Below are 144,179 nucleotides of genomic sequence, written 5' to 3'. Positions count from 1 at the left end.
CAAGTTAAGTTGAATTAGTTTTTTGGCCACATAAAAAGTGAACGTCAGAATAATCAAAGAAAAGTAACTTGATGTCATTCCTCACATGCAACAGTTTGAAGCTGATGCACACATCCGTCTGCGGATACACAAAAGCTACATTTTCTTGTTAGTCGTCTCTTGGAGTGCTTCAGTCCTGTAGAGTTCACCCACAGTTTGCCTCTTAAGGAGATGAGGGACTCCTTTGACACAAGGAGTCAATCCTCCTTACAACCGCCCTCACCACTTTAAAAACATCAGCCACTGACTGTGAATTTGACTGTGGATGCGATAAGCCTGCAGAGCATGTATCCAAGTCGGAGAAGTGGTGAGAGAATAAAGTAACTGATAAAACCACAGCAAACAGAGAAGAAAATGAATTGTTAAAAAATGTGCTTAATTCAAAAAACATGAATGGTTTGATTTTAAGAGTGCATTTGATATTCATTCACAAATATTCATGCTGATATACACATCTCAAAAGACTGCCTGAAACACAATAAATAAGAAGAAACCTTTTTATTTAGGGATGGTTACAAATGGTAATAAACAGGCCCCGGGGCATAAGACCGTCATATTTATTATCACGCTTTGTTTCCAGAGAGAAATTATTGAGTGTGTATAGTGGCTTTGCAGTTCCAAACATTACTGTTACTCCTCTAGAAACATCATTTAGACTCATTTTATTTAAAATATTTGATTATAATTCGGTTCTGAATTTAAAGACAAGCAGCCTGACATAGGAAACCTATAGATAATATGCACACTTCAATATTTGTTCATATGTGGTCATAGCAATATTGAACAATGCTATCGCACATGGCCTAACTCTAGGATATCTTCTGTTTCAGGAGGGCTGAGATAGCTGCATTCATCTTGTTGCGTTGATGACTGAAATGCTTTTTACCACATTGGATTTTTGCGATATGAAGCAAAACAAAGCACTTTAGTCAACAATAGTATGGGCAAAAGCACAATTATCACTATAGTACTAAAAGCAGCCTGGAATGAACTGCTCTGACGCGTCTTAAAAACATGTTTCAGCAAAAGCATGTCCCCAAAAGAGTTATCGTTTGTGTGACAACTGTATACTGTATTATTTAGTTACCCATAGAGCAATAGCATAACACCACGGTGAAACACACACACACACACACACACACACACACACACACACACACACACACACACACACATATACACACACACTCATAGCCATGCCAGGAGACATAAATCAATCAGAAACTATGCCTGTATTTCTGTGATGATGCCCAACCTGATACAATGTTTTTTCCTGGTGTCATTCCTGCTACCAAACCCTTGTTTCCTGAGCTTGTTTTTCCTTACAGCGTGCTAGAGGAGGGTGTGTAGAGACAGTATATATTAACAGTCTCGAATGGAGAGATTGGTTATGCACCACTGACAGTATAAGACATGCAGTCAGCAAAACTTGCAAATCTTTTAGTGAGTGTCATAAAACCTCCCAGACATACCTTCAGGGTCACACAGCCACAGAAACACTGTGTATGTATTTTTGGGACAACTCAAGCAAGGGGGGAGGGGTTAGTTCCATTATGGATTTGATGGATGCAAGACTTGTATTTGTCGCACAATCCAAAATGTTTCTCCAAACGTGTGTTACTGCCATAAAGCGCGCTTGTCCTGAGAGTAATCCTACCCTTTCAAATGGCACTGAGTGATGCATCTGTGAACGCTCCACTGAGAGGAAACAAGATGGCTTTTTTTCACTGACGACACTGTTGTCTGGCAGAACGCTGTGGATGCATGAAGACCTCTATGCGTTATGTTGTCAAAAAATCAATACATGGTTTGTAATTTTGATAATTTTGACTCCATCTGTAACTAATTCATAACATTTTGAACCAAAAAAAACATCCACTCTGGATGGAAATGTCGCTGCATCAAATGGTTGTTTATTGGAGTTTGTGTGCAGGATTGAGTCTATCGCTGTGTGTGTTAATTCCTCCCCATTCCCTTTTAACGTTCAATAATAAGAAAAGCAAATATGACACGCGTCGTCACTCCCACCGCTGCCTGTGTTAAAGACCTTTTGAGGCTCACTGAGGGAAACCACACTCGAGTTCACTGGGAGTGGAGAGCGAAGATGGGTATAAGCAGTTTGACGGAACCATTTCACAGTTTACCTGTCAGTTTTCAGACCTTTAGTAGACACCAGGGGCTGCCTGTGTACATGCATGCGCCACTTTTCGCCCAGAAACTGAATGACAGTCTATTAGGAAGCTTAATATTTTTAGCCAGTTAGGTTCAAACTAGTGGTGGAAGGTAAAAAAAGGTATAGAAAATATAATACATATATTTTTAAACGGCTGTGAAACTTCCGTTATACGAAGATGGTTCGGTTTTAAAAAGTCAGACAATTATAGGTGGTATTTAGGGGCGGTAATACAAGTAATCTTTTCTATCACCTCAAATCCAAACATGTTCTGGAGTATGAGAAAAGCAACAGAATGGCTCATGCACAGGCAAGTGAGTTGTTGAGCAAGGAGTAAAGGTTTGTATTCTTTAAATTAATTATTGCAGTTTCAATACATGTTCTTAAAATACATATAGGCCTACTAAAATATGTCCTATTAATACAGTAAAGAGTACACTTATAGCTACAATGAAGTTTCAATACCGGTGCTTTACCCTTTCAGAGCATTTATATTGACATTTTAGAAACAAGGAATATATCGTGATATTTCGTTACCGTCCATGCTTCTAAATTATACCATGATATAAATTTAAGGCCATACAGCCCAGCACTAGTGCCGACGGAGTTTTCCTATACAAATATTAGTTTACTTGTGTTATTCTAACACATGGATATGTTAACATATTCCCACTTTAACTGCGCAGTTAATGTGGAAACAATGCATTTGAAATTGTAGATTGTGTGCCATCGATGGCCATGGCTGTTGTGGCTCAAATCACAGTGTGTGATGGCTTTGAATAACAACACAAAAGCTGCTCTATAGCAGTGTTACAGGACATATCCAGTGTCACAGCAGGTCCAGCTGCGGGCCTTTATCATGACACTTTGTGCAGGCAACTGCTTATGTTAAATCGTGTTAATATGAACCACACTTAATAAGCATGCAACATTTTACAGTGACTAATGTGTGAAAACCTGCTGAAATCTAATGCTGCATCTAAATATACTGCGTTTGTGCACACACACATAGTTGTTTAGTCTTGAAACAACAGTAGTATGCAGTGGAAGTAGTGGAAATAAAGTAAAGGAGAGAAACACACTGTTACTCATTTTAACTACGTGTGTTTACCGGACATTGAAACTGTAGTCATGGCGACTTCACAAACATGTACTGATCAGCATTATCAAGGTTGAAATAATTTGTCTTTTGTGCAATATGTATTTCAGATAGTATTGTCTATGTTCCAACATGGAAACAATGATTCAGCTGAGATTTATTTGATATGAAATAATATATTAAAATCGTAGCTGAATTTAACTGGAAGTGACTTAAAAAGACATTAGTACTTGCTTACTTATAATTTAATTTACAAAGTGCTCTACTGCCCGTCAATTATAGAAAACAATAGAGGGCAACTTGTTCTTCAGTCCCCTGAGAACATGCATCATCTTGCTATGTCATCCATCTGCATTCTGGATTTTCAACAACACTATATGAGTCTACATTTTTGTAAATAAAATATCTTATTGCTTCAGCTATACTGCAGTCAACTGGGAGGAATTACCAACCATGCGCTACATTTGTTGCCAGCTTGCCTCAGGTTGATGGCTAATACAAGTAACATTAAAGTCAGCCCTCACTTGCACTGTAACATATATTCAGACATATCCAGTAACAATACAAGTTCTACGTGATCACAGTAAGAGTTTGTAGTTATAATTTGAAATAATACTTGTTAATTATTAAGCCCCTTAGAATAGCTTCAAGCTTCACTCAGGAATGCTGTTGATTGGAATTGTTCACATAAAAAAAAAAAAAAAAAAAAAGAATGAGCAAAAATAGAGGCACAAAAATAGTGCCGAAAGTCACTCAAAGAGACGTATTGAAGCACAAAGTTTCAAGAATTTGTTTTAGAACATCCACAAATTGAACACTTTGAAACACCTGCCAGCGATTCAGAACTTCTGCCTCAGGGAATCAAGCTCTCAGTCTCGAGCTGAATTTCTGACATTAAGAGGCTGTGTTCAACATTGTACACCGGCAGCACAGGCAGACTAGTGAAGGCAAGGAATAGCGTGAGCAACAAACAGCGTGATCTACAAAAAGCAACTTGTTGACACATGTACAGCCTCAACCTTAGGCATGTTTATCAGTAGGTAAAAAAAAAACGAGTCGTCACAACGGGATTAATTAGCATTTCTTTGCCGCATGTCATGTTTTTAACTTTAGCATAAAAGCCGACACCCAAAACCCACCGTACCCTGTAAACCGATGTTCTTGAGTGAAGCATATACCGTTAGGACGCTTATTTCCAGCCGTTATGAATGAGTTATTAACCATGTTCGGAGTGATGCCTCTCTATATGATTGACTTCCTCCAGCCCTGTGCATTCTGTGGGAAGCGGGGCATCATGGGGCCGCCTCGACAAGCTCATCCATCAGCACAGCATGTTCAGGTCCCCATCAAATGCCTGCACCGCTCCATAAAGTGGAGGAGGAGAGGTGTCACTCCCTAAACAGGATATATGGTCTCTCACTGAGACACAAATTAGACAGTAAATACATTACAGTGGAAGTAGCCTCGTCCGCGGCAACATGTTTGCACTGCCGCTGTGCCAGAATCAACACTGCAGGGCTGTTAGAGGAGGCTGCTCGCCTGCCAACGAGACGTACACATTTGCATTGGATTACCTCTGCATCTCAAAGTCATACATACTCAGATTTTTATTTTATTTTATTATTATCACCTTGACATTCAAATAGCGGTTTTTTTTGTTAGTTTGGCAGCATAATTATCATCACTTTCAACCTTGACTGACCATTATTCAAAGCATGTTATACTGGAGGCACAGGTGGAATATGGCCCAGTCACACATTTGGATTTGGCACACGCAGCGCATGAATCTGTGTCCGTTCGTTCTGGCCTATCTCGTTGGAATACTGGCCTCGCACGTATAGCGCGGCGCACAAAGAGCTGTGACTCCGTCCAACAGACTTAATTAATTTTCCCTCCCCCGGTCTTTGTGCTTCCCAGTTTGGTATGGCCAACTCCCAGCAGCTCGCCCCCCACTGTTGGCCCGGAGAGGAGGGTGAAGACGGCCACATATCTTCTGATACATACACGTGGTGTCGCCAACCCCCGACCAGTGAACCGCCATGACATGCGAAAAATAGTTACAATGCTAACCCCAGATTGTACTCGCCCATGACCAACAGGAAGGTCACTTTTCAACAACAAAGACACGATACCTTCTTGCTGAAGACCATTTAGTAAGAAATACAAAATATAAGAAAAAATATATCTCACCTAAACAATGTAAAAAAGAGATCTGGTGCTGGAGATTGCTAATTGGAATGGTGGATTTGCGATCACAAGCAAAGCCCAGATTCTAGCTTCATGGGCGGCAAGAGAAATGTTGTTGTTGAAGCTTTAGGATGAAAACCGAGGTGACTCGTCTTTGCCGTGTGATGTAACCGAGTGGTTCAGTGCGCCAAATGCTTGAATGTGAAACTGGAAGGACACAAACCAGGCATTCATGAATATGCATGCTGCAGTAAAAGGCAATTCAAGGAAATCTGCATTCACTGCGAGCACCAAACTGCAACAGAAAAGTACAAATTTAAGACAAGGTTTACAAACCTTGATTCGCACAAACGAAGTTTTGAAAGTTATACAAATACATTTGCGGGGTTTGATACGGAGAGTTTTCCAAAATACTGACACATAGAGCTGAATTAATTACAGCGGAACAGCCGACGGAGGGCCAAGTTTGAATCTCTAGATGCAAAAGAGTTTGCCCCTTTCATCTCAGACACAATTGCACAACTCCGCCTTGAGGCTGCCTGTGCGCCAAGTATGTTTGGAAGCATTTATTTTGTGTAAACAAATGCTCTCCGTGATGAGGCACAATGATCATCTCACAGGCCCACCTGACAGACAAGAAGAGGTGTCTATTTTTCTTTTTTCAAAGCCGTCTGCCGTCTGACTAACATGTATATTATTTCAGTTACAGCTTTCCCAATTTCACGACTTTCGTTTTCAAATGAGTGATCACAGTCGATTCTCCGCAATCAAACTAAAAGGGCAGCTGCACAATGAGCGTCAAAATAATCCGAACGAGTGTTTTGTACCAAAACGCAGAGATGGAAGAAGGCCGTCACAGAAAAAAAAAAAAAAGGCAGACAGTTTTATTGAATTGATACGGACTGGATAATGCAGTGCAGCGAGAGAGGCTTTGTGGGGCTTAATTTGCAAAGAAAGATACGAAGCGCTCCAAATTAAACTAAATATTGACAGTATGAGGCTCCGACTGTCAGAATGTGTGGAATGATGGAAAGGTCAAAAACATGATTTGGGTGTACATGTTCGACAAAAGGTTAGTGACTGTGTCAGAATGGTTACTGGCTGTCAGTTTATAACAAAGGAAATGTCACAAGCAGGCTTTATTACCCACTGAGATTGAAAGATGTGCATTCCGTAAATCTGAAATATTGGCTACAGTACAGTAGCCTAGATTGTATATACGTTGATTTTTTATTATACATGATTTTGCGGTTTGATAGTCTTTTGTGGAGTCTGACATAAATATTTCGGAATTATCAGAATGACAGTGTCTCGCATCATTCAAAGCAGCTAGAAAGAAACAAGCATAGTCATATGAAGACAAATTAAAACGTCCAAGCAGACGTAAAACAAAAAGGACACAACCTCTGTCGTTCGTTCATTAAACAAATTGAATGTGTTCACAATATGCATTTAAAGAGTGTACCACCTCATTGTGGAAAAAAAACAGAGACCTCCATCTTTTCCATGCATCTTTCCTCCAGGAAAAAAATCTGGCGCCTACATTACCAACAATGCAACTCGATCTCCACCAGCTCAGCCGGAGATTGGGATGAGGAGCGGGATAAAGGGGTCTAGTAAGCTCCCTCCTTTCTAAGTCCACAATCCCTGATTTTTTTATATCTTCAAATTTGAGGCTCTTCCGACTTCACAAAGCTCCCTCTGGAGTCATTGAAGGCTTTACACAATTTTTAGTTTTCACATATGCAGTAGTACTTTCTATGGGTCACCGTGATCCCGGATAGTCGACTGGCAGCCAGTCTCACAGTCGAAGCATTGTTTGTGGTTATGTAACAAAGGACCATCTCATTTAGGATGTATGGGAGTGATGACTATCTGATTTTTACATAGAATTGCATAGTTTCTGTAAATATATCATGCTATATATAGCCTATTTTGGTATAAACAGTCTATTAAAAAGACTGAAAAACTTGAAAATAATTCATATACTATAAATCAATCTCCTTAGTATGCGTGAATCAAACAGTATCCAAACTTGCTTCGACCAATCAGAGCAGCATCTTGGCAATAGCATCCGAAAGGCTAAATAACAACAACATAAGGCTACCATTTCAAAATCAAAGAATACTTTTATTAATCAGAGCACTCACGTAAGAACATATAGCATTATCAGAATGCTGAATATATATTTCAAATTTATACGATTACGATTCCCTGTCAAAATCATCAGGGGGCAAAAGCAGAAACTCCGTCTTTCTCTCGTTGTCGGTTGTTTCCCTTCTTTCTGTAGATTGCTACAACTGGATGGAAATGGAATAGAATAGTATGGAATTACGAAAGTTCTACTAAAACACACACACACACACACACACACACACACACTAAAACGAAACAAACAGCGTTGTCCAGAAACAACTGCTAAGTTCCCCTTTAAGATCGGTGGAGAGCAGTACTGGGCCTCTCCCTTTCCCTGAGCCACGCAACCTCCTGTCCACCGTGTAACCTGCAGAGAGGACAGCCTACACCACAACACAAGAAGCACAACTGAAGCAGACACACAAAGGGAGAGACAGAGACAAGAGGAGAGGCCGAATCTCCTGGAGGACGGAGATCCAGATCCAAAACATGTGGAATGAGGTACCGACAGATAGAGATAGAGAGAGAGTCCCAGGACGGCCGATGGTCCAGCACAGAGAACAGAAGTGTATAAAAACAAAATCCACAGTCCTGATGTTAAGAGACCTTACCTTCTGACCTATGCTACTGTGATCATTTACTATTCGGTGTTTATCTAGAACAGTGTTCAGTTTTGAATCGAATGTTGCCATGTTGAAATCGACTGATGAAAGTGAAGATTTTAGTGATCACCTTTTTTTTTTATTATGGCTTAGGAGGGCTTTGCTACTTGATCATAACTTTGACAGGCCAGTGGGGAGATTCGGAAATTAAAGTGACAAGCTGCGTGACAGTCTGATTGAAAAGAGAATAGACTGTAACTTCATTAGTGCCACCCATCAATCAATTTGAGCAAACTTTTACAGGCATCTTTATGAGAGAACAGACAGCATGATCCCAGTTTGATGACTCACCGAAGTTATTGGACTTTGTGCAGCTGGACTTTTTCCACATGGGACACTTTCATCGGTCTTATTGCAATATTTTGCCTGCTAACAAATGACGACAGGTAATCAGACCTTAACACGTGTCCTACATGACATTAATTGATGAACAGGTCTTTCTTTTTAAGCCCTTAAGAACTAATTTCAACATACATTAGAAGTAGCATGGCTCATCGGGCTAATAGACTTGTAATTATAGCACAAATATGGTATGGAATAACGCCTTTTTGCAGCAGTGACATTTTTTCGGTTAGCTCAAAATGCATTCATATTCAAATATGTCATAAAATGCTTGTCCTAAGTGAGAAGTTTCAGTTGGTTACAATCTGCAACCTCACCGCTAGATGGTGCCAAATCCTTCGCACTGCACCATTAAGCTGGTTAGGTGGCGACTGTCTCACTCTAATTGCTTCTAAGCAACGACTTATTGACCCAAAATGTTTTGCAAACTTTAGTTAATCATATTAGTAATCAAACAATACCATAATACCTGACAATTAAAATTAAAAAAGTAAGAATTGTGGTAATTGTAGCACAAATGTGTTTTGAAGCGTTTTTGCCCTTTAATGGTGAAAATTAGTGAGATGTAAAAACGCAGAGTATGACATGAGTCTGTATGTATATGGGATTTAAATACGTCACACGCATCCCATGGAACTCTACACCTGTGTCCTATTGTTTTGTGTATGGTCTGAAGACTTGACTAAAATCACGTCAGAACGGTGGTTTTGTCAATAACATCGCATCGAGCCTAAGATAATGTAAATGTTGGAAAGCTGATTCTCATTTGTGTAGGTGTCCTTCAGGACCTAAACATGAATAAAGATGATGTTCTGTTGGCTGGAATGTGAGCTCACTTGTTTTAAAGACAAAGAGTCCACCTGTTGCTCCTAACTATAGTTTCTGATGTGAAGAAACACTTAAAGTACAGAAAATAAGAGATAAAGAGATTATTAGAAGGACACAACTGTTGCAAATATTGTAACACACCTGACATGTGGTTTAGGTTGTGATTTTGTTCCATTTATTTTCCCTTGTATGTGCTATTGATTTTTTTTTTTCCCTGTTTGAGTATCTGTGTTGTTTTTTTCTTTCTTTTTTGCAGTGAGGTCAGTTCCATGGAGGACTATTACCACATCCTTTTGTATATACATATTTATATGTTAAAAGTTAAAGGCAAAAGCATTAGGTTATCCACTGAAACCATGTTCAGCAGTACTATAGCACTCATATCTATAACAACAGGATCAAAGCTTCAATCATTCCATTGCAATTTTCAAATTCGGGCAAGTAAAATGTATACGCTATAAAGTCAGCTGTCATACCCAAAGATGTATTATCAAAAAATATACATACATTACTAAACACATTATCTGCAAAGAATAATTTGCTTATTTATTTGCCACTCAGCCATTAAAAAAAAAATATGTTCTGTTTTTCTGATCATCATGTACTTTGCCCTAATCCAAGCCATTTTCCACCTTTAGAATACAATTTTATCTTGGGAGCACTTTGACAGAAGTACAGCTATAATTTTCTTAACTACTCTAACAGAACCATGAGAGGCTGTTTGTTACAATGCTAGAAGACACAGATGGATGATATGCAACCTGCTCCGCCTCCTCCGTTCTTTCACTGCATCCCCTCTGGCTACTTCCACAACACGCCAACACACCAGAATGGGAAAGGGCCATTTTAACTTTAACCCTCTGACAAAGTCACAAACCTCGAGGATAGAACCTTTTGTTACGAAGCAACAAAGATGTTTCTTTGTCGAACTGCATGTAACAATGTAAAACTCACACACTCTGCACACAAAACCAGTGCTGTGCAGTGTACTTAAATCAGCTTTAGTATCATTTAAATGTATCATTAATTAAAATATATAATTGATTTGTGTAAGTAAACACCAACAAATTTAACGATATGAACAACATTTTAATTTCTTTTTACTCTGTGTAAACTTAGTGGGTGCTGCAGGAATAGGGAACTTTTCCAAGATAAATGGAACATCTTTTTCTTAGTTATTCTCTTCACTTTGTGATCGCAGTCATTTGGCATAAATATATGTTATTTAACATTTTAGTGGATATTTTTGTACTTTTCATTGCCGCCTTTTCAGAAAAGCAGCTATTCACTGCCGATATGAATCTCATTTTGGCAGAGACGCAGCACAGCTTTGCATGATTGGCTGTATTGCTGTCCTCTCACACTCCCACAGACATGCATTTGATTTGTCACCAGCATCCAAAGTCTTATCTAAACACTGCGAAGAATCTCTGAGTAAATGTCCCCCGTTGGCACACTTCAGCAGCACAGAAACAAGCTATTCTGCAGAAGGATCGTCTAAGTACCTTTTTTTTTATACAAAGGGAGATTAGAATGCACTGCTAAATAAAGGGAATAAATTATGTGAAGATGACTTGGCACATAAAAACATGCAGGCCATGGTACGTTATTACCATATGATAAGAGGACTGCAGGAAGTTTTCATTCAATCCTTTCTCATGAGAGGAGAATGAAAGAAAACAGGCCAAACTCAAGTAATTGGCTTCAGAAGTTGCAGCTCTCTCTCGTCCTCCATTTCTGGAGCTGAGAGGGAGAAACCTGCCATGCTTGTCAAATCTTCTTGACTGTTACTGTGATGGCCAAAGAGAGTAAAAATGGCATCCATCTTGTACAAGTAAGGGGGAAATACAGGTTTAGTCATGTGTGAAAGAACATCTCGTTATGAAAGTGAAATATGTCATATTGGCAGATACCAAATTGACATTTTTAAAATTCTGTTTTTTCAATTCACTACACTGTTAAACAATTGAGAACTTTTTAAATCACTAATTATGGCAATCGTGGAGAGTTGGACATCAGGACGCGCATCAGTGCCAAAGGCTTGCAGTAGGATTTGTTTCGACATTGGTGTATTAAGACCATTGTAGGTAAAAAAGGAAATAATTGAGGAGCCTGGAAAGATGGTAACAACAAAATCAGAATTTTACATATTAAAGTCATAAATTCATGAGAAACAAAGACTTGCATATTCTCTGACATCAAAGTGGCAAATTTCCAAGAAAAAAAATCACTTTTTTGGGAGATTATCAAACAATTTAGAAAAATGAAGTGGAGTGCAAAACCGCAGTAATGACTAGTGGGGGGTTTTGTTAAGGAACGACATTACTTCACTTTGCAAGGTTGGATCAACCTCCTCACACCACAGCTAACAAGTGAAAATATATCATATTGAAGGACGCTCTCCATCCATCCTTCCTTCCTCATCCACTTAACTGGGGCCAGGTCACAGGAGCAGCAGAGAATCCCAGACGTCCCTCTCCCCAGCAAACTTTAACATAATTCACCATAATCAACACAAGCAGTTATGTGACATGCCTTTTCTGTGTTGCTTTCCCTTCACACTGACAGTGACAGTTGGGCTTGGTCCCTTAAATGTCTGTTGCTATGGTAACGCAGTGTGTTCAGAATAGCGTCTTCTCAACGGCTGTTTTTTAAGTGTTAGCTGTGCTGAAATAAAAGACACGTCTATGTGTCTTGTCTGTCTCTACTTTCCTGTGACTCCTACAATATCATGATTTATTTATGTTCATAAAAGAACACAAAACATATGAAATAACATGATTGTGGATGCATCATTCAGGACCTTTGCCTCGCTCAGAGGCCATCCTTAGCATAATTACACTACTCTAGGGGCAACGACATTCAGCTGGCTGGCGTTTCTTTCATACCTAAAATGCCCCTTTTATGACATTTTAGGACGACACATCAAGTGGCAATCTGGGGGTTCCTGCATTCTGGTGAATTCATATTCACCAATTTATGGTGGAAATGTTAATATTTATGTAAAGGAAAATGGCGCCAGGTGACAATTCAACATATAAAAATGTAATATAATGCAGTGAGGATTGGGCATTCTGTATTACTTTCAAATATTTATTCTCCTTTAGATCAACTTTCTGATTGAACGTCAGTCCTCTTTCGTTTAGAGAAGTAACCCCTTTAAATGTGCATGTGGCACATATTCACATCCATGATTCATTAATTAATCCTAATTGATTTATAAACTCCTTGTTCTTCAATAGCTCATGTTCGTTTCAGCAAGATTTCTGCTTAAAACCTTCTGCAAATTCAATCCCACATAAAAGTGTTCACTGAGATTTTGAGAATAAAGTCGTACTATTTCAAGAAGAGACCTACCTGCCTGGATTCTGCTGTGCACTGCTGTTATTGTAGTATCCCCTTCAGACCATCCGACAGACACAAAACCCTGTTTGGGACTTGGCTCTCTGGATGAGACAGAATTTAGTGCGCTGCTCTTCATCTGAAGTGGAAAAACAAAAACTGAAAAAGAAAAAAAACTTGAGGTATGAATCAGCTTAAAAAGCACATTGCCCACACACACGTTAACTTCACCACATCGGACAAAGTGCTTCCTGACGCTTTTCAGTGGGAATCAACCTGGAATGGGGAGACACTCCCAGACAGACAGAGCAAGGGTGTAAAACTCTCACTAAAACACATATGACTCAAACCAACATATTCTATTATGAATTTACTCTCAAAATATCACGTTTTTTTTCTCGTCATATTATGACTTCTCGATATGTCAGATTATTTCAGTGGCCTATTTCGGCGTCAGACTTAAATTCCTCCGTTCGGTTGATTTTGTTTCGCTCTCACTAATGTGCGGCTTATTTAGAGCAGCTTTTGCTGTGGTTTGCTGTTTACTGTTAACTAAATGCAAGTGTTCTAAATATTGAAGGGGACAGGTCCTCTGAGTCCCCCCAGTAACCTATGCCTATTATCTGTGCACACGTTTTTGAACCCTCCATCGCAGATAATGTAATACAACAACCTGTCAGGCAATAATGTTTGTAATATCGCCTGTCTGACACACCTGATGTTGCTCCAGATAATAATCTCATGTCATACGGGGCATCCATGTAACAGGATGTAATTCATGATCAGACAATTCAGCGTTTGCACTGGTTTGCGATATGATCACAATGACCTCTATAGAAAGAGCAGTGGGCTACATTATTTATTTTTATATTTACTTCTAAAGGATTTAAATAAGAAAAGAATATGGTGCAATAGACATCCCCTAAGGTGGAGAGCAAAAGGAATTAAACGTTTTATTTCTAAGTGATCCTTGCGAGGGGCAGTGCAGACACACAAACAAGCCTACTTTAATACAAAATACACACGGTAGCATATTGTGCAAACATGTGTTTGCATGTGAAACAGCAGGACTCTCTCTAAATTATTGGCACCTTTCACTTCTCCTGGAATCCCAGGGGACACACTGGCTTGTGTTGGTGTGCATTCTTGTGTCCTGGCTTGTTCAATACAATATGTAACAGAAACGCTGAGGCTTGGAGGCTCAAGAATGCATCCGAGGACACTTCACGAAGAAATGTATTTCTCACCATTATTTATTTTGAGGGAATCAAACTACTTGAGCAAAGTAGACACTGTAACTATAATAAATAAATTTAATTAAATTCCCAATGTCTACAGATTAAGGCAGATTATCTGTTTTTTTCTAACAGTACAAATACTATATCGTCTTTAAAACAAATTTCTAGTTGTGTCTCCCCAGTTCTCAGCATAGGAAACTGTTTTCTCTCTCTTGCTGTGCACAGAGCATGTGTTTTGCATTTAAAGACACTTTGCTCGCTTCACCAAGTTTCATGCCGGATAAGAAGACAAGTGAATCCAAACAGCAAGCTGTAAGCCCAGTAAACAATAGCAGGTATTGTGGGGAAATCTCTTTAACTAAAATCACACTTCATCACTGTTTTAAGATGGCCTTAAATGCTGTGTAATGAGTTATGATCATTGGATTGCACTGTTGCCAAGCACACACAACTTCAGAATTCTGATCTGCATTCCCAGAGATACTTGTAATCAACCGAGTCCTGATTTCCCAAAACTGACTAGCTGCTGCCATTCAGTATTTGGCAAGCGCCGTCCCCAACTGTTCAACTTTCAGTGCTGTGGCTCATGTTGCCCATTTTTGTGAGTTTGTCTTCAGACATGCCATACTCCAAATGTCTTTTTTTACAGAAAGTTATATCACACCAAGTTCTCCTTGGTGAGGTAGGCAACACACGAGCAGGAACTAAGTCCGGCTCATTAGAGTTCAATACATCCTGTGGGCCCGAATGTGAAGCTAAATTCTGCACTTGGCAGTCAGATAGACTGCATCATTTTCCTGAGATAGGCTCCTTGCTGCTCATAGGAGATAAATAGCCAAGCTGGAGGACAGGAGCAGGTGCAGCAGCCGAGCATTACATCCTGACTCCTCTGGCCACAGCCACCCCCCACCATGCCCCCTACACCGCCTCAGCATGAAGTACCAACTTCGAATGATTGATGTCATCTCCCAAATAAACAACCAAAACTTAACAAAAAAAAAAAAAAAAAAAAAACTCAGTGAAGGATTTATATTGGTTTAAAGGCTTGGTCAGAGGTGTGCAACTATTTCAGTATCACTAAAGATATGACTTATTTAATGCCAACAAACACAATATTAAAGCTCTTGTGTCCCAGTAGTGCATGTTTTTGTATTTTTTTCATAGCAGCAGGCAAGTTCTCCACATAATATTAGATACATATATTCCATATATTATGTGGAACATATTCATGTCATTGATTAGACTTTAAAAGCTCATATGTGTTTCTGCTCATGTTCAAAGCTCTCTGCACATTCAAAACATAATACCACAGCCCATCTGTGTTCTGTGAGTAGTAATATTTTGAGGGGAAAAAAAAGGAACCGGGTTTGGACAGGATCGGAGGCGCCATGGTATGCAGCTGTTCACACCGGAAGCCCTTTTTCTCTGCACTGGAGGACAAGCGGTTCTTCTGCTCTGCTTCTCTCTCTCTCTCTCACTGTGCGTGTGTGAGTGTGAGTGTGTGTGTGTGTGTGTGTGTGTGTGCCTCTGTCTGTCTGTTCACTTAAAGATAATGCAAACAAGCTTGTTCAAATATTGGTAGGGACAATTCTGTCCTCACAAATGATTAGTAGGGACATGTCCCTATGGTCCATATGCTATGTCCTTGTTTCACTGCATTGATATAGCAGCACACCACTATTTGCTAAGTAAAGATATAGTGGAGTAATGTCTACCTGAGCAGAGAATGAAGTAACTCTCCATCTGTGTGTGTTGTTATCTGAGCATTCCTGTGCTTTGCTTACAGAGTAGTGCAGGCCGTGCATGCTTTTAGTGCATGTTAGTGCATGTGAACGTTCACCTGTGGCCAGAATATGCTGTCCTGACCCATAACATCGTCTCTGGTTACCCCTCAGGTAAACACTGTTAGCTCTGTCAGCACTGTTGAGGCTGTTTCCACTGTTAGCACTGCTAGCTGCCGGCTCAGCTGTAGCCATGTTGAGAGCTGTCTGAAGGCACTAGATATGCCCTGAATTTTATATTGAGCAGCTTTAAGTGTTTTTGCAGTCGCAAGTTTTTCCATAATATTTTCATATACATACATGCGACATGAAACATTAAGCATACAAAAATACGTTCATTTTCATAACCCCAATGCCACATAGAATTTCACACCATATAGTATTGGAAGAATAAAATGCATTCTGCATCCACTGTTGATATGCAGGCTGTACAACAGGGGAAAAAACTATGGAGGAGATAAAATGTGATGCCTCAGCTTCCCTCATTGAACAGATTTGCGTCCCATATGTCTCGGGCAACAAAAGAGAAGCTCCTGAGAGGCAACCACAACCTTCAGGAGTAATACAGGAAACAGATGAGATGTTTAGATGTTAAACATCTAAAAGAATGGGCTCAAATCCAAAAACTTTAGAGCTTTAGAGTAGCAGGGAAGAAGTAAACAAGCGAGAAAGCCCTATTGGCCGAGAACAGAGGTGAGTGGTGTTCTGAAAGAGCAGACAGAATGCTTGAAGCCTAAGGAAGGAGACAGCGTTATTCAATTACGGATTTTCTAATATACTAAAGACGTGAATGCAGGGGGAAAGAAGAGGAAGAGAGTTTATTTAGTTGGGAGCGGAGAGGAAAGGGAAAGAGTGAGACCTTTGTCTGACGAGTACCAGACACACGAGGTGAGGGGGAGAATGAGAGACTTTTAATTAGACAAGATCGACAGTGAGAGGTTGTGAAGTCTAATTAGGTGTGTTTGAAAAAACGGTTTTGGAAGTGAGGTCGCTCGACTGAATGAGAGACTTCATTATAGCTGAACGGAAGCGGGAGATGGACGATGTATTTTTCTTAAACACTATGGGCGACATTTCAGATAACAAGTGCTTAGTTCTTTTGTCCGTTTCATTAGCGAATGAATTTCCTGTCAATTAAATTTTCATGATACAGCGGGCCCTCATTTTGCACCGGAGCGGATCAAGCTCGGTGACCTTGTAAGTGACAGTCTCATTGGGCACGAGCAGGTATTTGCCTGCCTGCCCCCATTTGGTAATTTCATGGCTCTCCATGATATCAGCTGTAAGAAAATGTGAGGGGGAGCAGACTAAAGGGAAATAGATATAAAAGGCAGGCAATTTGGCATTGAATGTTTTGCTTCCCACTGCTTTCAAATGTCTTGGCACAATGGCGGCCGTTTGGTGCCGTTCCTTTAGATTTCACTGGGGAAGGCACAACATAGACGTCTAAAAATCGGCCATATGCATTCAATCATCAAACATGTTTTTACGTTGTAATGCTAATCCTGTTATCTCTTTAAAGTTAAAGTTTTATAAACTCTTAAAGGGTTGAATAAACATCAAACTACCTCAGATCTCCTTTAATGATGTTGTCTCCGTGATTAAAATGGTGATGGTGATGATTTCAATTAATATCATTTAGGAAATTAATTTATAGTGAAAAAAAGCACAATGCTGCTCTGGTGAAAGTCTTAATTGAAAAAAAGGCGAATGAACTCATTTGTACACTACTGGAGGAATCGCAGTGGTTCATCATATCCTTTTTGTTTATAAACAATCAACGGCTAATTATCCTGTTCGGAATTGCCAACAGCGTATGAACATATTACACTTATTTTTCGATTTTATTCACAGTGTGTAATTCATAACTTCACATAATAATCAATACCATCATTTGAGAGGTTGGTTTGATTAGCCTGCAATAATGGATTATTTTTGGCCAGTTTCGGACAGAAACAAGCTGTGAACACAGGTTGGACATATTAATACATTTTAAGTTGATTACAGAAGCAGATACGGAGCAACTTAAGCATTCATTTGAGTTCATTTATATTTCTAACCACCTGAGGATTTCAACAGCAATATTCACCCACCTTTTTAGCTTTGTTTTTGCTCTCCAACATCTCCCGAGGGAAATACCTGGCTCTTTAGCTTCTATATGCTTCACTATGTTCACAAGTAGGGCTGGGCGACGTGGAAAATAATCAAATATCACAATACTTTTCACCAAATACCTTGATATTGATATTGCCACGATATTGTAGGGTTGACAATTGGTGCTTTGACAAAATATTTCCACAATGAAATTTGTGATAGATAATCATCAGTCATGTGGATATATTGATATAAGTGGGTGAAGACAAATAACAGGTAATTTTCAGAAAATTACATCACTTTACTGTGATGCAGCCATTAAAACCAGGAAAAGATAACACGTATGCCACATTACGATATCACACATTTAGTTATATATCTAATATCATTTCACAATATCAATATAATATCCATATATAGCCCTGCCCCATTCACCGGCTGGTCGCTATCACACAGCTAGGATACACTGGGTTTTTAGAGCTTTTCGCAGACCAAAATAATGCTATGAGAGTGGTGAGCATTAACCTTAACAGTAAAGTTGCAGACAAGAAAAAACAAAACAATGAGCTGAAAGATGTTTCTCAGCAAAGGGAAGTGCAGTCTGGTGATAATTCCCTTACACATTATAATACCAATTATTCTTGTTCATCATATTAGATATTGATATTAGCCACTTTAATGTCCTGCTGGCCATGAGTGCTGTCCGAAATCTGATGTGTCTGAAGTACTGAGGGGTCGGGTTACTTAACACAAAGAAACTGGATGAGTATGGATATTTTACACCAACAGTTCAAACCATCTCGAAATGGTAACTAAAACCCTTACCAGCAAACTATCACAGAGAGAACGAGCCAAAGTGCCTTCCTCACTTAGGATTCTCTCTCAAATTAAATCTAAATAGTTTTGAGGGATTCCAATAGACCTGCCTAATGATTGTAAAGTTAATGAACGTAGTCCTTATCTCCATAAGAAACCATTTGGGAATTCTTATAAGCTGAACCAATCATTACCTGTGAATAAAACATTGAGAATTTAATAAACTTGTCTACTAAAAGAGAGCAATACAGTATCAAGGTACCTGCTGATCAATATTTATTTTCTCATGCAGGAGCACCCCAAATGTATTTTCTTGGAGACTGCCAATTAGGAGCCACCTCCATCCCTGATTAACCGGCAGTTTGTATTCTATGGCAGAGACTCTCAAAAGACCTCAAGGTGTAGCCGTCATATAGATCTCATATCTTCTTCACCAGAGACATCAACCCCATCTCCAGTCAATATGTAAGCTACTACTTACTTCTCTTTCTGCCGCTACAGAGCTGACTCATCCTGGCACGCTCGTACTCTGCTCCCATGGCTCCATTCAACATTGTGCAGAGTATCTCCCACTCAAAATCATTTCACACACACACACACACACACACACACACACACACACACACACACGGCTTACTCACTGCAACAATACTTCTATATACATTTTACTTTTATGTTTAGATTTCACAGTTTCATCTGCAGGAACTTGAAAAGGCTCGCTAAGGAGGACATAGACATGCACATTTGAACTGTGAATTTGCACACACTAGAATATCCCCCAAATATGTAGCACCATCCTTGTTCATAGGATTGCTCAGTCACTCAAATGAGCACAGTGCTGTTAAACTCTTAAAATTGTGTCTTAGATTGACCCTTTGCAAAAGCCCCGCCCCTCCGCTGCTACTCCGTAGAGTTGTCAGAACTATCATGGAGCTCACACTGTCACTAACTGCACACTCTGAATACATTTTAGACAGAGGGGTCTACAATGTCCGTTTGAAGGATATATCCAGGGTGTCAAACTGATTCAGCAGTGAACACAGGTTCAAAAGATAAAAGATGGAAGCTAAAGCCTACAGATCACAGTGTAAAAGTAAACCTCCACATAATCTGGCAATCTAGACTGAAAATGATGAAATTAAGGGGCAAAACTGTTCCTGTAGAGCCGGGTAGGTCTATGGCGCACAGCCGGTTCGTTGTCGGAGCTGGCCGATGCTAGTCAGGACAGTCTGGGGCGAAATAAAACATGTATTTGGGATGTCAAAAATGTTTAGCAGTGTCCACTCTTTCTCACAATATAAAAAAACAGGGGATAGGAATTGTGGTCTTTGGATCATAAGAGTTTGAGTGGTGCCTCTCATCTTTAGCTCCATAAAAAGGGTGCTAAATTAGAAATTCAGAGCACATTTACGATTGAGGGATTGCCTCCAGACAGCTCTCAACATGAAGGCAGCGGAGCCGGCTGCTCGCAGCTAATGGCGAGCAGCTATGTTAACACCGTTAACATAGCTGACAGAGCCAACAGTGTTAACCTGGGGAGGAACCGGAGGGTGGGCATTATGACGCTGTGGGTCGGGACAGCAGCAACTGCCATACTAGAGCAGTGCAGAGCGGCGGCAATTAGCTAGCCAGTAGGACACACACACACACACACACACACACACACACCAGCTATAAGACCACTTGACAAACACAGATGTTACATTTGAACAATTTTAACTGTAACTACTTTTAAACTTCTCTCATTGCTAAAACCAAATGATGTTTGGTGACAACTGCTTTAACTTTTTGTGACGAACAGTATAAGGGAAGCTTCTTTCTCTGTGTCATGTATACATGGGTCCAAGCAAGCGCACACAGATTTTCAAACAAAAACCCCCAAGATGATAACAGGAGCTTACCGGGGGGCTTTGCTGTAGGCCAGATTTTCAAAATAAAAACCCCCAGACGAAAACAAGACCATATTGGGGCCATGGAATAAGATGGATTTTCAAAATGTAAGCCCCAAAAGGTAACATAAGCTTATGAGAGGCTTCATGAGCACTTTCAAGATAAAAACTCTGGTGAATTTCTTCTTTTCACTCACACACACATAGCAAATCCTTCAAGTGCATGACAGTCTTTCTGGGGTTTAGACCTCGGCTGATGGTTTACCCTTACTCCATCTAGACACTTATGACACCTCAACTCCTTCTCCGTATACTGAAGCTCCTATAAGTCCTAACACAATAAGACTAATTTCAACACATTCCTTGCTTTTCACACTATACACTATATTTTGCCCCTTTTTTCCCTTTGCTTTTATTCAGACTCTCCCTACTCCTTCAGCTGCTCCTTTATACAAAGTTAAGCCAACAATGCAGTTTAGCTCCCAGCTATTCATAAAGCAATGTGCTCCAGGTTCCAGCTTTCCAAACAATGCAGTCCCACTGCAATGCCCTCAGAAATTGCATTTTTCAGTCACTCTCTCACACTAGGATATATGACCAAAACACAATGTTTCCACTGCATTAAATACGTCTAAAGCCAATTAATAAAATCAGGCAGAAAATATCTGCAGCGCCGCACATCTACTGCAATGTCCTTGTCATAAACCACTGACTGCAGCACCAGAAATACATTTCTGATCACAGGACCAGAAGTAAACAGCTGACTACACAACTGGAAACAAACAAGCAGCAATGAGACCAGAAATAAACGACTGACCCACGGAGCTGGAACTAAAGTGGTGATCACAGGAGAGTAGATAGATGACCAATTATCATGCGGTGAACAGGCAAAGCTCCAAGGGGTTTGACATCCGCGGGCTGTGTGCGTACACCCCCCCCCCCCCCAACAAGTCGGTGCCCTTTCGGCAGCCTCTTTAAAAGACTTGGTCGCTGTGAATTTGGTGTCTACACTGGCTGTCCCTGAGGAGACGGGCCACCAGTTCCTCCTAAAGGTTACATTCTGTCACTTCAGTGGAGAGGGTCAGCTGTTTGAGGATTACAATCCACTAGTGATTACTGTATAGTAGGTGTGTGTGTGTGGAGAGTGACAGACCAATAAAAGGATTAGATAGAGAGAAAAGTGAGAATAAATACAATCCATGTGGGGTTGTAGTATGCATAATCCTTTGGAAATAGCGTCAATATGTTTCTGTGCCGACTGCTCTTTAGGGTTAAAGTGTACTGTAAAAAGTAAGCAAATAGAGAACGTCTAAATAAATTCATGTCAAAGGCCTACACTTTGCTACTATCTAATATTGATCCCCACTGAAAGCACGTCATAGGGCTAGTCGATACATTTTGGACTGCGGTTGGTAAAATGTTAAAAAAACTGTTAAATGCAGAGGCTCTTTTTAGGCTGGACATTGTATCCAGCCTAAAATAACTGCTATTTAAATATAGTGTCAAGATTTGGCACTTTCAAACTCATCATTGGATAATGAGCAAAATCAGCAGTCTTTAAAACAGTGCAGTGTGTTATTTATGAGATTGGTAAGCACTCACAAATTAATTTGGCAATGACGCACAATAAAATGCTGCTGCAACAACACAACGCAGAGTTTCACGCAGAGATAATGTTGGCGTTAGGACGATGAGCCAATCCATTATTTGGACAGTCGGCTCTCACAATTCAGCAAAGTCAACACGCTGCCGGGCAAAACATCTCCGGCTCTTTCTATTTCGCAGAAGATTCCACCGTCGACTAAAACTAAATACCCTCAGAGAGAAGAAAGAAAAAGAGAAAACTAAAAGGAAGTACAACATCTCCCTCCTGGAAGACAGTGAACCACAACCAATTATTCTATCACCTGGAGGCCTCTATAAAAGGTTGACGGATTGTGTGAGACAGGTGATTAGTTTGGAGTGTCAGATGATTGGGCTGTGAACTCTGCACTTAACTATTACAAGGACTAATGGAAGGAAAGCTAATGTGACTCCGAAAAACTCCCTAACAAGCTTCCTTACTTTTTTGGTTAAACATGATGAAACCACCTCAAATGTTGAAACAGCTCTCTTTCTCTCAAATACCTAGAAACCCTTTTTACACTACAGTCAATGTGCCAGGCCAGATGAGCAGTGAAGAAGTGAGAACTACCATAGTACTTTTAAATACATTAGAGATTTTTACATTAGATTGACACTAAAACTAGCATTTGAAGTTACGGAAGATTACCCTGATGCTATGAATTACTAAAGATTCTGCTAATTAGACTTAATATTTAATTACAAATTGTGGCCTGTAAATTATAATAAGCCAAGACTATCTTCCAACAACAGGCTGTAAAGCCCTCAGGCATTCTACACATAGCTCTTGTTTAACATTTCATTTGCTGTGAGATTCTCTCTGTTCTTACAGATGACTTGATGCGTCATGCCATTTCACTTGTCGGTAAATCTTGAATCTTAATGAATGAACACGCTCTGATACTGTGACCTATTTATGTTCTTCTTTTCCCTCCTTCCATTTTTTTTTTTTGAGCAAAAGGCAATCATGCTTTCAAATATTTAGCATATTTTGAGGATAATATTTTTTATATATTTACCTGTTTAGTCTTTATTGGCGTCTTGTTTATATCTATTTTTTCATATCTCTTCTACTTCAGGACCCACATGCATATTTCATGGCCCCTGTCTGCCCCTGTCTGCATTCACCCCGGGAGTTTGTGAGCAGCCTATTCTGGCCCTTTTTTGTGGTTCTTTACAGCAGCTCGTATTCCTGGGAGCATTAAGTGCCACACATACCTCTTCCAATCCATCCTCCGATCATTTAAGTTTGCTTTCCATTCCAATCTCTACCTGGTTTGAACTGGGTAACATCTGTCTCAAAAAAGTCCCCCCCCCCTTGTAATTGCACTTGACAAACAGCCTGCTGGCCCAAGTAACTGTTTATTGACTCGTCTCTCTACAGAGTGCTGCTGCTCCTCGTGGTGTAGTGCCACCGTAGTCGTTTGAGAGGCATAAGGTGCTGGCTTGCACCCATTGCCACCCAGGTGCCACAGTGTGTAAATGTAATGATCGATTTCAAATTTGTTGAGAGCTACAGGGAACGCCGGTGGTTACATAAACTGTCCCATAACTACAGAATCCAAACTTCTCTACCTGCAGCTTTTCAACGGGCAAGATGCTGTTTGCTCTCTCATTGCTCACATATACTACGTCCCCCCGGCAGCGCCAGCAGCTAAAAAAAAAAAAGACCAGAAAAAAGATGAAGAGAATGGGTATTTGTGTGCGCAGTGTGTGCCTGCCTACTCCAGATTAGTCCAGTTGCACGATGATGAAGGCATATGATTGATATGCTTATTCATGTTTTTTGACAGTTTTCACATATTCACATTTGACTAAAAATTCAGTTCGAAACGAAACTTTTGAATTTTATAACATCGTATGCGCGTTTGTAATTGATTCTGCTGGGGTTCTAACACCATATCTAAAATTCAAGTGGGCACTTGAGAGAAAAAAGGAAAATCCCATCATGACCTCCGACGTCGAAAGCCTTTATTGGTTATTGCAGAGAGCAGTAGATATTGTAAATGCCCGGCTTAAGCTGTTAATGGAAATGAGCATGAGAGAAGGGAGAAACTACTAATGTACTTTAGACATCTGAAGACATCTATGTATATGCTGAATACATCTTAGACGAATGCAAACTGTGTTAATTCCATTTGGACCTGTACTGGTGGCTTATTAGATTAGTGCTTAAATGTCATGTTTGTCAGGTTTAGAGACGTAAATGGAAAGTATTAAATGTATCCTTTAAGGCTACAAAGGGGTGCTGAACAAGCTCTCCCTGGCTAGCAGAGTTTGGTACAGAATTTGAGGCTGATATTATTTTAACACTGGCCCACATGCCATTGAGTGAGTGGGTGGTTTACATTAAACTAAGTGAATATTTGGTGCTACAGTCGGCCTAGAGACTATTTGGACAACGAAAATGCAGTTTGATACTGCGGCTCCATTGTCTCTCTACTTCATATGTTCAACGAGATGATGCTAATGAGGTTAGTTGGTTTTAATTTTTAGAGTATCTTCAGATTCATATTAATATTCAATGAAGCGCTTGCTCTTTTCTTTTTTTTGTTTCACTGTTAAGAGTCATTATGGGCGCGCGGTGCCTGGAGATACAAGTGCCTCTCGACGAACAAGGGGCTTATTGTGAACAGAGGCCAGCGGCACTGAAGCGCCGCTCACCTGTTCAGCCCGACAGCCAACTCGGCTCTGCTCCGGCCTGCCAAGCTACACCGCAACCAGCTGGTGGCAATCTTCAATTACAACACCTGAGCCGCATTAACTCGTCAGCCTCGACTCTGAAAGCCAGCAGGTGCATGAGGGAGAGGTGCAGAGGGCTCGCCAGTACCTGTGGACAAGCCTTGGCTCATGTCAAAGGAAATAAAAGATGTTTTATTAATTTGCTGCAGTGTAGATTTCTCTTCCCTTTATGTGGAAATCGCAGATTTCTGGTGAATAATGGAGCTACAGGTGCCTGTACCTGTAGTATACCAATGGAGACTTGGTTAGAATTAGAGCTTTAAAAAAAAAATCACGAGATAAAACTGTCCCCATTAAACTATTCATGGAATTGGAATCTGAAGCTTATGGTGTACTAATAATTCTTACATGATGCAGTTTCCATTTAAAGAACAGTGTGTAATATTTAGGGGGATCTATTGGCAAAAATGTATGATAATACTAATAAGTACGTTTTCTTTACCTGAAATTAAGAATCACTGTGTTTTCATTGCCTTAGAATGAGCCGTTTATACCTACAAACACTTCACAGAGGCCGCCATGTTTCTACAGTAGCCCGGAATGGACAAACCAAACACTGGTTCTAAACAGGGCTGTTCGCAAGAAGAGAGAGCGATGATTGTTGTGTTGTGCGATGGGAGTTGGTGTTGACAGGATTATTGTGCATGGAGAAAATCTTCCAGATGAGCAGCCACATATTACATACCACCTTCAAGTAACGCAAAAGTCAAAGATTAATTCCCATTAGAATTGCTTTAAAAGCAACACGCTTGGGGTTTCACAGCCGAGTAATTGCACAAGAAGATTTTTGACTTGTTATCTGACCAATTACTTTTCACATAATTAAATGCAGCCAGCCACTGTGTACTGCAGAGATGTTTCTTTCTTTTTTATATTGATATCCTCGATTAAACTAAACCTTCTGTCCTCTCACCTCAAAGTCGTTCTGTCTTTTACTTGTAAAACAAATGATTGCAACAAACCAAAAGTCAATCTCACTCAGTGCATAACAAGCCCTCGATCTCGGTGGCAGTGTGCCTCATTGTTTGAATTCATTCTGAAACACTCCCAGCCACTGGCCCTATTTACAAAATGATTTACTCAGGTGAACGTATTAGCACTGAAATTTATTTTCTGATATTTTCACAGAGGACCTGAGATCGACCGCTAAATGTGAGGATTGAGCGGACTGTTAGCTGGTTCACATTTATTTGGCAGGAGGTAAATCTGTATTCTGCTTATGATAAATTAATTTAGCTAATCTATAGCTACAGTCGGTCAACCTCTTCAAATGATAAGATCGGCTCAATTAATCATCTTTTAAAAAGGTAGATGTCCCGATACTGTTGATTGAGTAATAAACTCTGCATGCACCTTAAATTGTTCTGAAATCAGCAATCACGCTCGACCCAACTCCTGTTTGAGGGCTTGTCGCTCGATTACAAAAGGTCCGTCGATGCAGAAGGACGGCTTGTAGGTAATTCAGTAATGACGGAGAGCGTGCTCGGGTGGTAGGTAATAGAGTGTTAAACGAGTGATGCAAAGCCTCACAGACTCAGCTGAGGAGGGAGAGGTTGCTCTCCAGTGCAGGTTGATACACATACAGTATGTTCTTTTTTTTTTACCCCCCCACACTTTTTAGTATGTGCGAGAGCAACCGACGGGCAAGATTAAATTAATGATGATGTTGCATATGAAACATACCAAGTGCACTCCTCAAGAGTACTTATTCACTTAGAGCAAACGTCCGGTAATGATGATTCACTTACATTTACTTCATCAATTTTAATGCTGCAATAACATCGTCAGTTAATCAAAGTAAAAATGTCGGGCACTAATATAAATTGCCGAGTGTGATCAGACTTAAAGACTTGTAGCCGTCGTTCCTTACACTTATATTTCTGATATTAATCATTTATATAGAAATGGCCTTGAATGGATAAGCAAAAAAAAATAAATAAACTGCTCGGCGTTACGCTCTCCGGCACTTGAAATTGTAGTGCACACCCAAGGATGCAGATTTGGATTGATCCCTCAGGCGTTTTTTTCTCCGCCTGTGAAATAACCGTGACAATGTCTGGAACATTGTTTTGCTTTTGCGAGAGCGCAGAGCAAGCTTGAAAAAGCACCGCAGTAACAAGACATTGTCTGATCTGTGTTGCATATGTTTTCACGTAACTAAAAGACATGGATTCTGAAGTCATTTATCGGTATGGCAACCATAGTGCAGGCTTTTAGAAGCATAGCTCCCAGGTGCATGTTGTATTATATAGAGAGCAGATGCAGTTTGAGGAAACATTGCAGTTTCAAAGTATTTAATTGGAGACTGCATTTCCAGACAGCCATCCCTGCCGCTGGTTTTATTCTAATTGCCAGCAGCTACGCACTTAATGAAGCGAGTGGTGAAGAGTGTGGGTAAAAGAGTGAGAGTGACCAGGTTTCCACGGCAACAGCAGCAGTAGCCGAGGAGTGTTTTTCATCTTAAGGAAAAAAGCTACAGGAGAGCAGTGTTTCCCTGCAGTGCTTCCTGGAGCTCCATTATGAACTATATCTATACGATAATAGATATATTGGTGCAAAATGCTGCAAAATGTAGCTGAGGAATGTATGCAAACCTGTAGAGCAAGGCCTCTGCAACCCAGCAGAGGAACTATTTCCCCACCAAACCTCAGGATTAGACTAGAGTAGGCCCCATAGTGAAGCACAATAGTGCACCACCTTAAAAGTAACTCTACAGGGGGACAGCTTTAAAAGCTTTCTATCTTAAGTTCTGAACAAAAACACAGGCTAGTATTTGTTGCCCTGCTTCTCTTCCAGGTATATATCAATGCAAGTTCTTTAGAATCCAGAGGGTGTCCATTTGCACTACATTAACCACAGGTGCCCACAATGGATCATCATCATTATTACCCATGCAGTACAGTTCTGCAATCTGAAGCGATTGCGGCAACAAAGTATCAGGTTTGTGTTTATTTAAAAAAAAATTGGTGCGCTCCAGCCTCAAGTCGCATTCAGGTTTGGTTATTTTCAAATATCATTTATAAGGAAATCGCTCTCTCTTTCTTTTCGCCAATGGTCTGCATCTATGTGTGTCATGTGTTCCAAGTAGGACACACTATGCCCAGCAGGGAAAAAAAGAGAAGGAGAGACAGAGCGTAGCCGATGTGTTGCATTAGCCCAACGGTCAGTAATGGATGAAATAAAGCAAAAACTTAGCTAAAGGGAGTGTCTCAAAATCCCCAATGATTCAGGGAAGGCTTCTTCACTGTAGGAATATTATGACCTGGCATGATCCACGATTTATGACTATGCGCAGGGCTGTCAAGTCCAGCTGGAGAAGACGATCAAAGTTTAAACCAGCCAGGATCCAGCCAGTATTGGGGAAAAAGGCAATATTGAGCTTGATGCGTTTGTTCTCAAACCTTCCTCGTAATTGGCAGGCAGTCTGTGCGTTCCAAAATAAACCTATGTGAGAAATCTGCCACAGCTACAGCTTATTTAAGGTACAGTTAAGCCGTGTTCCTTTTACCACCTGATTTTAATATAGTCTTAGTCTTGATGAGGATATATATTAGTTACACGTTGATTTTTTGTTTGCCGTAGTCCGCTTTTAGTCCACAACAAAAACTAAAGACACTTTATTCTATTTGCTTGCCACATTCTGTCTAATTCTCAGTGGATTGTATGAATTTAGTCCATAAATCATTTGACACAACATCACTGAGTTGAAGATGCTTCTCATTAATGGTAGTGCAACAGGTCAGGTAGCTCCACAGATGCATGCCCAAATGTTACCAGAGTTGATGCCAACCCACTGTACTACACTGTAAAAGAAATATGATCCCTAAAACTTAATTATAAGTCAGGCTGCTCATGAGATATGTATAGAGTTATTGATTCAATTTAACATCTTCAATTTATCATCTCCCTGGCCTCATCTTTATTGCGTTGTCAATTACCACGTGGACTCGGGTCTCTCTCGCCCAATTCTAGGTGACTCCCCTGAATAGCAAAACACTTCCATGAGTCAAAAAGCAGATAATAACCATAATACTGAGACAGCACATCCCTCAAGTAAGAGGGTCTCCAGCACAACATAGACACATTAATAATTGATAGACAGAAAGCCAGACCTACACGGCAATTCTGTGAAGCCCAGAGCCTGCCACAGGAGAAATTTCCAGCAGCAAATAGGTCTTGAAGGTGCCAGTTATGTCATCTTTCACTACAACAGTGAAGTGAAATGCCGAGCAGGTCTAATAGAGTCATAAATTAGAAAATGGAGCCCCTTACCCCGAGTTAAAATTCAATGGAGAGCAGAAATGCTGTAATACCTCAGTTCTAATTTAACCGGTGTTACTGAGTTAACAAAATAACTGTCAATTGTAATAATTGAAAAAGAGAAAAAGAAAAGTTTTGTCAAAAGCCTTTAAAACTTGGGTATTTTAACAGTTAGGCCAATGAGCAAGTAGTCCAACACATACCAGCATACTCTCCTACTTTTGACTGAACCTCTTGTTCTTTTAACCGTGGCGACTTTGAAGAGGATGTAGAACAGCGTCCCCAGTCTACCCGGCACTCCCCTGTGGCTCAGCATGCAGCAGCTATGACTAGCTGCCCCATGTCCAGGTCACGTCTAGGGTTACACACTATTGATAATATTGGCTTCCCCTCGCTCCCCGGGAAGCAGGGGAGGCTAAAATTATCAGCAAGTTAAGCACTGGTATCAGAGCTGATAAACTCAGTAAAGTTACTCATCCAGGTTCCTATTATGAGACGCGCACTGGAAGAGAGCCTTGGAGCGGACAATAGCGTCTCTCCGAGCTCTTGAAATTCTTGAACCTCCACTCCGCTGTTTGGAGAGAGAGAGAGAAACTAATTATGGGAGCTGAGCTTTCTTTAATGACTATTATTAGTGAGTAGTTCACACAGGTGAACAAGGCCGAAAGTAACAGAGTGGATGATGGATAGAGTTGTCCCAATAGCACATACAAACAGAGACTACAGCGAACGCCTTTAGACCTACAGCATGTTTTGTATAGGTGGAAGTGGAAAGAACCTAGGATTCTGTACTCAAGTAAAAGATCTGTCACTTTAAATACATTGTACTCAAGTAAAAGTAGGCTACTTGTGTAAAAAAAATATCATTAATAAAAGTAAAAAATATGTCAGTTAAAATGTACTCTGAGTAAACGTTATGAACATATAACGTTACTGAGTTACAATTTCAAAGGAGTAATTCTTAATTAAAGTAATTCATTATATCTTATTTAAATATCCTTAAGCTATATATATATATATATATATATATATATATATCAGTCACGTGCGGTGAGGTTAGTGGCTGGTGAGGCACTGACACTACATAAGTCAGATTTATAAATATATGGACCCAATAGAGTATCTTAAATCACCATTCAATTGGCAGCTTGCACATTGACCACTGGTTGTTTTTCATATTGCATAGCAGCATTATTTACACACACATAGGTAAGGTACATATTTGATTCCACCGGGGGCGTGTGTGCCGCGATCTGCCCCACCAACCTGCTCCACCGGGAACGTTTCAGAAGCGGAGCGCTCGCGGGCGCCACCCGCGAAAATCTGTGTAACAACTACGGATGTATAAAGAGAACAACAAACACATAAAAGGTTACTTTACCTGTCCGACGTTGAATTGCTGTTGATTTGGTCATATTTCCCTGTTTTTTTGAGACATTTTTAAGTTTGGATATAGAATCTCTTACATTTCTGTGGTCAAAGCAAAATATAAGAAGAAGAAGAGCAACGACAGAACAAGCATAAACCCGACCCGTGGGCTCTCGCACGCCCTCTTTAGTGAGGCAGAGGTAGTGTTTGCCCCTCTGTGCTTTTTTACTGCGGTTTAATGTCAGATCAGCAACACTAAATATGTTCTACACATACGTGAAATACAGTACCTATTCTATGGAAAGAAAGGACATATAATAAAAGTGTCTACAAATATTACAGTGGTGACAAACAATATATATATATATATATATATATATATATATATATATATATATATATATATATATATATATATATATATCAGTATATCAGGGATTAACAGTTTCAATCGATAACAAATGCAAAAAATATTATTTAACAGTGCCGAGGTACACAGCAATGCTAATTGTAACCATGCCCCCTCTGTCATCCTTAATTTGATTGTGCTTGAAGTTGCCCTAAAGTCGCTGGCCCTTGAACGCAAACTATTGTGACGTATCATTTCAGCACCTACCTCTGTTGCCCACAATCTATGGTATCAAGACCCCGGATGTGGATCTCTGCCCTCCTGCGGCCGCACACACACACCTGCAGCTTCTTCTCCATGGATTTTATCCACTTTTTATCAGGACTGTTCATGAGACTTCTGATTGTCCATAAGGGGAGTGGTTGGCGGAACAAAACATACACATAAAGCTTTGTATGGTTTTTTTTTTTTTATCTTGATGGAATTCTGGGTTGAACAGTACTGTAATATTGTTTTTAAAGCATTGGTAGAGTTGTATGGAGACGCTGATGAATGCCAATTGTGAGATATCAAGTTCTTTACATTGTTGTTGTTCATTATCTAACAACAACAAGCTGTTTTGCCGGATACGTCCCTGATGTAATTTTCTATTAAAAGTGATTGTGTCTCTTTATATTTGATATATCGTTCCATTCTTATTTATATCTCCTCAGTTTATGAAGATTTCTCTCTTTGGGAGTTTTAGCACAAGTTATTTTTTGAATGTATGAATTGATTTCCAGTTCCAGGTTTCAATATATTCAATTCTTCATATTATTTTTTTCTTGTGAGAAGAGAAATAAAATTATTTTCTCCCTGTATTACCAGTACTGTTGGCTGTTTGAGAAAGTAATTTATGTCCATGAAGGATGCCCACTTACCTGAAGAACCTGTCAATGTGTGGATCTCTGAGGAGGGAAACATTAAAGCGCCATCTGGAAGTCTGTACTGTGGAGAGCTGAGGAGATAGGGGCATGGTCACTTATTACAATTGAAGGGATCGGTGTATCAGTTATGTCCTGAATAACTGACTTGCTAGTGAGAAGAAAGTCAAAGCTGGAGAATGAGTGGAGTGGCAGTGAAAAAATATGAATATTCATATACTGTTGGATTATTTATACACCAACTGTCGCCAAGTCCTAACTCCTTCATGTACTGGTTTATTTTCTCAGTGGATTGCCATTTCCTGCTAGTTGTTGTTGATCCGTCTATTGTTGGGTTAAGAACTGTGTTCAAATCTCCTCCGATGATCATTTTAAAATATGTGAAGTTACATTAGGATGTGAATAAAATAGGGTCATCTATGTTAGGTCCAAAGATATTTGCAGTGTTGTTAATGACAATGAATATGCCATCTGGGTCCGCAGCGGGCGTCACTCCAGTGATCGTTATCTGCGGTCGTTTGTGCTTGAAGTGTGAGTTACTTAAAGTAGGCATCTATCAGGGTTACATTTCTTTAAATGGATATATATTATATTTATTTTAGCATTGGAGCCAATCCCACGTATGTTCCAGCTTAGGAATTTAAGTGGGGCAATGATTGAGGGTGTTTGGGATGACGTGTCCTGGTGAGTATTTGCAATGAGTAATATGTGTCTGTGTCTGATTATGCAGGCTTGTTATGTTGAATGTAAGTCTGTAACACTGTGTGTGTGTGTGTGTGTGTGTGTGTGTGTGTGTGTGTGTGTGTGTGTGTGTGTGTGAGGTTTAAAATATCTTACTTTAACATGCTGTCACACATTATCATAATGGCAGTTAAGAGACAGAAGACAGAATACCAGCAACTAAAAACAAACAAACAAATACAGCAAACAATGCATGAACATAGATGTGAATTTGAAGGGTTGCTGTTCACATGGGAGACTGATGTGTCACTGTCACTGATGGGTAGGCGGGACATAATGTGTAAGAGAAGCCAGGCTGTGGTATTGGGGTCACAGTGAAGCTGTCCTCCAATGTATCATTTGTGCACAATCACATTTTGAGTGTTGGTCATTCAATCAGCGTATTTTCTAGATGAGTACAGAACTTTGCTTGTACCTTCCTCTTCCTTTGTTTTGTTGAGTTTGGCAACAAGCAAATCCAGTCCGTTGCTGACAAGATTTAAGGACACTGACGTCAGTTCTGGTCGTCAGTAGATCGCTTGTGTCTGTGGATGACTTGTTCTTCTCTTTGTTTTGGATGGTGAAAATTGCAGAGGAGTTCCAGTCGTAGTTTGTTGTAGTAGAGTGACAGAAGTACAGTATGCACACTATTTCCTCCAGTATGCCTTAAAAGTGTTGGTGGTATATCGGAACACTGAAATGCTTCTCAAATGTTTCAATTAGGAATTGGTCAAAAGATGTTCTCAATGCTCAACCGTTTTATTTCAGTGACAGGGTGCCACCATGATGGATCTCACCTGTGTGTTAGTTCGCAACAGATCTGCAGGTATGAGGCAGAATTTTTCAGGTGCACCTGTGCAATATAATTCATTAAAAAATAAAAAAAATTCTTAAGAGAGATATTGCTTTAACAATTTTTTTAGGTTGTAATCAGTGCAGCCTAGTGACTAAATGGCTCCATAATTGCCCACCACTGCAAATCCAGTCCGTCCAAATGTTCTGTAAAACATAACGCATGTGTCTGCTTACATTGACGTATGTGCTTGCTGTTTAGAGATGCCTCCCGTTTGCTGTGGCTACTGCTTGTCTTAACATCATTTAATGAGGGTGAGAGACCTTTGCTCTCTTGGTCCACCCATGTCACAAACTCATCAGACTGGATGGAGCCGTGCCATGCTGAGGCAGAACCATGAAAGCAAAGGGAAGGGGGGGCTCTCTCAGGTCCAGGATGGTCCACTCGGATATTTTTCACCCTCCATCTGTGAAACAAACGGGTGCGCTTCGAGTGGCCAATAAGCTGTTGTCCTATACTCACATTTCTATGTGACTGGTTCTAATGTTGAGCTGAATGTGATATTGCATTTGGCACGTATTGAAAATCTTAACAAGATCCAATTAACTGTGATGAGCCATTTTTCTGAAACCATTTTATACCCTACGTCACTTGATGCCACTGTTCACTGAGATAATGCAAAACAATTATTGACTTCACAGAAATCTTTATGTAACAAAGACATACATTGACTGGAGTCTTATCCATAATGCTCACTGGCAGCCATGGCCAAGGACAACGTGCCTAATGAGTGTAGATTAACAGGTTTACACAAGGGAGATTGTTGCCTTTATCTATGTCCAGAAGAATAAATACCGTTAAATACTCTTTATATAACAGTTCTGTCGGCCAGTCCAGTTGTTTTAGGGTGCCTATAGCATATGTTTGATCTTTGAACCACATACAGTATAATGTAGGTACAGTAGGCTTGGCTGTTCCAATGTTACAGGGCAGTGAAAGGCAATTTCAAGGGCCTCAGTGCTGAATATCCAACACTTTGGAATTATCTCTACCTGCATGGCTGCAGAGATGGCAGTCAGTGGCAGTTGGTGGATCCAACACTCTCCTCCAGGCTGAAAAATCTCAACGGGGTGGATTGCCCTGCAATGTGTGTTTCCGAGTGAAATCTTTTTACATTTGCTCAAGATATTCACTGCCTTTGTGAACCCTGCTGATCCCCTGACTTCTGATCGAACACTATCATCGCGTCACAATGTACTTTTGTCCAATACTTTTGTTTATGACCAATTAATGAAAACACTGATGTTTTAACTCAACAGAAAAGACAACATGCATGATCAATACTTAAAAAAAAAAGAAATACTTTCCGGCTCATTCTTCACGTCTTTGCTCACCTAACACAAGATATGATATCGCAAAATCTTACAAGTGACTCGACGTGATGACCTTTCTGCTTGCACTACCTCCTGTCATCTTCACACTGGATTTTGGAAGTGACCATGAGACGTAGGTACTCAGAGCACTGTCCACCTGTCTGACTTTAACATTGACTGATACATCTTTTAGGGTTAAAAAAAAAATGTGTGCCATTTTAATAATCCTAGAGGACAAGGTTTTTCATGCCATTTTTACACCCCGAGTGTGTAAAAAAACGTCTTATAATTCCTACTCCCGCAAAAACTGCAAGCAGCCAGGAGTAAAAGGCACAGTGGCATAAAGCGCTATATTCTCTTTGATCATGTGAGAGAGAGTATACTATATGACATAATTACCAAAGAGTGACTCAAGACCCGGTGTTGGATACTGTTTGTAAGAGAGGACTAGAATTGTTTAATCACTCATGTTACATTGCTGTAGTTCACACATTATTAAATAATATAATATCAGTGCAACAATGATTAAGTCAATTAAGTTCACAGCTTATGCGCTAATGATCAAACACAGAGGAAATGCATAGAGCGTGAACATCAGACATAGAAAGAGTTCCGCTTTCACTGGATGCCTCCAACCGTGGTTCCTTGTCCATTAAATAAATTCTATTCTCCCTTTAAGAAAAGGCTCACGGACATATCAAAATTAACATCACAAGACAGCAGTCTTGTAAGCCTGGCACTAAATGTGTAGCAATGGGCAGCTCATCAATGCTTTAGATAACTGTTCTGTATTAAGCTAAGTGCACGATGGGGGCTGTGTACTTCTCACATTGTCTTCTTGGTTAAAGTAGTGAGCATAGGTCCTGCGACTCTCCTACTTCAAGCCGTGGGATGCTTCCCTCTCAACATTCTGGGGCTTCCTGACTCAGAAATGAGGCACTGGTCCCCACATGACAAGAATACTAGTTCTCCTTAATGAGCTTGGGTCCTAGAGTGAAACACATTACACACAATGTTGCTCCAAGGCTGCAAAACCTCTTATAAAAATGTAACAGCCAAATCCTTGTTTAACACTCAAAAGCGATGAATAATAATAGAAGGCAAAGAAAACACTGACAGCGTTCACTTTTTCCCTGAAGTGATTTTATTACAAAGTTCATGAGGACTTACAGTATTACAAGAGAATTTGTCAACATGCGAAAACAGAACGAAGCAGAACACAGGAGTTTAACAAACTGGTAAGATAAGACGATCCACTGTTCACGATAAACATAAAAACTGGTTAAGTCCTCAGGAGGTGGGAGCCGGTGAATGACTACAGTGCAGGCATAGAACGGCCACATTCACACTGACTCAGCAAAGGTCAATCCATCCAAGGCAAGATGTGCACATCTCAAGAAAACATGTTACAATTTTTATATGCCATCGGCTTTTCTCAGAACTTTTAGAAAGCTTCACTTGTATGTACATAAAACTGTACAAAAACATGGCATCATCACAAGCATTTTATCCTATATAAATATACCAACAATTAGGATAACAACTAGATTCTCTCTCTTGTAAAGACATATTTTCAAGGCAATTGTCTTTGTTCTAGATGAACTGTGAGAAAACGTGAAATGTTCAGTTAATTTCAGTTCCTTTTTGGGAGAGGGCCTTTTTGAATATGAACCAGCACTAACATTTCAGAAAGTAAAAGAAAAGAAAGAAAGAGTAAACAGTTTCTCCCAATTATCTTTGGAATTCATGCTAAAATCACCGCCTGCTTGACAGCAGACCCAGGGTTGTGGAGATCTATGTACACTACACCACCAAAAGATTTTTTTTTTTTTTTCCGCACAACCAGTCAAAAGAGTCATTGATTAGTAAGAAAAAAAATTCCCTTGCCATTTTCAGTACAGTAATTTGTCCATCTGTCCACAGAAATGATCACCATACAATACACACTACAGAGAGGCAAAAGATACTCAAGTGAATTCAACATTAAATCAATGTTAAGTACAAATTAAACATTATTCCACATACTTTTGAGTGTATTTAGGTGCTTCATGATGTCCTCGTACTATAATCAAGGAAAACCACTCTGTGTTTGAGAGAGAAGTAAACACAGTTCATTCAGCATGAGTTCGAAAGAAAGGTCAAACCTGGTGATAAATTGTCCCAGGAGTGAGTAGCAGGAGGTCATTTTTGGCTGGAGTGAAAGAGTCCAACTCATTAAAAAAAAAGGGGGGGGGAAATAGGCGCAGGCTTGTTCTCATTATTCTGCAGAGGACTTAAATCAAACTCCTGTCGTTCCGTTCGGAGCAACAACGGATGATCACGACTTATCTGCTGAGAGTTACCCCGTTTATTTCACGTATTGGTGATCAAAGAGACAAATCCGAAAGATACCAGATTCACCAAAGCGATAAGTGTACTTAGGCTGCAATCAGGCTAGATTTAACCCCAGAGATAAATCTGGATGCAAAGCAGTTGTGAATCTGAATCAAGTCAAAGCGTTTAAATAGATAAAGTTGTGATTGAGGCTATGTGACATTGGCTTTATCACTCACTGCGATCTTTCTCACTTGTCATTAATTCCAGGTCAGCGATCTTACCCACTGCTTTGAGCTTGTGAAGCGGCTATCCACAGCTCTGAGAGGGGTGCTTGGAGGGGCGCGTGGGGGGTTTAATCACAGTGTATCATGGCTGTTGTTTGAATTTCATCTCAGTCGCTAAATGGCTTTGAAAACGGCATAATGTGCCCCCCCACCCTCCTGCCTTGGGCAGGATAAGCGGCCACCTTATTTAATCATGGCCATGTCCAGTAATTTCCATATGTTTTCAGTTTAATTATTTTAAACGCACTTTCCAATAGCAGCATGATGAGGTAAGTGCTGATAAAAATACCCCTTTTAACTGATTGTAGCTCTGCGGGTGGATTTGCATTATCTGGTGGATGCCTTGTCCTGGGGGTGTGCTCACACATGCCCTAGCTCAAGACTCATTACTCACCCTAATTAGGAAATGTCCATTCAAGGCTCTTCCGCTCTTACTCAGACACACGATCTCACTATGGAAATACTCTGCAGGGGTGAAAGGTATCTACAAATCTAATCAAATCAATGTTCAAATCAAAGACACCGGCCAGCTCTGCGATGTTGTAAGGCAGGCTAGTGTTGTCATCATTAACACCCAATTACTGACTAAAACACGGTGTCCTTCAGACGTATCCTTCAGATTCACTTGGAAATTCTTTGTAAAGATAAATGAAGCCCACGGGCATGCCCTAATTTTTGATTCTCTGTTCAATAGCCAGGAAAAATGCCTACTAATTTATTAAGCATGTTGTCCTCAATAGAGGGAAAATCATAATTAGCAGGAGTTGCAGTCCTACTATCTAAACCTATGTTTAAGCTCAACAGTAGTCTGCATTTGCAGATATTTATCACTGACATGAAATCAAATATGTCTTCAAAATCCCTCCTGCTATTGACAATAACTTCCCAGTTCTCTTAAAATGTATCTATTCGATAGAACGTCAAGGTCCACACTGTGCATTGAATTCACCTCTGTAGGAGTTTATATCGAGTGAGAACTGCTATTTTAAAAAAAGAAAGAAAAGTACTCTCGCCATAGAGCACTCGTGTAGAACATGGACGTGATATTAACTTCCATGCACGCTCAATATCTCCCGTGGTTTTCCTCGCTCAAGTGCCCTTTAATGTATATACCTCTTTATGCATCCATTAGATCTGCAGATCTTCTTATAGATCACGAGGGCGGAGTACGATGAGCTTGGGGGGGGGGGGGGGGGGGGGGTTGTGAGAGCCTGTGTGATTGTCACGACAGAGAGGAGCTTTTTAAACTGCTCCACTGGTATGATTTCATCAACAGTGTCTCACAAGATTTTATGTGAGAAAGCCAATCAGAATGTGTCTCGCGAGCGCTCTGCATTTGGTCATTGCTACTCCAAGGTACTGTGGCCAAGTCAACCGTTTTCATGATGAACCATAGGTCACAGTGTTGAGACTCAGTGGAGCATAATGCCAGTTTAAATGTTGCCACACAGCTTTCTCTACCAGTGGCAGAGCTCTACAGGGAGTCGAGATAAAGGCCATTCTACTGTGATTAGGGGTCGAAGGTGTGGTTATTTGTGTGTGTGTGTGTGTGTGTGTGTGTGTGTGTGTGTGTAATTGTGAAGAGCGGATAAATGCCTTCCACGATATCTATACCTTCACTTCTGGAGACGGTTTCGATCAAGTTTAAACAGCAGCAGCAAAGAAAAGCTCAAATATGTAAGAATTCTGAGGCCTTTTTTTTCTTTTTTTTTCAGCTTATGCCAGACAAAAATATATGTAGAACACACCATTGAAATGTATTTACAGCACTGTACATTAAGATAGACCGTTTCATTTGATTGTTAGTCAAAAGTGTTATGCCTTCTGATAGGGCCTGACTAGCTGTCTATTAAATCATATCTAATAATGGCACAAGAGCACTGATCACAACTTTCAAATTCAAGAGATCACTTCACAGAATGGGACTTGGCTAACTACAACAATAATTAGTCACTACTAAAGTAGCAATTACCATCTGCATTTCCTTTTGATCTGTTAGAATCGTATCCTTCAGGATTTTGTATAAATAAATGAGTGAGTGCATCAATTAACTTTGTGGAATTCTTAATAAATATGCTAATAAATTAATAATTTAAGGAGGAAATGACAAAAAGCAAGTGTTCATGCCAGTGATTGAATGAGTCACAGCCTATTGTTACCTACAAAACGGGCATTGGCTTTAGCATGTGGACAGCCTGTTTCTCCTCCTGAAGTGGGTGCACCTTTCCTTCATTCGGATGACGATACTCCTCACAGGTAGATTTCTCTTTTTGGAGTGTGGGCAGAAGGGGAGGTGGGTGGGAACTCGGAGGCTACGCTCAGGGGCATCTCCTCTAAGGGGCAGTCCTGACTGGCGTCGTGACCGCTGTTGGAATAGGCACTGCGGGAGGGCGGAAGGCGCGACCGGTGCTCCTCGCCACCCAGCCTGGCGCTCCCGTTGGCCAGGCGTCCCAGGCTCCCTCTCTCCTGGTAAGGCACGAAGGTGGAGAGTTTCGGGGGGTTCCTGGTCTTGCGTACGGGGGAGGGATGCCCGGGCATCCAGCAGGCGTCCGAGTGGCCCAATTCACTGCACTCGGTTGTACAGTTTCCGGTCATTGCCACATCAGGGAGGGAACGGATATCTGTGGGCAGGAGAGAGCAAACAGCACCATCAGAGAGAGCTTCACCGTGATAAACATCAACATTCAGAAAAAAAAGAAAAAAAAAGTTGTAAAAAGACATTTGTGAACAGAAATGGTGTCATCCGAAACACGCCATGAACCCCCCCCCCCCCCCCCCCGATGTCTTTGCAGCTGTTGCTAAGCAGTCAGCAGCAGTTGCTATGTAGCTGTTGCTATGCACTGTGTAATGAGCACTACTGTGTGTGTAGTCCACTAGCTGATGTGATACATTCGGGAGCTGTTCATCCAGCTAATCCAGCAGTTTGTCTGGTGTGTTTGTAATAAATCACTGTATTGTGAACATGTTTAATACAGTTAATGTATTGATCCTCTACAACATGTGATTTGTATGCTGTAAATGATGCTTCAAGTATGCGTCAACATAAAAAAAAAGACAGTGAGAATGAAAACATACTACAGACAAACAGTGTTTGGTTAAAAGGGTGATGGCTGGATCCCTTTGGACAAAACCCTTGTTGAATGAGTTATTGATTGACAGCGCTGAAATGAGTTCCCCTGCCCTTGATTATCATCCATTTTTTCATTCAACTGTCCCTAATTAAATAAATGGGTCCACGACCCAGTGACCTCATTTAAATGTACAAGCTGTGAAAGCTCCGAAATGAGTTTGCTTCAATGATCCCTCAAGAGAACGACACGGTTTCTGAAAGCAAAACCGCACTGAAGAACCCATGTATTTGTTTACCAGAAATGTGCAGCTGGCAGCTAATAGACTTGTTAAGCAGCCCACCTGTTGACAAGCTAAACACACAACCCAGATTTAATGGAAATACCACTCAATTTATCTTAGTTATCCCTTCAGACTCAGACTAGGACAGACAAATCAATGTCTGTGAGGAGAAGAGCAGACGACTAAGATCCGTGAGTCTGAGACGTCAGCCCCCGTGTAAACTTTTGATTGCTGTGATGAATGCATTACTGTAAAGCACCGGCGCTGTCCGCACCGCCAAAGAACACGTCCATCACAGACGTCTTGTTCTGTGGATGCGGGACGTCGCGCAAATGTATTCGTAGGGAAGGCGGAGGGCTCGGTGCCACACACACACAACCGGCAGAAAGATTGTTGCTGCATGCAAATGATGCAACCACAAGAGATGACGTATCAGAGGCAGTAGTGAGGGTTCGCAACTAGTGGAGCGAATGCCATCTTGACAGTAAGCCTGTGAGACATATCATTGTCAGTATTGTAATCATAACCGGTGGCTATAGATAATTATGCCACAAAATGTCAGACCTCTGAGGCCGAAAAAAAAAAAACTGCTTCTGACCAAGACTTCAATCAATCAAAAGCCAGAGTCAGACATCTTGTGCGATTTAAGATTTTACTTTTAATCAAAAGTACTGGAAGGTATTTGTGCTCATTACATTTTCCTTATTCATGTCTAGAATATTCATTCGTCATGGGTAATCCATATACAATCGTCCCATTGTTTGTGATAGAATGCATAGCTCAATCTATTGTTGCCGTTAATCTCATTGTTCCAATAATCCGAAATTTGCTCGATGTGTAGGTTAAATACATTTACTTTACAGTTGTGCAACGTTCTGCCTTAATCTTGCTTAATTATATCATTATGCTTAAGTGGCAAATTCGTCTCTCTGTTTACAAGGCCAATGTCAATGATTCCTTTCAAATGAATGAACGACACTTTTATGCCTGATTAACAGAGAAGAAACCGAATTCGGAGCTCGAAGAAGAGACAAGGCAAGAGTGTGCCTGTGTGCGCTGCCTCATGCATGATGATTGGAGTTTCATTTTCTCAGCTCCGCTAAGAGCGCTGTCTGTATGCATCACTGCAGCGAAGTGGACTCTTGATACAAAAGATGTTCATGGGAAGAGAGTTGGGGGAGAGGGTTGAGGAGTACGCTTCTAAGCACAAGCACAGTCGTGCAGGCATCTACTCCAAAAGGATTTCACACTTGATTAAAACCTCTCCACAGCATCCAGGAGGTTTATGCCACACCAAGCGCCCCAGTGTAAAAGTCTGCGTGGCTCCATGACTACAAATCTATGTGCGGGGGAGGAAAAAAAGAGGTACATTTACAGATGTTTTCTAAAACACTTTACGTGCCACAGCTGGGCATTTTTCTTACTTTATGAATAAGACATTGCCAGTGTATGTGTGCATGTGAAAGGGCTTATGCACACAGTGCATAACTCACAGTTAGCCAGCAATGTCCCATATTTTGCCCATTTAATGTGTAATTTCTCTTTTCTCATTCAATCTCACAAAAGACAGCATAAAAGACATAAAGGTTAACACTGGTTGCCGCATTCTCACGGACTGTCAGGTTGGTAATTGACTTTAGGTCGCCTGTGTTTTTAGAAAATATAATTTGGACTTAATGTAATGAAATGCCAGCTGAAAGAAAGCATGTAATGCAAAATGATGCCGTGCACCACTGACAAGAATTAAAGCACATTCTGAACCATGCTCGTCATCATCATCAAGGGCCAGAAAATCAGCAATGACAGCTAAATATGCCGTCTAGCTTGCCAAAGTCTGCCACTTTCTTCTGACAACGCCAAAGCACGTATCGCGCGTCATCAACGGAGAACATACATGCTCTAATGTCAGCTATTTTAGTAGGCCATTAGCTTGTCTGTTAGTGTTTCATCAAAAGGTTATATGGTTGTATTTATAAAGTAGCTCTGACATATTGTCTGTTCCGAATAGACAAATGAGAGGTCTATATTCAACTGCAACTTGTCGTGTTGGAGTAATTGTTGCTGCGTGCTGTCGTTAGCGTTTTATAGTGCATGTCATTTCCAGTCACACAAGTCAACTCACAAAAAAACATGTAATAATGATGAAGTGGGTGTCCCGTGGCATGTGACAGAGTGTATCATTTGTGAAAGCGCATGTTTTTTTTTTTACATTTGCTCGTGTTAGAAATCCATACTGATAAATTATACTTTTGTGTCTGCCTTTTGCTGCGGCTATTAGCCATCTGTAGCTGTAGTGCCCACTTACAGTGTGGCCGAATACCGTCTGCTCCGCACATCAAAACACACTCCCACACTGAGCTGAAACGGCCATTGTTTGAATATTTGCTTAGACGTGAGGAAGCAAGATGAGTCAACACCGGGGTGAAAGGAGCAGCCAAAGGCACGGTGGGAAAATTGGTATTTTCTCACCCACTCAAGCCTGCTTTCCCCTGTACTGTACCTATACCTGAAATAAATCTGCTCACAGTCTGGAACAAACCCTTTAGAGACTATAGTCTTGTATGTCATGGATGGAGAGCCAAGGTGGACAATGGAGGACAGATGGGGAAAACCACAGCACTATTATGCCAGTGGCTGGAACAGGCTGACTGGATATAGAGAGCTTGTGATTTAGTTTTGAAGAGCAGTGACTCAAAGACATTTATGACTCTCTGCACAGCAGAATTCCTTTGCTCTAGACTCGGAGACAGACTGCACCTGTAGCTTTCTCCTTTTATATTGGGTCAGACCCATCTGCTTGCTTAAAGCAGTATCATGAAAAAACACAGTCATTTCAACCTTCTACCACCTTCAGTAGCAACATCAGCGACTCACAGTGAACCTTAGCAGAGCTTCTAAAAGCACCTCCACTGCAGTAGCATAACTAGCACTCCACAGTGCAGTTACAGAGTGGGGGTACACACAGAGCTTAACCCCATCCCCCTGGCTGACAGATACATGTGAGGGGTGGGTTTGCATGCTGCTTGCATCAGGGTGCCAGTGGGAGGTGTTGAGTGGCTGAGGCAGGCTTCCTCATCGTCTGATCCCCTGCCCACGGGCATGGGGGAAGCTGCCTCTTCCTGAGATTTCACACTGCTCCTCTCTGTTTGATTGCAAACGCTGCCTCTCCCCCACCGGCTGCTTTTCCAGCGCGTGCGCCACACCGCTATGATCGATGGCGAACAAATATATGAGAGACCCACGGCTCATAGAGGGATAACGTGGGAAAAACAGCTACTATCGTTTGGGAGCGCTTGACTGATATTAATGGTATAGTTGCGGTCCCTGCAAACAGTTTATGTGGCAAATGACTAAAATGTTCCAAGAAACAAAAAGCAAAAAGAGGAAATATCCCACATCTGAGCAGACATTAGCGTCTGGTGCTGACTATCAGTGTAATAACTGGGTGCGAATGCAGTCGGTGGTTGTCATACTGTGTGAAGAAAAACAACAAGAAACCGGGGTTTTGTATTGCATTTCTTTAGCTATGACATGTCAAGTCTTGTTATTCAAGTGTTCAGAACAGTTTCTCACAGTAAGCAGCTACCAAAAAAAAACCTGTCTTTTTTTTTTGTTTCCTCCAGAGGGGAGCATTTTTTAACAGAGGGAAACTTGCTACAAGCACGCAAACATAGTGTTGACGTGCACATTTCCTTGCTCGTTGTAAAGGAATGCAAACGAACAATGGCAGAGCTTGTAACCTCAGACGTGCTCTTTCACATCTCAGGAGCAAAATTAGAATGTGTTGGCTCGAAGGATTTGTCACCTTACCTATACAGCAAGTGACATGTGAGATAAGGCTGTGCATTTAGTTACAATACTGCAGCGTTATTCTGTAGATGATTGGTACGCATGTTTTTTAATGCAGCGGGCTTTGTGTACAACGGTTCACATACACAGCATCACCTGCTTTGTTGGAAAAGTTTATTTTTTATTAGAAAAACAGCTGGATGCCTCGCTTTACACAGCCATGGAGATCATTCTGTCTCTGTTCGGTCTCTAAGCATTAATGGTTAAATGTTTCGGTTTATCAGGTTAATCGGTTCTTGAGTCCACAGAAGGTGATGCCGGGATGAGAATTGGTATTGTGCGTTTAAGGCCCATGTCTCCTTTTTCCAGATGCGGTGAGGTCTGAATCCCGGCAATTTCCCTCAGTAGGCGAGCCTCTTACTGACAAAGGCTGATGAGTGGACGTGTCAGGAGAAGCCGCTGTAGATGGTTCAGTGGGTGACGGCACACCTCCTGTCAGTTCTCTCACCATCCACCATTTTTGTCTTACAGTTCCTTTATACCAAGACTGCCTTTTGTATCACTGCATTTGACAAAGCCTTAGCACCTGCTGACAGATCACGTTATGCACCAGCTCCTCCAATTGAGAAGTTGATATGCGGTGTGATATGTCAACCAACACTAAGGCTTTGTCAAACTGTGACATGCACAAGGCATCTCTAGATAAAATAGATTCGAAACATTGGTTGGAGGACGGGGAGGAATCGGCTCTAAATGATGATGTAGTTGCTTTTGTAAGTAATATAATCGTTCCTCTGTTGGTGCACAGAGGTGTTTGTGAAATGCTTGTGTGGAGAACAGATTCATGCCTCTGCCCACAACAATATGTTAGGCTTGCTGGCCAATTACTGGCTGGAAATTGCAATCTGAACCTTGACAACACAATATTGATCTGCAGCAGCTGCCAATGCAAAAAAATAATAATACAAAAACAAATCATTTATCATGAACATAAGAGATTCAAGTTCATGATTATCATATAAGTCCAGTTCCAAGTTTCATGGGTATTTTTCAATTGACATAGTTGACTACTTGAGTAGTAGTTGAGTACTTAAATATTCACAATTCTTTAAAACAATAATCATAACACATTACAAAGATTACTTATGAAGTCAAATATCACAATTCTTTATAACTGCTGGAGACTAACGGATTCATTTAGCAAGGATCAGTGTATTATAATCCTCATAGTTTTAATGCATTATAATGCATCACAATGTGATTCTAAGTTACTCTCAGTGGTCATTGTTTGCTTTAAGTAAAGTGAGACAAATCATTAAATCTATGCAACAATGTAACATTATTATAATGCATTATAACAGAGATTAGAATGCATTATAAAAAGATTAGAATGTATTACAGCTAAGAGAATTATAATACAAAAATGTGTTGAGTGACCATTAACTATGAAGTATTATGATACCTTATAAGTCATTATAAAATGCTTTAAATTGTGTTATGATTCATGTTAATGTGTATATGTGCTAATTTATATAATTATACATTGCTACAAGCAGATAACGCATTATAAGTAATACTAGTTTTGTTTTTGCAGTCAATAAATAAAAACATTGACAAATACATATAAAGTTGGTCTCCAGAGGATCTACCTATCCATTGCATTAAAACATTACCCAACCTACAGCACAGTATGTCTTCAACATAGACCGACTGTTACTCAAGTTAATGTCGCCTTGAGAAGAAACGATGCCTACATCGTTTTGCTTGAATCTTTTATTCGAGCAGTCAGCTTGGATAATAAATAGCAGTACTCTATATGCTGTATTCAATCTCATATTCATGCAGAGAGGGCTTCGGGGAGAGCAGAATGTGCATGTTGAGTTTGAAAGACATTAGTTAGACATCATTGCTTAAATTTAGAAATGTGCATTTGTTCTTTAGGCCACTGCAGGTATTTTATTGCTGCTAATTTAAATCTTCATTGCGGGCAGCTCCATAGTTGATGTAGGGTGTAATATTAAACACAGGGATGCTGATTAGGATTAAAATACAGACCCACTACTTTATACATGTGTTCAGTATGATAATGTAATAATCATTTTTATACTATAACAACATGTAAGAGTGAATAATGAGGGATATACTGCATAGACACTTTAGCTGTCATAGGTTTATTGGAAAACAGATTTTGTGAAAGGTTACCAAATTCTATAATCCTATCATATGTGATAACCTGCTTGCATAATTACATTTACGCCCACTCTGCTCCCTCTTCTCTTTCTCTCACTCCTGAAATAGAAAACCACACATTTCCCATTCACGTTCCTGTGCAATTTAATTAGACTAAATCCCTGTGGCGCGGGGTTGTGACTGGACGCTCAATAGGGCGATGTTCTTTCTTTCCTTTTTGTGTGCCACAAAGTGTAACTCCATTACAATTTCTGCACAGGTCAAGGAAGCTTAACCAAACTCAAGTCAGGAAATGTTAAGAATACATTTCTAGCCGAACGTCTTGATTGACTCCTGCGTCGCTCAGTTCAGTGAAGGGAAGCAGAAGTCGGGTTTCTGGAGCAGATACGCTAATAAACGTGCAAGACCTTATTTGCTTGATAATTAGCGACAGCGCTGAGGTGGGAAGTGAAGATGGAGCTGAGAAAAAAAGAGAAAACCAAAAATAGTTTTTTTTTGTGAAGTTTATGACGGATTTAATGAAAACTATTTTCATGATAATTAGACGGACCGTTTTATTGCCCAACCCTTCCCTGATTACTGTGTGACATTTACTTGAAGAGTCACTTGTCTATTCCTGTCTCACACCCAAACGTTCTTTCTTCTCCTTGTCTGAATGTCTCTTTCTTGGTCCGTGCCTTTGAAGCTTTCTTCCTGCTTTAGGCTTTCACATTTGCACTCTATGGCCCTTCCTCGCACAGTGGCAGCGCTCCATGGCCTCATACCAGCAGGTAGGTGATGTTTCATTTTGCAACAGCAGAAAAGGAAACACTCAGTCTCACTGTTAAAATGTCTGTTGCATTTAAGCTGTTTATTTTCTTGAACTGAATTTTCCTAGAAACACTTGCAGTAATGGGCTGTTTCTACCCAGGTCGCAATATGTTACTGTTTTTATTTGTCGCCCACATAATAACCTGTCTTTAAGAGCCTCCATTTAACACATTTAAATTAGCTTTCTTGATTTTAGTAGAAAATTATTTTATATTGTATTACCACCAGAAGAGAGGTGAGAAATGTCCCAATATGTTGACTGCATTCTACTGTTTCTATGTTCAAATCACACTAAATAATGTGGGTTCAACTCATCTGCAATTTTCTTTTCATCAATACTAAATCAAAGTCTTCCTTATATGTGATCTACAGCTCTAATTATCAAAGAGGGAATTGTTTTCTTCGCAGGACACCTGGAGTTAATTCCTATGCACCACTTTGATGCTCACTATCTCTCCCTCATTGATCCTATTGACATGTAAAACGGATGTCTTCCATGAACCGTTTGTTGTTGTTTTCCTTCCCCTTTCGATCAAGATGTTATCTCTTTGCTAATTCTGCCTTTTGATTTCTAAAGTCAGCGTGCAACGTGAGACATAGGCGGTTCACTAAGGAGAGCTAAAGCTGACAATAGATATTAGAAATGAAATGAGAAACACACTTTGAAAGAGTTGTTTTACTCTGTAGTGTCGTTCTCAACATTTTTCCATGTCTTGTGTGCTACATAGCCTTGCCTACGGCCAAGGTTGTTCCAGGACAACTTATCATTCGATCATACATCATATCCTCAAACCAGAACCCAAGTGGTCAGCCTCAGGTCGCTATCAGAGTGCAACGTAGTCTGAGTGCATTCCGGGCAAAATGCATATACCAGCCCACATGATATAAAGAGAACCGTATTATTTTTAATCTGTGATTATTGTTATCGCAGTCACAGGAGACGCATCATTTTAATGCCAAGTATGGACAAACACCAACATAATCTCACAAAATCGGATCTTTAGAATCATGTCAGCGGCCCATGCAGCAGTTAAATAACAACCCTGGAGAGGCAGAGCTTTATTTGACCATTTACTGTATAGAGAGTCGCTGCATGACTGACAATTATCTGGGAAAGTAAAAAAAAAATACGAAAGCAGTCGGATGGAAAGCCCTGTACCCGCAATTCTCCGAACAATACAGCCATGTGTTTGGAGCAGGACAATTCGAATTTCATAACATGAGGAAATATGAAAATTGCCTTTTGTGTCGCAGAGTGGCGAAAGGAAAAGAACAGCAACAATTTCCCAATGGTGCTCTGCCCGTCTATACCCTCTGCCAGGCTGTAGCTTCTCTGACAAGGCTTTGATTAATGCAAGTGAGGAAAAAAAAAAAATCACATTGAATCAAGAACATGATTGAATATATAATTATTAAAAGGAAACTGCAAATTTCTGTCTTTAAATATGGACTTAAAGAGAAACCCAAAGCACACAAGGCAGCAGGGGGTCATCATATCGGCTTTTTAGGCCAGCGTGATTCCACCCTCCCCTGTTGTTCCTCACTGATCCACTGCGTTCAGCTGCATGTGTTTGATTGACTTTTAGCAGCTTCGACATGTCGAAGACGGGTCAATGTTCGTGTCCTTTGATGTTGTTAAACTCCTCCAACAAAAATAACAATCTCGCGCAATAACACAGTTGACCTAATATTCGAGTAAATGTGGGGGAGAGGCGGGAACGCTTGTGCGTATCTGGGAGGCCAAGTGTTTCGGTTAATTGAACGAAGACCAAACCTGCACTTCAGCGCTGTCTTGTGCGTTAAAGGGGCATTAAAACAGCAATATAAATGTTTCATCACATTAAAATAACATAAACAGACAGGACATCCATTACATTATGGTCTGAAAAAAAAATTAAAATTGAATGAACCGATGGGTAAATTGGGTCAAGTAAACGGCGCAGCAGCCTGGGTCTGTCTGTGACCCTGGGTGTGCACGGCTGAAATGTGGAGACTTCTCAATGAGATTTTTTAATAATGTTGGGCATATCCGCTATGCCTTTGTGCCATGTGAATGTGGCTCGTGGCGAGCTAAATTGGGGCTATCAAGTGCAAGGGAGCCATAGCAATAACAACAATAAAGTGGGAAAGCAGGAAGAGAAGGACAAGAAAGAGACACCGAGCAAATGCACAACAACAGTAAACATTGCTGTTGCTTTTTTTTTTATTAAAGTGGCTGTACTCGCCATCTGTTTTTTCAGTGCCTGTGGTGGCTGCGTGTTTGATGGGTACCTCATCTCCAGGCTAGATACTGTTTCAAAGTAGACAGCTCATCACGATGAGTGACAAGTGTTGGGACCTTGCAACATGACCATCTGAGAGGAGATAGCCACGGGGAAAGTGAACAAAATTGTATAATTGCTTTAAATAAAATGGACCTTTGGTGGTGACCAAGGAATTGCATTGAGATCTACATGTCTCTGTTGTAGCTCCGTAGTTTGAAACCAGCAAAAATCGGTCACAGTCTTACAATGAACGCTTCACGGCGCTCTCTAATTAGAGCAGAGATCCAGCAGAAATGATGGAAACGAGCCACATCATTGTGCTAAATTCTGTCTTAATTACTCTACTTCTGTCTTGAGAATAGGGATAGGGATAGCATGTGCCAGAACGTGACTTTTAAAGTGACTTTTGAAAGCCAAATGTGTGTTTGCATCTGTGTTTAATGTCACATTAAATGCAAAATACTGTTACATGCTTGGCCATGGGGTTAAGCAAGACAGATTCAAGTAATTTCTCTTTAGCTTAAGGCATGTCAAATATTGACTGCATGATATACCATGTTAACACAAAACTGCAAATTAAGAATTGATCCATACACCTGGAGGATATTTCAATTTGTGAAGAAAAAAATAAGCACTGCTGGTTTCCATTTAGTGTAGAGAGGACTTCTTTAGTTTCACTGGATGTAGTCCTCATTGGGTTTGCATGGTCCTTGAACTGCAGTGAATTCTGGGATATCCTCAACTGACTGTGAGAACGCCTCAAAGCGAGAGCGACTCCATTCCTCTGTAACTCACTGGAAATAAGGAACTGCATGTCAGACCCATACAGTACAATTCCAGTCCCTCAAGTGCCATCCATCATTGAAGGGCAGAACACTAGTTAGAGGGAGGTTCAGCGGCTCTCGGTCCCCATCACACTATGATGGAGAGATGACCCCCGGGGCCTTTCTCTGATGCCGGCTTGAGCTGCTCGACCAACTGAGGTTGAAGTGGATGTGGCCCCGAGCCAGCATCCCCTCCCCGATGCACAGCGCTCTACCTGCTCTGCGAATCACATCTGGGGTGAGACTGGGTAAGACCCACTGAGAGCAACAGAGCTCTACCGCCACTTTCTATTTCTGCCTCCATAATTATCCTTAAAGTTTCAACTCAGGGTCCCATGGACCTGCCAGTGGACACTCAGCTAAAAGGAGTGTCTCTTATAGCCACAAGCTACACCAGGCTAATTAAGAAATGTTTCTCCATGTGTCTTTATAAACTTGTACTTTAAAGCCCCGCGTTAGCACGCACACACACATTACCACCCCCAAACCTGCTGCTTCAGCATGCTGTTGCCCAGACTCACTGGCGTAGCAAGAGCAGGCAGCGTGCTATCCAATTTTTGCCTAAGTACAGAGAGCCATCCACTTTTGTTAGAGTAATACATGAGCACATCTAAAGCTTAGGGATACTGGCTTAGGCATACTGGCTCACTCATTCATTTTACAAGCTTAGTGCTAAAACCGGACATTTTCAGTGGCAGCATGGTGTTAAAAGCACTATTTATGGAACCTAATGTGTGCTTATATGCGTGGACTTTTCTTTCTGCGCACAATTCAGAACACTCATCTGTTTTTTCATTTTTTTTTCATCCATAGGCTACATGTGGATAAGAGCTGAGTAGCTTGTGCAGATCTCAATCAAAATGAAGAGGACTGGGAGTCTGTCCTGAGAAAATGCTCCAGGAGCCTTCTACTGAATCACTTATGATTATTGCTTTCTTCTTCTTCATTATTTAAACAACATTTAGATACACGTTTATATTATTTAAACATCGATTTCACAGTTTTTCAGTATTCTCTCCTCCATTTCCTTAAAGAGAGTTAAAAAAAAAACCTACTTACGACACATATTAAAACTGTAAGAAGAACAGCTTAAATAGCTTTCAGGTTATGACAAAAACATGCTATTATCACAAAATCTTCCAGTCAGCTGGACACAGTGATGAAACTACAGAGAAATCACTTTTATGTGTAAAAGGAGGTAGTATGAAATTGAATGCAAGCAGTAGATTTATTGGAATAATGGGACCTGGATTTCATATGCTGCAATCTCTGTCAGAGAATAATATGTCAGTTCACTCTGAAAGATATTAAGCCAATTACGTACTTTGCTACAGTTAATGGTCAGAGCTGTGGTACCATGTCCTTTCTCTCACATGGCCCCTGTTCAAAGGTCTGGCCTGTCTGCAGTCATTTGACAAACACTGTAATGTGTGCGGCCAAACTTTGGGATTGAGTGTGCCGGTCTCATTGTGACCACACGAGCGAAAGAACATTTTCAGGTTCAAATTGGGCGAAGGGAAATCTAGACACATTCAAAACTGTGACATGTTGACACATCATCAGTTCCATTCAGCTGCATTCTCCCATAAAGTCATTTGTTAAAGGGCTGTAGTTAACCATTGTGTACGGTGTCATGGAGTTTAATTCTGCTCCAGTTATGCTCTTCCAGTGACCTATTTGCTCTGAAATAAAATTACAAACAATTGTGAGGGGGGGGGGGGTTAACAAATAGCGGCTGCTGATGTGAGCAGAGCATAATGCGTGTGCTAGAATGAGCTCGGGATTGTAAGCGTATTACTCATGACAACTTGCCTCAGGGGACCACTTGTAGAACTTTTTTTTTTTTCTCCAAAGAAGCTTCCACAAAACTGCCAGTCCCATGACCCGTCCTTGCTCGGGTGGTGGTAGTTCCAGCAGTGGCTGGCATAGGCCACTGTGCTGGTCCCAGCTGAAATGCTCTGCTTCACTCCATAGTACAACAGGCAGGGACAAAGCACAATGACATCTGTCGGAGGAAACCCACACCCCTGCTTCAGCACTGCTGGCACCCGGGCAGGGGCCCAAACTGACACTCATAGGACAAACAAGCCCCAACATGCTGACAATCTGCCTCTCTGTCTGCACATCGTCTTCCTCTACATCTTTTCTTTGATCAAAATGTTTCCCTTGCTTTGTACACACGCGAGCCCCACACCAGATATTCACAGGAAACGCATGATGTTAAAGCAGTGATGGCTAAACCTGTATGATACTGATATGGCAAGCACTGAAAGCAGAGGATAATCCCTGACAGGAGTTCAAAAAGAACAAATATACGATGCCACATGCATCGGCGGAGAGATCTGAGGTGGGAAAATCAGACAGCATTACGAAAGAACTTCATTATAATGCAAACGCCATTTACTCTATTTTATCTCAGCCCTCTCAATAGCCCATATGGGTGAGTCCGCACGGAGGAAGACACAGGGAGACCTCATGCTGGGCAAGCGGCCACATTAAAATTCCTCCATCTGTGGTCAGTTGAGTTATTGTTGTGTGTGTCTATGCGCTGGTCTTCAATCCACCTGTGTCCTATCGGTGCTAACCCTCATATCACAGCCAAGATGCCTAACCACTGATCCCCGGAAGAGTGATTATTGTCTAGGTTGGATTGGACATGATGGGATTGCCGGTCAAACTTGTGTCCCGAGAAGAGAGAAGAGGTCCATCGAGGGTCCCGGATGACTAACGCCCAGGGTTCTTGGGCAGCAGTCCAAGGTTAAATAACTTCAGTTATGTGTTGTGTGACTCCAGGTGTGTGCTGAGGCTCAAAATACGCTCAATGGCTTGAGTTGATGCAAATTAAAGAAACCTGGCAATGTTTTTTTTGTTATGATATACAACGCGAGAAACTATGTGAAACAAAATCAGACAAAGTCAACTCACGGATAAAAGATTAAAAATGTTCAGCGTCAACTCTGGCTCAGGTATCAGGAAACATCTTTAAAAAAATATTTGTCACTTGCACTAAAATATCTTAAGAAAGCTTACTATGCCCAGCAATACTTATTATTCAAACTGCAAAACATTAACAAGGTAGGGGGGACCTCCCGATTGCCACCGGGTATTTGGCACACAGGGTACTTCACTTTGATTTGACCACTAATCAGAATCTGACAAGCAGTGCCAGACACACGGTGGATGGACACATGGGACAGACAGAGACCAGTCCTCGGTCCTCCTCTGATTTCACTATGGAGGACAAATCGTACATCTTGACAGCGAGCAGGCACACAAGATAAGCAGTGTTCGTGATGTCTGAAGCAATCAATTTAAAAAGAATTAAAGAGCTCAGTGATTATGATGAGAGTCTATTAAAGTAAAATAGCACTGTAATCAAAGTGATTTAGAGATTCAGGGTGTGAGGCAACACCCTCTAATGCAAACAAATACATACATGCGTGCAGGTGCACACACACAACCGATGGATAAACATTTCTGACGAGATTAACCAACAGTTGAGCTATGTGCACGTTACACGCGCAAACATAAGAGTGAAAAATACACACGGGGAAACTGAAATGGAGTGTGCTCCAACACAGCCTGAAGACAAGAATTAGAAAAAAAACTAAACGGGAGCAGCTGCTCAGGCATACGGAAAAAGAAACTCCAGAAATGAGTTGCTGCAGATCAAGCAGCATACATGTCATATATTAGAAATGTTATTACTGTAGTTTGAGTCTTCTCTTAATTCCAAAGCCTAGAAACACAAGGGAATATGGTGATGTCTACCTCAGACCACACACTCTCCTTCCTCTCTGTCACTCAACTCAATCCAATACAACCAAGGTCATATGACTTCAGTCTGCAAGGATCTTCAAAAGACATAGAACAACATTATATATAATATAATCAACTACATTAATCTATTATCTGCTGATAAACAATCGCTAGCATGAATATCCTTAATATGTCTTAGCTGTGTCTAAGACATATTAAGGATATTGATGCCATAAGACTGTATATAAGAAGTGGAAGAAGTCGTCGTGACATCATCCATTGGTTTGTGGACTGTGGTTTTGAAGCCTTGAGTTAAGCAATTTGGCCATCGCCATCTTGGATTGCGGTTGTCGCCATCTTGCTTTTATGCAACCAGTGATAGGAAGTGACCATGTTTGGACTGCAGAGGAGTGACGTAGAAATGCCGAATATGGCTCTGGTAGTGACCTGACATCATCACAAGTCAGTCCCACCCTAAAGCATACCCTACTTTAGCATGTATGTATCTCTAAATGGACCATCATTTACTAAATGAACATCATGTTGTATTAAAGAAGATTTTAAACTAGCGATTGAGACCATAAACTCATGTCAAAATATTTACTGAGGTAATAAATCAAGTGAGAAGTGGAGTCATTTTCTCATAAACTTCCATACAACCAGAGGAGTCGCCCCCTGATGGCTAGAAGAGAGAACGCAAGTTGAAGACACTTCTGCATTGGCTTCACTTTTCAGAACTGCAGGTTGCAGCCTGGTCTTGAGTAAAGGAAACTGCATGGACTGAGATGCACACACTGGAATGCCCGCCAAGCCCAGGCTAATACAAGGCAAATACAGTATCATTTCTAAAAGCTGATCTAAAATAGATCATGAACTACATCATCCTCCACTGCAGACCGTCGAGACTCTCTCACAATGTAGATTCACCACTGTCAAAGTTCAACTTGTACAACAAAACACACATCCATGTTAATATTTCCAGGGCCCAGTGATGCAAAGGCTGACAGTCTTTGGGTTCATATATTGCGTTTTATCCAACTTAAATGGAGTGACACATCATGCTCACCTCCCCATTTTTAGCCTGTCAGTCATCTCTGCTGCAATGAACAAAGCTCTGCAGCAGTACAACCTGTCACACTGTCACTCAACCGCTTAAAAAAAGACTTCACGTCACCATTCAGGTGGAGCTGGGGAGGAATTCCTCCGTCTCGTTTGATTTTTCTGTCTAATCCTTCATTTTATGAGGGCTCTTTGTTATCTCCCTGAAGTGGGAATCACATTTTAATTAGGTCTATCCTTGGTTAGCAGTTCATCTTCGCATCTCCCTGTCCTATGTGCTCATCCTATGGGCTTTGCCTCCTTGTCAGACACTCGTAGTCCCCGCTCCCTGCCACAATCTAACATCTCCCCCCATCTTGTGCCATCTTTTCATTCTTTAACTGCTCCATCTCCACTCACAATCTTGCTCTCCTGCTGTTGACAACAAAGAACGCCCTGTCTGACAAAACCTGTTTTTCTGCAGATGGGAGAAACACAATAATCAGCTACAACAATAGAAAAAATAGAAAATGCACATATTACACATCCAAAATGCAAAGAGCAAACGGAAATAGTCAACTGTTGGCACATGGGCTGTAAACAGCCAGCCTGTACATGGTTGACTAATTCTATCTATTGACCGGGATGCTAAGCAATCTCCGACCTCTGTAGAGCCAGAGGTAACCGTGCTATGGGTGGGACTTGTCCTGTCCTGCACATCCAACACCCCCTCCTATCCTTGAATAATGGTGTCACTAATTGACATAAATAAATAAATAAATAATAAACATTTGCAATACAGATGAATAAGCTAGCTAATGAGATCCAACACGATTGTCTAGCAAAGAGGCAATGCATCACAACGCAACTACACTCCTACACTAATAATAGAACTTTGTCATCTGCTGTTTTGGCGTGACGGTGACACATCTTAGCCTTTGATCCTGCAACGTTTTGCAACCGGGAGTGCTTGAGATCGAAATAGTTTCTATTCCTCGCTGAAAAAAAAAAAAAAACAGAATCTCTCTCCGCTCTCAGGATGTACAGCCCCATTGACAAAAGGTACATCTGTGTCTTTTTCCCTGACACTGTGACAAAGCGACTGTCAATGCTGATCAACAGCTCTATCAAGTCTTTGCTGATACATGCCCCGTTTTGAACAGGGCAGTAAAAGCCTTTTATTACTAAGCCTTAAAATCCATGTGCACAAAAAGCAGAACCACACATGCTCTTGAAACCACAACAGGCTAATGAAAATGAAATACAAATATAAGGAGAAGGCCGAGACCATCACCATGTAAAAGTCTATGATCCAGAGAGCGGTGCAATGCCAAATACTACAATGACTGGAAACACACCATGTGAATCACTTATCATAGTGTGTTACAAGACAGGTAATGGATTATGCTTGGCAGCTTAAGGTGGCAAAATTAATTTAACAATACACAGTTCAGAGAATATCAGTGACAGCATTGGTTATGATTTTGTATTTTTTATGTAGACCGATGCTGAGACCATCGCTGTTCAGCCTGTGGATTGATTACTGTGAGTAGAAATGATGGCTCCTGCACACCTACAGTAAGCTGCAGTGTAGCATGGGTCCAGCTTGCGGCAAGGAAATGCTTAGAGTAAACACAGTGTTGTCTGCACAGATGTCATGGTTCAGATTTATTTAGAGGGCAAATGCTCCATTAGTTGGGCTTTTTAATTAGCACACTTGTGAGAGAGGGTCATTAAGGATGTCTGACAGTGGACCTGCTGATGAGGAGGATGGAGGCACTGCTAACTCAAGCCCTGATCCCCCCCCCCCCACACACACACACACACACACACACACACACACACACACACACACTTATGTATACCCACACACCCGCCTACACAAGCACAGGTTTAAAAACCAATAACATTTCACACAGTCATCGACAAACACAGCAAGTCAACGTCACAGGTGCCACAGCATTTCCACTCTAAAATGGCCACAGAGCAACAACAACAAATCTCCCACAAATGTCTCCATCGCAAAAAAAACAAAACAACCAAACACACACAAAAAGAGCCTATTAGAGTAATTTACCTTTAAATGCATATTCATAGGGAACAGGACAGAACAGAGGGGGATTGTCAATGTACCATTTTCAGGGTGCTCGGTCTCTCCAATGCTGCCATCTGGAGTGGTCCTCTCGTAGTGGTCCTCAGGCAGGGTCAGGGGTCCAATGCGAGGACCAGACGATGACTTGCTGCTGGGAGTCTCCGATTCCTCCAAGCCGCTGTCATAGTAGCTGTGCTGAGAGGCGTCCTGCAGGTCCTGCACGGGGTTGGCGGTGGAGAAGGTTACTCGCCGATGGGGGAGCTGAAAAAACAGAGATGCCACAAATGAACATCTTCGACACAAGGAAAGCAGTTTTTTTCAACTGCACTCCGCCTCTCGTTTGATGCTTCCATGGAGACACTCAGCAGGTTGTATGGTAACAGTTACAGCTCAGAACTCTACCATTTAAGACTGCTGTCTGAATTGTGCTGGCCTCATAAAGTTCACTCTTCAAAAGTCGAAAAAATAGTATTAAATATTAAAGACTCTTAAATATTAAACAGTCTTTTGCACTGTTATTATTCTGCAGATTATATAAGGTAGAAATATATGAACAGAGTGAGGTTACGGACTTTAATAATGAGTGTGCAAATTAGCAGCAGCAGAATAAATTTAGAATACATACACTTTGGAGATACCACATACTATACTACAACATTTAAATATCTAAATATGGGACACGTGTTTAAATATGCTGTATGATACTGTCCTGTATTTGCAATGTATGATCGATGTGTATGCTGTAAATAACGAATACGATGATGAACTTGTTTAGTTTAGTTTTTTTCAAGAATCCTGGCATGCTAATGCTGTACGTGATGTAAAACTCCTCATCTAAGAAAATTAAATAGCACCTCAAGGTACAGATTTTGAAGAATTGTGCTGCTATATTTGTTGTCTTTCATGACAAGAGCTCAAAATGGAGATGGAGTACAGAGAAAAATTAACGATGTACAAATGACGTGTATTATTGTCAACCATTTATAAAATCAGACACAAAAAATAGTATATATATTATGAAGAAAACTGTCATAGGGTGTCACAGAGATTTAATAATTAGCATTGCTTGTTATTATCATTATTAGTCTGACAAAAGTTAAATTTTTCTAGATCTTCCACTGCAAAATGAATTCTGATGACAATGGTGGGTACACTAATCAATAGCCCCAGTGAGTTACTTCCTATCTCCATATTTTAATATTGATGTTTAAACGTGTAGAAAGCTAGACAATATCTCTGCAGTTTAACTAAAAAAAAAGGAATCCCAAGAAGATCTAAACAAGGCTAACAAAAAGACCAAAAACAGAGCTTTGGAAATACAGATTGTGACACTATTATACCAGCGTTGCGATATATCATTAGATCTGCATTCGCTGTTATATTGATGAGATATTATAAAAGAGTGAAAGAGTAAATGAAGGAATAAAAATACGGATGAAATCCTGAATTTGATAGCTTGAAGAGGAGCAGAGCGGCAAATAATAAATCATTCAACATCACACCCTTTATCAAATTGAATGGCTTGTAAATACAGTTAGGAGACCATTAAATTTCCTCTTCCAAAGATCAGTTTACTAATGGCTACTTGCCACCGATCCAAAACAGAAAGATGACTCCTAGCGGTGCACATGCAAGCGCGTCCTCCCCCCACCCCCCGCAAACGAGCACCTCTCGTAAAAGTCAGGAAAGCACTGATACAGCAGAACGGGGCTGCCTCTGCTCCAGATCAATACCACAGGTCTGTGCTTTCTACCATTCGACCACCTTTCTGGCAAACAAATCCATGCTGGAAATCATTGGAACCATCAGCCTTTTAGTACACACACACACACACCAGATATTGAGAAATGCTTTTAGGGCTCAGGTAAGTGCTATCAACACTGTGTTCTTAATACCGTTAGTGGGCTTCAAAATGTTTCCAGAAAGCTCCTCATCTCCCCATCATCTCAGCCATGCAGTCACATTCCCCTCACAGATGCATCTCTTGGTCTTTCATCTATATAATGATTGTTTGAGATCTGGGTGAATGTTTTTTTTTTTTTTACTCCCAGCAGTGCTACTACATCGCTACATCAATAAATCATACATGCTATGCTGTAAGAAATCTGACATGGGCTTCTCTGTTATTGCTAGTATTTAATGGAAACAACAATATATGAACAACAGGACTTTTCAATGTCTTTGTTTGTAATAGTAATTTGTATGCTTGGTGCACAAATGAAAAAAGAGGGCAATGAGAGGTTTTGGTGGATGAAAACATCACACTTGTTTTCTCTCTATTAAATATGCTCTTTGATTGGTGAATCTACACAAAGTGAGTAAATAAGAACACACTGTTTATCGTTTCTCACAAAGAATGTATATAACATTGATTCATATTATTCAAATTCTTACAATACAACAGTACAAAGTGTGAAAGTAGACCATATTTAAAAGGTTTGGTTCGGGAACTCATCCATTACACCAGACAATAGTGAGCTAGTCTGCTATTGTTTCTGTGTTACTTCTATAAAGTTGCTATTGACTCATATAGCTGGGTCACCGCCATGATATAATTCAACGCTGCATTCTTAAAATATGATTGGAGGTCGCTGAGGCTCCACGGCTATTTCAGTGTTAGGGGGTATTTAGTTGTTTAAATATGGATTCTTGCTTAAACTTCTCCTCAAGGCATCACTCCAGAGAGTCAGCATGTTTCCTGGGTATGATAACTAGCTAAGGCTGCAGAGATGGGGAAATAGATTCTCCTTTTAGTCAGAGCACAAATCCTTTGCCAAGCCTTGGGGGCTGCAGGGATGCGGCAAGACGGAAGCATGGAAGGGGAGGCTGAGCAGGAGTGGGGAGTTGGTCAGGCAGACACGAACGGCGCTTTGGCTGGAGGGGACAAGCAGAAGGATTAGATTCTGGGAGACTGGAGGCGGGAGATGGAGATTGTTTGGGCATTGTGGTAGGAGTAAGAAGCTATGGGGCTGAGAATGAAAGAGGGGACATTTACGATGACATCTGAATTCATAGCCCCATTTAGATTGGGCTAAAATGGCCTCATTTATATGCCTTATATTACAATCCCAACGCAGATGGAAAGATACAGCAAGATTCTGTCTTTACAAGGCTACCAGGACACATTTCAAAGTAGCAATAAACAGCAATCATCCACTCCCTACCTAGAGCTCCTTTAGCCCTTTGGAGACACTTTTTTCTGTCAGCTGGCTAGAAATATTATTTACAACCTATTGCCTCAAAATAATTCCAAGCCACATATGGATACAGTTGAATATTTCCACTGCTGATATGCCAAAAAGACAGAGAGAGAAGCTGCCAGTTAGACAACAATATCATTATTTCTCTAACTCATCACTGTATGAATGATACGACGAGGTACAGTGTTTCACGGTCAAGTGTAAAATGAAAAGTGATCACGTACACAGTTTTTTTTATATAAATTGCATCAATTCCCCTTTGTACAATGGCAAATCAGTTGTCTCCAACTACATATAACGAGTAACAACGAGAACGGCAGCTGCTGTATGTCCGCCTCCTTGACTAAAGCCATTCAGAGCCATAGATCTTACAATTATCTACACATCATCTACCCCATCACCTTAGAGCTGCGATCGTGTTGCTTTGCCATCTTGGACATAATGCACATGACAGAGGAGAGCACTGTTTTCCTAAACTGAACGACTTTATTTCCTGACTGCAACCTCACGGTTACACAACAGTGGTATTTTAAAAGCTAGTCGACTTGGAATGACGTATCACGTATGAATCACATTCATGACCAGTTTGCACACAAACACCTTGAAAATGTTTGGCTCAATTTTTAATTACTTCTCAAACCTTATCTTTTACAAATTGCCTTGTCATTTTTATTTATTGTATTGTTTTTTATTCCAGTTTCAACCATTTAAAGCACTTTGTATCTTTATTTTCAAAGGTGGTGTATACATTTACATATAGACAGAAGTGTTAATTGTGATTGATTCGTCCTTCTTTATGTGGACAATGCAACATGTAATGGCCTAAACATTGCCATCCAACTGGGTGCTTCTCTGTATTTTCAGGCGACAACATGTCATATTAAAAAGCCTTGTCACAGAAAATATACATCCTTTAGGCACTCTTAGGAGCAGCAAGGAGAAAAGGTAAATCAAGCCTTTTGATGTGCTTGTGTTTGCCGTTGTTATGTAAGCTGAGGGTACTCATTGTTAATTAACTGAAGAAGTATTGGTGCAGTACGAAAAACACTAGAAGAAAAGACATTTGACTTCATAAGCACTGCACCTTCTCTCCCTCTCATCCTCCAATGGATTTGTACAAGCCAATTGTATATATGGGCACACACACATGAATTATAAAGCCCACACTTTAGTTATTGGTGAATTTTACAACTTCTGAACTGCATCCGCTGGTGACCATATATCACATATTAAAACAAGGGAATACCACAGCAGACTGTGACTAAGCTTGAAGACTGTAAGTGATGATCTGTGTTCATTCGTGAGCTTGAGGCTTGAGGAATTTTGGGTTATGTGGAAATTGAGAACCCGTATCAGAGTTTTGGCTGAGACATCAAAATAAATATTTGACTTACCAAATCAGATTCAAACCACATTTGTGGGTGGTTGGATCTCCGATTTAGAAATTGCCCTTTACAACCACCTGCAATTTCACACATACAGTAACAGTGACGTCACGTCCAGAAAAGCCCTCAGCCCTGTTAGCTGGCTGCGACCGCTGCAAAAAACCCCATATATATCAACCACCTCTGTCACTAATGTTGTCTGGTGTGATGGAGGACTTCTGCACGGAGACTAGATATTGCTATGGTGTGAAGACTGAGAGGATGCATCTCCATTATTCACCCGGCCTGCGGCTTGCTGTTTAGTGTCTATATTCGAAAAAAATGCAGCACCAGTTTGTGAATGTGCTCACGCCTATGTCGTTTCCACAACAACTGACGCAGATGGGTTATTGTTAATGGTTATATCTAATCACTTGCAAATAACAGTCTGGACAGTCTGTCCTAAAGATTGGATTTGAAATAAAAAAAGTAATGCATTTGCCTGCAGCTTCAATGAAGGAATAAAAAGGGATTCCTGGGGCAAATGGCTGAGCCTGAGCAACAAGGATAGGATGCTGGTGACTGTGGAGCATCAATATTGCCATTGCTTATTTGCACCACTGAACCCCTGATGGGACGGCAGACCCCAGTGCTGTTGTGCTCTCACATAGCACCAAGTTCCCGGTCCACTGTGAAAGCCCTGGAGCTACCTGACACCGCTCTGCCGTCAGGCGCCTTGACATCCAGCCAAGTCTTGCTGATTGCTAGTGCACAGGGCTGCTGGTACTTATGCAGATGGGGAAAGAAAAAGCTTTTCCATCGCCTCTGCAACATTTTGAGCAGGCTTCCAGCAGAGTCGCAGGTGAGTTAGATTTAGTGTTTGAAACTCTGTCTCATGCTTGCAAGTTTTGCATTCATGTATTGACTGATCTGTATGTGAACATTTGGTGATCAAGCTGGTGACTGCATTGTCTGTACTTTAACTACCTTGTAGAGATGATTCCCCGGCGTACTGCATTTCACAGCAAGTGGCGGCTTAATGGTTGGTACATATGGTGGGACCAGACAATCCATATAGTGCAGTGGCAGCGGGATGTAACAGAATATCAACATACTACCAAGGCACATTTAATATATATAAAAATAACTCAAAAGATGATATTATTATTATTATTATAGTAGAATAGTACTCTGGTGATTGTTCTGAAAAAGTACCTCCATTTGATGTGAATTTAAATAATAGTACATCCTTTAATATCTAACCTGAGAATCAAAGCTTGAGGTAGCATTTAATCTTTGAGGCATTAACCTCTGAATTTTAAGCCAAAGTGGTTGATACTCCATAACACTTTCATCAAATCTCCATTTATGCTACTTTGTCTGCTTGCAGGATCAAAGTCAATCTATTGCATCATTTCTTATGAATTAATCATTAAAAAATAAATGTTTCAATCAATCCAGTTATCCATTAAATTTCAGAGACAAATACAAACATGCACTAGATTAGTGTAGAGTAGGAAAACAAAAATAGTGCTAATTGCAGTATTCTTAATGTGTCCCTCTATATTTCATTGCAATGAAGAGAAAATCCAAAAGCTGAAACCAGCAAGTACCCCAACACTGTATTTAAATTAAATACCATTTTACTTTCAGTGTCCAATGGGTACCTACATATTTGTCACAGTTAGTTTGTCGCCAAATGTTTTCATTCAAATTTTTATTACACAGAGGTGTTGTTTAAACGGTGTCACTGTGACCAGTGAAACATGCTGAATATTCAGAAATTGCAGTTGGAGGAGCAAAGTACAACAAGCGCCCGAGCTGCGTACCTTTGAAGAAGGCACATGAATGGGGATAATAACCAGCTAAACAAAATCATCGCTATGCAAAGACACTTACAGTATGTGCAGTATCTTTTCCTTGTAATAAAAGCAAACTGGTAAAACTTCAGAGGTTATAGGATGTCTGTATATTTCATACAGAAACAGATGGAAGAAGAGGAATCTGTAAGGTTATGAGCAGGAGCTGCATTTCATTTAGTTCACAATAGGGTGCTTTTAACCGATTGTGAAGCCAATGGTATACTCTACTCTACTGGAATACCCTCAACTTTTCAAGCTGCAGGAAACCTACAGTATGTGGCCCTGTTTATCAATCCTGAGGTATATCGCATGTGTACTGGAGCTGGAAGCCAGACTTTTCCTATTGAATCACAGCTATGTGTCTCTCAGATATTATGAAATGGGTTTTCTGCCCATGTTAAAGGAAACGGCTGATGTCTCAGTGCCCCTGTGATATGAAAAATTCAATTTAAAAGGATGAGAGAAAGAATGGTGCACGGCCTATTTTCATTCCCCCACATTGAGAGATATGAGAATGATGTTCTGTTGTGTGGAGGAAATGATGCCAATCGTACTGCAGAGAAATTCCTTCATAATTCAATTCAATTTCGTCTAAATCCCAATGGCAAGCTGCTCTGCCAAAGAGAGGCGGAATGACAGAGACAAAAAGGTAGGGCTGGAGACAGAGATGGAAGAAGAGCGACTAAAGATTGAGACTGAAACAATGGAGAAATAGAGACAGAGTCGCAGAGGTAGGAGGAGGAGACAGCAATAAAATGTGGAGGGGATATGGAGAGGAGACAATTTTTTTAGTAGTGATTAATTTTGATTACTGTGCCATTTTAAGTACAGCCAACTCATTTCCTTTACCTCACTGCAGCGTCTGACAGAAAAACGAAGAAAGAAAGTTGAGATCCAACAGGACAAACAGCTTTTTGTGAAGAGGTGTTCCTGCTGGTAGACTAGTGTATAGTACACCTATAGCATAAACATGTTCTGTTATTCTAACTGTAGAACTAGATACAAAATGTGCTTGTAAACTCTTTGATAGCCTGTGAGAGTTGGGGAAGTGTGGGACGTGGATTTTCCATTTAGTTACAATCTGTGAGTACATCCTGGCTCTGGCATTTTGGGTGTGTATGCAGGAATCAATGAGCTGCTGCCTCTGAAGGCAGAGAAAAAAAATGAGCTGCACCAACAAATATGACAATGAAGAAGTGCACCTCTCAGTGTATGCAGCGAGCATAAAACCATAAAGACTGAAGCCGTTGCAAAGGAAATGCATATGGAACTGTTTTTATTTTCCATTCCACCATTATGTCCTCCATTCTCATCCCATCTACTGCTCTCTCTTCTCTCCCTCTTTCTCTAACGGCACACACACACACACACACACACACACACACACACACACACACACACACACACACACACACACACACACACAGTTGTTTTTGTAGGTGCAATAGCTCCAAGGCAAGCAGCGTGGAATTGGAGTCTTCAAAGAGTCTTGGATTATCAAAGAGACACAGCTACCAGAAAACTAGGGGACACGCTGGAGAGGGGGAGGGAGGAACATAAGCGAGAGGCGGGGAGGGGGAAAGAGCGCAGAGGAGTCAGCATGGGTTTGGGTGGAGGATGAAGTGATCAGACAGGGGAGGGGTGGGGGTTGAGGGGTGGATAAAGACCAGAAGTCCCTTTGTTCGAGGACTGTAAATGGAGAGAAAAAAAGGCCGGAGTGAATGCATTAAAAAACAATCAGATAGACCTTAATGGTCTTGATAGGCAAGGCTGAATTCGCATTCTTCACTGTCCGTGCCGCCGCCTATTCTGGAGTTTTTCCTCTTTTTTTTGCTTACACAGAGGATTTCATTTCAATGGGAGCACTGGCCTTGAAATACCATAATGTTGTCACAGTAAAACCAAGTATTACTGCAGCAAGACCCTCCATGTGTGAATATAGCTGCCACATCTAATGACAAATCTGACTGTTCACGCCATTCCATATGACAGGACGTGGGTGTGCTGGTGTGAATGCATCACCCTTCGACAAAAAGCTCTCCGTCAGCCCCTCTGTCCCACAATGAGCTATGGATGTCTCTCTTTTTTCCCCATTACAGGACCCCCTCTCACTACAGGACACATTTCAAGTCAGTGTATGAAACGGATTCTGGTCGGTTCGCTGCTGTCGGCTGCGGGGCATCATCCGGCAATAACCCTGGCTGTCCCACTGCCACGGCTACCACACACGAACCTCCCACCCTCACTGACCCGGTTTGAACTAAATTACTCATGATGAGAGCGGAAAAATGCTCCTAACACACAATGTCAAAAACAAATCAAAGTCCAAAAAGTAATCTTCCTCTCACTGTGCAGCGCTCCTTGGAAAATGTGGTTATTGTGAAAGATGGGTTCTTTGGGTGTGAACCAAAGTGTTACCACTGCCTTCATCCATTTGGTAATTTTGGGGAATGCCATGACATCTTTTATTCCAACAGAGGAGTTTGAGTATGTGAGAGTTGTGTCTGTGCAGCACAAATTGTTGAACTCTCGTCCCCTCTGTTTGCACAGACTATGTGCAGATGTTCTGTACTTTGTTTAATGGCATCAGTTAGTGAATGCACTTGTGTACACGAACATAACCACAAAACCCTAGACCACATAAACATAATGGAGTCTTGACTGCTGTTTCTAAGCTACAGTTCGCTGACATAATGTGTGGATTAAGAATATAAATAAAATATCTGCCATTCTAAGTATAGCAATATTATTTCAGCAACGCGTTTACTCATCTAATCATCACGTAATCATTTGTGTACTCTGCAGTCAAATTACAATTGATCCATCACTGAACAGTCATTTCTTTAGGTCTGTGTGGGTGCAGTTTTAATGTTGTTAAATTAATATAGTGAGCCAGAGTTGATTAACAATACGCAATATATTTTGATTAATTGGTATTTTTTTTCTGCCATAATGCGAGAAGATGATGGAATGGGGGAACACTAATGAAATATTCTTTGGTGTCATGAGAGATTTGGAGGGGGAGGGAGAAGCCAGAGAAAGGATCAGTGGTAGAACTTAATTGGGAAGGGCACAGGATTAAAATTGGTTTAGGGGTTAGATGGTGATGTCTTTCTACTGACACTCTCACTGTCTTAAACTGTGAGGACTATATATGTTAATGTGAGCTCATATAGTCAAAATAAATGTGGGGGTTCGCGAAAGATGTGCTACTATAGACACTGTGGTAAGTAAAGAACGCTCCTAACAGAAGCAAGAAGTACGTTGGAGGAATGGAGGACACAATATAGAGAGAAAAAGAAGAAAAGGGAGTCAGAGGAAAATTCTGTAAAGACAGAAAGGAACTACAGCAGCTATTCTCTGCCATAATGGAAAGCAATAAGGAAAGAAGAAAAGATGGTAAAGTTAGAAAAGATTTGATCAAATACTAAGATGTCACGAAGACGGCCAGCTCAATAAGTAAAAACAGTAGGGGAGCAAAACTCCACAAAAATAATAAGATTCATTTGACAGAGGCGGAACTTAATTGGTGGTTAGTCTGAAAAGACTGAAGAAGATTTTTCCACTTTTAAGAGTCCGACCTTTTGACCATTGAATGTAACAGAGTTCTAATAATGCTCCACAAAGTTTTATAATATCAACTCTGGGTTTTAAACACTGAATGGCTGTTAAATTTGACCATGTTCCTCCATTCCCCATCAGGCTTTAAATAATCCATTGGCATTTATTTTTCACAATTATCTGATTGATAAATTGTGGGATTGTGACCTCAAATTTACAGTTATCTGCTATACCGTATAAAGCACTGCATTAGCGACGTGTATTGCTTTATTTCCCCAATGTAAAGGGTTCACATTCAGGTCGACTCATTCAGATTTAAAGTTTCATCAGCCTGCTCTTTGAGTGATTAAGCTCTATAAAACTCAGTTAATTTTAGTTGCTCCTTAGACCTCGACATTAGCACTCCCTTGGAGGCCAAAGTATATTTGCAGCCTAATTTCCAGCGACCGTAACAACAGTTGCATTTAGAGGAGAACTGTTGTGAATCAGAGTGACTATATTGTACCTTGGAGTCGAGCCAGCACGATGCAGGGGAAGAGAGAAGCAGGAAAGACTCGAGGAAGTAGACAGATGATTAGAACCTTGTACTATTTCCCGCAGACAGACTTGTCTTTGTCCGTGTAATGGTGAGAGCTGGGCTGTGGTTCTGTGTAGAAGGTTACAGGCAACAGTCTCCTTTATGAATGCTATGTTTGCCTCTTTCCATTTTATATACATACACACTATAATGTATGAGATATTACCCTCATGATCACATAACAATCTGCAAACTGCCTGCACAATTGAAAAGATAGCAGAAGTTGTCATGCGGTTGTGAGAAGCGATGTCTCCCACCATAACTATGGATTCACATCATGACACATGAACAACATGGTGACAGTGATTTTAATACTTCCAGAAATGGGGTTTTCAACTTAAAACATGACACCGCCTGACCTCAGCAGGATATTTTAGGTGGGATATATTTGCACCGTGTGACTTTGTACCTCTGAAGCACAAACATCAGAAGCTCCTCCGGTGACAAACAGTCACTGCTGCAATGGTGTTGAGTTCACTGTTTTTAACGGGAGTAAAAAGGAGCTGATTTAATTGGTTATGATAGCACACCACTATTACCGCGATTATGTAATTTATCCTAATCTGGCCCCTATCACTGCACTGCAGGTTAAAAAAAATAATATTTTGGTCAAACTAAATGATCTAATACTGCTAACTTGAGCCAGCATCTGGGCTTGAAGTTTGAAGTCTCTGATTTTGTGTGCCAAAAGCGAGATAAATCAAGTTTTACATAAATGTCTGGAATTGGCCCGATAGTTTGTCAGATCACATCTGGTCATGCTCCATAATGCTGCTGAGCAGACGCTTTGGCAGCTTTGCAAATTGCGATATCTGTCTGTGTTTGGCCTGTATGGGTTCTGAGCCCTCCAATGGTCAATTGCAACTACATTTTCTGTCTAAATAATGTCCCTGGGGCAAGTTTCCAATTCAATCTCCAACAGCTGCAACACTAAACAAAACTAAATTAAAGGCAAGCAGAATTTAAAGGCAAAACTTAAACAGAAAGAAGGATTAAAGTCAATAGACTGACTCCCCACATTCTGGTGGTAAAGAAGAGGTCAAACAAACGCACTCATTTGGACTGATTGGTCGCATGCTGCTGAATTAAATAGAATGTTCTACCTGAACGTCTGTTTTTTCTCGTATTCATCCACAGCATTGCCCGACAAGGATTGTGGCTGATATTTGCAGTTTACAAAACATTTTCCATTGTTTTAGCCTGCAAGCAGTTGCTTCAAGTTCTGTGAAAGCGATCGATATTTACAGTTTTGAAGCCCAGAGCAGAAGTTGCACAGTCACCACACCTTAATGGCTGTCTGTGGGCCAGTATACTCTTTGTCAGTGTACTCATGTCAGCAAAGAGTTTGAAGCTCAATTGAACAAGGTTTACGTCATGTACCAACTGAAATATTCTAGTACTTCTTCAATCACGTACCCAGAGCAGATTGCAGATTGTCAATTAGGTTGTTTTCTTTTTCTTTTTCATTTCCTGCAGTATACTGTAAAATAAGCATCTACCAAACTGTCTCTCTGAAAGACATATCAGCAGTTAATAATGTCAGAAGGGAAAGATAGACAGAGAAGAAGATGGGCTAATGGGGGGAAGTAAAGAATCAGACATGAGAAAAATTAATCCTCAATATCCACTCCCTGCTGGGTACCTTATTGCCTCTCAAACTTCCCATCCTCCGAGTTAATATCTCTATTGCTGTAGAATCTGGCTGAGAAGCATGCATATACTTCCATTTGTTTGAACTGGAACATAATTGGATTGGGAAGAGGGATGAAAAAGCCTTCAACCATACTTAAAACTTTTTTTTTTTGTCTTCTAATATGTTCACGAGAGTGTGCGTTGCAGCGTTTCAGCGCGGGTGTGCGTGTGCACGCACACGTATGTGATGCTATTAATAGCGCCTCTCATGGTCTCGCTTGTCTCGATTTGTTACCCTGCATCCGAGATGTCCCGATTGGCAATACATTCCCAGAGCTGGATGATTTGGGGAGTGCGTCTGCATCTTGTTCTTGCACTCAAAGTAATCCTTTCGATGCGACTGGATCGGGAGCCCTCATGCTCCTCCATCTTATCAAGAAACGGAAAAATCATGCTTGATTAGATTCATAGTGACCTTTTTCATCTCTGACTACAGCGCCCAGCCACTGCCGAGTCAAGACGTGTTCTCAACATTGATCTTTCTGCAGGCCCTGTGGATTGAGAAGAGCTCGGCGCAGTGAAACGAGGCAGAAAAACAACATATCAAAAATCATCAGATGCAGAGATTACTCTGTTTGAGTGAGCTGCTCTGTGTTATGAGGCCTTTAGGAGTTAGCGTGTTTTTGTGAGGGGAGCTCCGTAATCCATCTAGTGCATCTCAATCACAGTGCAAACAGACTCTCTCACACACACACACACACACACACACACACACACACACACACACACACATACACATGTATCAAGTCCCTGCACTGTCTCATCGCCCACTTGACATGCACATGTAATCCTACCGCCTTTCTCATTCCCAGACCCCTACCTCCACTCGCTTCTCTTTTTGCATCCCACCACCCTGCTTTCAGCTTTCCTGCAGTGGCAGTCCGCAACTGAGCGATGATCTCGCCGCAGGCTTCAAACTAAAGATGGCTTACAAGTTCCAACCGGAAAAAAGTAGAAGCCCTGCTGATGAAGCCAATACGGTATGGCTCGCTCTCAAGTCTTCAACGTACAGACGTGCATGTATTCGCAGCACGTATCGCCAAGCTCCAATAGGTTTCTAGAGGTGTGGAAATGTCTCCATTTTAAGGAGGATCGCGACGCGGACGTTTACTTTTCTGCATCGATGCAGTGACAGAACATAACTGGGAGTTCGGTTTTCTTATTTCAGCTCAGTGCAGGAGAATTTACTGCGTTTTGCTGTCATTTACTCGCTCTTGTTTCTCTCTTCTGCTCTGCTTTGATCTCTGTGTGTGTGCGTTTGTGCTTGAGAGCGGAGAGAGAGACTGGCAATCAAACTCTCGGCAGTCCGCTAACTTGTTGCTCTTCCTACTGGTATTAGCTACTATGTTTTAAAAAAGAGTTAGGCTGAAAAAACGTGCACACAGACTGAAATTCAACCGTGGTGTTCTGCTGGTAGACGCAGTGACTTAAACTAAGTAAGAGTAGAGGAGCCACGATTAAGGAATTGTCTGCTAGCCGCTAGGCTAATTCATGCAGTGTAAAATGCCATAGGGGGATTCAGGAAGTGGCGTGTCTTAAAGCCGCTGTGTGAAAACCTTCTCACGTGTCCACGATTACAGAACGATATTCAATTATGCAACTCCTGATTGTTGTGTCTCTCTCTTTCTTTTTTTCTCTTGCTTTCTCTATGCTGCACTGCATTTCTGTGGCATTTAAAAAAAAAAAGTTGGTTTATTGCAGTGATATGAACGTAAATTATGGTGCGGTTTGGGTTGCTGCTCGACTGCCCGGTTAATACAGGCGCAGGTTAATACAGGTGTAGTTTTTGAAAGGCTAACCAGAATATGTGGTGGGATAAAAACATGTTGATAATTTTTGGAAATGAATACACCTATCTTTATTCAATACATTTTTACTATTGGACTAAGAGAGAGAGGGAAAGAGGGAGTTGGAAGCTGATGAGCTATTGCAAGCAATGTTTCTGTAGAAGTTATTGATAATAATGAATGAAATGAAAACCTTATCAATGAAGCTCTCGTTAGCAAAAAGGATACAAATGCACCTATTTGGCAATACTCGATTCTGTAGACTCCATCCACAAAGAGCAGCCAGACTGCTGTTGTAGTCTGACTTTTGAAAGCACTTTCTTAATAAATTAGGTTGAAACTGCTTGTAATAATTGATAAAAAAGTAGCCATGTGCATTAATATAGAAAATTGAGGACGCAATACATCGAGATGCATCCATAATCATTGTGCACTTGAATCATTGACAGGTGAATCATAATCTAATCATGAGGCCAGTGAAGATTCACACCTCTCGTAAAAACCACCTATTAAGGCTTCAAACAAACTGCCTTGACTTTATTAATATAACGTAGACGTTTCTCAGTTTGAAATCTTGATAAATAGGAGCAGATTTGAAATGCTCGTCACAGTCCGTTTGCGACTCTAATAATACTGTAGGGGAATACACTAGACACAGCTGATACAGATATGGTATGCTATTGGTGACAGATTTGATTAATCTACTGATGAAATTTTGGTGTGAGTGATCCACAATGGGCTTTAGACAGAGCCCCACAGCAGAATATCCAGAATAAATACTCTATTGCCATATCCTTTCAGAGCTCATTTGAGTCATATCTGACATATTTATGGCTCATCATGTCATATCGTAGCCATCAGAGTACAAGCACCGTGAACCATTTAAATACTGTGGGCCATGCTGTCATCTCCTGTTAGAAACATATGTCTGATAGATGCATAAGAAGAGGCACTCAACTGGATACTTTCATAGTGCTGCAGAGAATCTTGAGCCCAGACTTGGTGATTTTACTGGCAGGACTGATTTTGTAAGGAGACCTATTTAGCTGAATAAATATAATTGACAGCTTGATATTATAGTGAATGCATGAGGGCCAGAGATACCGGAAGCATAGGGAAATACAACAAACACAAGCCTCATCTGGATACAGAACTGTACAATATATATATTTTTAAAGAAGTACAAGTTAACGGTTGGACCCAAGAAATCTATAATGATCCTTTGTGTGCACCTTAACGGAGTTGCCTGGCAACAGAACTAGAGCTCTGCAGTGAATTTAAGTGTCAAACAAAATACATTTGTAATCCAAAGGCAACGGATTAAATGTCAGACAGTAGGAGTGCCTCTTGGACAAGATTTCAATAGCTGAGGTGGGCAAAGTGAATTGGAAAAAGGCAAATGATTTCCTGCACCTTAATAACTTTCACCGCACTGACTTCCAACCTGAATATGGACGGTTGAATGAGCACAAAATAAGCACAACTAATTAACTGTGTCGTTTTAAAATGGGCCGTCTTAATGGACGCCGTTATTCATCCGCCTTCAACAGGAATCCATGAAATATCACGAGGGAGGACGCAAGGCTGATAAATCATGATAGCGTATAGATCAGTGTCATACCTTTTTCCTCTGAATTATTGATTGGCTCATACGCAGAGCTGCTGCTGCTTGAGGACACATTTCCTCTTCGTATTTGACCACTAAAAGCCGCTTGATAAACACCACATCAAAAATGGGTTTGTGGAGAACAACGCTTCTAATATGCTTTATGTATGAACAAGACGAAAAATCGGAGAAACACTCTAACTGCCTCCCCCAGGTCCCCTCCTCTTGGTCTCAAATGCCCCACACACACTCACTCATGCACACAAATAAATGCAAATGTTTAATAAGCAGGCTGCTTATTTTCTGCTAAACAATGTTAAGCATTTACACAAAGGGACCTAAATGAGCCTCTGATTGAAGATAGAATCAGTGCCCAAGCGACCCATCACAGAGCCTCTCAATCCCACATATGCATGATTAATACATCAAACAACATCAATTCTCCTTCCTTTTCCACTTGTCAATGAGCGCGCACACACACACACACACACACACACGCACGCACACACGCACAGTGTACGAACACATGTGCGCATACACCCACATGCGCACACAGACAGAATGTACCCAAATCCTTACAGGACTGCGCATGAACACACAGACACTGCCCCCTCCATCATGGTTAATACATCAAACAGCATTAGCTTCCTGGATTCCTGAAGCTTAGACAGACACGGTTCTGACAGCCCATGATTCCTCACTGGCTGCCTCCCCCTCTAGCTTCCCCACTTTCTTGATTCCCTATGAAGTCTGTTTGGGTGGTTACAGAACATGCTGCCAAAATAGATTCACTTACATATTACCTTTGCTTTTTGTAAGCGTGTATAATGTCATGTTGGAAAGCCATCGCTACAATGAGATGACACTGCTGAGGAGCTTTAGAAGCTCGGGAGATGTTACAATAATAACCGCGAGCCCTGATCAACAAACTCGCTATTTCAGAAGATTTCCATATTATTCTGACATCAGCAGGTATTTATAACCGCATGTATCTAAGGGTTGCTTTTGTAGCACCGGTTCATGGAAATGAAATGGGGTCCCAGATCAGCATAAAACCAACAGGCCATCAATTGCATTCAAATCTAACCTTTACAATTCAAATGTTTCATTTTTTTTTTGGCATACTGTAACATCAATGAGCAGGTGGTCTATTGGATCATGGTCCAATAAAATGGACACTCATTAGTATATCTTTAGCATAAAGTGCTCTGTAATTACCATGAGAGGCCTGTATCCTTACAATGAAGTCCTGGATAGATCTCCATTTGGTTTCACGCTGCTTTCAGCATGATATTGATTTGAACACAAAGGAAGTATTAGTCCTAATATATCTCTGCTTATATTATCGACAAACCGTCAGTTTTTGTGATGTTTTCAATATCAAATGAATAAACATGCTGTTCCTTCCAATCTCCATCTGTTTGCATCCCCCTGTGTACCAACTGTGTATTATCACAAACACTATAGCAGGTCTAGAATATTTGAAAGCCTTGCAAACAAAGTATTTACTTTATTCCAATACAAACCACACCATACTGTTATCCTTAAACTGGTGTGTTATCTTTTTTTATCTTTTTTTTTCTTTTTAAAGTGAACACATGATTTACACATGAGCTTCTTGGGCAACAAAGACTGATGCAGCACTGATCATTTTACACAATACTTTCATTGGCTTAAAAGAGTAACGTTAAGGCACTTAGCAGATTGCTTCGTGATTTTGAATGGTATCCAATGAGTATAACTCCTCGATAAATACAAAAAAATCTAAATGAAAAGAGGTTGTGTGTGTTATGGATAGCTTACTGGGCTGCTGATAGTGTAGCTTAAGTGCAGGGAGACTCACATGTGGTCCGCTATACTGCAAATCCTCAAAAAGAGGATGAAGAGGCTTTAAAATCACATTTACAGCACAGGAGCAGCATCCCGCAGATAAATACAGATCATGGTATTTGACCCTGTCCGTCAGCACATTGAAAGGCTCTACACTATAGAGTCACAAACCAGGCTTTGCTACGAACAGATACAGGGCAACACTTTGATAACTCTAAATAATAGCACCAGTTTGTGAGAGCAACTGGGGGCAAGTCCAGAATTCCGCTGAATTATTTGACCTTTTCGTTTGATCCGTTAAATTAAAAACAGGGTCTTGATTTTAGCTCTCAGACTTGTGTTTGAAAAAGACACAATGGAGAGCCGGTTGTGAAATACGTTGTACTTCGCACGGATCGATAGGCTTCCTAAAAGCCGGCGTGCCATATTTGTTCCCTCATGACATTCCACAACAACCTTAAATGTCAATACCGATCACCATCTGCTAGACATTTTCTGAACTACCTGAAAGGAATTAACTTCACAAGATTACAGGAATCCAATGGCAGCAGAAGCATGTATCGTGCTCCTCTAGCCATGCAAGTATTGTTATTGCTGAAACCAAGAACCGACGACATTCCTACGGTAATATGAAACCTGTGACCTTGATTGGGCCATTGTGTCACACTAGGCTTTTAAGTTAACGATACCAAAAAGAAACACACTGTGCAGATTAGCTGTGTTTTTTGTACAGGAAAATAACCTTCAATTTAATAAAAATCTAGCATATTTTATATTTATTGATATGCATCCCTACAGAGGGCTCAAAGTGTATTGTTGTTAATTCATTTGTTCTGTTCTCTTTGAGAGAAAATACTCTCAAAGCTGTAAAGACTATAATAAATGGATATGGTACTGTGTTTCAAGGGTGGCTTTGTGTTTCATTGATCAGAAATATTTTTTTGTTCCCACAATCTAATGAGAAGAAAGACTGCGGCTCCTAACTGTCTGTCTACCCATTCACCATGCACATTAATTGATTTGATTTTGACTTAACAGCAGGAAATAATGCATGTCATAACTAAGATTTTTTCGAGATAAAATTATGTGGGTTGAATACAGGGCACGTTTCCAAAATCCTTCCATTGTACTGTATGCAGGGAAACAGCTCCTACCAGCTGCATCTGTATACGTTCATAACATAGAGATTCACGCTTGTCAGGGGGGAATTAAATAATTTAATTGGATGGGAAAACATCATATACATGAGCTGACATCTCATGTTTAATCTTTTTTTATGAGACAGACAGCATAAAAAAGTTAGTGCAGCATTGTAGCTCTTGTCCCTGGATGGACTTAAGATAAATGCATATGCAGTGCAACGAAGACACTGGGCAAAACACAAACCATAAATAGAAAATACTTATAACGATGAAAGTAGCAGAAAGAGATAAACATTGGAGGAGAAGAAATTGAATTTTAAGGTACGTTGCCTCAGGAACAGTTTCAAACTAGCTTTAAAATGGTCCGAAGGAGGTCCACATATACACCTGGTGAATATGAGAACTCCCAGAGTAACTGAGCCAGTAACCCTGAGAGGTTTCACCATGTCACTGAGCACACAGAGCAGTTATACGGACATTTATGGATACAGTGAGTTTAGTATTGCAAAGTCAACGAAGGTGTCGTGCTTAATGTCTTGAGAATATGGAAATAATGAGGTCTTATTGGCTCGCCAACCTGAAATCTTTATAGCATGAGATCTGCTGACTACGGATAGTCTTAAGAATCTTGATTATTGTAGAAGATGCTTGAAACTATTTACTGGCACATTAAACTAAATGCAAGGACGGGCATTGAATGCTGTTCACATAAAAAGATGAATAGTTCCTGATGATTCTAAATTGACTTAAATTAGCTTGTTCAACCTTGTTCACCATTTCTACATGTATCTGAATGAGAATCATACGTACCATCAAGATATTTCACTTGACAGGAACCTGTTTTTGTACGCCTGTTTCTTGGTGTCAAATATAAGATATGAGTTTTGTGATCATGCTGCTACTGTATTTATTACAGAAGCTGCCGCAATGGTACACAACACAAAACTTCTGCTAAATATATAAAAAGCCTCAGCGGCACAGACTGTTAAGTAATATTTTCTTTTTAATCTAAACTTATATACTGCCACTGGGATTCAAACACTGTGGATGATCAGATAGGCCTGGGTTGATAGTTGTGCTATTTTGATGGAGATAATGAACGACCACTCCAGGTATTCAGTTGTGTTTTCTTCCTTCAGACATTAGAGGCATATGAGAAGAAAAAAAAATAGCTCAATTTCCCTGGTGGCATTTTAGTGACATTTTGATGTGAAGCGTCTCTGGTGAGTTGGAAAGAAATGTTGTGTGTGTGTGTGTGTATATATATATATATATATATATATATATACACACACACTGTGTACTGTATATGTGTTCAAATAAAAAAAACTTGTATGCGCCTGATAACCACCTCATATCATCTATCAGATCGATTGCTGGAACCAAAATCCAGCTGACCACCCTGGATCAATAAGAGGAAATTAAATGTGGCTTCTTTATCTAATCTTCATAGCGCTCCTCTCACAACTAAAGCGTGTTTTCACATTGTGCTGGTGGCTAACGCTGCTCATGTGCTGATGGCAGCAGGGGCGGGGAGGTTAAGTTTTACAGTAAATACAGCCATGGCAGCTTTTCATGAGTGTTAGAGGTGGTTTGTCATGCATTTCCCTTTTCCGAAACTGAATGAGAGCAGACCTGGATGACTCATTGGCACTATACAGTAGTAGGTTCCTGCTTTATTTATGAGAGCTGGTGGTTTTCTCCTGCGTGTCTCCTAGGCCCAGTGATTCATGAATGGACTAGACAGCCTGAGACTCCAATTGTGGAGGTGCATTGGGAGCAGTGGATATTGAGGATTAATTTCTTTCGTGTCAGACTGTTATTCCCAACCCCCATCAAATCCATCTCTTTCCTGCTCTCTATCTTTCCCATTTCTTAGTTTAATAGAGTGAAGCACAATTATTTGTCCAATGCCTGACAAATGGTCTGAATATTATGAGTGCAGCCCTATGATATACTGTAGTATGTATTATGTTGTTGGTGGTAATGATTTAGACACCAGCGGTCAAATTGTAGCTTGTTTCCAAGCACATATAGGGCTTCATTACTTGCATATAGAGGACTAAGGCAGAAAGAACAGTGGGCCTATTATTCTGCGGAGTGTTGCAATTGAAGGTTCAAAGAGCGAATGAAACAGAATATCTGGCGGCGCTAAAGCAGCTATGCTCAATTAGGTCCCGGCTATAGCAGGATCTGGGCATTTCCCTGCAAACTGTCTAAACTGCATTGTCCTGCTGATCAAATGGGGGAATGCCCACTCATCTGATTGGCTCACATGACAAAAATTATGCCACATCTTGTCACAGTTGGAACTTGTAGACAGTTAACTTGAAATGTAGCCCGTGTATCCAGTTTCAGTGACACAGTAGGTGTCCAGAGGAATCTTTGAAATAGATGAATATGTCCTGGTTTCAACAGTATGTGTCCCCAGATATTCAGTTTTGGCAGATTGTTAAATATTCCTTTCTATGTAATGTTCCTTCTGCATCCTGACCCACAAAAATCAAACCATAAAACAAACAGCTATAACCCCATGTGGGGTTATTTCTGCAGCTGTTGATGGTTGCTCAGCTGCTGACATGCCAGTCAATCACAACAGAAATAGTTTGAACCATTCGCTCCACATTGATTCTGAAGCAAACTCCTGCTGTCTGACAGGAGAGTTTGCTGACATTTTGCATTTCACCTCACCAAAGACAAATTGTTCAACAAAGACCTCTAGCTAGAATTCCTCTATCTTTGGTTCATATTCAGGGAACTTATGATACTCAGAAATAACTGAGTATATCTCTGTTGCAAATGAAGAGAATTTCAACCTATTTTTAAGTAAAATGTGTTTGTTTGTATGAAAATCTCTCATTCATGATTACTTTGGCCTGCCTCATACAGGTATACATATATTTTATGTTAAACTAAACCTGTGAGATCTACCAGCACAAAAGATTCCTGAGGCCAAAAACGTATTTGCATTAACTACAAAAGAAGCAAGTGCTGCAGCCTTCTAAAGACTGATGACACTATTTTCTACTGGCCGACTCAGTGTTGTTATTAGACAGATTCCTGGCCGATCAATGTGTTAATTTGATTTATAAAGAACTAGATGTATTGAACTTACAAAGGGTTGTGCAAAATGACTGCAGAGAACCTCCAAGCACACCCACAAAAAAAAAACAATTCTGTGCCACAGTGTAGCTTTGATCTGCGAGAAAACAGATGCAGATCAGCGCGCATCCTTTACATTCTAATCCAATTTTGTGGTGTAATCTGTTCTCTCATAGTCAACAGTCATTGTCAAGTCTTGCTATTTTCACACAAGAGCATGACATATGGGGAGTTGATCCCAAATGTCAGCAGATCAAGGTTGTTCACCCCTGCTTCACGTTATCATTTTATTTTTTTTGAAGTTAAAAAAAATTATTTCCTTGAAAAAAAAGAACCCTGAAATGCAATGGTACTTGCAAACTCTTTTACCAGATATCATTATTATGGCTGGTGGTTTGTAGCTTTGATGGAGCAGATAATAGCAGTGTCAAACGTATGTACTGATATACATTTCTAGACTTGAACACATAAAGTAGCAAATATGATGTTTTGCTGAGGATGAAGAGAAGGGGGACTAAGCTTTTGACTTTTGTTTGCCAGTAATAAAACAACATTATCAGTGTTATCAGCGATTCCCAAATCACTGCTTCAGATATAGATTGACATGTAGCTACTAGAACTCTGTCAGATTAGCCAAGCATCTTTAACAAATGGCTTTTTCATTCGAGAAAGATAACTCCCACTGGAAAGAATAAGAGAGGTTTTTTTTTCTCAGTCTGCAGTCAGACCTAACTACACAGCCAGGAGGGTTATGATGAGAACATAACCAACAGGACTCGGATAGCCCTGGAGCTAACAGTGGGTTTATCATAAGATAAATATTAGAAGAAAGAGATGGAATACTTCCGTGCAGCTTGATGGCAGCCAAACAACATGACCCAGCCACTCTTTCTCATCATAATATCTTCTTTTCCACAGCCAAGCAAATAATAAGACAGAATTTCCTTTCCTCCTCTTTCCATGTTTCACTCTCTTGCCCTGGTGCTCCGTCACTCAATGTCTGCGGTCTGCTGGGTGTAAGAGCATGTCTGACATATTTCCATTAGTGGGGAAACTATTCAATTACCATAGCTCAAGATATTTAAACCTTGCCAATTACTGAACATCTCCCCTTTAAATTATGCATACACAGAGCTGATAAGGTTGTGTGTAGTGATTTCTCCTTTTGACACATTGCAGTGTGTTCTGCTGTGTCAGACTTGCTTCTTCTTCTTCTTCAGAGAGAGAGAGAGAGAGAGAGAGAGAGAGAGAGAGAGAGAGAGAGAGAGAGAGTTACATATTTGTGTCATTCACACACCCATTCAGTTGGATTTGACAGTCATCCTGTAGCTTGTTGCCACAAGTGTTGGTGGCCTGAAAGTTGCAGTCAACACCTGAAAGGGTTTCTTTCTGTGTGGAAAGTGCTAGGATGGTCAAATTTGCAAGGCTTTGCAATATACAGTATATGTTTTTTTGGGGTGGTAAACTGCTGATTTCGCAGCGGGCCCTGTGATCACAAAATTGCTAACGCTTGGTAGTTTTCTCTTACACAAGTAATAATCGTTGGCTCTAATTTTATTGATGCCAAATTCAGTCGACAAATTGTGTGTGCTCTCCGAGAGCCTTCCCCCTTCGTATCCTAGCAACCCCCTCCATTTCAAACAATACAGTGACATTCACACATCCTCCTACTCAGCGATCCCACATACCTCTCTCCCTGTCTCTGCACCTGACCCAATCCCCAGGTGAGCAGCTACATCCAACTACACTGTTTCTTCACCTTCACCCCAACCCACTCAGTGTTGCACTTTTTTTTTCTTCCCGAGGAGACACATAAATAAAATAATAAACACAAACCTCAATGCCCACCTGTTTTTTTCTCTCTCTGTGTGTTTGCACGTAAACCGTGTAGTTCTGCATTTTTATGTTGTGTACACTTTGACACATACAGTGCAGTCCTGAAAGCTGTTGTTCAGCTACCATTCACTGCTCCAACTTGAAGACACACCTGCTTTAAAAAGACTTCCCTTCTATTCGTACTTGAGAAGAAATGCCATCGCTATCTTTAAATCACATGATGAAAGTGGCTTCAAAAATGTTGGTTTATGGCAGAATCTACCCACTGAAATGAGTTCAAGGGAGAATATACTGTGCGTGCGGTGGAAATGAAAAACAAACAGAAAACTAAAACATAAAGGGGTGAAGGTCTGGCCCAACATTGTAGAGGATCTGCTGAAGAGTGCAGACAATACATTTGATTAAGAGGTTTCTGTGGTAGCAGAGACTTTCTAGCTCTATGGTCAATGGCTTGCCTTGTTTAAATGGGTGTATAGATTATGCTTATGGGCAAAATGATACAAGTCTCTGAAATATTTGTTCTAAATTATTAATTATAATTGACAAGTTATAATATATGTGCGTCAGTGCTGTTGTTACACATTTAGTGTTGATATAAACTCACTACAAAAGCCTTTCAATGTCATAAGTCAAAAGTAACGTATCACTTACAGTGACATGTTGCTGATATGTCTGAACATTAAAATATACTGAAAATAATGAATATATTGCATATTATTTAATATTTGTCTGCCTAACTATAGCCTTCATGTAGTAACCGTCTTTTCAAAAAGTATTTTTCATCACAAATGAAAAGATGTCACATTTCTCTCCTGTCACACATACAAAACAGCGCCCTTGAAGAAACGTTTTTAAAAATGTAAACATATTAAAAAATGAATAATTTCATCAACAAATCTAATTATACAAACACTAATTATAGATTTAAAAGACGATTTTAATACAAAAAGCACTAGATCACTAGATGTGATCAATAATGCAAATATATAATAATTGGTACTCAGTTAAAAGCTTAGTTAGATTATATATATTTGTCCGCACAAAAAGCACTGATACAGCTGGCACTCAAGCACGGTCGCCCCTTCAACCCAGGTAACTGCTAACCATAATGGTAAAATATCACTCTGAAGCTAAAAGCCTCTTTATTCAACAAAGTTAATAAGAGACACGGTCGCAGCAGCAGCAGCAGTGTACTGCCACTCTGAAATGAGCGTCACGTACAAATGAACACTGACTGAATCAGGCGTGTTTGAAAATGTCAAACATGTTCAATGCGTCCCTGCCATATTGCTGTCTTATAACCAAAAGGGGAAAAAACAAACAAAAGGAAGATCACCTTTCGGGTAATTCTTTCTTGATCCATTTGTTTCTGAGAGATCTCTGCATCTCCTGGAGCTCTGGGTGCAGTAGAAGCTTGACCTAACTGCTGAAAACATTACAGAGACCCTTCATTATCAGAGAAAAAGACTGGCCCAAGGAAGTGCTGGAATCAGTCCTGAGATGCTCAAGGAAGGGGAACAATTAGGAATCCTCTGCAGGATTCTCTCCAACAAGGACACGCTTGATAGCGGAACTGTAAAAACTGGGGGGCATCATCACCTCAGCTCGGATCTTCTCCTGCAGTAAATGACCTACCAAAGGACCATTTTGATAAGAAGAAAAGATTTCCGAGAGGGGAAGAGAGAGCAAATGGAATTTCTGTATTACGTCAAATGCTGTCACAAAGCCCCGAATAGCATTGTTTTGTAGACACTTATTATAATATGCAGGTGGTATGGGTAATCTTGACATAACAGCAAATGTCATCCAGATGTAGATTAGAGGCGTCAAGTTGTCTGCAGTGGGGTTGTGGCATATTATTAAATAAATGTCAAATTTAAACAGGACGTGTGAGGCGCATTCTCTTCCCTCAACCTATTCAATCAACAATACTGTGACTGGCGGGAGAAAAACACTTTGAAAAGGGGGAGGCAGGGGAAGAGGACGAACACACGCAAAGAATCAGAGCGCACTCATTTTGTCATCCTGCTCTTCACTGGACATTTTGATAATACAAAGTAAGGCCTCACTGCAAGCCCATAAATCATCTCAAATGAGTGGAGAAGATTAAGGACTTTCATGGAACCGTGTCTCCAAGAAGGAAGAAAAATAGAAGCCAACGGCAATGGTATTCTCTTGTGAAAACCTGATGTCTTTCATAGGAACTCTGTTATGCGTTATTACTTGTGAAATGAAGGAAATTAATTGAATTATATTCAAGTCATAAGGGTAATTGTTTCTGAGTCAATGACTGTTTCCAACAGTGAGGCAGACAAGCCGAGAGACACAAACAAGCTCCCAGCTGGAGAGATACATGCGCAAATTCACAGAGTCAAGCAAATTGCAAATGGCTATAATCAAATGCACACCCTGACATTATTAAAAACATGCAGATCTCCAACTATCTCTGTACTGTTATCTGATAGTGTTACTTTATCTAAACCATAAACCAAATGAAATAATCCAGACCCTTTTATCACAACCAGACATCTTGAACACCTGTGCAGCCAATTGACATTTTGGCTTAACCAGATATAAATACACGGAGAATGGGAAAAGGAACAGTTATTATCATAACCTTAGCTTTTTCCCTTGAGGGAATAAAACATGTTCAGTTTGCAATGCTGAGCCAAGGGCACTGCTCACATGGGAAAACTTTTCTTCAATTAGAGGTGACTCGTCACCGAGGCGTCGCAGGTGTCACATGGAGTGCCGCGTAGGCCTGCTGAGCAAAACTTTGAACAGACACAATGTTATGCCACAGGGGCAGGTTCAGGGTACACAAAGCGCAATTGTAAATGCAAAGTACCTCGGTACAAAGCAAAGTCATGATACTCTGCAACAAATAATAAAACCAGAAGCTTAAAGAAATGTAGAGTTAGGATCACAAACATGTTAAATACACGGAGAACACACCATCAAAGGCACAGGCTTTATAGAGAGCTACAGTCAAATGTAAGGCTTATCACACACTCGCAGCACTTTGATTTTAGACGTACGCTTATCAAGCACACACAGAAACACTATTCAATGCATGAACTCTTTCTGACGTATTTTTCGGGTTGGGGCTTTCTCAAACATCCCCCTGAAACGTTCGGGTTTCTGATATATCGTATTCAACCTTATCCATCTCTGCAGACTCTCTGCTACCCAGTTAACAAGGTGGAAATAGTCAAAGGAAGCACACAACTGAGAGAGGATATAAGAAGTGTCCTGTCAGATAACAAATGTGCCGGGGTGAGTGGGTATCCTTCACATAGAGTATATCACCTGTACAAATCGAGTAATCATGGATCTGTTTTTATTTATTTATTTTTAGTTCACCACCAGCCCAAAAGCAGATTACTTGCTTCATTTCAAGCATTTCTGGCTTCAACAAGCCACACGGGGAGAACAGCAATAGCTGCCTTTGTGTTCTCCTGGAGGTAGTGGAACCTTTCAATAAGTTTTTGGAATCATCAAAGCGCTGATTGAAACTGCCCCTGGTGGGGCACTGTAACTTAGCACCTGATGAGTGGTGATACCTTCAAGCGCTCTGTATAACTACTGTTCTTTCTGAGTGCATTCAACATGAACGGTCACAAAAAGACCTGGGTTTCTGTTTTACATGTAGTTTCTTTCTTCTTTTTTTTCATGGTACGTCTCAATGTTCTGTCTGGTATATTTTTTGGGGGATATATTCCCCTTTTTATTTACTGCAGAATTTGACTTATAGCAGGCATGAACAACAATGTGTTTGCTTTCACAGTGGTGCAATTGGAAACAATTATAGTAAAAATATCATTTAAAGGCTGGTTTTGTTGCTAGTTTGACCAAATTTAGAAAATATCATCTTTTATTAGTTAGGTAATTAAATGAAGGAAGGAAATCACCTGACAGACACTTCACCATTTAGAATGAATTTACAACGTACACTGCTATTGTGAGGTAATACTGCCTACAATACTGTAGTTATTTAAATACAGTGTACCCACAGAAACAAGCATTCATGTAAAGGTGCTGGAGCTTCCATGCTAGGTGTTGGCCCGCTCTGCCACCTGAGCTACTGTCACCCCACAAACAAGCGCATTATTACTCATGAAAAAAACCTGGTGCCTGCCAACATTCAGTGTGTCAATAAATGTGAGTTCAGCATAAAAAGACAGATATTTTGACTGCCACGTATGTGCCCTTGAAACTCTGCATGTTTTGTAAGAGAACAATAAGTGAAGGTGCTTCCGACTCTCCACTCCATTACCACTGTCAGTATGTCATGGTAGGAGAGCACTGCCTTTGAATGGGTACAAAGACTATTTTTCTTGCACCTTGACTTGTAAAATTAGCGGCCACGGTCCTTTTGACCGACCGCCTGTAAAGCCTGAACCTGTAAGTTAAGATAAGATGGATAGATTTGCATTGCAGATTTCCATCTTCATTCAAGAGGCCATATTATCCTACTTTAGCCTCTGCATGCTGATGCCACATGTACAACAGAGCTGAAAAAGTATAGGATAAAGCCTGTTTCTTTTCCTTTTGATTAATGGTTTAGCTAATGAAATTGTAACTTGGTCTTGCCCCAGTGCAATGCCTCTAAGAACGACAAAGTACTTCAATGAAGCATAATTTATAGGACAAAAGCAAATTACAAATATATATATGTATATATATATATATATATATATATATATATATATATATATATATATGCATACATAAAACTACATAGTAAAATGTGCTAAAAGTATTGCCAACTACGTAACGTGCCAAAAACACTGTCTCAATGTTGTTGTGATTAACAATTTGATCCTCGAATGTGGTGAATATTTCACCACACTGAGTCTCCATACTAGCCTTTAAACACTCACTGACAAGTGGTTTCAGTTCAGTTCACATCATGAATGGCGTGAAAGTGAGATTTTTTGCAGCACCTTACGAAAGAAGTAGAAAACTGCTGATGAGGCAAGCTGTTTTGTGGTAGAATTTCTTTCTCCTGGTGAGTCTCCATATAACTTGAATTTTGGGAACATAAGATGCCTGAATAGAGTTCTGAAGTTAAAAAAGTAACAGTATGCTTCCCGTGTTAATAAATCCTTTTGGACCCTAGACCGATTTTTAGGCCCTCAGCTCGAAAATAGCATGCCCATACGATGAGTGTAGCGTTGCAACTGTAAGGGCTATTTTGATACTTTTGGTAGTAAAATAACCCTAACACTTGTGAGATGTGTTGATATGTGTAAATATCAGTATATATGTTACTGGTTAAGAGTAGATTAAGATGTAACACAGCACAAATTGAAAATTCTAATTTTCGAATGAAAAAAAAAGCAATTTCAGGATATTTCTTTATTAGAAATCAAGTAGCTACAAGCTTTCCAGCTCTCCCACATCATAGAACTATATGTTGAGGGTCTCTAAACAAGTTTTTACTTTGATAAAGTGAAGCTTTATCTAGTACGGAGAGGTCAAACGAGGTCAACCAAAATGTAATTTTGTTCCAGCTGTTTCATTGTAATTTTATATACTATATAATTATATATTTCACTTCTTTTATCACTAATAGTGTTCAATCTATCCATATGCAACAGTTTGGCATCATTTTGAGAGCCTGGATCCTCTCTGAGACTGTTAATGTTTGTCATCCATGGGATTTTATCGTCTGAATTCCAGTTTTTTTAACCTCCAGAGCCTTAAAGCCTGTGCGAAGGGCCGATTTGACCCAATGAACGTTCCATAGACGCGTCACAGCCTGCTCTATTGAAACAACCTAACATGACTTTGAATGACAGAATCCGTTAGCCTATCATAAAAGAAAAACTACCCGAGTGTCAAATTTCTCAAATCCGATTTGCTGAGATGTATAACCCTCCCCATTCCGCTAGCAGGCACACGAGGCACACGAGGCACACGACGGCAGCGACGGCTTTGAATCCAGGCAGAGGGGTGTCCGCTGTGCAGTTAGACAGTAAACATGAACAGATTAATTTTTTTTTTGCTGCAGAACATCTCAAAGTAAGGAGCTGGTTTATGATGTGATCGATTACGCGGATTATGATGATGGCTTTGTTTTGTAAGTAAAACTGCCAGGCTGTGTCAGGTGTTAGCATTGAATTAATTTTTCAAAATGTTATTGGCATAAATGTGGCGAGTGGGACTGCCTAGGTGGCGCTATATCGGTTGTGATACTTGGTATTATACGTAGCTTTGTCATATGTTGTGTTTGGAGTGTGTACAAACAGCTGAGATGACTTTGTAGCGCAGGAGCTGCAGTTTGAGCAGGTATGCGGCATCATTATATTCGTTACTGATGAGTGCACGTTATGAGTGGATTCATTTTTGGATGCATGCTCCGCCCCCGCCGGTGGGGGCGCTCGGGCCGGACTGGTTTCAACCACATGCTAGACACAAACATACACACACTCTCTCACACACACACACACACACACACACACACACACACACACACACACAGCATAGGCTTGAAATGCTAGTAGAATCTCAATTTGACAATGTGAGATGCATATTTCTCTGATTATAACAGAAGTATTCACAAATGTATCTTTCAGTATGCAACAGTGACTGCAGCTGCAGTGGATGCATATTGTTTGAACCAAAGTGGAAGCTGGACAATCGTCCTACTGTAGAATGCCCTGGAGCTCAAACTGTGCAACCATGGAAATGTCAATGTGCTGGGCAAAAGAAGCCTTAGATGCAAACCCACTCCAGCTGTGCCATCGAACATCTCAACAGCTGTAACCCAACACTCGAGCCTTGACTAACCTGTTTTTTGCCTATTTCCTGCTGTATACGTACCAGGTTTTCTCAGAGCCAGGATAGTTTGTGAAGGCATGAAGAATAAATTATTTAAACAGACAAATTAAAATAATAAAGAATAAATGGTTTGAACACTGCAACTATTGATCTTTGGACTGTGAACTATGAAGAGAATGCTACAGATGCATTTATCAAAGAAATAGCAAGTAATGATATATGTGATTTGTGATCAGAGCTCAAGCTCATGCTCAAATGTAAAGCACAACTGTGAGCAAGACTTCAAAGACGAAAAAAGGAATGTTTCACCATTCTGGTTGTTGAGCAACTCTAATTAGATTGAACCACAGCTAACCTGCAGTAACAAAGGGGATGAAAGAGTTAGAAATAAAAATGGACAGTCAAAGTCAAAGCTACTGATCCTTTTCCTTTTGAAAAGGGGAAAAACTCATTCCAAAATACAGAATCTAGCTCAAGTTAGTGTAACTGTGATACTGTAGAGCTTTTTTACTTTTGCTTTTTCTGAGAGCGACATTCATACTGTGAGCGCCTAAGGGAGTGCTCTAAAAAGACTTGCATCCAAAACATGAGCCAGATGTGTGCAAACCCATGATAACTATGAATAAACAAATGTGCAGATGTGTTCCAAAAAGTGTCACCCGAAGTAAGTGGAAGAATGTTTCACGTTGACATCTTCAAATGCGAAATAACAGTTCAAATTAGTTTACCAAATTGCTTTCCGAAAACGTGTTATTATGATCTTGTTCATTATTTGTTGCTAGTGTACATTATTAAACACACCATGGGAGAATTATACAAAGGAAATCTTAGTTTTAATATTTTAAAATGGCAATGTAGAGCTGATATAAAAAAAAAAAAACACATGGCATCTGCTTGGCTGTGTGATATCAACTACGCTATAACAGCTCAAATTATTGGCCAGTGACACAGTATAATCTGTTTAATAATATACGAAGGCTACCAGTTATTCTGACCTCGGGACAGCAGAGCCCACAATAATTCTTGGGCAAATAATTAGTTTTTATCACACAATGACACGGGTCACCCGTAAGGGCTTGATTATAACAAGAGAACAATATAAGAAAATGTGCGGTTCAGTAGAGCTCTCAAAAGGGATTGCTTCTTCATATCTTGTCAAATTCCAGATGACATTTCATATGACTGCAAACCAGAAACAACCCTTCCCTGTATGAGCCACTGCAGCCTCTGAGAGTCATTACGCTGAGAGCTGAAATTCCACACTGCAATGCTTTAGTCCCCGCTTTAAGTGCTTTGTTTGGACTGACACTTAGCAGAGAGGAAGAGGAGACAGGAATCAGATATTTAAATGAATGTTGTTTGCAGGGTTTTCTAGAGTAAAATATGCAAATATTACATAAATATTTAAGCAAAACATAGAAATACTATAAAGGCATTGAGGGCAGCCTTGTTTGCTATTAATCCTTATTTCTAACTGATTGACAGTATTTATTTGTGCTTATATAATTCATCACAGATTCCATTACCCGTGGCGAGCTGTTCTCTTAATGGCGCTGCATATTGTGCCTGCCCAAAGGAAATGGTGTGGCAAACATGCACATTTTGCTTTTATTTCACTCTCGACTCCAATCGGTATGGCATTGACCATATGTTGAATAATATAGCCTACTATTTGTTATTCCAATTACATTCGGTACACAGTATTTTTTAGCTCTGCCTGATGGATTTGCACTCATCTAATGCGCGCAGTGTACTGCTGCTTTACAGACTCAGAATTTGCATTATAATGATTTAGAACACCAATGCATTTTTAATGCTCATAAACAAGAGTGTGCACTGTGGCTTTTTTTCCACGGAATATGTTTACTCCGCCATTTAACTGTGTGTTTGGTCGAGACATTTGTAGCAGCTCCTTGGTATGAAATTGCCCTTGCTTTTGTATGAGACTAATCATTATGAAAATGTGTCTTTGCTGAAACACAAATACATTTAACTAGAATGTGAGGTGTTATAAATACACTAACGGAGCTAATGGTGCAACTGTGATCTGGATGTAAGTTTGCCTCCCAGAGAAACTTCTAATTAATAGTGCGTCTCATATGTACGTTTTGGACATCTGATGATTTGATGCTGATTGACAAAACTTGAGGGATTTTAGTTTTTCACACTCAATATCTCAGATACCACTGACTGTTTTTTTACAAAACTTGGGGAAGTGATGCATGTCAACACTGCATTTGAGGTTTTTTTTTTTAATATGTGGACAGATTGGCCCAAGGGGGGTGCTATGCTTTCCATTTGGTTATCCATATATTAATAACCTGTCACTGAAATACATTTTTAAAAATTGCACAAGGAAGGACAGATCATGCATGATACATTCATCCTGATATCAATTTGTGTGCCATTTCCTACATTAATATTCAGAACTGAATTTATGTTGGGCACTGAGCAGCAAAAGCACGCAATCCAGCTTCATATTATATTATTATAGTGAATGGTGCTGTAGACCCGTAAAAAAATATTTCTAGAAATTGTGATTGTGTACATCTCCAAATGAAAGTATGCATTAGCTATTCAATACATGTTCTTCTTTTTCTTTTTTCTACACCTGACAAGGGACCTCAAATACCAACACAAGGCAACTTAACTCACACAATGCATCCACAAGAAATGCATGATAGTCACACAAGTCTCTTAAGGTATTAGGGTGGCCCAAAGTCTTTATCTTATCAGGTTTCAGTCCAATACACAGGAGGATGGGGGGCGGGGACAAAAGGAAGCCAAGCAATTAATTGTCTTCTCTGCTTGGCATCTCATTTCAACACCCCAGAAGGTCTATTACAGGAGCAAGACAGTCATTAAACCTCAACAATAATCACTGCTGAGCTATGCCCCCATCCTTCGTGCTACTTCACTGTCTCCTGTTTAATGGCACTCGGCTATGACAATTCCACTCAAAAGCGATAAAATGTTGATACATGCAAGGCAATTTATAGTATTTAAATGCCATGTTAGTCGCATCGGTGACATGAAACAGAAGCAGGGCAGTAACATTATTGCGTGCTTGAATCAAGTCTATTAAACAGACTAAACAATCCACTACAATGACCTCATAATAGAACGTAGCCGGACCTCTTCAGATGCAAAACCTCCAATACCGGAGCCACCGGAGCACGAAAGAGAATAGGAGAAGGAAATAGCGGGAGGCAGAGAAGGAAAGTAAAGTGAAAATGTAGGACAGGGGGACAGTGAGGCTGAAAAAGAGCTTGGTGGGTGAAAATGAAGAAGATCGGGGTTGAGGGCGCTCAAAAAGACACTTGTGGGGGAATGGGGATGAGGCTGAGGGTGAGTAAGGAGTTTAAAAAGGAACAAAACTGGCAGTTGGGGAAGAGGAGATGGTTCATTTGTCACTGTCAGATCAGTTTGTTTCAACTTCATAACTGCAAGGACGAGATCTGGCCCACAACCCAGCCAGCTCCCATAGCTCCCCCGTTCTTTAGCCAACCACCCATCACCATCTATCCTCCAACCTCTGCCAGCACCTGCCCTCCCTCCAATCGCTGGAGATGAGGATGCAACCCATGCTACAGTGCACTTCGTACACACACAATTTTGTCTGCCTGCGTGGGCATGCTCACTGAGCTTAATCGAATGTATGTCCCAGTAACAGTAGCAACCTATAGCCTGGAGTAAAATCATCTATCCAAAGGCACGTCTGAATTATATTAGCATTTCTCTCAGAAGCTAAATTAGTAAGGCATATCCAAGCAATTGTCTTTTACAAAGCTTGCATTCTAGATAGAAGATTAATGTTTGATTTTGCCTGAATATCGTAGGAATACAGAACAGCTGCTTACAGCTCAGTTTGACCATGGCCCCTCTTTCTTCTTTATATGTACCTCCTGCAATGAAGCGGAGGCACCGTGCTGATATAGCACTCCTGGATGTATCACAGGCAGAATTCGACAAATTTTCATTGGCTGAGTGTGTACCCCAACCTGAGCCCTGTAATGAGGACTGTGGCGGTGCTTCCTCAGTAAAAACCTCTCAGTTGGAGGTTAAAAAACACTTTCTTTGGCTCAGGAAGCGCGGTGTGGTTGGCATTCATATTGTTCAGTCCCCGGTGGGTAATGTTTCCACGCATCCTTCACCAGGTGTAATTAACCTGAATTGTCCGTGGTGTGTAGGTAAGTCGGCAATTACTGCACCTAAATGCGAGATGCTTCTGCTGCTCATGCATTTATCTAACGAGCAATTCAGTTTCAGTCTTTTCTTTTACTACAACTATTTCAAGCCACATCGGAATAACTCCTGCCGGGCTATTCATTCTTTGGTTTCCTGCTGCATATTACGTGCCATCTAATTTCCCTTATTTGTTACTTATCTTTTATTTTCTATAATGCAATTCATTCATCTCTTTTCAGCTTTTATTTTCCACCCAAACATCGTTTCTATGCCTATACCAATCTTGAAAAGACCAAATGACTGTTAGAACTGCTGAAGCTATATTTAAACAATGCCAAAGTCGTTGTCAATCAGAACATATTAAGTATTTCAAGGAATATGGACTATTCTGAGACATTTGCTTGGTTGTCGTGAGTTACATTAGAAGATCAATAATATTCAGTGATTGTACTCTCTGTGTGATCAATACGGCGAGTAATAATGTTGTCCATGGTGTATACACTACATTCTGCATACAATCCCACAATGAAATGCATCCGATTTTTATAAATGTGTTTTTTGCAGCTGTTCTTGATCAAGAAATAGCTCCATAGAGTTTCCGAGCTGCTCCACAAAGTTTCTATTTTCTATATCCACACTTGTTAGATTGACACAATTTGCAGCTATACAGTATGGGCTGTTTCCCTGCTAACAATCATTGTGCTGCGCTACAGTAACACCTCCTAAATTTCCTCTGCTATCAACGCACGGAGTTGACACATTTATTTTTAAAGGTGAGAAGCTGTAGCATGTTAGCATGTTCACAGGGGCTTCTCTGGCTGTTGTTACGGGTCAAAAGCTGTCAGAAGTGTAGCATGAGACAAAATGTCCCCTTAAAGGAAAATAACTGTTATTGTCTTACAACATAAGAAGTGTTACATCTCGACTATTTCCACTAATAAAGTAAAACAAAAGTATTAGAGATATTGATGCAACCTTTTGATTCAGATTTAAAATGTTGAATTTAATGAGATTATTTACTTTTGACAATGTTATTTTCTTCTTGCGAGCAGTGAGGTCTGTAATCAGAAATGTAAATGGCATGGCCACATTACTGTTGTCTTAGCCCCATTCATGTGGCTTTCACACTATCTAGCAATGCATTTGACAATCTTTTTCACAACACTAAGTGCTCATCTTTTTTAATTAGATTCTGATATAAAGTCAAACTTGTCACAAACCTTTTCACAGAGCCATCCTAATTATTTTTACTCCTTACTTTGACTGCCAAGGCCAACCACATCATTTATCTATGAAGTCTGTCTTACACATCACAAGACATGCTGTTAAATGCCTCTGTAAAGGTAAGAAACACAGCATTGCAGATTCATATTAATGTAAATATACATGAAATTTAAGGGAAATATTTGTCTGCCAATTACACTGTAAGAGACAATTAGAGGTGTGAAAAGGACAAGGTGATGAAAGAATGCAATAAACACGTGTAATGTGAAAAGAGGAATGAACACTCGGGAACAATTCTGGTAACGTGAAAGTGATAATGTTCATGTAAATATCAGAATATGTGATTTGTATCGTATTAAATATACAGGGTTATGAATGGAATTTTTTTGCCATGTAACCTTTCAGAGGCAAACTTTACATAATACAATAATCCTGCAAGTCAAATATATAATTTTATTCTGAGGTGCTGTCCTGCCATGGAAAACTAAAGTAATAGAAGTGCATGACATGCACCATGTACAATAATCAGTTGTAACATCTTGTATAATGTGTGTTTTTTTGTACATAAATACAAAATAATCTTTCATTTTCATGTGTTCATACATCATCATCTCTTTTTAAAAAAGTTAAAGCAATACACAGAAAATACATGCACTTGTAAATGAGGCTGTATACAAAAAAAATTATATACTTGCTGCTATTGAATAAGTTTAAAAAAAGCATGGAACACAAGAAATGAATCATAATCCCACAACAGTTTGTCACAAGGAGAAATGTTTCTCCAAAGCTAATTAAAAAAACATTCATTAGAGCAGTGCTTCCAAAACTGTGTGTGGCAAACTTTTGGTTTGACAGGAGTGTGTGGTTGTGACACTTCGGATTGCTTTAAAACCTGAGGTACACATTTATAGCTGTTGAAGATGCTTATTAAATGGCATGAAAATGTCCCGAAATACTAAATGGTATGTGGGGATGTAACAGCCCCACAGAAATACCCCAGAAATAGCAATTTATGGCCAAGTCAGGGATTCACCTTTGACTTGATCTAGGATTTAAAATTTCAAACTCGCTGTGAAAAATGTGTCTGCCACTGGAAGATTTGGGTCAGGCTCATCAAACGTAATAAGCAGTGCTCTGATCACATGAGTGGCAGTATGCTGAATCATCTCAGCTGTATGCAATTGTTCCAATCGAAGGAGGGCGAAAGAGCTGCCATTTGCTGAAGAGCGTGTTCAGGCAGATACAAAAGACTGAACGAAATCTCAGCTGGGATCCGTTTTCGCTCAATAACGCTGATGCCAATTCATATTTCTTGTGGTCATTTGCATTATGGGCTAGTTTGATTACTTGAATAATGAGGGCGATAACTGTATAGTTAAAATGGCTGTCACCAAACGTCACTAAACTTGAGGATGATTAACACTGACATATGACAATTGCAATTAAATGTCTGAAGCCATTTAACTATGTCGCAAAAAGGCCTGACACCGATGCTTTTTTTGTGTAACAATACGTGACACATGGCTCTGAATGACAAATCAAATAAGTTTTACACCATCTGTAACTGTGCACCTTTGTGGCTGACTGGCCTTAAAGGTGTCTGTGGGCCAGAGCACTACCCTAATGGACCTTAATGGGTTTTATGGTGCACTGCAGGCTTCTAATGGGGTAGTATGTCTGATGGGGATGCTGCACTCTGGCCCTCCTGGGCCCTGTCTAGGTTCCTAATGTGACCTGAAGTGAAGAATACATAATGTATCACCGTCTCTCTAAGTCAGAGGTTAATACCCAGAGTTAAAGAAAGTGGAGACTTTTGGGGGGTGAAAACAGGGAAATGTGAGGTTGTGAGAATGTGCAAGAGCAAAAGACACAAAAAGAGAAGCCCAGGAGTCAAAGCAGTGCGAGAAAAAAAATAGCATGGCATATTATTGAGGGACACTTTGGTGCTAAGCTGCTTATTGATAAAAGCACTAATCTGCCTGGCAGAAGGTAAGGAGGCTGGGTTGTGTGGTGATATAATATCTCAGCTAAAGGCAATGCCATCAGGGAGCTGAGCCTCCACACAGCTTTACCTAACTGAGTTACTCATTTTATTTTTATTTATTTTTTTACATAAAAGACGGAATCTGACCATGTGCCACTCGCAGAAAGCATGCGCCTGAGGAAAAATGAAAGCAGATCAGTTTGAACCGCTGGCTTTTCATCAGACATTTCATCAGACTTGATCAATAGGGAGAGACCATCACTTTTTAATATGTATATAGATCACTAGCGTCACTTTAATTATTTTCCCTCTACATCAAAGAGCAAGTCAGCATTGCTGGGCATTTTGATGACATCAAGAGGGCTGGCAGTCAGGGGCGAGCTGCACAGAAAGTTCAATCACAGTCGCCATTCATCAGGAAGACTTGCGTTACGGGTCCTTTCCCCTTAAATCAATACATTGTTACATTATTAAAAACATGTTTAATGCATAATCACTGCATTAAAGCTGACATGATGAAACAGCATTCATGAAGAGTGCCATTAACTGAAAATCGTGGCTGGGGGGTGTTGGGGCAAATAAAATATACCATGGTTACCAAAAAGATATTCTTTCAGCGAATAGTGTCATTGGCCACAAAACACAAAATGGGACAATTACCTTGGTTTAGGGCTGCTTTTCGAAGCCGTTCTCCGGCCGGCAAAATACACGGATGCGTTAAACTCCGACACTAACGAATCCTTTTATCTCTCCTTGTTCTATTTTTTATGAGCAGAGATCAATGTTGAAAATGCACAGGTGACGTCGGGAGGTTTCTCATTTACAGCCGCCGCTGACCGTTGCTTTGGTTTGTTGGTTAATGAGCTCTCGCCAACCGCTGACTCGACTCAGCCAAAGATTTGTTTGTGAGCAAAAAAAAACAACACATCACTCTGTAACTGTGTTCTCAAGAGAAATAATGTTGCTGGTTTATTCCACATGTGTATGCTAGTTAATAAACCAAGTTCTTTCATTATTTGGATCAAGTAATTTGTGAAAAACCTGGTGTAAAAGTCAGAATACTATCAGTCAATATCAATCAACATTTCATATCTTCTGCTGCTCATCACATTTTCAGGTTGTAGCTACAGGTTGTGGAAATTAATTATTAATTAAACCTTCATATTTAATGTCGATGTTGATAATCTACTAGCCACCGCTAAAAACTGTAAACATTCTAGACCACCAACAGCTGATCACAGATCTACATTGAATCTTTGAGTTGCAGTTACTTATAACTTTAGTTACTTGCAAATTATGAACACTAAACTAAGCATTATGAAAACTAAAATGCTTGTTTGGAAACACTCTAGTGTATATGCTGCTGTTGAAGTGTTAATCCCCCTGCCATTACCGCAACACTTCTGACGTACGATGCAAAGGAAATCTGTTCACAAGAGGCGAACTGGAAGTAACAAGTTTTACACTGTTTACTAATTCCATGCCCCAAAAATCGTCAACATAAGCTCAGTGGTATCACACTTCGCTGGTATTATGTTTTGTAAAAAAATAACAGGGAAAATCACAATGTGTGGAAAGTTACAGATTTCAGCTTTTTGCAATGAGTTGAGCGGGAAGACCAGCTAGCAATAGACGCTATGCGTTAATTATGCTTTACAGATGGAGAGGTACACTACTCCCTCCTGTGCATTGTCTTGGCCTGTTATCTACATCCGTCAGTCCTGCCACACTGTGGCTGGGGCGGCCAATCTCAGAGGGCCAAATCTAATCATTCAATCTCGAGTGGGGTGCAATGGAATCAATCCTAATGTCCAAGTTCAAAGGATGGTTCTCTCATTAGGGCAAGCCTGTTAATTGAAGTCATTTGCCTCTCTGCTGTCTCTCTTGCCCTCACCGTGTTGATCAACCCTCCAGTTAGAGGTTTTTTTTATTGGGAGGATTCTGAATCAATACGTCCTCTGTTACCTAGCTTGGTGGGGAATCTCTGAAAAGAATCTGCTTTGTCTGCAAGTGCAACTGTTTGACGATAATGTCTCATCTTCAACTTTTTTTTGACTATAGAATTGTTTTTCTATTCATTCTGTTATATTAGTTAATTCAGTTCAAATCGATTGAAATTTCTTACAATAAAATAAAAGATAAGACAAGAGAAATAAAAAAAGCACCTGACGATACAAAGTAGACGTACTGCATTATGCTACAACTACTACAAGTACTAGTCTACTACTCTGCTACTGATGTTACTTGATGTCTGATGATCCTGTCACACATCCCCATACATGAACACTCCTGAAAGGCCTTCCTGCTTAAAGAGAGTTAAATAGATTAAAGTGATTGTTAGTAACATGGAGTGAGGTGCTGTGTATTTAAACAATAAATAAATGAGTATATGCAGCATATTTAAAGGCTCTCCATTCCAGTGCAGAAGATTTTGTCAATTGGTGACATATAGTGTTAAACCTCCTGTCATTTCAAAATCTCAGTCATTGGCAATTTCAGTTTTTTGGAATTAGAAACCCAATTTAGACTTTTAAGCCCTATAATAAGCATCCTCCTGCCTGATAAGCACTTGTGGTGGTGAAAATGTAAACCCAAGTGTGTCCAACTTCACGTCAGGATCCATGGATTCAGACTTTGAGTGAAGTAAATTTTTAATCTTCTCTCCTCAACTACCTGGAACCCACCAATAAGTCTGGCACTCCAACTCGTCTGCTGATGTAAAACCAGCAATCTGCATGCTAATGAGAATCACATGCATCAAATTGGATTTGACTTGTTACGCCACAAGAACTTAAAGAAACTCTGTTGTGACAGCCGATTGGCCTCTGAATAATTATCTATCCTGATATCTCCGGTATGAAACAAGGCGGCATCAAAAGGGTACATGGAGGGTGGCAAGAAATTGTGAATGTGCTGAGTACAGCAGGAAGCCTGTGCACCCGGCGTTTCCACATAAGCCTTGATTATTGAGCTGTGCCATCGTTTATATTGTGCATATCCAGATCGCATAGCTGACATCCGTCTCCGTCTACTGTAACTCAAGGTAACGCACACCCTCTCTACCCAGGCAAGATACTTCAAAGGATGTCTGGGGATGTTATGTGAATATTTTTGGCCTCAATCTCCACCTGCCTAGCGCAGTTTTTAATAGCAATGAGCAGACACACCAAAGAAGATATGAAGGGGTGGAGTTTAAGGATTTTAGGCTGTAGCCCACTAGATTTATGCAAAAGGAATTACTAGAGCAGTAAAATTAAAGTAATATTTATGGTAAATCAGCTTGTTGTGGCTGTATTCATTTTAATTTGGTCATTGGCTTAGACATTGGCCCTTTCATGTCTGTTGTAGTGTTGACTTGTGTGTATATTATGCAGAACCAAAGAAGGAAATCATTTGAGATTGTACACATAGTCTTTCCCAGGCTTCCACAATCCGGATACAGCCTTAGTCTTTTTTCTTCATTCATTTTAGAGGACAGTTTTTTTTCCCGAGGTAGATGTGTGAATACATCTAAGTTTTGGAAGAGATTTGTTTGTAGTGCTGTTTTTGGCGTTGTTTTGTTGGCTAGCTATTTTCTGTCAATGTTCTAAATGTCTAAAAAGATGCCTGCCCATCTGTAATGCAGTTGCACGAGCTTGGCTGCTGGAGCTATGGCAGCAGTTCCAACAGGCAGACCTGGGAAAGACCCTGTGAAAAATGAATAACAGAAATGTATTTGACATGCTAAATACAATTTGTTGTAGATTGTTGTAAATAAATTAGTGTGGCTTACCAACTAGGAGATTAAATGAGGTTTCAGAAACATCTGGGCTACTAACCCAGAGCCTAAACTACAGACCGCTGCCACAAAGATTCTGCAAAGACACTCTTTCTCCTACTATTGATTTCTCTTAAAAATTGGATTAGCTAATACTGACAGATTACCACAACATTCAAACAGTTATCGAGCCAACTAGCTGCATGTCAACTGATGTCCTTCTTCCATCTCAATATCCAGCGACCTCCAGAAATTACTATAAATTACATGCTATTTATTCACAAAAGGAGTTTAATCTGGTATGTGAACAAAAACGGTGCTGCATTCTTACAGAAGATTTCCTTTTAAAGTTCAGAGAAACTAATGGTGGCGGACTAAAGGACAGATTCACCATTTTAAAATATAAAATATAGTAGCAGTTACTTGCCTTGATGGACAACATCAATAGGAGAACACAGATAAGTTGTTGTTTATAATATGTTCACGTTTTTATATACGACAATGAAATTAATTAATGAATTAATTTAGTGTACAAGTTTGTGTGAATATTTATATGTGGAGAGTTGCCCACATCATTTGTGGGTGTATAAAGAATATTTTATTATGCTTTCACTTAATTATTGTCTCAAGGGGAAGTTGCCAGTTTAGTGTTCCTGTTCAGCCATCCTAAACAAAATGAAATTAGAAGCACACAGTATTTAAAGGCGATGCTTCAGCAGAAAATAATGAAAAGTCTCGGGAGTCTTTGGCTTCATTTTCTTATGGGGGGAAAAAGAAGTGTGGATGGGAGTAGCTTAATGTAATTCAACAGTGTAATGCAGGGCTGTTGGTATTTTCAGTTTATCCCTCAGACAACTTGTGGAAGACACTCTGCTTATTGTTGTACTGACAACCTAAGCACCAAGGTCTTGTTGAGACAAATGTACAAAATGTTCTACTTTGCACTTAACTCCTCTATTATATGTCCGGTAGTCCTTCACCTGTAACTCAATACACATACATTTTCCTCCCTGTCCAATTACCTCATTCACAAACACTTGTATTGCTTATATCTTACTTTGAATGCTGACAGTAATCTCAGCTCAGCACATACACATGCATGCCATTACATGTACCAAGAGTCCTGGTACCCACTGCATCAGCCTTCTCTTTTTTCCCTTTCAGGTTCACATTCAGACAAAAGCCTCAAACTGTCTCATTCTTGTCTCAGTGATTTCGAGATTTTTCCTTTTCCTGTCAGTCCTCCCTTGCACACAGTTCCCCTGCACTGAAGATAACCTGACCCTATCATCTGTCTACCGAGCTGCTCCTCACCATCAATTAGTCCCTGTATTTGTGGAGGGCTGCTAACTGCCAAAATACGTTAGCTCTCTGTCCAGCCATTTCTCTTGTTACGTGAATGTCTGACTTGCAGTTGTTGATATGGTGCCTATCTGCCAATTCTACTTAAACTGCCCTTTGACCACTCTGCTGTACATCGGTGTCTGCATTTGATGTGTCAGTTACCTGAGTGGCGACAGTATGATCTGGCCAAACTATGGCCCTAGCAGTATTTACCATAGCTGGGGATGAGGGGGAGCTGCATGGAGCATCCTGATAAACACGTCCACGTCTTATTTTGTAGCCTTGAGTTATGTGCTTTCTCCAATAGTGCCAGATTCCCAATTAAAAAGTACTCTAACCTATGAAAGCTTCCTTTCTAGAATCTACTCCTGTCATCGTTATGACTGTTTGATCCGGCAATGCCTTGGCTCCATCAAGTATGGATCAAAGTACCATACATTCACTACTGGCTTCTGCTCTTAAAACAGCCTCTCCGTGTTTGTTTCCATGTCAGAAACTTCCCCTTATCAAAGCCAGAAATAATAATTTTCTTCCAACAATCTTTTTTTTGGTTGGTGTTTTAAAATAAATGATGGTACTCCGAATATATACATACTTCATTATAAAATGTAATAATATTTTTAGATTGCATATTTTCAAATGAATTAACTTACATGTGTTTAAAAACTGAAATAGACAATATCCCATAATGACAACAACCTTGTAGTGTAGCGTCATTAGCTGATTTAATACATTTTTTTGTCTTTGTGTGTATATATATTAATAAAAAACACTATTATATGTAATTATATGTAATTATTAAAAATGATAAATCAATTTTAGGTTTACTAGATTATAAAGTAAGGTCACTTCTTTATTCAAGTAGGTTTGGCACCCCAACAAACATACTACAGTTTGGGCAAACATATGGAAATAGTGTTGTTAAGATGTGAAATGGAAGCAGTAATGGCGACTAAACAATATCCAGTACTTTCAATACAATGCAGTGTACAACACAATGTATTGAATCATGCTTTTACACTCAGAGACAGTAAGCAAAACATGCAGTACTGGCTGGGTAAATTATTCCAGCATCTAAAATGCTTTTTACCCCGCTTTCCCTCCAGCCTTCCCTTTCTTAGTAATCAGCCAGGGCAAATATGTGGTGCACAAAGAGCCGTGTGTGTGTGTGTGTAGGTGTGTGTGTGTGTGTGTGTGTGTGTGTGTGTGTGTGTGTCTGTATATATCTCTGTGTCGTGCTCGTTTGAAAAATACTGGAAGGCAGATTGGAAACCGAGATAGGAAAACATCAGGAAAATAAGTCAGCTGTTGTACTTGCTTTCCCAACTATTCACCAAAATTCAGATGACATTTTGGTTTCTAGGTTTCACTGGTCTTGAGTTCAGGTAAGAGACAATAATGTGTCAAGAGTGTTGAAGAACAATTGCATATTTTGCCTCCAGCCTCGTCTGTAATACACCTCTGCTGAGTTCAAACAGCAGTTTTGGGCTAAATTGGGCTAATCCCAGCTCAAAGGGATGCCTAAAGTTCACAAAGCGTGGGCCCTGCTTAACAATGAAGCAGGTTAATTAAGACTCACAGTGACTCACTCTTCCCACTTTCCTGCTCTCTGAATCCACTTGGCTTTAAGTGACTGCAGACAGAAATGGAGATGAACGAGTGGCCCACAGGGGGACAACACTCATCCATTTTTCATAAACAAAGCATTTTAATAGTGTGAATGTATATAAAGGATGAATTTACAGCTTTTCAGGCAGTCGTGATTGCCACAGAACTCTGTGTTTCATAACACTTACAGTGGGCCTCATGCAAGAACCACTGGCACTAACAGATTCTTTCTTAAGTGGCTTGTACAAGTGATGATTTAGGAGAACTTGTTGCCGTCATCAATTTACTCGTATTTTTAAATGTATTATTTATTTTTCTTAGGTATGAACACAATTTACGAGTGGTCCAGACCTGTCGTAGGAGTCATGAGCAATTAGTCTGCTGTTAAAAGTTTGTATCTAATGGATTGTATTTAATTACTTTGAAGCAATTTTTTAAAACTCTTTATGAATAACACTACACTAGCATATTGACATTATCCTGTTCGACTCTGAAATTAAAATTACAGGCTGATATGATTCTACATGTATTCGTACAACCTAACATTATCAGCATTCATTTAAACTGGCTATTATTGCCATTGTATAACATAATACAATATCTATGCGAGCATCATAAAATGTTTTACCCCATCCTGTTGCAGCCTTGCTGTGGCGAGACATTTTTCATATTAAACCCTTTTTCTTTGTTATTTCAATGACGCTGTGACTCACATGTGACACGGCATTAACAGCACTCGCTACTTTTACCGCATTCCTTTAGCGGCTCCCTTAATTCCGCCGCTGAAGCTGTTGCAAATCTTAGACTTTCCTTTATGGATCTTCGAAAGCAGGGCTTCAATATTGGACATATGGGGCAAAATGCTTAACCATATATGGTGTTATTGGACCGTTAATTATGCTAATGCTAATGCAGCTAACGGCGTTAACAGCTCATATAGTACAAACTACGGCTCAAGTGCTGACAGAGCAGTCTTTGTCTGCTATGTCTGCAAAGAGATGCTCCGATTACAACACATACAGGGAGGGCGACTTCGTTCTCTGTTCAGGTAGACGTATATTGCACCTTTAAGATAAGAATATGAAAATGTGCTTGTGTGCGGTCAAATGTGTTTTGCTCAAATGCACGATTCTCATTAAGCGATGTGTGAAAAAAGGTGGCAGCTCTTGGACCCAAAAGGGCTAATTATCAGCTCTAATGGCTAATGTGAGTCACTGGTTTCTCCAGCAACCATCATGCAATATCACACATCCAAAAAAAGGGAGGAAAGGGGGCGGGGGACTGAAAACTACAAAGACAGTTTATGTAAAGGCACACAAATCCTCATCTTTCTTGTTTTAGAAATGTAAAGCTCGCCAAGTCACTTCTAGATACAGCTGTGCAGCATCAGCAGCCGCAGTGTGACACTTCATCTTTCATAACAGCAACTTTGAATGAGTAATAGAGAGCGCACGTTTGTGTTCAAATATATTTTTCATATTAATATATTATAATGTTAATATAATAAAGTGGTAGATTTTGATCATAACTCAGGAACATGTATTATTTGCAATGTCTACTTGATTTGTTGACACTGCACATGCCATGCTCTGCATTATGCATAAATGCATTCCAGGCTCAATAACTAAATAGTGACATACACCTGAGAGAGTTGTAACTTGCCAAGACCCTGAGGAAAATTCCCAATGTCTCCACTTCAATTCTAATATTACCCAAACAGGTGCAAGCAGTATGAAAGTTCAGCACCGGGAAGCTACAGCATTCATGCAGAGAGCTCATCCTGTTTGTTTAAATCTAGTATAGAAACATTTGGGGTTTGTTTGTTGGTGCATATGCACTTGTTGAGGTATTTTCCCTTGCCAAAAGAACAATGTTTTTTTCATATCAGACATAGAGTAAAATCAACACTTTTTAAACTCAGTATTTCAAGCATTTAACTTGTGTTTGGTACAATTCTAAAGAGTGTTGACAAAGGACCACTGACGACAGGAGCCTGTCTATATCAGCCTCACACGGGCCTTCCATCTTTCGCTCTGCGCATGATGCAATAGTACTCCAACTGCACAGAGGCTTTGGAACGCTTGGAAGCAAAAGAGCACTGTCCGTGGTTCTGAATTGCATTGGATCTAGACACATACAGTACATAAAAAACATCGGTTACAGTTGTGGTTACAGGTTTCGGATGTCCGCGTCTGTTCCTGGCATTTACTGGTTTGTTTATTTTCTGGAACAAGCATTTTAGAAAAAGGATTTGTTTTGAATTTTCTGTGAGGCAATGGGTATTATTTTCCCCCAACTATTTTTAGAGGCAGTATGTCTGTTGTAATATACTACTACCCCGGAAACCCCCGGCATTTCAGGAATTCTGTGCCAAAGTGGGTTAATCTAAAGCAATTAAAAGCTGAAAAAAATCTCTACAGAGTCTTGAGAGAAGATCAAAATGTTTCTGAACTGATAGCAGTTCTAGCTCCTAGTGTACAAAACAAAACAAATAATGCACACATATAGCTGGCACATACTTAGATAATGCTGTGATTAAATTAGGATATTTCAAACATCTGTTTGGGTTTTGGCACTGTCAACAACCCATTCTTGAGTAAACAGTATTTAAATATTCTGCTATTCAGCCAGGCTGTTCTCAAGGCTAGCATGTATAAGTGTAGATGTTTCCATAAAAAGAAAGAAATCCTGTTTTATATATATATATATATATATATATATATATGTACAATATGTCTAATACTTGTCTCTACTATTAGTCTATATACTTGTATTTGGAGTGGAATAATGTCTATTTACATCACTAACCTACCAATATGAACCAAATCTACCACTTGCATGAATTTGAAAACATATTTGTCTTGTGTGCATGTATTCCCTCGTACCTAATCTCATCGAGTAACTTTGGGCCCTATCCTACACTCAGCACAAAGCACCGAACAGCTCAGCGCTACTGTCAGTGCTAGTTTCAGACCGACGCAGTTGTCATTTTCACTTCCAGCACCCAAGTAGCAATTGTGCCCTTCTGAGGGCCCTTGGGCTTGTTGGTCTTAAAATGAAGTGAGGTCATTTGTGGCACATTTTTGTCTCATTGCTATCTTAAGGCAGCAGAAACCACTTGAGTCATTGACCAACAAATACCTGGTCAAGCGAAAATGGCACATGGTATAGCTATTTCAAGAGTGCATAAATGGTAAGGATTTTGAGTGTCAAACATTTTATCTCCTGCATTCTGGTGAATTGTTATGCACCGATTGATGGTGGAAATGTTTTTATTCATGTTCAGGAAAAAACTAAATCCTCCGTACCACAATCAGAGGCTTCCCCATAACATGTTTTTTCGAACAAAAGGTGCCATGATGAGTCCACTTGTGCTGTTTTCCGCCCCATATGGACAGTGCACAACAGCCTCTGTCGTCTCCTCTCCTCAACCCTCTGTGTCTGCGAGTGTAGAAGTAGGCTATTTCATTATACTGTGGGCCCTTCAGTAGACGGCAGTGTTTTGAGGCTGACACACCTCCCGAAAAACATATTTCACATAACTATTCAAGTTTCTTGCCAAAAAACACATTTTACAAAATTACATTTAAACACATCATGATAGCATTATAATATAACTTTGCCCAATATGGAGTAGAGCTTGAACGCACCATAATGCAAGTTATTATAACCTCGTTTAACGTTAGCTGTTCAGCTCCATGCTGTTGGCAAACAATCCGGTCACTGCAATTACTCTGAGCAGCATGATGGGAATGAATTACAATATAACAAGTGTCTGATTAATTTAGTTGTTCCAAACTTGTTTAAGATTGTTCCTCCACTGCTTATTTTGGACTTGCAGTTCTGACAAGTTGTGAACTTTATGTCTTCCTCACTCACTGACATCATCATGTTGTGTGTGTGGCTTTGAAGTTACTGTCTGTGCCATCATACGGCAGCGGCACACACGTGTTAATGTGACCAGCAAAAAATCGGAGAGATGAAACTGACCGGCTGGTCACCGATCAAAAAGTTTGACAAAAAAATACTTCATATATTCAGTGTGCTCATATTCTGTCAATACACAGGCTTCAACGTTGAGACATAACATAAAGACGTTTAGTACAAACCTAGACACCTGACCCCATACCCCAATGAAAAACCATTGTCAAAAATAGCACAGTTAATTAAAGCAAGGGCACCACTCTACATCTGTCACATAACTTGGCAGTTACTTTAATTATATATTTTGGTCAATCTGTTCTTCCTGATGTGAGAGGGGATGCCATACATGGGACAACATCTGCTGAGGTATGTCACATGAGCTTCAACATCTGTCCATGTTTTTACGCAGCCTGTCAATCACTAGAATCATGTCTCATATGCATTTATGTTATCATATTGAGAAACCACAAACACTGTGAAGTGCTTCGAGCTTACATCTGTACCGCAGTTACAATTAACACTCTTTTACTGAGCAGTAAAACTACACACAAACACAAAGATTGGCACTACATACAAATATCCAGACACACCCTGTGGCTTGCAGTCATTTTGGTCCCTTATGTTGTCCATCAAGGAGACAGTGGTGACTGTTCTCCCAACTGACTCCACCCATAAAGGCTTGTGATCACCGAAACTGTCAGCAAGCATCTGCTGAAACTACCAACCAGCCAACTGTGATACTGGCTCTGAAGATATCTCCACAGAAAATGTGTCACCTACACATGTTCAGAACTCAGCGGCATATTTTTCACTTCTATTTTTGCAAATTTTTAAGTGTCAAACAGTGTGAAACTGTTTTGTACTTATGACACTGTGATCTAACATATGGAAGCATCTTGAAAGCCAATATCAACTCGCCTCGGATAAAAACAAGTTGTATACATCACTGTTGAATATTTTCATTATAAAAATGATTGTCATTTTTGAATACCACTGCAGCAACATGAATATTATATTGTTAAAGCTAGTCATTTTTGTGTGATTCACAAATATATCTGTTTATCACCTAGAGGTGGAGAGAACTATCAGTCATGTTAGGTTGCTGATCGTAGACACACTGCATTTGTTTGAGAAGGAATGTAGTGGGCGATCTTTTGATTTGGGTGCTCTTCGGAGTTATGTGATACTGTTTCTACATCCTTTGATTCATGATTTTTTTTCCTCAAGTAGAAGTTCAGAAAAAGGGAGATGCATTTCAATAGTCCGTCTATAGCTTTTGTAATAAACTGGTGGGATCAGAACGTTATTATTCAAGGATAATGGTCTTCTTATCCCAGTGAACACACACACAAATACAGGTCTACGCTTGTTTAGTCCAAGACACACATTCACACACTTGCAGATGACACAGAAACCTAGAGACACAATAGCTTTCTATCCCTAGACGTAATCCCTTCTGAGTCTATTAAAATTTCTGTTTCCATGGCGATTGGAGCCTTGCCAAATGTTGTACAGATAAGAGGAGATAAGAGCATAAGGAGCAGGGAGATAAGAGCAAGTGACCCGGAGAGATCAGAGCACTAGAGGTCAGGCGGAAGAGCAGAAGTAAGTCACTGAGAAATGGACCATCCCAGCTTAACTCCATTGCTAACCCCAGGAAAAAAAAAAACTAAATACAAAGGGCCATGAGTTCTCTAGTAGTGCAATGTTTGAACACCAACTTGGAGGTGATTTTTGCAACAACTTTCTTTGTGTACCAAATTTAACCCTTAAGAAAAGTAACATGCCCGCAAAAAAGACAATAGTATGACAGCATGTCACTGTACATAAATATTAAGAGAAATAGCGCTATAACTGGATAACTGAATTATAATTTCTCCCAAAGCATATTAATGTCAATTTGACCAAAGAAATGTCTTAGTGGCAACAAGAATACCATAAATACCATGTCAATACATTTTAAACAACTTATGTGTTTTTCAAGTGGGAGTTTACATTTTGTCTCTCCTTAATCTGCCACTGCACTTATTATGTACAATTCTGCAGAGCTGCAGAAAATAATTTAGAATAATTTGAAATAATTAAAAAAAAAGTTAATTCGAACTGCTGGCACACTGATAACGAAAGCCATTCAAATATGTCAAAATTGATGTCATGTTATTGTCTTTAAAGTAAATCATGGCGCAGAGAGAGGTGTTCATTCTCTCAGATGTTTTAAAACTGCACACTATAAAAGAAATAATATATAGATGATTTCTTATGTTGAATTATCCATCTTACCCTAACACAAAGGGACACACCAACCATCCACTCCTCTAACAGACCATCAAGACAGAAGTTCATTTTGTAGGATAGGTCTTTACCTGTTTGTTGCTGTACTTCAGTTGGCTGGTCTTGTAGCTGTAATCTGAATACTGGTCAGAGCCGGTAGAGTTGTCATCTCCTCCCGTTCCCACAAAGGTGTTGGCAGCAGGAAGGTCCTGGACAGCTTGATGCTTCTGTGAGGCTGAAGGGGATTGGGCCTGCAGTTGGATGGAGGGTAAGGGGGAGTTGGAGCGGTAGTGCCTGCCTATATCTGGGCTTCCGGGTGAATATGTTAAGGGTAAGTGTATCCTGGGGCTATCATTGACTCCATCAAGGTTGAACTTTAGACTCTTTTGAAGGCTGACTTCCTCATCTTCCCCGAGTGGTTTTGGGGACTTCTGGGGTTTTCCTTTCCTTCCTCGTTTGCCTTTGGCATTCTTTGGCACCTGTTTTGGTGCATATAAGTCCTTTGTTTCCTTCTTGCCAGCCTGATACCCACTCTTAGTTTCTCTCTGGATGCGGTGTCGAACAAATACCACAACCAAGATCAACATGACAACACCTGCCACACCAGCAAGGCTTCCAAACAAAATGTTACTACGCTGTGCAGCAAAACCATTGTCAGGATCACCAGCAATGTCCCTGTCCAGTGGAGTGTAAAGACTGTGTCCTACTAGGGCCTCCACTAAGCTGACATTTGAAATGGTTTCATTGACATAGATGTGGACCAGAGCGGTTGCATGACGTGCAGGCTTCCCCCTGTCACTCACTCGCACCACAAGACGATGTAGTCCACCATGTTTTTGTGTCATCTCTTTTGCAAGAGTGATCTCCCCACTGGAGGGGGAAATGCGAAATAACTGGTAAGGGTTTCCACCAGCAATGCTGAAGACCAGCTCTGCATTAGGACCACTATCCAGGTCTTCAGCTTCCACTATCTCAACATGGCTATCTGGGGAAGCTAGAGGTGACAAGGGCCTGAAAGAAGAATTGGAGGGCTTGGTGACTACGGGGTCGTTGTCGTTTTCATCCAGTACATTGATGGTAACGCCCACATATGAAGATCGAGGTGGCTGTCCTCCATCCACTGCTTTTAGACGGAAAGTATAGCTGCTTTCTTTCTCCCGGTCGAATGAGATGCTTGAAAGAATGGTGCCTGTTCCATTTTGAACAATAAACTTCCCTCCATCAGGCTCTACAGAAAGGTGAACATGAGCGTTCTCGCCTTTGTCCACATCCAGGACTGTCACCATGCCAACTGGACTGAGAGGAGGCATGTTTTCCAAAACTGAAAAGCTGTAGCCACTAAGCATGAACTTGGGGTCGTTGTCATTGCGGTCAAGAACGTTTACAACAACAGTTGCTGTTCCTTTGTGAACAGGTGACCCTTTATCTGCCGCTGTGACCCGGAACTCATAGCGTTCTTTATGTTCACGGTCAAGCGGGCTTCGGGCTCTTACTTCGCCCGTATTTGGGTCAATCTCAAACAGACCTTTGATAGATGAGTCTGCCACAATATTATAGAGGAGTTCTGCGTTAGTGCCGCTGTCAGCATCCGAAGCTAAAACATCCAAAACCCTCTCCCCTGGTTGGTTTTCTTCGGCAAAATCTACCTCAAACAAGGTTGGCGAGAATATTGGAGAGTTGTCATTCACATCAGTCACCTGCACCTTCAGAGAATTTGTACTAGAGAGTGCCGGATTTCCAGAATCCACAGCCACAATCTCTACTCTGTAATCCCTAATCCTTTCGTAGTCGAGGGGAGTGGTGGTCTGCAGGAAATACTTCCTCTTGTTGTCACTGGATGAGTCGCTGGCAGGGCGGAGCTGGAAGGGCACATCTCCTGCGACCACACACGTGACCACAGCATTCTCTCCCTCATCCTTGTCAGACACTTGCACCAAAGCAACAGCTGTTCCAACTGGCATGTCCTCGGAAATGTTAGCCACTCCTTCACTGTGTGTCACAAGCCCAATTCCACGAATCTCCACCGCTGGAGCGTTGTCATTTTGGTCAGTCACCTCTATAGTTACAAATGTCTTGGAGCTTTTAGGTTGAGGACCCTTATCCCTCGCCACCACATAGAAGGACAAGCTGCTGATTTCCTCCCTGTCCAGGGATCCTTTGACATAAATAATGCCAGTGGACCGGTCGATACGTAAGAGTTTTGGCACTGGGTCTACTGCTTGGTGAAGGGTGTACTCAATTTCTCCATTAGGGCCCATGTCAGAATCATTTGCTTTGACCTACAATGAAAGGAATTCTGTGGTTAGAGGCTTGATTTATGCGCAACAAATTGGGGTTAGAATTAAAAGGAAGCCAGTGTAGGATTTTCTCTATTGGTCAATGAATTAATTAATAAATGAATCACTGGATGTCTGATGACTTCAAAGCACAGCGAGTGAACAGCTTTATTTAGGGATTTTTCATCATTGCCCATTCTGTCTGCTTTTGATGGTTGTATCACTCGCCTTTTTTTTCTCTTCGCCCCATTTCTTTTATTCCGTAGAAAGGGCGAGAGAAAAGGTTCACATGAAAACATGTGGCAAAATATTAGGGCTGCTATTTCTTTCATGACCGTACAGTTTCACAGTAAGATGCAGAGAAAATCCTACACAGAGTATCTTACTCCTACACTACGACATTGTGTATCTCTAATTCTATTTCTGCAAGTATAATAACACAACAAAAGAAATAAGAAGCTTAATAACCTGTACAAGCATAATATAATAATGATCTAATAATCCAAGTATTTTTGTGAAAAGGTCTATTGGAGTAATAGGAGTGAAAACAAGTTACAAGTAGCAGATATTTTTTAAATGATAATGAAGATATGTGAGCTGACAAGTGTGACCTTGGTTCCCATGAGTTCTGGATTAGAGGTTGAATTTTGAACATTCAGAGTTATAAGGCTAGTTTTAAATCACAATGGCAGAATAAAAATATCTCTCTTTGATTTAGATTTTCACATTAAGACTGTATCTGAGGAATAAGCACTGCACAAACATGACACACAGACTCATTTTTCAAAAACATCTTGATAAATTGGCTGAGCTTTTTTTGAGTCTGTGTTTCTTTGTTGCTGAATATAAAACTGTAAATGGTACATCAAGCAGGATAAACAATTTTGGTTGCAATTTAACTATATACTTCAGACTGCAATTTAAATCTAAATTAGTTCTTATGAGTCAGTATATTTGCATCACAATCTTACCTGCAATACAGAGTGCCCCACTGGACTGTTTTCCAACACTTCCGCCTCATACGTGGACTTTTCAAACTTTGGAGAGTTGTCATTGGCATCAGTGACTACCACTCTCAGCAGAGCGCTGCTGTAGCGCTGTGGGTTTCCTCCATCCACTGCCTTGATGGTGAGGTCATAGGAATCCTTGAACTCACGATCTAGGTTGCCCAGGACAATGAGCTGTGGGAGCTTACCCCCCCTGTCTTCAGCCACCTGTAAACCAAATAGGGTTGCTGCGTCTGGCCCTGCAGTCAGAGCATAATCCGCCACTCCATTCCTTTCTGAGTCCCTGTCTGTAGCTAAAGGTATGGAGAATAGCGCCCCCATGATCGTATTCTCAGGAACAGAGATGGTGAGAACAGAAGAGGGAAATTGTGGAGTGTTGTCATTGATGTCCTGTACCTCAATGCGTCCTTCAATGAGTCGGGGGCTCTGGTTCTGTATCAGATCTGTCACCGATACTTCAAATTCCAGGTAGCAGGGCTTACCCTTAGCAAGAGATCGACAGTCCCTCAGGGTCTCTCTGTCTATGGGAATCTCTGTGGTGAAAATGTCTCCAGTCTTTCCATCGACGCGAAGGTAAGGGGCACCCACCTCCAGCTTGTAGAGATGACCAGAGTCTGGCAGGCCCTGGTCTGCTGCCAGGCTACCAATAAGAGTGTTGGGGGGCTGCTCCTCCTGGACCCGGTACAGGATACTGCCTTCAGCAGAGCCACAGTGCAGCACCAGGAGCCAGAACAGCACTACTTGTAAATTCAGTTCCATGAGGTCATCAGAAGATCTGCCTGCAAAATAACAGAGTATTTGTGTGAAAATGTTGTTTCCTTTTGAAGTCATGCGTAAAGATTTAGCTATAAAACGCCTGACAGCTGTACCGAGCTCCATAGGCAACAATTGCTGAACTCTTATTAAAAAGAAAACACAGAACTCATATCAACAAGTCAGACTGGAGAGATACATGGATCTCATTGATAATAAGTAGTACCAAAAGCAGCAGGTCTAGAAGCACAATATAATAATTAGACAACAATAAAAACACAGGGAAAAAAGGCATTTTTTTTTTAAAGTGCAATCATAACAATTTCTCCGGCTTAGATTCTTTTCGTTCCCAGGGCTTCAATATGCTTCAAATGAGTGTCTCAGCTTTACCAATTTTATGTAGAAATTATTGTAGGAACAAGAAATTGTATCTTGTGAGCTTAGACACAAAACAAATTTAAAGGGCCGGTGTGGATTGCATCATTTCAGCTGCGTAATCAAGTAAAAGAGTAATACAAAATCAGATTGCCCAAGAGACTCATTATTTTGGTATTACACTACTAGACATTGACTGGTAAAGCAAAGCAGCTCAAAAGTAACCTGCATAAAACACACCCTCCAACATGAATCCTTACGAAACCTGCCAAGATAGTGTCCAAAGTCAGACTGATCTATTTCATTGCTGGAGAGGCCTCAAACACCAATCGCTTGCACGCTAAAGGTTGCGGAGGCAATGAGATCATCACGCAGATTGTGCAACTTAGCCATTATTATTACACGCAGCTTGAAACAATGCCCAATGCAGAAATTTCCATCCTTGTTCCATTGCTACTGGCTAGCTAAAACACTGTAATCATTATGTTTGATTTTGAACCTTTCAACTCTGTAATTACGACCCATTACTTTAGTGTCTGCTTTGATCTGTATTCCCTCTAGCTAAAGAAGTCTTTTTTTCATGCTACAATGATTTTAGACTACAATTATTTCCTCTCTGTGTGTGTGTGTGTGTGTGTGTGTGTGTGTGTGTGTGTGTGTGTGTGTGTGTGTGTGTGTGTGTGTGTGTGTGTAGAGTTCTATTGGTAATTGAAATGAGAGCAGACGTTGAGGTTAAGTATCAAGGTCCAGTGCTCTGAAAAACGTATTGGTGGCAATATTTTACCAGTTTGTGTGTCTACAACATCTCCATTTTTTGTCAAAAAGTGATGTGTAGTTGAAGCATTGTGTTACCTTAAAGATAGAAGAAACTTAAATAGAAGACGAAAAAAAAAAAAAGAGTACAGGTACTGGATCTAATCTTGGCTGGTAGCCTGAGGGACCCTCAGGGGAAAATAAGTGAGATCAGCGCAGCCTTAGTTTGTGTGCTTGTGAGAAAGATGAACATGGTCAAATTGTGCGATACTGAGCTCAAATAACTACATTTTGCATCTCCTCACAGGAAACAATGTTCCGGAGAGGAGCAAGGCAAATGTGTATTAAGCGAGACAGCAGAACACAAATATACAGAAATCCAATGAGAAATCCAATTTCTTTTGAATACATTAAAATTGGAAGTGCGGGTTATTGATGCACTAATTGCTCGGTTATCGATGTGTCCCTTTTTTACATTTGCAGGGGGAGCCTCGAGTCAATGTGGCGTGAACGGTGAGTGCACATTTTGTGTGTCCATGTGTACAGGGAAAAAATAGGCAAGCAGGAGTAAAAACATAATCAGCGGGTACATTCCAAAATGCATTTCTTATACCTACAGCTGACAGTTCAATTCAAAACATCATACTTTGCAGAATAATTATAAAGTTAAGGTTGTTCTAATCAAATTGTATATTGTTCATGTTACAAACCCTGCTTAAACACAAGAGCTTGTAAAAAGGTATGCATACATTTACATTGTCATTTATTCAACATGATCATACTTTTACAAAATAAACTTATATGAACAAGTCTATAATGTTACCGTCACATGATATATGCTTTAGCTTTCTTGACACTAGCATCATCTTTTCTCCGTCTCCTAAAAAAAAAAAAATCACTGTTGAATTTAATTTGACAAAATGGCCATTTCAAAATGAAAACCACAATTAATGTCATAATGTTTTGTTTGGCTGTAACTGTCCCCCCCCCTGCCATTACAGCCACTTCTAGAATGAACAGGCGTGCTTTGATAGTGACATGATTGTTATGGTTGATGACACTCATGACTTAATGTCTTCCAGTTGGCCTCATGCCTGTCTTCCAGATGGCACCGTGCCTGGCAGCCACGGCGAATTGGTGCTCTTTTTCCTTTGTTTACATTGACGTTAAAATTCATGTTGTTTGTGAAACAAGCGTTCTGCCATCACTCAGTGAGAGTCTCTTATCGGTTGAATATTATTGACACCACGCCTTCGGGCTTCCATCTCACATTTCTCAGCTATCTCACAAATATTTCATCAAAAGCTTGACAGCAACCGTTGTCTTTTTTTTCCTCTTTTTTCCCTTAAATCAAAACACTCTGAGGTGGAGGCGAAGAGGAACGAGTGCTCATATTTAGTTCACTACTGGGCTAGTGCAAGTCTCACCATAGTGCACTACCTGAGCGGCAAAACAGATGAATTAGAACTGCTGAACACAACTAGGCGTGACATTTCCTGCATCTCAGCACTTTTTCTCTGAAAAAACTTGGTTATCATCTGCCACCCCAGATGGTGTGGTAGACCCACAAGACTACAAGCTGATTCAGGCAGATCGCGATACATAACTCAGCATAAAATCAAAGGGAGGTACAATAAGTTAGTTCTTCCAGGGTGTTCAAATGTGTCCGTCACATTACAGTTCTGGTCGACCACTCTAACCACAGCTTCTGTAAGGACTGCATTTTGCAAACAGAATGCCAGTGTGGGTGCAGATGCTAGAACTGGATCAGGCATCGAAACACAGAAATCTTCGTGAAAGTGCGAGGCTGAGAAAGTTAAATCCTTTTTATCTATTGAAACTCACCCTGTCAACACCCGAGAGCTCTGGCAGCACAGTGGTGTTAAACTGAGAGGATGACTGCAGAAGCTCTACCCATTATAACTAAAAAAAATCAGGTACTTTGTGGTAGCGATGCCACAGGACAACTTAGAGCTTGCTAATGTTTGGGTCACCCCTGCAGTACTTCAAGTTGTGTGAGTGCAGTGCACACTGTACATCCTTAACTCAGAGCTATCAGGGCTACGTACGGCCTCATGAGCCCATACTGTTATTCCCTTAAGCGCCGTGTGCTGCAAAATGCATCCTGCACAAATAAGACAAACCAGCAAACACATTGCGGCAGACACCTATGGAGGAGCAACAAATATTCTGAAGAAATATCTTTCCAAATACAATCAAGGCGTTCACTGTCTTACTGCGGAGAGAACTTTAACTCTACCAGAGAAGCAGCATTCAGCACATTGCCTCACGCTGTGATCATGCAATGGTCCAGATGGTTCCAACATAGAGAAAAACTGAAGGCAGCCTGTACCACAGTGTGAAGGTGGACCTTCAAAGACGGTTTCAAACTGCCTGATGGGTCTCCCATTTGTTACATCACCGATGATGTTTAGCTTTGCCACAAAGAATGAAGTCGAGGCAAAACTGCTCAGCAATGGAGTTTCAGACCCCTAGGAAGTACACGTGACAGAGCAGGTCTGTCACGCGTACAGATCACTTCCTGGCCAAAACCCAGCTTATTAAGACCATCGGGGGGTGCAAGATCTCAGTACAAGACTGGACTGGAGAGTCTGTGTTTCATGACTCATTCTCAGCATGGCCATCACCCCACAGACTCACAAGCTGCAGGAAAAACTCACCCAAGCGAACCCCTTCACCTGCCATTGACCTCTATAGATAAGAGTGGCTCTAAGAGAGCAGGGGAAGTGATTCTCACCCCCGCCCACTGTGTCACTTGGGAGTCTGTTGTCACTTCTCGAAGTTTCACTGAAATGTAGAAGTGTTGCGATTGAGATACGACCGCATGACTGTCCAAGCTAAGGGTAAATAAAATATATTTACGACCACTTATATCCATATTCTTTGCAAATTTTTTAACAGCAATCCTAACAGCAATGTTAAAAAGGAACACATTATGCAAAGAATATATATAAATATATACTATAATAATATATTGTGTGAAATGTAAGTTTTAAAAACTGTCTTGCACACTTCTCTCTACAACAAATACACACATTTCTGATCAAAGAAGTGCAGGAGTATACTTTATCTTTATTTATACAACCATAACCTTTAAATAATGAAAAGAAATAGGATTTGCTTTGTTCAAAAAAACAAAATATGCAAAAGAGGACAGAGCAAGGAGCAAAAAGCATTCACAATGAGAATATTGGAACAGTTGCAACAACTTCAAAAAGAAACAGAGAGGAGACTTGGATTTCACCAGCGGATGCTGGATCTACCCATTTCCTCCAATGCCGTTTCGAATGACAGCGGACTCCCAAATGCCTCCTAGTAACTGCCTGCAATCCTCCGTCCCTCCACCTCTCCCTAAAGGCTCAGTGCCAGTGCTGCTGCTCTGCTCCTCACAGAGAAGGCGAGAGACTTCTCTGGCAGCTAAACATCAGTCAAACTGTGAGGTCTGATTGAGTCTCACCTGGAGCCCTCCCACAGTGCACCACCCAGCTGACCCCCACGGTTGAAGAGAGCATTTCAACTTCTGCATGTCTACGATCAACCTTCCACGGTTGCACTCATTCCCTAGAGGGGATCCAGCTTCATGCCTTAATGAGGCCAGGGGTGCTGAACCCAGCAGTAACAAAGGAATCTGGAAAAGTTGTACCATCCTGGCTTACAAACCCCGAAAAACCCACTCCTCCACCACCTGGAGTTTGTTTGCATGTTGGTCGGTGGAAAATGCAGAAATATCTGCGCCCACGGTAGGATCATTTTCATTCGCTCTGACATCAAAAACAGTTGAAGTCAAAATCTTAAAACAGCTCTTCATGTGTTTTGCCAAAAAACCTCTGGCACCACAGGCAGGTGTCAAACTGTCTCGGGAATGTTGACATTTCATATTTGGGAGGAAGGTTAACGTTTCACTCCATGCTAAGTGTTATGATTTTCATTTTGTGGAAAAAAAAAGTTGTTGGGCACAACCCGTTCCATATTCAGAGAGATCTTGTTTTTATATTATATCAATTACTAATGTTAATGATTATAAGGGAAAATATAGGGTGAGAAACATAGAAATGAAAGGACTGAGAGTGGATGGACATAAATCCTTGAGGAGATACATTTGATAAATACGGGTAAAATAACAAAGCAGTATTAAGTCAAAAATATTAAAAGTGTGTTCTGTTACGATCATCCTGTATTTAATCAGTTATTTATCACCAAATTGAATAAGATCATCAATCTATCATCATTATTTCCTCTATGTGACAGGAACATTTCACTTTTTTTTTTTAAAAGTCAAATAATTTCCAATTATTGAAGGCGATCAAAAGTGTTGCTTTTTATCATTTTTTAAATAAAAGATGCAACAGATATTTGACTTGAAGAAGAAGATGAAGTAAAGGAAGATAAAGCAGCATGGCACATGTGAGCGTTATAATTAATTTGAAAAAAGATATGGAAAAAATGAAAAAATATAATTGTGTTGCAGAGCATGTGCGCCTGTCCTGGTTACCATAGAGACAGACTATCTACCGACTGAGTCAACAGAGTGACTGACTGGGTGACACTTGCTCTTTAAGTTGACCGCTCCACAGGTCCAGCAGGGATGACTCACGTGTCGAATCAACTGAGGTATAATTGTATATTAATAATATGTCAAAGGCTTGGGGTTGTGTCTGGGGTAAAAGTCATTCCTAGTAATCAGTGAAGATTATAACCCAGCAGCACCACCATCCTATTGTTCCTCTGCAAAGCCTGCATTTTCACCTGTTACTCTGTACAAATCAAGCTCATGAATGTGCTATAAGATGTGATCTCCACTGCTTTGCTAGAGTGTGGAAAGATAGCGGGTGATGTAATGATTTTCTCAACCGGGGTGATTTGATATATTGGCTGACTCTGCGCCTTTAGCTAGTAGAACAGGTAAAAACCCATTACCCTCCCACCAGCGTGATTTATGATGGGTAGTAGCAAAGCTTAGGCCTCCCTACAGCTGGTCCACCAATAGAATTTACAGCAAAATCTTACTCTGCACACATCTAGAGACAGTAAACCTGGCTGCTGGTAATGAGAGAGCTATGGCCTTTGGTGGGAAACACTTGCTGAGGGGCAGGAGTGTTTGGCTATTCACAAAGGCTGATCCAGACAAAAACACTCATACCACCACAACAAGCGGCAGCAATCACACATTGTTCAACGTTCACTGGTTTTTGTGAACTTTATAGTCCTTGTTGGTCTGTGCTTGTGTCTCAAACCAGATTTCCTCAAGCGCATGCAGTAATGTCAGAAAGCCACGCTTAAGCCCTTTCGATGATGGCAAACAGGTAGCCTTCCTTCAGCAACTCTATTACATGACACACTGCGAGTAATTGCACGGTATTCAGAGGAGAGCAGAGAACGTGTAAAGTTCACCATTTATCGTTATGGCAAGTGAATACAATTATTAAAGTGAAAAAAATAGAGGGAATTAAACTTAAAGCCTTTCCTTTTGCTCTCATTCATCATTGTATAGATGTAAAGATAGATGGATGGATAAGCACTGGCAGATCATCATCACATTCCTCAGGTTTATGTATTCGGGGTATATCCGTGTTATTAGGCCTGTTTTGATGGCCTTGTAGCCCACAGTATGTGTGGGAACTTCGACCAACGTGACGACGTGGAGCAGACTATTAAAATGTGCCCGGTGGTCGGTGGAGCGGAGAGAAACAACACCCCAGACTCTTGCTGGAGAGGAGGGGGAGATTACCCGTGCGGATGCGCTGATCAAAGGTGGGTTTTTTTGTTTTTTTTTAACCCCTCCAATTATTTGGGCGAATCTTTCCATCTTCCCAACACTGACGAATAGTTATTAACACGGCAGGCAATACGTCAGAAATATTTGCGCAAAAAATATATTTTTGTAATCGTTACGCGTGAGTAAACCGCTCCAAACAAAGATCCACTAATGAAGGCAATTAGTGTGATATTTGCGGCTAGTATAAAAGAAATGGCGAGGAAGGGATGATACGAATGGATCACATTTTATGCTTCACAGAATCGTAATGGTATTATGAGATGCAATTATCCGATCGCCAGAATACATCAGATTGAAGCGTATGCACTTATAACTGTAGATATGCAGACTTAATAACGACTCACGGAGGCGAGAACTCCGCTCGGGTGTGTTTTTAATTGCGATGCATCGTCTTATCAAATCACGGGGCGCGTCATTACTGTGGGCGACATATGTGCCTTTCTATCACTGTGTCCGTTCAACCTGTAACACCGAGCCGCTGCTCCGTCGGCTTGCCTGCCGTTAAGTGCATCGCGGACAACTTGTTGTAGGCTATAAACAGTCTATTAGGACCACGGCCTGTATGTTGTTAGACGCCACTTCCAAGTCTGAAATCTTTTTTCCGGAAGAAACTTCGCGACACAAATCACCGACAACGTCGATCAATCAAAACAACTTTCTTGGGGGGGTAATCTTTCGGTCATTTTTTGGGTACCTGAGCCGGAGACTTCTCTAGGAGCGCTCGTGGCGTCCGTCCGACAGCTGATATGTGTCCGCCGGTGATCCCAGAGGCAGGTGTCTAACCCTCAAACCTCTGCTGCGGTGCCGGCGTCAAAATAACTTTAGCAGCCGCGAGAAAAAAAAAAAATCCGCTCACAGCATTTGCAACTTTCCGCATCAAAAGATATTCAGGTTTCTGTGTCCACCCCGTCGTCCGTCGGTCTCGCCGAACAGATACAGGTTTTGTGTCCGTGAAAAATATGAGAAGTTGTGAGCTGTTTTGTGTTTTTATGAGAGAGCCGGAAAACGATGAGTCTCATTCCACAGGGATACCCAACTGTGTGCCATTTCCGAATTCCTCCTCAACAACTGATCCCTGCCAAGAAATGTGCTCGTTGGCGCATCCCCTTTGGTCCAAGTTTCTCGAGCGCTTCCCCTGATGGAAGTGGGCTAGAAACGCGCTCTTAAGGGCGCACGGGATGTCCAAGCGGCGGCAACATAAATGTCATTCTTGTAACGTCAAACTGAATAGCTAACCGGTCCCTAAACAAGGAGCCCGTCTGAAGCATTTCCAGAGAGCAAGTGGTGAGATACTGTGGGTGGGTTACGTTGCTCCCCCCCCTCTCTCTCTATCTCTCTCTCGCTCTCTCCACTCATCGGAGCGTGGGAGGAGGTGGGGCTCCCATCCACCGCAGCACACAGCAACTTCACACTCAACATCACATTATGCCTGGGCTGCCCACCAGGAAATTGTGTGATTCCGACAGTTTGAGATCTCATCAAACTGGGTCACCTCATATGGGGGGGGTGCACCTTATAGAGTGAGCCAGTCACTCACTGCATGTGTTGCACTCCTTTTTAGCTCTCGCTGCAACACGACAGCTGCTTCTGTTGATACAAAATGCACCGATTGTACAAAAATTGTTTTTTGATGTAACAGGTAGTCCGCACGGACAGTTTACTTGTTGATATGTATTCCATGTAGCAAAATGAACGGCCTAAAATGGAAGCCGGTTTGGACACTATTTATGCATCTGGCGCCACCCTCAGGCGGTTATAATAAGGAAGGGGAATAATACAGGAAATTAGGAGAATTCAATGATAACTTTTGCTTGATTTTGGGGTAATGCATATTATAATGTTGCCCCCCCCCCCCCCCAGTGTAGTCAATGGAAAAGTGCTGTTGCTGTTTATTGTAATAATGTAGTGTCTAACATCATCTGGTAAACCTGCAGCAATGTAATTAAAAAAAACAACTAAACAATGCTTTTGCTCTGGGCTATAAATCAGCATGGCTCAGCAGGGAGCGAGATCCATCCCACGCCACAGTTGTTCCCTTCCTTTCTTCCACAACACTGATGTCAGTGATCATAGCTGCTTAAGCACAAGCAATGGACCAGGAGCAATGAGTCAACCGCGGGTTTTGTCACAAAGGAAAGCAAGCCTTAAGCAATCGCCTCCGGAGAAAACTTGATTGCCTATCTTCCCCAGCCATTCTGAGGCAAGAGTTTATCAGAGTGTTTCCAGCCTGTGATCCTTTACTCCTCCCCCATCTCTCATTAGCTGCAAACACACAGCTGTTGGGTTACCTCTCCAGGGCTCCCATTAAGGGCTGCCACTCAGGCTTACAGTGTCCCTGAGCCAATCATATTAGAGCTCCCGCCCACGCACTGCCACTGCCACGGCTGCTCTTCAGCAGCCATACTAATAACGTTTAAGTATTTTCACAGGTGGCCCATAAGTCTTCTGAGGAGAGAGCAGGTACAGAGAGAGGGGAAACAACGTTAGAGCACAGAATATAACATTTCTACACTACCAATAACAGATAATATCATATAATTAGGAAAGTTGGTGAGTCAATGTTCCAACAGGGAGTGACCAATCACTTCAGCCAAGTCATTTTATTTAAATGTTTCAAAGCCACATTTATGGGATTGCAAGCAATTTAAATGCATGCATCTTGTCAGTTATCAGAAATTAAGTTTGATAATCGTTTCCGTTTAGTTGACTTCTCTCAGGCTTTTTTTAGTTTGATAAAAAATGTTAACATAAGGCAGTGTTTCAGGATACTACACTTAAACTGGCATGTGTTGTCAACTTATTAGCTTTAAAGCGGCGTGGCATTCATAGAATTAATTTATTGAAATCTGTGCGTTTCTAAAACCAAACGGCACAGACGGACTGAGGCCATGTTTGAACAGCGTGTTTGTTTCAGGTGTAACCGAGTGTGGGCTGAAATACTGCTTCATTTGATGTCTTTAGTCACTTTAAAGAGCGCAGGCCTGTTTGATTCCCACTGACCTTTTTCTTGTGGCCATATTTGAATATGATAGAGGTAAAATGAGGACAAGGCGAGGGTAATTGGTGCATCAGAACAAAGCCAGAGAATGCCCTCAAACTCTCCCAAAATCCCCAAAAGAGTCTGCCCCGCATGCAGAATGTGGCCAGCACACTATCTGTGGCCAGTGCCTTGAATATTACAGCCTCATGCTTTGATGAGGAACAGATTTTTCCAAGTCTGATTGAGTCGTAGAAACACATTCAACAAGCACCAATTAAGCGTTTGGCAAGTTTTAGTTAAAAAAAAAAAAATGCCAATCTTCGTTTATGTCAATTCATGCTGAAAACTTTGAAGCTCAGCATGCTTGAGTACTCTGTAGGCAGACAGAATGTTCTAAGCTCATGGTCTGTTAGCTACTGCCGCACACAACAACACAGCGAGTGTATGTGATCTGTATACATTTACATCTATTCTCTTATCACATACCACACCTGGAGGACCTATCCTCCCCCACAAACAGGGGATGTACACAGAGAGAAGGGTGACACAGACATCACAACAGACAGACACAAAGATACACACACACACACACACACACACACACACACACACACACACACACACGCATACTGTATGTAACCCGAATGGGGATACATCTAAAGAGAGGAAAACAAGTACAAAAATGTAAAAAGAATAAAAGCAAAAGTCAAAGCAAAAATCCTCACGGAATGAAAAATGGGCAAAGAAAACTCTGCTGCTGCACTGCTCTCTATAGGTACAAATGTTAATGAAAGCCTTACCTCTGGTCACATCCCAGCCAGTGATATCACAGTGGGTGTTTTGCCTTTGACAGCTGATTAAAAAACACCCACTGTGACATCACGGGGTGTGGCCAGACGTAAAACAGCATTTAAGCCCACAGGCAATCAAGCACCTTTCTGTCATATGTGATTTGTCGTGGATTCACTCTTAAGCGACTAAAGTCTGGGATGCACAGGATCATCCAAAGCTATGAAGAGAAACAGACATTGAAAACATGTTGCCTTAAAATTTGTGGCACATCCACTTGTGGAGCTGGAGCAGTTACAGATGGTTCAACCGAGGGATAGAAGGAGCAGTGAGGCGAAACGGAAACTTTATTGTTGAACTGCTCAGCCCCGAGGCAAAGCCCAGCAACACTGAGTCAGCAGTTTGTGAAGCAAAGTTGGCACTGATGTACTTTAAATCTGATTAGTAAATCGTTTTCATCACTACTGAAATTAGGTTTCCATTTAGTTGTGAATCTATACAAATTGAAAATAATATGTAATCATATAATATTTCTGAATACAGGCATTAATTCAGTAATGGGAGTCGGGGAATAATGTATACACTGATAATTTGCAAAAAAATGCAAGTTTATGGATGAACTCAAATGAGACATGCTGACATGCTTATTCTATTTCATTGTGTATAGTGTGCATTCTTTATCTAATATCTTTACTCTGTTATTATAATTGTATATATTGTGTATTGACATGTGCATTTTTTGTATTATATTAAGATTTTTACTGTAACCTATTGCTGCTTGCAACAAAATAATTTCCCCTTGCGGGATCAATAAAGTTACTATCTATCTATCTATCTATCTATCTATCTATCTATCTATCTATTTTACCCCATGGCGTACTTTCACTGTTGCCAGAGGTTATGTGGAACGATTGTAGAGTACTTCAACTAGTTTAAAAATGTAAATTACTATTGATATATGATTAAATAAAAAACACATCCACATATTGAGTAAACTCTAACACCTAAACAGATATGTGCTGTGACTGAGTGTGTGAAAACTAGTTGGAAGGCGAGCAGCCGAGAGGTCAACATAATAGTTTAAATCTTCTGCTAATCCAAGCGGTGGAAGGCTAAAAAATTGGAGAACTGAATTGTAAAATGGATTTATAAGCATGCCTTAAAAGGCGCTATTACCAGATTGGGAGGATTTCTATAACTACGGCTCCCTACATGGCTACGGTTGAGGCGGCGGCTCGCAGCTAACGGTGCTGACAGAGCTAACAGTGTTGCCTGAGGGAACCGGAGGTCCCAGCTATGTCAACAAAGCAAGGAGAAGCTCGGGTAACAACACACACAGAGGGAGAGTGACTTCATTCTCTGCTCAGGTAGACATTTCTGTGATGTCTTTACATAGAAAATAGTTGTTTGCTGCTATATTGATTCTCTGAATCCTGCACGTTTAAGATCTTTATTTTGGTATCAATAATTAATTACAAAACTTAAGGCTGCACTTGGTGAGGAGAGTAGGAATTGATGATTATTTACAGTATAATGGTAGCAGCTTTGTAAACCTTAATGAACATGTTGACCATGTAAAAAACAATACAATACATTTTGCCTTAAACAGGGCATATACTAGACTCTACTATATACTCTACTATATGCTATACTGTCTACAGTTTCTATCCAAACGCCTACTTTTATTTTTAACATGTATCAGAGGTAGTTAAAGTTTGCATGTCCTATCATCTTACATCTCTTTTCAATCTGGTGATTCTGATTTTTTCACACCAATAACAAATAGGAAAAAAACATCACTCTCTGGCAGAACCATGTTAATGGACAACTGATTTCCTAATGGCCCTGGCATCTGAGGAGATGTATAAAGAGGTGTGTTTATAAAACTGTCAGCACCACATGGACAACTCACTGTCATATCTGTCATGATGTAGCTCGGTCTGTGTTTCTGATTGGCAGTTACAAAGGCTGAACGATTTACCCGCTAATATTTCCACCAGCAGCTGTCCATTCCGGTTATCACTTCCCCTCATGAACACTTGTTTATCTTTTCCAAACAATATCATACATGAGAAAGGTGCGGAGCTTAGCAGTAAGATAGGCACTGATGTGTAATTAAAAGAAAGAGACAGTCAGTAAGGTGACAAAGGAGGAGGAAGACAATGGTGTTTATATTAAGGCTATATTTGGAGCGGCACACTTACTCCTACGAGGTCTGACCCTCAACTCCCCTGAGCATCCCACACACACACACACACACACACACACACACACACACACACACACACACACACACACACAGGTATGTGTCAGATTTATTCTATGCACAGCCTCGGCTTCTTGCTTTTACTCACCGGGAGAGCATACAGTGAACTTAAATCAAAACAAGTGAGCATTTGGACTTATACTTGGCCCCATGTGGTTTGGTTAATTAACAGAATGGGTTCTCGAGGAAGCAGGGAGTCTTAAGAGGTGGGAGGATCCGCATCACTCCTCCCTCTTGTAGGAGCTGCAATATCTTAACTTGGGAAAACGTGCTTTGGAAACACTTCCTCCATTCTCACAAAACCGGACTTCAAAAGAGCCACTAATGAATATGATATATTTTTTTTAATTAATATTCAAACTGAATGAGTATATTGCACTGTAGGGGAAGGTAATCCTGTTACTGTCATGTAAACATGTATCCATGTCTCACACTCCTTATCGTATGCAGTGCATTCCAGATTATATGCAGCAGTGCTGGCTGTCAGTATTTCTCTTCAAGGGTTGAAGGGTGTTCGAACATGCCAGAAGCTACAGTGGATTTCCTTTTTTTTTTTATTGTTCTTTGTTTATGTTTGCCACTGGGTTGGGATTATATCCACATCATCCTGACAGTTAGGCACGCAACAGCAGCAACAATAATATTTCTGATAGGGAAACAGTAGGCTTTAAACACTCCTGCAGTCATTTGCTGCACAGCACAGCTGCAAACCCTACACGGTATAAAGAAAGCAGGGACGAGAGGGTGTGTGTGAGAGGGAAAGAGACATCAAATTAAGTTACTTAGCATTTTGGGCTTGCTTTTTAAAAAGATTAAAGTATGCACAAAATCATAAATAAATTCTATAGATTGGAATGGATTAGCAAGAGGTAGCATTCATCTAGGTTTGCGGTGTGAATCAGGGGAGGTATTGAATTGTTGATCTGTGGAATCTCACTTTCCAAACTTGATTTTTTTTTTTCAGTTATTTACTGTGTATTGTGCCAAAGCATTCAGCTGATTACAGACTCAATCTAATGGCACTGGAAAGGTTTCAAGAGTTTTATCTCCAAGTTGATGCAATTGTAAGAAAATGACAGAGTTTTCCGAGCTCTTAGCTATGAGATTTAATGTAAGTGCAGTCTCATCCACTTGGCTAGATTCTCACTGGGTAACTGCAGAGCCTAAAAAGATGATGGAGTAAAGGTCCAAGTGTATATCATGTGGTTGAAAGACTTGACATCTCGCTGTAGATGTCTATTTGCTCATATTGGCCCGACCCAAACGAGACAAATAGAGCACGGTAGCACTCCTAAAATAAAACAATACAATAAGAGAAAACAGGTTGGGATATTGCAAGGTCTTGGGACAAAAAGGTATATGCGTTTCATTTTATATTCAACTCAGTAATATAGGACTGAAATGCTTTTAATATTAAAGATTTCCACATGCCATGGCTTTAAATTCAATATAACAGTGACAATTTGATGTGTAAAAGTTCCATGTGGTGCAATATACGTATCATTTCATATAAAACTTTCAAATATCTGGAAAATATATGAGTTTAAAGGCGAAAGACTCCAGTGGCCATGTGAAATGCCTCTGTATTAACTGTATTGTTAGTTCCATTATTAGATGTTGGAAAAATGGAATCTCTTTACTATGAGTTTAATAATGTTCAAAATCAGATTCAGGCCTCTAAAGAACTTATGGCAAGGGCAACAGCAGGAAATCACTCTTTTTTTTATCATTTTCAAATTATTAAAAGTTGACTTAATGAGCAACAGACAACAAAATTGCAGCGGCTATGTGTGTGTGTGTGTGTCACTATCAGTCAGCCTGTCACACAGACACTGTACAACAGAAGTAGAGGAGGTGTTTCTTTAACGACAACAGCCTTAGACCTCACCCACCAGTGACAGAAGTTGACTGTCACTGGTTCATTGCTTTTAAAAATGCTCCATCCACTAATTGCCTTAGCTATATGTGGATATTGGCTGAGGCGTGAATTAATTATCTGATGATTACTGAAGCTGAACCACTCAACTTTATTAAAATTAATTGTAGCCAGGTAAAGGCCACATTCCTTTTTTTTAAACTTTTTTTTCTGGTTTTAAAAACTTGATCTTGACCTATCAAGCCACCAACTGTTTTTCTTCTCTAACTCAGGTTAGGTTTGAATCCTAAAGAACTTTTTAAAAGAATAAAAAACCAACAGGTCTTGCACATTGATATATATTTTTACATAGATAACACTATAGCTGTGAAAATCATATATCTTTTGGAAGCACATGCCACAATGAACGACCATCTTACTGAAACATGCAGCGAGTTTGCAGCGAGGTCGATAGGTTTAGTTTGTATTTGTATTCTTTTAGCCTTCCAAATATAAAACTAATTAAAATGTTCAGACGAGAACAATTGTTATTCAAAGATGTGAAGTGCATGTTTTCTGCATTCCATAGACACTGATATCTAACACATTAAGTCAACCCGTAGAAAATGAAAGCTAGTGTTGGTAATGTTGAAAAACTAGCAAGAGTAAGCTAAATTTGAAAGGTTATACAACCAAAAAAAGTATCCAAGTATCAGCAGTAGCTCAAAAAGTTGCTGACACCCCACAGTTTTCCAACCAGGATTTTGTGAGACTATGGTATGTGGACCCAGGACCCTCAAAGAGGTGGAACAAAACTAAGTACATCTCAGAGGGAAATATTGTACTTTTAACTTCACACATTTATTTGAAAATAGTAGTTAGTTAAGCATCTTTGCAGATTCAGATTATTAACACAAAATATAGATCAACTAATATACTATGATGTATTTTTAATTAGTATAAAGCCTAATCATTAAGCAAATAAAGTAGTTAAAATGAGCTCCACCTTCATCAGCTGCAACATTGAAGTGATGAACACATGAACGCATAAATAACTATAATCATAATAAATTCAAGGGAAACACAAGTCTTTTCAGGCCTCCCGCCGAAGCCACTCCACCAAAATTATCAATATGAACGTAAACAGCGAACTTTGCTATTGTCGCGCTCACAGCTGTCACGCTAGCAGCTTGGCGAAATGAGTGCATGGTCAGAGTGTGCGTAGACTAGTCTCTGTCTTGTATCGGTCTCAGAAAAAGAATACTCTGGATTTTATATCAAAACTGGTCAAGACCACAGCTGCAGGGATAACACCAAATTGCAGTGCATTGTCTAATTTATTTGATACCATCATTACTGTGGTTGCTTATAGAAAACAAAGAATAATTCACATACAATTCACCTCTACAGTGCCTTTTGATTATTTTATCAAGACCTTTCTCATGTACATTCATACAAACACACATATACTGTAAATATGGCTATAAAAGAGGTGAATTGAGATGAATCTTCATTTTTTTTTCTGTGAGGGCTTTTATGGGAATGTGGATCTCTCAGATCAATTTGAGGAGTGCATATGGTTTGCATGTTCCATATTGTATCCTAAGCATGGCATGGGGCCTGCACTGGTCTGGTCTTGATTTGGTCTCAAGTCTTGGTGCTTCAATCTTAGTATTATCATCTTCAAGACACTGAACAGTAAACGCAGTATCACCATGGATAGCCACACTTTTCCTGTGGAACCATGTCATTGGTAATACATCGAGAGTTGTACTTGCAATTCATTTTCCAGTTGAATGCCGGTGCTACTTCAGTTGATGTCTAGACTCTAGACAGAGTAAAGTGGCAGGTTTTTTTGAGCAAGTAATCATTCTTTGTACTGAGGTTTATGACTAGAATTTCCTCTGTCAGTCCTATAAAGCCATATATGTCAAATCTACAGCAGTTATCAATGCGATCCAATTGCAACACACAACTACCTTGGTAAATATATATAATATAATAATACCGTTGAAAGAAATTATTGTTTTCCTCTCCTCAATGGGAGCCAAAATGGCCGATATCCAAAAGAAAAGAAACAAATCCAGTGTTTTCATTCGTCTTGACCTTGTTGGTAACGAAGCAAAAATACACAATATGAGAGCAGACCTTTAACAGTGTATACCCTCATGGTCATGGAGGGCTTTTTGGATGAAAAACATTCAGCAATTGACGTCTATATAAGAATATCCACTGGCTGAAAATGAAAGACATTTTTCTTTCTTTATTGTGCATCCAAATAGCTTCTTGAAAAATACAGAGGCTGTAGGCTGCCAATAGAATACGTTAGGGAAAAGAGAGAAGGCAAAACATCTGGCCTCCAAATTTTAATTAGACTAACCATTGGGATTTCTTTCATTTTACGGACTGGGGTATCTTTTTCCTTTAGGAATACTTGACAACATGATGTGACATAAAAATAATAAAATATAAACTATTCATTTAAAGTGGTATCCCATTTACTTAGGAATTCATGTTGATACATAACTCTTATTTGACTGTCAAGAACAATCTAGAACAGCAATTCTAAAAATCTCCACACGCTGCAATATTGGATGTTGCTTCAAAAACCCAAGACTAAGACTGGGGGCATTATCATGATGTCTGAAGCTACCATGTAAACAAGCCAGTCAGTTTGTCTGATTTCAACTTTATAAGTTCAACTGAAGTGCAACTAGCATTGAAGCACAATGTTATCTTTAGAGAATAGTGGGTTTTTATCACTTAGGGTGGAAAACTGCTGCATCACTGCTCTTAATGGGTTAAACGTTTGGTGCATTCATCTTTCTCCAAGCATTGGGCACTGTATTTCAAGACTGGCCAGGCGTGCCCTTGCATAAGCTTAAGCAGGGCATACCTATTTATTTTTTTAAAGAGGAGTACCTGGTACAGAACGCCTTGATATTTAGGTTATAATGCGCAACTTGCTAGTGCAACGTCCTGTGAGGTTTTTTCTGCTGACTTAAGCCTGAAGACACAGTAAAAAAGATCCTTCACCAGCTCTGTTCCCTGCGCCACAGCCCACTGAAATACTTTAAATTTGATGTGTATATATATATATATATATATATATATATATATATATGTGTATATATATATATATATGTGTATATATATATATATATATATATATATATATGTGTATATATATATAGAGATTGTGTTTATTTTGACAATTATTTGGTGAAAATTGTAATTGTAGATTTCATCAATTTGCAGGGACAGCACCCCTTATATCTCTGATCTCTGAAGCTTGTGAATTGTTGGCTCCAACTGACAGTGTTGCTACTGGTCCTTTGATTTATGTAATATGTGGGCAGGCACTAAAAATAGTTTGTAATATCATATCCAACAGCCACACAGGCAGTTAACCAGCTGGGGGGGCCGACGTTGCTAACTGTTTGTTAGTCCCATCTGTGATTTGAGCCCTCCCTGCATTGCTGCATGTCATAATTCCTATCATGGGGTAACTAATAGTGTGCCGAGGTCACAGGACTGCTTGCTGCAGTCAGTTTCGATATTTTACCATCACAACATCTGGACCTAGTAAGTAACATGGAGAAGTGGAAATCAGTGCTTAAGTTAGCAACTAGCCTAGCTTTACATTGCCACTATGAGTGTGATACAAACTCGTAGGCTATACAGGGATGAGCATCAGTCGGTAGCAGACCTGGCAGTTACCGGTAGCAGTTGCAAGAACATCTTTTAGCAAAATAGGCTCTCAGATATGCCCAGCTATTGGAAATGACCTCACAGAAGCCTGAAGCTAAAGACGCCATTTATACTTTCAAAAAAAAGCTTTACATTTGTTTCTTAAATAAATCAATTCATTAAACCGTAAACGCAAAATTACATGGTTACAGAATAATTTAACATAAATGATTAAATATTATAAAGGTTTTCTCTGTGCACAGACATTCAACAAAGAAACCATGATATGAACTGACCTCGCCAATTTAAGCTCACCAGGTAGGATCTTCTAAAAGCCTGAGGGCCTGGAAAGCAAATACTGAAGTGTCTTTGGTCTTTAGTCTAGACTAAAGAATGGCCAAGGGGGTCCTGAGGTTGTCGGGTTACACACTTACACATTTATACACTTAAAAGATCAGAGAAAGCTTCACTCAGACATACCAGAGTGTTGAAAGTAATCAGTGCCACCCAAAATACCAGACATCCAGACTGGAGAAGCTAAAATAAAGGAGTGAATGGTGTATTTTCTTATAATGAAAAATGATTAATGCCTTTTAATGACTACAGATGAGGCATTAAGATGTTTGTGTAATTTGTGCCTAAAATTATGCGAGAAAGACTTGTGAAAATGTTAACAGACATATGAAGTAAAGTATAGCAGTTTTTTAAGAGTGATAATTGCTGGGGCATTTGTGCATGTCTCCACTATGAAAGTGACAGACCAGACATATCCTTGCTTGTTCATTTGCCTCTACAAATTCAATGCGGTGCCAATCACTTGTCTTTGTTCCGCTGTCCCTTTTAAATCTTTCCTTCTTTTCTTGCCGACTTTCTTAAGTGCAAATGCAGTGAGAAAGCTTTTTAAAAGAAACAATGTATTTTCCAAAGTTTTAGTGCATTAACCTCAAGTTTAGTGTGACATGACTGAACTGTTGTAATTAAAGGTACTGATGGAAATACAGGTACAATGAAGACTTAAGTATAATGAGCAACTTTGATAATGATGAGGCAGAGAGAAAGAGAGACAGAGGCAGACAGAGAGAGATGTTTCAGTTACTCGTTCAGCAAAATTACAACCAAATTAATTTGCATGTCATAGACAAACTTCAGTTGATGGGGTTATCCAAATTGTGCCTCATTTTGCATACGGTGAAGAATGAATCAGGGAAAGAACACAAGTGATTTTGATCACTGAACCTCAATGGAAAATGCCCATATCGTAGTCACTGGACTCGGGCAAAACAGAGGTTTGTGATTCAAACCTTGGAGTCATGGTGACACCATAGGAACTGTTGGCAATGTGCACACATCTTGTGTTGTGTCAATGCACAACAGTGCTGTATAATCTTGATTATGATTTGAAAAAGCAATGCTGCGAAGCATCGCACATGTTTGCGAAATTAATTTCCCTACAACCTCAGATTATAGCAGTTTTTTTGATCAGCAAAACTCTGACATCTTTCCTTTTGTGCATGTTGGATTTATGTAAGGCTATTTTTAAAGGTAATTTTGACCAATTGGTTGCCAAATTGAAAATGCTGGTTTGCATATCGATGGCAAAGATTGACATCAACTGCAAAACGAGTCACATTTAAAGTGACATGGAAAAAAATGTGTTTGCTGAAACCAAGGCCAGCTTTTGCCAGCACGCCAGATGGGCTCTACAACTGTAACTCTATATGATTCACGGGCGACAGAATCAAGATGCTTTCAAGACGCTTTTCTTTGTAAAGGTAAGGATGATGGCACTTCAGCGTTTGAGCGATAATGAATAAGTGTGACATACCGAGCTGGGCGGTGAACCTCAAGGATAAAGACGGATAGAGATGCACTCAGACAGTCATATCATGAACAGACATTTTGGAGTTGTTTTTCCGCTCATGTATTCAAGAATTGAACGGATCATATTTTGAGGCACAGGATATCATGATGGAGATTGTCATTACCATGAGAAATGTCACTCTGTGCTGTTTTGAAGTAGACGCCAAGATACAGAGGAAATGAGAAGCTTTTCATGTTTAATTAATAATGCTAATGAAACTTAATTAGAGCAGCTTATGAAAAATGCATTCAAATGAGAGATGAGCTTTATCCTTAAATAACAAGCCTCCTGTGCTGGATTTGGTGTCCTATTACATGCTAATTAGACTGCACCAGGGACTGTTAATGAGCATAGATCATTTCAATCTTTAGCAAGGCAGGGCCCCCACCAACTGCTTATGACCAAATATATGATAATCTCTTTTGTATGTATACAATATAAAGTATTACATGTTCATTGTGTGCAATAATAGTTGGAAATCTATCTTGGCCACTGTTATTATCCACTGGAACATATTACATAATCACTGTTTTGTCATGTATTACTTCTTATTCAGCAAAAAAAAATGACATTTTAACTAAAATGTGTATAAACACAAGCATGAAGCCTCATTTATCTGGTATTATTTTGATCAAATATTTACAATGAATTGGGAGTTTATTTTGTTATCAAAATTAAAATTAAATTTTCATTTGGCAAGCTGTTTCAATATGCAAGACATCAGATCAGTGAAAAAGAATAATTCCAAATAGTATTGAATAGAATAGAATCAACTTCCTCTGGTATCTCTGATGCTAAATCTTTTGTAATCTAACATATTTTAATTATAAATGACTTACATTTGCTGCCCTGAAAACAAGCTGAGACTGACAAGTGCATCATACATAGCCTCAGAGCATTTGGGCATTCTATAATCCTTTGGGAGTGTCTATTAAAAAGACCAAGCAGTCTGCAGGCTATCTGTTCACAGTTTACAGGTCTGGAAAAAAAATGTCTTCAAACAAGCTTACGCTGTTCATTTCCTGTTCACTGAATCAAATCCAAAAGTACATTTTTTCAGACACCTATTTTGTATTTTTGCATGCAATTTTGTATGTTAGTCACGTCAATTATCCACATTTGATTTTCTGCTCTTTCATCTGAATGCAAAATGTCAAAGATAATAGATTTGTAATGCTAAAAAGCATATCTAGTGATGCATGCGGTGTGCTGAAAGTACATGGATGGTGTTTATGTAGAGAGACAGTGCTGAACTGTCACAGTGTGTGTCATCTCCAGCTTTCTAACATCACAGCTCAATTGTTGAAAATGCCTGTATACCCTGCAGGTAAGGGTCTATTAAATCCTCCTACACGGATCCTGCTCCTACGCCTGATTCTATCTCAACCTGTAAGGCTTTTGGTCAGCAACACCTATTGGAATGCACTTCTCTTGAAAAAGGAACAAAGCAATCATTGACTGTATAGCTTACACGTGACAGTTAATACCAGTTGATGAATGATCCGTATGATACGTATACATAAACTAATTAACTATATAACCGGTGTCTCTGTGCTTAAGAAAGAGAGGGGGTTGGATGAATGGGTGGATGTGTGCGCTCTGTTTTACACTGTCAATTTGGCAGACGCCTGCAGGGGCTGGTGTGTTGCCATGGTGATATGAGCAAGGCATGAAAGAGCAGCAAGGTTTGCCTAACAGGACCAGTCTCATAAGCACTGATAAAATGAGAACCTTTCTTTAGGAGTCTCACATCCACTAGATGCCTGTTCAAAACAACCCAGAGTGTCTCTCTTCAGCACAACATAATTTACAATACCACTGAATCAGACGTGCCCATTTATTTACTTCTGTTTAAAACATTTGCTTTTATGAAGATATTAGTCTGCTTTCATTTCAGTGACACCATCTATTCTACAAATATCATATCATATTATAATATTGGTTAAAAGTTATATCATTGGCTATGGAAAGCAATACTCTTTAAACTGAGGGTACATCATGTTCAGTAACAGCTGACACTGAGGATGTCTTACCACATTATATAAGGTTAGTTGACTGATAATAGATCAAACTAAGATTTGTCTTCAGCAGACGTTTTAATGGTTAATAATCATTGCTGGGATAATACAGGGAAGGAAACTCATGGGGATACTTCTAAAGATTTGTGGGCCCATATTAAGGCACTAAACTATCAAATTGTGTATGTTGTTGTAGTATTATGATTTACTAAAGGGCCACCGTGGGTTTGTACTGGTGAAAGAGAGAAAAGGCAGCACTGGAGGAAGATGTGCGTTTGATCTCTAAAGAAGCAAAAAATATGGGAGGAAATATGGAAATCCCTACAAATAGCCTCTCCACATTATTTATTAACGCAAAACTCACCAATGTGATGTAGAAAATTGTGTCTGACATTTTATGTCAAGGGAAAAAAAAGATGAAACATCTGAAGCACCGTTGTATCGGACACTAGTGCAGGGAGCAGGGTTGGGTTAATGAGTGACAAAAGGAATGAGTTACAGTAATATATTTAAGCAGTGAAAAAGTAATATAAAAACTTACTAATAGGATTTGGATGGTAATATTATTACATTTACTATGTCAAGTAACATGTTGCCACACTGCGCCGCTTTCGCCAGTATGTCACCAGAAAACAGTTTTGCCAAGACAATCATGTTAAAGTTACTTTCACTGTCCGTCACACGTGCAGTCATTATATTGTTGTCAGTCCATATAGAGAACATTTCGAACTAGCCTAATGTGTGTCCTGAAACCTTTACAAGCTATCGCCTCCCTCACTTGTTTAAAAGTACCTGCATCCACCCAGCCTGCCCATCCCTGTGCCCAAGGCTATTTATAAACTAAAAAAAGGTCTGGGCTATTTGATTGTTCTATATCTTCACATTATTGTCAATATAAACAGGTGATATTTAATACAAAGCAGCGACCACTGCATGAGAATGCCTTCATCGAGCTATACAATATCCACTAGATATGTAATGAACTGCAATAAAAGCGAGCTTCTGTGCTTTGATTATCCGCTGCGTTAACCTCCTCCATTTTATAATAACAAGTTGTACGTCAGTGGCTATTTGGTGAAAGTAGGGCAAAAGTAGTGTAATCAGGAACACATTTCGCTAAACAGACAGTTACATTGTCGATCTGTTAGTCCGCCACTTATGTCCAGGCTGACATGACTCACAACTATTGGACTGATTGTTATACAATTGTCAAAATTGCATTTAGTCCAATACTTTGGTATAAATACCTGCAAAACTAATGACATTACTCACCTATACTTTGTATCTGGTGCCAATTCGCAAATATTTTGCTAACACACCAAACTAAGATTGTAAACATACTAAATATTATACCTGCTTAGTATCGGAATGTTAGCATTGTCATTGTGAGCATGTTCACATGTTGACGCTAGCATTTAGCGCTTCAGCTTCAGAGAGGCTGTAGAGTCATTTGTCTTAATGCTGTTTTCTTCATGTGGCCTGACAGGAAAACCTTTGCAAAATATAACAAAATATAGGACCAGTTACAGAGCTGAAAATAACTGCAATACTTAAATGTGAATTTAAATATGTGAAATATAGTGTATCAAATAAGATCCTGTTTTTGTGTGTGATTTAAACTGTGCAGGTAAATTTGACACATAACATAATGTCTGTCAGAGGAAAAGTCAGGGCCTTACCAAAGACAGCAGGATACATGGTCATGGAACTGTGAATGATTCCATATTTCTTTAATATATTTTAGTCGCCATCCTTAAAGTCACACTAAAAACAAGCAAACTAAAGCAGTGACATACTACTGCAGATACATTGGTTCAGTACCCAGCAGAATCACTTCTTGCTTTGCCAGACACCATAACAAAAACTACTGGCAGTGTACGTATGTGGGAAGTCAGTGAGGGATCACATCCTCTTTTCTGCACTCACTACTTCTACTCGACTCGCAACTTCAGTGGCAGAGAGTGCGTCGTGAAGCTCCGCGTGGATTAGGTCCTCCCAGTCAGGCTCCTCACAGTCGGATGAAAAGAAGCAGCTAATGCAATTCCATGGCTGCTCATACCATCCACAGGCCAGCAGTGGGAGTGTTCAGTGACAAAGAACACATGGCACAGTGAACAAGATATTCCACACCACAAAAAAGGAAAAGTCAGGGAACAGTTCTGTTCATACCTAAGGACATAACAAATTAGCGCGTATACACAAATACCCTCTGGTGCATTTTGGTCTCACATTGACCCCGATTGCAAACTGTGCAGCCATGTACAGCTATATTTAAAGTACTGAGATAAAAACATATATCTTAGTAAAAGATCAAACAACCAGGATGACACATTCACTTTTGAACTTAATAATGGTAAAGTGCATGGCATATACTGTATGTGAGTGAGGTTTAAGAAACTAATTGGTGTAGTGGTTGCATGTGGTGATCCCAAAAAAAGATGAATAAGATTTTGGGGTTGGAATATTTCAAATAAATATCAGTGTGCAATTTGTTTGTTCTCTTCCTCTCTCTTTGGAGCTGACTCTAATGGACAGTGTAACATTAGCGTTGTCTTTTTCCTTTCAGATAACTCTCCTGGATGTTAGTATTTTCTTTTATTCTCATTTCCAAATATTTATTCGCTCTGAATAGATGTGTTTCTTGCTGTTTTTCTCCTGTATTTTCTAATTATATGATTTTTTTCAACCAACAACGTTATTAATGGATCCTTCAGGTAACTTCAATATTTCTCGTTGTCTGTGTTTGTCTGTGAAACAATCTCTGAAGGATTGACTATTGGTCTAACAACGGATATTATACTCTATTTATTAGATAGCAGATATATTTCTTAAGTTCCGGAGTAGTTAGCAGATATCCGAGTCAAGGCTTTCTTTTCTGTGTGCTGCTCATTGTTTACGGTCCGATTAACAACTTGAGACGAGAGACTGGTGTTGAGTGACGGCATATATGACCGGATTGTTTCACAAGTAGCCCATCTACAAGCTAATTTCAAACCAATAAAAAGCGTAATCATCGGCACCGGTTGATTCGGAGACTGCCTTTAGGTCAATGCACTCTGCCTGTTTTGCTCTCCACACGGACTGTTTACCTGCATTCAACCAAAGCCTGCTGTAACATGATTGGTCAATACTACTCAGACTACAAACGGAAACCACAATTCCGATGCCAAAATCTTGTCCAAATGCCCACGAATTGTGCATATGAATGCAGCATATGTTTAAAAGAGATTAGTTGTGTTATGTCTCTGCTTTCAAATACTAGCTTATTGGAGTGTGAAGTGTTTTCAGCCGACAAGTCATTAACCATGATCCTAATTGTTCCCATGCAGTGTTTCATTTTTCTTCATGACACACTGCATTGCCATCTCCGTGCTTTTTTTTTTTACAATGTAAATTGCTTTTCTGTAACAAACTTAACCTAGTGTTCCTTACCATGTTAAGTCTGTATTGCGATCCGACCGAGCTGCAGCACAGCTTCTTTTATCTCCTGGCCATGCTATGGAACAATTGACTGTTTACTGTTCTCATTAGTGATCTGCTTCGCTCCAGTCATTATTCCAGCTGACAGGACAGTGTACCCTTTGGGTGAGCCTGATTCGTTTTCATGCGTTAGCCCAATCATTAATTCAACCAGCAGACATGGCCTTCAGCTTCAGAGAAGACAGAATAGTGGGTACTTTATGCTGCCTTTCAGCAAACTCAGAGGCCGTAATTAAGAACTTCCGACCGGGACAGATACACATGGAGCGGCATGCTAAATCGGAGTTACAACCACTGATAAAATCTCAGATGTCAAATTCTGCTCACATTACGAGCAAGATGAAAAGGTCTAAATTGGACATTCTGGTATTCAGTGAACATCGATGGCCAATCAATCGTCCTCAGCACATACGGTGATGATTAACACGTCCACAGATTTGATGCTCAAACATCACTACTCAACTGCAGACAAAAGCAAGCCCCGCCATCCTCCAGCAGCCGCATCGCACTCGGCCACCTCCTCTTGTCAGCTATTTTCAGCTGCAACTCTCTAACCAAACCAACTGTCACAAAAAGTGGAAGAAATGGTCTGGACTCACAAAACGGCTCCAAATGCTTTTGACATTTTTTTTTTTTCAGAAAAGAACCTAAATCTATTCAGACAGAGGATATGATTCACACATCCACACACTGCGAGAGCATATTTTGGCCTCTTCATAGACATGCGTTGTTGATATATCATCTTCCTTTATGTGTGGCCAATTGGACAGGCTCACAGTAATCTCACCGGTACAGCAGTGGTACCTTCAAAGTTATACAGTCTTGGACTGAAAAAAAAACAAGACATAAAAACATGTGTCAGGAAGACAAGGTTGCAACTGAAAGCGTACTATGTGAGGTTATACAGTAGGAGAATTCAGATAAAGACGACAATGGTAAAGCCACTGTGCATTGCCATTGCCCATTATTAAGAGTGTTATGTTATTATCTAGACATAAATTAAATAAATAAAATAGAACAAAGGGAACTCTGGTTTCTATACAATATGTGGGCTGACATTCTTATCACTCACTAAAAAAAAGAGAAGAAAAATTGCAATTTTCTGCACTGCTTGATTCAAGAACTTACTGCTTACTTACATTAAAAAAAAAACATACTGGATTAATTCTTCCACCTTAGAGTGTGAATGTTTCAAGATTTTTTTTTTTACTGATTATGTGTGCTCCAGGGCTTGTTTATAACATCCAAGTGTTGACTCACAGCTTTTAAACCACTTGCAGGTTTGTAACTTCTGCTTTGTCCTTCACTGTTCAATATTCTTTGTTCTCTGTCCCTTTAAAATTCTCTCCAATTCCTTTTAACTTCTTCTATTTCCCATTGCTTCTCTTCTAAATTTTTTTTTTACCTTTGGTTATTGACATTTCTTTATACATGCTGGTTGTTTTTGTCTTCACACCTCTCCCACTATCCTCTTATTATAATTATGGTGATATTTTGCTCCTGCTTCCTTAAAAAAAGCTCTCTCTGTTTTCTCCTTTGTTTCATCCTGGTTTATTCTTCACCTAGTATCTTTCCTCTGTGCCTTTTGCTCTTGCAACTCTCTCCTCCATCCTCTTCTCTCCTTTTGTGTTTCTCTGCTCCTCTCATTTATTCCTGTCCTCCAGTCCTCTTTGTGTTCATTACTATGCTCCTAATCCTGTGCTTCCTTTTCCCCCCCATCCTCTCAACTCTTTACATTTCTTCATTCATTTCCAACTTCATAATCTCATACCATTAAATTAACGCAGTGAACGTTGCACCGGCCGTTAAGCAATCCTTGACCCTGTTTTGGCGGTTTATGGGTAGAGCTGCTGTAGGTGAAGTTTTTCCTGTGAAATGACGACGCAAAAACAGAAACTAGTATCAGCAGCAGCTCTTTTGTCAGATGAGCACTTGAGGATATGACGAGGTACTTAGTAACAACGTTTGGCTGAGCGGTTTCAACAGAACATATGCACACTTGGCTGTCAGGATCATGTCTTATTGACAGAGACAGTCGAGGGAGCGCTGAGTCTGACTTTACTTACAGTAAAACGCCGGGTGTACTGTAATAGGCTGACACTTCAAGGTCAGCTCAAATGGATTTTACTCTCAGAGTTTTCATGTGGGGGACACAAACTGCCAAACTTGCACTGTGCAATGTGCATCTTTGAAGATAGCTGGCAAATGAAATGCTACAACTTGCCTCAATTTATCTCGGAACTCATAAATTACACTCACAATTGGTCCTCACTCATTGTCAAAAATGTATCTGCGTTTACTTATCTGTCCCTTCTGTCAAATCTTAACGGGAAGGCTGACGTCAATTAAAATGTGTTTACGGACATGCTTAATAGTTCTGTCATTAGTAAGCATTCACAGTTGACAGGTACTAGATGTGTTGCTCGGGCTGAATGATGCATTCGGCATGCAAAGGTTTACTTTTTTGAGGGACATTTTCTATCATTGGAAACAACTTAGCAAGGAACACGTTTCAGAGCTGGAATAAAACCGTACCCCGTCGAGTGGAAACACTTTCAAAACTGGCTGGTGCTTTTATCTGCTGATTTACACACACGATTCTTCACTTTCCTGCACCATGTGCACCTTCATGCAGTGGTTACCTGGAGCGACATGGACTTGTGACAAGCCTTTTAAAAGAAAATCAACACTTAACCTCAAAATTTGCATTGTAATTTGAAAAACTTGAATCTTAGCAGAGTACTAAGATTCGTGAAGGACACTTTCTCTCTTTATGCCACTGGGAGTTTTCAATGACAGCAAAGCAGCTGATGACATGACTAGATGAGTCACCGCAGGGCCGAATAAAAATTCTGGATCAGTAAAATAAGCAATATGCCAGGAGGCTCGCACTATTTATCTTAATATTTATCTCAATGTTCTCAACCTATAAAAGTTGTCAACACATGAATGCCAGTGAATGTAGAAGTGCTCCTTACTCACTCAATGTCTGTATCTGTTGCATGGCAGCTTGTTTGCCTATCCACAACCATGTAAGTGTAGCCATCAAAAGCTTTCAGACTTTGCGAGTTGTAAAAATCAAATTTGGGTTTGTAGCTTTTGTGAGCGGAAGATCATCATTATGATTAGGAAAAGATGGTTGAATTGGAAAATTGACTGTTTGTGAAAGATGGGATGCAAAATATGTAACAAAAAAAGAGAGACTTGAATATTTCAAACCATAATCATGTCCCCCCCAAAACAAACAAACAAACAAACAAACAATGAATGCAGGTTTAAAATCAAGTACTTGCACACTCAAGTACTTCACAAACACATTTTCAAGTACAGCTTGCAATCTTTAAACTTTACATTTGAACAACTATGGCATTCAGCACCTTATGTGCCTCGTGTCATTAGATGGACTGTAATATGACAAATGTTGCTCGACAGAGCTAATATACACACTTACTTACTGGTAAGACTTGTATGACTAAGCAGATGTGATAAGAAGCTAAATGACCTATTTTTTGTTTGTTTGTTTTTTGGGTTAATTTTAACATTTTTATTTAATCAGTGGCTCGTACACACTTCATACATATGTGCTGTGAGTACTCCATGATTATATCAACTGGTATCATAAACAAGACAATGTAATTAAATCTGTAAACTGTCTAGCACAATAATCTCAAATTCCATATATTTTAGAATTAGTTGAAGCTCTCAAACAGGTGTATGCAATTTCTACATAATGTTACACATATTTAAAACTGTTCACATCAACTGCTTCATCAAAGATAATGTATTTAAAATGTAATAAGGAAAAATAAAACTGGTTTTACAGGAGCCAATTGTGTGAAACCTGCTGCTGTTGATATCATAATAAACCTAACTGTCAAACTAAGCTAAAGTTGTCCTTTTTAAGCTTTGAAGCAACGATTGAGCAGTCAACTGGAATACAGTCAGCCACCTTACCGAATAAAATCTCAAGTTAGGAGAAAAAAGCAGCAGCCGTCACAAACGATCCCACAGACCTTCGGCCCCCTGTAGCTTCTCTGATACATCACACGCACACACAAAAAAGACAAACAAAAAAATACAGCTATTGGTAACAATTTTCTTATCATTTCAAGTTAAACTAAAAATTCCGCCAACAGCACCAGTGTGCTTCAGGGTGGTAGCCCTACGAACAGTGGATGTCTGACAACATAACAGCATAATAGCCTACATTTCTGTTGAAGCTATAAGCATCTCCCAATGTCTAGAGGGGCAGTCGGCATAACAGCTGTGGTGCCGGCTAACAAGCCTGTAAGTAATTGGTGGCAGTGCTGTGGAACAATCCATACACACAACAGCAAACAATCAGATCCGATAACCAGAATGTGTTTGTCCACTGTATGAAAGTTTGCTCTGTGACTGGAAAGCACCGAGATACATCTAGTATGATCCACTCAGCTTATTTCCATATTAGAATCCACTGCGGCATGATGAATTAAAGGTTTACTAACTTTTGCCATTTGTTAATTGACTCTTCATCGTGTTGTGCATGCTATCTTTAATATATAATTAAAAAAAAGTATATAAAGTGGTGTAAAGTTTTCAATTAAAAATCATGGTTGACCTATGCAAGGTATGCTTTAACAATAGCTAAAAACCTCTCGATATTACATATATAACTCAGTGAGTTATATATATTACATATACCTTTCAGGTTGTCATTATATTTGTTACTCCTTCTATTAGTTCACAAATTGATAGAGATGTTGCTTCTCAAGCAGCAGGACCAGGTAGAGCACAGCGTCATCAACCACCTGCTGAATTTTCTTCTTTTTTATGGGAATTCCAACTGTATATACCTATGTCCTTTTCTAAAGTCCTGCTTCACACTTATACAATGTCACATATTCACACCTGCCAGTTACAAAGCGCAGCTGCAGTCTGCTGACGATAGGCTCACAAGGCACAAGAATACAATAAGTGCCCTGCTGTTTAGGACACTACAATAGTTGAGAAAATACTGCCGATTTACTTTCAGGAACCACATTTCCCAGATAGTCCAAGGATTTAAAATAGTTAATTTCGCTCGACAGGTCTATTCATAAGGTTGATTTCTGTATACGTGAACAATTAGCGAGGCAAGCTGACAGTGGCTGTATTTTATATTCCCTTAATTGCTTCTATGCTTCCCTCCCTTGCATCTTAGTGTCTGCAACCCAGTAGACATTGGGGACAGCAGTAGCTTAGTCCGTGGGGACTTGGCTTGGGAACCAGAGTGTGAACTGGTAGCTGGAGAGGTGTTAGTTGCCCTCCTGGGCACTGCTGAGGTACCCTTGTGCAAGGCACCGATCCCCGGGCGCTTGTATGGTAGCTGCCCAGCGCTCCTAATGGTAGGATGGATTAAATGGAGAGGCAATATTTCACTGACAATTAAAGTTGAAAAAACAAAAATTGAAAATAAAAAACAAAAACGGGAGACACAAGCAGAGAAAAATCAAGGAAACACTTTAAAGACATGAGACTCCCTTTCCTCTTACTGTCATCTGATGCAACTTTCTGATGGGGGACTGCTAGATCGCTTGTCAGTCAGCTGCTACAATGCTGTTGGGACTTTTGATAATAAGAGCGCACGGTAGCCTCTAGCAGCACAGCCTTGGTTTTTAGTTTGTTTTTAGTCTTTCAGCAAAAATGTTGTGGAGAAAGTATGAGATATCATGTAAATATATCCCACAACAAACTATAATCTCTCCCCGACAAATGATTTTCAGCCTCACGTGACTGAAAGGAGATGACCGTAGAAAATCTAAATGTTATTTTTTAAAAGAGAACAGACTCTCAAAAACCTAGGAGTGATGCACTGGAGTTGAGTCTGCTAATTGTCCCGGTATAAAACTGCAGTGATGTTGTGATCCAATCAGATGCAGCGTCCAGTCACTAAGAGATTTCCATTACAGGGGTGTGTCTGTCCGGTAAAAGCCTTCTGTTATGGCTGGTCTCATGTATCCTCCCACATGTCTCCTCAAGGATCCGTCCTCAGTCCTTACAGAAGAAATAAGGGAAATTAAATAAAAGCTTTTCGTGATGGCTCATCAGAAAGATTTCTGGGTCAAGATTTTTGTAGAATACCTAAATCCTGTCTGGCAATATTAGGGTTTTATATACAG

At 40.2% G+C, this 144,179-nt stretch overlaps 1 protein-coding gene across 1 annotated transcript; it reads right to left on the bottom strand.

Annotated features, from left to right (window-relative positions):
- Positions 1-38,906: 38,906 nt before the first annotated feature.
- Positions 38,907-120,355, bottom strand: pcdh1a (protocadherin 1a). The gene is made up of 5 exons (XM_068716403.1): positions 119,795-120,355; positions 111,387-112,201; positions 108,232-110,418; positions 57,536-57,755; positions 38,907-39,998 (listed from the first exon to the last, which is right to left on the bottom strand). The coding sequence occupies exons 2-5, from the start codon at positions 112,179-112,181 to the stop codon at positions 39,628-39,630; spliced, it is 3,573 nt and encodes a 1,190-aa protein (XP_068572504.1). The 5' UTR covers positions 112,182-112,201; positions 119,795-120,355; the 3' UTR covers positions 38,907-39,627.
- Between the last annotated feature and the right edge of the window lie 23,824 nt (positions 120,356-144,179).

Source organism: Cebidichthys violaceus, unplaced genomic scaffold (assembly GCF_023349555.1).
Source record: "Cebidichthys violaceus isolate CVI_PGR_0920_01 unplaced genomic scaffold, fCebVio1.0.p SCAF_20, whole genome shotgun sequence".
NCBI lineage: Eukaryota > Metazoa > Chordata > Actinopteri > Perciformes > Stichaeidae > Cebidichthys > Cebidichthys violaceus.
The sequence above is the reverse complement of the archived record's forward strand: the minus strand, read 5'-3'. Positions and strand labels throughout refer to the sequence as shown.

Coding starts and splice junctions, on each gene's coding strand:
- pcdh1a (XM_068716403.1), bottom strand. CDS start 112,181: ATGGAACTGAATTTACAAGTAGTGCTGTTCTGGCTCCTGGTGCTGCAC. Junction 110,419..111,386: donor TGGGGCACTCTGTATTGCAG/GTAAGATTGTGA, acceptor CTTTCATTGTAG/GTCAAAGCAAATGATTCTGA. Junction 39,999..57,535: donor GACCGAGCACCCTGAAAATG/GTACATTGACAA, acceptor TCCTGCCCACAG/ATATCCGTTCCCTCCCTGAT.